This window comes from Rhipicephalus sanguineus, chromosome 11 (assembly GCF_013339695.2).
Source record: "Rhipicephalus sanguineus isolate Rsan-2018 chromosome 11, BIME_Rsan_1.4, whole genome shotgun sequence".
Lineage (NCBI taxonomy): Eukaryota > Metazoa > Arthropoda > Arachnida > Ixodida > Ixodidae > Rhipicephalus > Rhipicephalus sanguineus.
Window position 1 is genome coordinate 101286090 of NC_051186.1, and position 144179 is coordinate 101430268.

Below are 144179 nucleotides of genomic sequence, written 5' to 3' on the forward strand. Positions count from 1 at the left end.
CAACTGAACGTGAACTCTGACGCTGATGTCCAGATTCCAGCCTTTCCTGTGTCGGTTTGCAGATTACCACAAAAGCATCGTGTGCACGAACAAAGCCGGCACAGCAATCAACAAATGCTACGCCAAGATGCGTGACCAGATGGAGGTCGGAGTGACTGCACCTCGGGGCCAGACCATCGGCTACGCTTGCTGGTAAGTGTGTAACGCGCATTCGATGGCATTCGTCTCAGGAAACCACGCCGTAGACATCAACGGTAGCTGACCGGTGTCGCACTGTTTCTTCTTAACCGGTAGGACACGCGAATCGCTTGAAAGTAGACGGTTGTGGGCCCACAGTGGGGACACCTTGAAAGCGGAGAACTTTAGAGGACATATCGTGATTTCATAAACATAAGACAGCGTTGTCGAGCTTGTTACATGGTAGGAAAATAAACCTAGTAGCTTCACTGATTGGTTGTTTGAACATTATGCAACAAGCTGGTGAGACAGACAACGAAATAATAGATCAAAGTATCTGAGGTCATTAGTGGAAATACAAAAATTATTTTAAATGCACAAAGAGAACACTCTTGGCTTGAGATAATTGGATACAGGGCTCCCGCCTTACGTAAGCTAAGCTATCTCATTAATAATCTGAAATTCAGGCGTTGAAGTCAACTCAAATAAGGCTTCGCCTGAACTTTATCATACACTTTTGACACCAACAGTACACTTGAACAGTAATAATTTGGCGCATGCAGGGAACAAAAGATGGCCTACCCCAGGGAAGTGTTCTGGGTCCGCTGTTTTTAATAGTTACATTAACTGCCTTTTGTGTATAGATAGTTCCACTCATTACGTCATGTATGCCGACGACATTAGAAAAATTTTCACAGGGAGCAATGGAAACGACTTTGCAGAACCGTCAACATATTGTTTAATAAGATGCGTAATGCTCAAGCTCTAAATGTCTGCAAATAAACTGTGCGAAAACAAGTGCAATTCTCGTTCAAGCTGTGGAAATCAATTTTCGCCTTAATCCGCTGCAGTGTAATGACACTGAAAAAGAACTTCTCTGCACAGCATAAACAGTGGTGTCTTTGTCCATGAAGCTATGTTATGGTATTTTCACACTGGAAATATACAAACAAAACTGTCCATGGCACTACGTATATTGGGAAAAGTTCAGCGCTTTTAACCTGTCACTCGAGAGCTAATGTCCAACAACACTGCTTTAGCATCTCATTTGCGATATTGCCACTTGGTTTGCGGCAATGACACGACGAAGTCAATTGGTAGGCTAGTTACAACACTGAAACGCACGAAAACGTTTGGAACAAGAGTAGGGAAGGGCAAATGATGTTGAGAAGATCGCTGGTCAATGCGTTGGCTGCGGAGACACCCGGTATTTAATGATTTTTCATCTCTTCAAGCTTCCATCCTTCCCTGAACTGCCTTATTTGGATTAGGGAAACATGCAGTACTAGAGATTGCAAACAAGCTCTGCATACAATTCCCACACTACAGATCTATTTCGCAAGTTCAACATAGCGAAGCTTCCTACCCTGTATGAGCATCAGCCGCTATCGCCCATGAAATCAGAAATCCACAAACTGAAAAGCAACGGCGGTCTTCATATGCCTTGCAAGAATTTTAAACAAATACGAGTCCGAAGAGAGTTGCGTGTTCTAAGGTGGAACAAAAATTATTAGAAACTATTCACTATATACTGTATGGTCTGACTGCATTTGTAGAAAACTATTGTTTACTGTATTGCTTGTCTATGTATACATGTTCTTTACGTTATAAAACTTGCTCTCGGTTATTCTTCCCGTTGTATTTGCGCCGCGCTCTTCCTAACTGTCGCATCTGCTGCCATGTTGTGGGGGCAGACGGGGCTGGTCTACCCACACATGGCAAAAGTTTACCTCTATTCAATGCTCTCTCTCCCGTAGACTCTACAGGGGTGATTCCACTGCTCTCTGCCATTGTGACTAACACTTTTTTAAACTTCCTTGGCCTGTTCCATCGTGCGTCCTTTCCGCCTTGCTCCGTAGCCGTCAGCAGACCGAGTGTCGCGAACGCCGCATGGGCGAAGTGATAGTGCAGCTCGCGCGCCTCGAGCCATGCTGGAGCAGTCCCGTGACATTTCTTGTACTTTTTCATTCTCACGCCATGAATTATGAGACAACTTTGCATGAGGCATAGACGGCTTTCGCCTTAATAATTAACGCTGGGATGTAAAAACAAAGAAGGTTACCGCTTTCACGGAACTGCTGTGTCTGGTTTGCTGGCTTTTTGCGTGGACATTTCATGAACGGAAATGCTCATGGCATGCCAAAAAATATATCAAAAATTCATCTTCACGCATGCAGTGGATACCACGATACCAAGGACTGCTTCGGTGAAGCACTGGAGAACTGTTCCGGCACACCTGCAAAGGAGTTCATGACGAGCATCCTGGACAAGGTGTTCGGCGAGCCGCTTAGTCTTATTTGTGGCGAGTACAGTCGGGACTCGGATGCATGCCGGACTCTGCCAAAGCTTACTCTCCCGTCAGACTCGAAGGACTTTGGCAAGAAGGGACTGATCGAGCTGGCCATAGACCACGCTGCCGCCTTTTTCAACAGGCACTAGTCCTGTGGATGAGCACGTAGGTGTAAACGAGCCGTAGACAGTTCCGCTGAGGCTGCGAAAGCAAAGAAAGACCAGTGGCATAGCACAATAACTTCTGTTTGTGAATTTCTCAAGATGTGGGAGTTTAGCACCAGTGTTGTGATAACATGAAGAGCAATAAATACGCAAAAACTGAAAATAAGCATTTTTTATCACGTTGTGTAGCAATGCAGAATAAACGACTGCATGAACTGAAACTGCCCAGTGCAGCCACAACTGCAGGAAAGAGGAACTGAATATGTAAGACACAAAGAAAAAAAAGAACAAAGACACTATGATATGTGAAATGCCATCGTATGCGCAGGAAGCGTCTACGGGCACCATACGACCAACGTAACCAGAAAATATTCAACAGGCAGAAAGACGCAGTGCAGGAATTTAAGATTCCTTCTAAATAGAGAATTTACTTCTACAATTACTACAATGTGGTGACTTGAATTCCCTGATGGCGGCACTCTTGATGCTGTAAATTATTGCTCTTGTATCATGTTTTCCTCTCTATCTGTTTGTGCTGTATGGGAATCCAGAATGAATACCGCAAGTATATACGACTGCCGCCTCTATCCGGTAGTTTGCTGGACATGTTTTTAACATTTTATTCTTCTGTATAATCACTTCTCATAATGTCCTCTCCAGATAGATATCTTCTCCCTTTGATCTCATTACCCTATTTATGCATGACCACAAGTTTAGAATTTTATTCGCCTAGCTGATTACCTGACATCATCGAACGCCCTTCCTTTTATTGATGCATCCGAATGTAAGTCTAGCAGACAAAGTAGGATTTTATTTCGGGCACATTAATTCACAGATAATTGGGGCCAACGCAGCGCAAAGCGGCAGGGATGATAACCAAAAACTTGAACGAACGCTGTCCATTGCTATGAACATTCTACGTCCCTGTCTTGCGGGGTTGCGTTCTCTTCAGTTATCTAGTATACCATCTACTTATTTGCACTATACAATAAATGGTATGCTAAACACCATTTTTCCCGTTAAAATGTTAAATGGGCTATTGCCTACAAGGGTTTGTTCTATGTTAACTCTATTCCTTTTGCCTAACATCACGACTGTATTTTTTTTGTTTCGTTTCGTCGCTTTTCGCGCCATGATAACCTTTGAAGTTTCTTAGTTGACCTCCATATTTCGCTTCATATGTCAATACCATTAACCACACATGATGAATAACTATGTGTGCGTACATGGTAACATCCGCTGGCACAAGTGGGCGAAACGAGAACAATTATCCAGGAAGCAAAGAAGCAATGCCTGGAGGAAGAGAAGGAAAAAGCCCTTCCACAGAGTTCCTTCGAAATCGCTCTATTTTCCAACGTGACTTAAGATCGGCTAAACAAAAAGCACTGACAACTTAAATTATCGGAAGCATGCATTTCGAATTATCTATTTCATTTCACGTCTTCTGGTGTTTGCATTTTCTCAAACTGCGTAGCGCCTTCGCGTGACCCGTAATCAACGAAAATGCAAAATAAAAATGAGAACGATTTTGCGCCGAAATATTGCACAAGTATTATCCGAAGAGCAACGTCATCGAGGGCCACATGAAGCCTGAAGACGTGTCAAATCGTACTGAATTAGATTGTCCTGAAGTTTTACGGCCGAGAACATTGATCACATGATGACGCCCGCTGTTGTTCAGTACTTCGATTAATTTTAGCCGCTCGATGTTTGTGAACGGGTTTTCAATGCGATGCAAGTGGGTGTTTTTGCATTTGGCTTTTTTGCTTCATGTTAATGTGACTCTGTCGAGAAAAGGATGACCTGTCTTCCCTACGGTGAAGCCCTAAACTCTACCGCCCTTTGGCACACACACAGATTCCGATGATGACGATGCCACTTGTCGTCTTCTACACAGCTTTCACCCCTACACCCCACCCCCATCTAGAGTGCTAGACGCTGAACCCTTACAAAAATATATTTAGAAAGTCTATAGATTGTCTAAACCCATTTTTAGAAATTTATTTCTATAAGGGAGTCAAATTAAAATACACAGATTCTAAGCAGTCAGTGTTCATTTTTTTGTTCGCATCAGTTTCATGTGAAACCTAGTGGGGTCATCAGTGCTTCCTCCTGCGTCTGTTCTTGCACCGAAGATTTCGACGCTTGTTACACACTCCCTCTTTTGCACGGGCAGCCATTGACGAACACTCTGAACGAATGATTTTCGTCCGCAGGCACATCCGCTAGGACGACTCTTCTACGAGGATCCCGTGCAGTTATTATTGACGAGTTTCCTACAGCGATCATCATGGCATGCCTGATACCACGATTATTCAACCCAATGACTTCGTGATCATCAGAGAGAGAGGAAGGTAGAGGAAAGACATGGAGGTTAACCAAGAAAAATCTCCGGCTGGCAACCCTGTACCGGGGAAGGACCATGAGGGTAGGAAAGAATGAAAGAGAAGGAGAGAGTCTGTAACTACACTGCAAAGTTATGCCAATAGCACTCCGTAAAAGCAACACATGAACGTAGTCACTGAACTGCCACAACGTGCCGATCAGTCCTGTTTCTTTAAGAAACCGCAGCGACGCCGCCATAACAGGTCGCGTTGATGTCCGGCTAGGCCAGTGCCCAATAATTTGCTTTCTGTCAGAGGGCGATTGTCCGGCTGTCCTAGCGCGGCTCAGAGGGCTGCTCTTTGGGAGTCAAAGAGGGTGCACTCACAGGGAAGGTGCGCGATGGTTTCGCTGCACCGGCATGATATATCGGCCATTCCAATACTGAATTATCTTACGTAGGGAAGCCACATGTAGGGGGCCAGGTGGTCGAAATTTCCGGAGCCCTCCAACTGCGTCCCTCAGAATCATATGGTAGTTTTGGGACGCTACGTGTCAACTATATATATATATATATATGAGACGACGCCCAGTTCGGTAATCGAAAGGTTATACTTCAATGTCCCAAAGCGGCGCAGCCCGCGTGACAGACGAAGATGATGATTACAATGGTTTCTGTACAGATGAAGATGAACTATATAGTCAGCGCTCACAATATATATAATATATATATATATATATATATATATAAATGCAGGGAATAACTTTTTGGACGCTGGTAAATATTAGGTATAAAAAAAAGAGACGTCGAAAAACAAAATGTTTTTTAAAGTTTCGGCCGTGGGACCGGCCTTCGTCAGAAACGACATTCCCGACAGACGACAGAAACGACAAACGTTATTCACAGACGGCTGCTTGGTCTCCAAAAAATAAATATTCGTTACTACAAGTTTTAACTGGCTGGTTTAGTTCAGCACAAGACTACTTCAGTTTTCTACATAATCACCGTTCAGTTCTAAGAATTTTTCGTAGCGCTGTTCCAGTTTCTTTAGTCTCTCTGCGCAGAAGTTCGCCGCCTGCGAATTTTTTGTGGTTTTGAGTTGGTTAGTAAGCATTTTTAGTACCTACCTTTCACACACTGTGATGTCTTGGCTTTGCAGTTACAATGGTATAAATTGTAGTGCGGATGACCAGAGGAAATTGATCCGACAGCCGACTAACTGTGAGTCGTCGATCTAATCGCATAGCCCGGTCCACTTGTTAAGAATTTCAATGGCCTGGATTCTGTCCCTTTCACTCCGCTCTTAGCCGTGCACGTTTGTGCGGCCATTTGTAATGTCTCGACACGATTTCATTACCGTTCCTTGACCCATCACTTCATGTCCATATACTAGGCATAATGCCGCATAAATTTGGGAAGCTGATGATTGTCGTTTGCATTCCCCGACAAGCAGGCGACTACTAAGACAGAAAAGTAACTTCAGTACCTTCGCGAAGCAGTAGCAGACGTATATACGTATAAACAAAGAAGTATATATATATATATATATATATATATATATATATATATATATATATATATATATATTCGGTCCTTGCCTGCGGCAAGCTATCCTTTCGTCCACTTTTCTTTCTTCACAATTACTTTACATTTACTACTAAAAACGTCCCCTATACTTTCCTTGGCATTATTGTCTGTTAGTTCTCATTAATATTGTGTATAACAAAGAAAACGAGCCCTTGAAATTAACACTTCTTTCCTTCATCCATAGCGAGGGTCTCGTTCTGGCAGACTTGATGCTTTCAGGTAGTATGCGAGGGATTATTGGTCAGCTGCCAGCTCGTAATAAGTTCACGTGCTACGTGACGCCAACAGGCAGAAAAAGAGTGTTCCACACTCGCCGTCATGGCTACTGGCGGCGCTGACTGACGCTCCCACGTTTAAATTCACATATATACCCTATAGAGTGGACGGGGGGATGGCCGCCGCGGTAGCTCAGTTGGTAGAGCATCGGACGCGTTATTCGAAGGTCGCAGGTTCGGTCCCTGCCCGCGGCAAGCTATCTTTTCGTCCACTTTTCGTTCTTCACAATTACTTTACATTTACTACTAAAAACGTCCCCTATACTTTCCTTGGCATTATTGTCTGTTAGTTCTCATTAATATTGTGTATAACAAAGAAAACGAGCCCTTGAAATTAACACTTCTTTTCTTCATATATATATATATATATATATATATATATGTCTTCTGTACACACAGGTGACGCATGCTTTACTGCCACGTTAACGCCTACTGCATTATGAGCTACATGAATTATTTGTTTGCATTTCCAATATTTGCCTGTGGCACTCACGAAATTTACTGCCCCTGTTTCTTTGTTTTTCTTGTTGTCTCCAAAGCAGACATGGCAAGTGGTCAAGAGCTGTGAAAAACATAGGGAAGCTTGATGTAAGTAACGCCTTCCTTGGAAGAGCAGTGAACAGAAAAAGAAAACATTAAAGAAGGCACCGCAGCGGTGGCTACATGGTTGAGTGTCCCGGGAACCCACCGGTTTTTCTAAAGGGGTAGAGGAGTACACCCCTGGCGCTCGGTTGTTAATGGGTACTGATCTCGAAAGGTGGCCCCATAAGGTTCTGCAAAGACCCCTGGGCGCACCTTAACCCACCACAGCCTTGGTGAAATAGTTGAGCATCCGCCTCTGCTGTGGGAGGCAGAGAATTGCTGCCGCCGGGTACCTACCGGTAAAATAGGGACAAGCGCACTTCCGGCCTGGTGCTCGGCAGAACGAAGTTCAAAGTCGCTTGGGAGGGCACCCACCCTGTGGGAAATTGGCGGCATGGGACCGCCAGACCTAAAAATTAAGGTCACCCTCTTTTTTTTTTTTTTTTTTTCATGCGCTTTGTGACTCACTTGACAGCACTTCACCTGGTCGCAACTACGACGTCATGGAACGCCGCTGGGGGCCATGTTTGCGTAACCGATTGCCGAGACAATATCAATTGGCACTCAGTGCATGTCTTTCAGAACCCTTCGAGCCGCCAAATTTTCGGTCACGGAATGCGCCGAGAGGTGGTCATGCGGTGGGTGCGCCCCCTCCTGTTTCGTTCCGTCTTCATTTCTCAAAACCAAGTAGTCGGAGGGGACAGAGGTGGCAGTATAACGAACCGCGCGCACCTTTTTTGTGTTTATGTGGAACTGACCAATTTGCAGCCTTGAGACACCCGGAAATGTGCGAAAGAGAAGGCGCCGAAGCAGCGTTTTGCGTGCAACGTGTCAGGAAATATTGCCCTCCAGCGCCAAACAGCCTTCATCAATGCCAACGATTCTGGCAACGTGTCTCTTTCCTTCTCATTTCATTTCTTCTATGCATTTTTGCTGGGGAGTTTGTCACTTCTTCGCACTAAGGTGAACACAAACACATCAATTACGGCTCGTAGGATTCACTTCCTATTGTACCTCAGATGGTGTAGGTAGAATACAACACTAGGGAGTTTTAGCTTGAACGTATACTCCTTTACGTTACCGTGTTACCGGATTACGTTTACCGTGTTACCGGAACTCGAGTTTTAGTAAAGTTTTTAGGTGCCCAAACGTAAACCTTTACCTACGTACGTTAACGTTTGGTTTTGCCAAACCCATAAATGGTGATGATAACTGCATTTAACCCACACCTAATTTAGATAATAATGAATTACCGTTGCGGCAAAATCATAAAAGAGGTTATCTCGCAAAGGGGTCTAGCAATATCCGGTTACCGGACGATGGCGTCGACATCTTGTGACACTTCGTGCAACCACAGTCGTGGACACGTTTGTTTTTGCTGAGTGTTCTTGATGGAAAAAATGATTGAAAAGGCAACTTATTCGTAATTACGTCGCTGCAAGGCATTTACATCGGAAGTAGAATGACCGATGCTTCTGCTGTAAAAATTTTGTGCTTGCCTGGTTCAACCTGGCCCCGCTAGGTGGCGCCACATATCCAGCCTGTCAGGGGCCTTAGGCCTCTCACGTTTGCTGCTTCGGTATTCTAGGCCGCTCTAGCCTCGGTAATCCGGCTGAAACAAGGTGATCGTAAGTGGCGCTCGCACTTCGGTTTATTTTGACTGGGCGGCTGGAGTCTCCGCAAAGCCGATGTCGCGAGTAGCCACGAACGAAGGTGGATTTGCGAGACAGGGCCGTAAACGTAAAGCCTAACGGGCGAGTAGTTTACGTTCCGTGAACCTTTACGTTCGGTAAATGTTCCCGCATGCGCAGAGTCCATCCGGTATCCGGTAACACGGTAACGTAAAGAAATATACGTACAACCTAAAACTCCCTGCTATCTTACTACTGTTGGCGTAGGAGCACTTATGCCATGTACAGTACATGCAGCATATGCCTTTATAGAAACCCAAATATGCATGCAAATATGCATTTGACCAACGCACCTTCGAGGGCCGAAGCGGTGCACACCCGTATTTCTGTGAACCCGAGGGTGCGGGGTTTTTCGCGAACTATGCCCCCGCCACCCAAATCTGTAAGTCATAAAAACTTCGCTTACCAGCTGTCATGTACCCGCCCGGTCACAGAACACACGTCCTGCCGGAGCCTCGCAGCCCCCGACCGCCCTCATGAACCCCTGCAGGCGCCCTTCGCGCGACGGGTCACCGTATTACGTCACCATGATGCCACATATCGCCGGAATTTGTGTCATCAGCATGACGTAACAATTGCGTTATCGTGACGTCACATTATGATGTCACGATGATGACGATGTCGCGTGATGACGTCATCAAATGACATCCTTGCTTGCTCAAAGGTGGGATGATCACAGATGCAATGCCAAACGAGCCGAGGTGCAGAAAGCTTACAATTCCTCCGATCTTGGAAGCAATGCAAAGCCACGATAGGCGCAGAAAGCTTTCGGAGGGAGGCGGGTGAGAATCAGTACATCGACCGAGAAGGAAGAGAAGGTGGCTGTCGCCTTCGAGACGTCTTAGGCGAATCCATAAGGGACCTTGTGAGTTTTCGACCCGATCGGTAGATATTATTAAAATTCTTCAAAAGAGTTTCCTTAGGTGTTGACAGACCCACTACAACGCGATTAGCACGTTGCAAAGGTTCCGTGAAAGTCAGCTGCCGTGAGCTCTCTCATGAACTCTCTGACTGCCATTTGGATGGCGGGAACACCGTGGAAACGGTGACCTTTCTGCCTTCACTTCAGCGTTATGAACAGAAAGAACCCTGTCGGGCTAACATCAGGAAGTAGCCTTTGCGATTAGATCCGGCAACGCGCCGTTTCTACGGCCGTCTCATTCGGCATGTTTCTAAGAGGAGAAATGTAATTTTGTCAACGCCTTGGGCTAAAGTGGCTCATAGCATCCAACTATGATAAAATAGCTCTGCGACGCTAGCATGCATCGCCTGGCTGTAACGCCACGTTCCCCGCTTGCGCTCGCCCTGTCGGAAGTCACGTCCGCGCTGAAGCGGAGACATGACGCACGTCGCGCTTCTCTCCAGCCCGGCCGTCGTACGATTTTTTGCAGCAGGAAAGTTATGCCCACCAATTGTCCAGTTTGGGATATGCAGACAAGAAATTATCTTCATGGCGGCGTGGCCACTTCAAGCCAAGGTAATCAGCTGTGTCTAGTTAAACCAAGTTATTCATAGCCAAGCTTAATTGGAGCATGGTAATGCATAATTAGTTAGGCGTAATTAAGCTAACTAAGCGAAAGCCTACTTAGGCCTAATTAAGCCGAGTTGAGATTTTGGTGTGCGAAGTCATGCCGAGCTCGGCAAGAAATGCCCAGCTAGGCCTAATGAAGACTAGCTAGGACTGAGCCTAGTTAGTGCAATTGTGGCTAATTAGCTGATTAAACCTAGGTTGCTTTGGGGCACAAATTAATGGAGACCAAGCCTCGAATATGCAAATTATTCATGTAAGCTTATCGCCTAATTAGGCAAAAACTATAATTAACTACATTTACTAGGGATGCAAGCTAATCGAGACCAAGCCTGGAATATGCAAATAAGGCCAATTAGGCTAAATATTCTAATTAAGCTAATCAAGATAATTAAGGTAAATAGGCTGCTCAGTGCTGTGATTGCCAAGCGACTCCTAATCGAACCCGATCGATACCTAGCCAATACGCATGATTTACAATGTGACCACGTAAACACTTCATGAATGGCGTGTGGATGCACGTGTGCCTAATCAAGCCAAGACCAACCAAGTGCCGACCAACTCTGCTCTGCCCCAGCCTTACGCGACCCAGTACAAGTTGCGCAATTTTCTTTTTTGGTAACACCTTAACATTCCGCGGGATCGAGACCTTAGTGCAAGTTTTGCGTCTGATCCGGGACTCTTTTCTGCTTGCCACACCCCCCACTTTCTCTGATCACGCTCTCGCCGTGCGAATGGAAGGGCCTGAACAAGCGCGCGTTCCCGGAGCTAATCGCGGAGGCCACGATCGGGGCTGATGCAGCGCTGATACATCCAAGATGTAAGACCTACAGAATTATGTGCTCTTGTCCATCAAAAGGAGACCCTACATCGAATATTAGCTTAATACGCAACTTGCCACTGTAATTGTAAAGACGACGCATCAACGCTATATACGCGTGCAATAAACACATTATGGGTTGCCCTCGGGCTAACATGGGATCGTCAACGCCTCCGTGATTTCCTTAAGGCAGCTAGGCTGCAGCCGCTTTGTGACACACTTGCTCATGACCTACGCACTTGCTCCGAGTACTTCCACCGCCGTTGCTTAAATGGTTCTTCAACATCATGAAAAAAATACAGCGGCAACAACGTTTTGCTAACCTAATTTCCCACGAACAAGAAACCGGGTTTGATTTTCCAAATATTGAGCACTGCGTGCTCCGTAATGGCAAGCCACAATATTACGTAATGTGGCCACGGCCGGATTGGAGAGGCACGCTAGAGGGAGGGGAAAAATTGGCCGCGTATCTGCGTACTTCGCTGCAAATGTCTTCTAAAGACGATAGAAGAGGGTCTGCGTGAGATATGGACGCCATCTGGCAAAACGTCGGGAAACATGAGTGCTGTGTTGCGGGCTGGTAGTCCCGGCGCAGCAGCAGGCGAAGACTGGCGGTGACCAACACGACCGGTGGGGACGCCAGCCAGCCCGAACACGCGGTTTGGCGCGAAGCGCTGAAGCAGAAGAAACGTCCGCACTCAACGAGTACTCTAAACACACTATTTTATTTACACGTCACCTGGGTAAAACAGGAATGCCAGAGCGGCGCCCCATGGCATTCTTGAAGTTATAAGGCGCGAATAAGACACGGACGAAGAATAGGAACACACACACGGCGCGCCCGTGTGTGTGTTCCTAAAAAAAAGGCGCTCCGTGTGTGTGTGTTCCTATTCTTCGTCTATGTCTTATTCGCGCCTTATAACTTCAAATATGTTAAACCAACAAGCCCAGTCTGCCATTCTGCCATGGCATTCGTACAGTGCAATGCAGAACCGAATCCGAAACACAACAATGAGCTCGTGCAGAGAGCACGGATGAAGGCAAGTTTCAGCGCAGTCGTATTTTCAGCGCAGCTTAAGAACCTAGGGTCTTCAGAATTACGTATGCATGCATTTTCAATTAAAGGAACACACCACCTAATCCTTATCTAGTGATGTTGCGCCTCAAATATGCGTAATGTTTGCTTTTTGATTGACAATGTACACAAGTATGAACCTAGTCAGCCGTTCAAGATGGCTAGCCCTTGGGCAAGTGGTTCAACTTCGGCCGAGTGGCTGAATCGAGTGACGTGCCGACAAACAAACAGACAGACAGAGACAGACAGACAGACAGACAGACAGACCAAACTTTCTCCGTTTAAGTATCCCAAGAAACACTATCGTCTTTAAAACTTTAATTATTGAGAAGTGTCGGGCGGGCCTCTCAGCCCAGAGCTCCAACAGCGGCTGCCGCGTCCCGTGCCCGACGGCCCAGCGCCCACTGGCCACTCGGGCGTTCGTCACGCAGCATGGCCTCCCAGTCTTGCGTCTTACAGGCGGACACATACATTCCAGCGTTAAGAAGAAACGAAATGAAATAACGCCGACCACATGAAATTTATAAACATTAAAAAATGAAGTTTCGGCTACCGTACGGTAGCCTTGTTCACAGTGAAGTGACCCAGCGAAGCGGCCTTATGTCCGTTTTAGAACGCTGCCGAGACACCTGGCGTACGCTGGAGGCAGATGTCTCGCAGCGTTCTAAAACGGACATAGGCCCGCTTCGCTGGGCCACTTCTCTGTGAACAAGTCTACCGTACGGTAGCCGAAGCATCATTTTTTAATGCCTATAAAACCTTTCATTTGGTCGGCGTTATTTCATTTCATTTCTTCTTCATGCTCCTTCCCGACCAGACGACAATTCGTCAAACTATCGATTTCCACATTCCACCCTTACGTGAAATAACGTCGGTACCGCTGCGCTGACAGGGCATTTGTCAGGGTAGGAAGTTGGATAGAGGATGTGGAGGAAGTAGGGGTTCGGGAATGTGTTAGCTGCAGTTGACGCACCGTGGTTGCATCCTCTCGGGCCAGCGCGTGGTGTGGTGGAGGGCACCGAAGGCGGTCTCGTCTATTGTAACCCGGAATGTGTCCATATCCTAGAAGTTCCGCGCTTGTGTCCTCCTCATCTGGGTTGGACAGCTCTTCCTCTGGTTTTCGGTCACGACCCGCGAGGTTTCCTTCTTATAGCCTTCACTGTCGCCTCGGACACAACGGGAGCGTTTCGGCCGTGGCCTCCGCGTTTATTTCCGGCAAAGCGCGCCCTTGCGACGCTTTGCCGGAGTCAATTTTGGAGGCCACGGTTTCTCCACGGGTAACAGCACTGCTCACCCTGCGGGCCGCTGTCAGTTTCTGTCAGAGAAATGCAATTAAATAGTAATGTCCCAGTATAAAGTTATGTAAAGAAATGTCATCGTGCAAAGTAATATGTAAATATAACCGAACACGAATTTTATGTTATAAAATTCCGTTTCGATATTATGTGGTAGTCGTAATCATGTAACAGCCCTGACGTAATAACAGATCTTTGGCTTTGCTATATGCATCAGGAGATCCAGTACTCATTCATATTGGCGAAATGATTAGTTATTCATTCAACCCGAACTGTTTTTTTGCCGTACGACAGGTACACGATGCAAAAATAAATGCCTTGCCCTCAACGAAACCTACTCTTCTGTAAATGCGTGATTTGGTTCGCCCCAATTAGGAAGACGAATTTTGAAACATTGCTCAATGTTCAAACATTGCTGAAAACAAACGTTGAAAGACAAAGGTACGCTGAAACGTCCCGTGAGAATGGAGGCTAACCAATCGTAACGTTTAACATATTGACGTGCACGGCTGGTCAACTGGAAAATGCCTTACGAACAAAAATCTATTTACTAAATGCAGTTACTGTGAAGGTTGAATATAATGAATCTGCTATAAAGAAATGTATTTTGTTCTTATAGGGTAGGAACTGAATCATACAACGGCATTGGGAGGTCCCTTGTTTTATAATAATATATTCATCCCTTTCTTGCTCTTCTTCCTTCTTCTTTACCCTTTCTTTTCTATTATTTCCCCTTCCCCCACCCCAAGTGCAGGGTAGCCAACCGAGCCAAAGCTTGGTTAACCTCCCTGCCTTTCCTCTTCGTATCTCTCTCTCTCCTTTGCAGCACACGACAACAAAGTGACCAATGTCTAAAGTCAACATTTCATTGATTGCCTTCAGGAGTTTCAAGTCAGCTTGAATTATCGTTCAGGGATACGCAGTTGCTTGCGGGGGCATATAGTTGACTTCGGGATTATGAAAATGGCAGGGCACGTGACTGAAGTTGAAAACGGACGACAAACGCTTTGCCTGCCTTTGATTTTGCACCTCCATCTACCTTTGCTATAGAATTCTTCACTCGCGCACTTGAAAACCCTGAGAAACAAATTAAGTTGGCTCTGGAACGTTGGGTGCACCGGTAGCTTTTGTTGGATGTCCGGTGAACTGTATTGTTTCTGTAACAAGACGATAAATCCTTGAATTACCTAACCTCCTGTTAGTAATATAATAATATCTGGGGTTTAACGTCCCAAAACCACGATAAGACATGAGAGACGCCGTAGTGGAAGGTTCCGGAAATTTAGACCACCTGGGGTTCTTTAACGGGCACCTAAATCTAAGTACACGGGCCTCAAACATTTTCGCCTCCATCGAAAATGCAGCCACCGCGGCCGGGATTCGATCCTGTGACCTACGGGTCAGCAGTCGTGTGCTCCTGTTAGTGAAAGCGACAAATTGTGTCGCGTCATTTTGCGAACAAAAGCGTTACTCAGTGATATTAGCTGCCGTATAAGCTGTGCGACAATATAGCTGCTTCACAGCACAACAACCTTTTTAGCCACATGGTGCAGCTAGTGCTTATAGTACTTACATGTCCCTTCCTGCTCCTTTTCTTGCAGGTGTTCACTTCCCTGTGTGCAGGTATTGCCTAAATAGCGAACTGCTACCGGACCTTTTTTAAAACGAAAGAACATACTTTTTCGTGATACCCAAGGCATAATGAAATGCGTCGCTTATCGCCAGACCATCCTGTTTAAAGAGATCGTTCGGACCTTGAGGTCTGAGCGAATTCATGAAGACCGGATGCTTACTTACACAATTTTAGTGCAAAATGTACTTGACGCGTCCGCATAGGGCGAGACACTTGTCGGAAGCAAGCGAACCTCTCCCCCATACCCCCAGTTAGTTCTGAAACACCTTACTCCGTCTGCCCGATTGTTTTCTCTATGCAATATGAAAGGTGTAAACTTTCTCGTGGTAATTATTTCAACATCAATATTGAACAATTGACCATACTTCGACGAACGCACCCTGCCTTGCTTTTTTCCTCTTTCTTCATTCTTTTTTTTTTCAATTGATCCGAATTCCCGCACACTTCCAACCGCACCAATGATGAAGAAATTCCATCGCACTATGTTTCTCAACGAGTGTCACGAATTTATCACGTGGTTTATTTATGATTCTCGATAAGATCGGGGAAGGAATCGCCTACGTTTTATATGTGCTAGATACACAGCTGCATCTGTACTCGGTCATAGGCGAGAGGGAGGCCACGTGATACTGAGTTGTGCGATTTAAAATGTATAAAGATTCAGCTGCTTTTCATAAATGTAATGGAAATAACGCTGTACTTTCTTGGACCTCTTAGCCTCTGCTGTCCCCCAGGCACATTGGTACGCGTTTCGGAACGACGCCTCTGCCTCTGTAGGAACCACGCTGCCTTTGACCGCCGTCATTGGTGCCGCCATTTTGTTAGCCTCATTAACTGATGTGGCTAGCATCAGTATTGAATTGCTGTCGATAGAAGGGTAACCGCAGTTAGGCTTTCCGTCTAGCTGGATTGATAACTTCACTTGCCGGGAGCTAAGGTGCGTCGTAACTTAGGTTAGCGCCCCCTTTTAACTAAGGTACTACTAGCGCCCCAGAATTAGCTTGCTTAACTAACTAGAGGATGCGGCTATACATTTGAAACATCCTCGTAGGCAGCTCCGAGTATGTGCTATACCGTGACCATAGAAGAAAAAGAGAAATAATCCATGTCAGACGGAGCGTTTGACAATGCTTACATCCCTAACAGCTCAGCGTTTTTCGCACAAAGAAAATGAACAAAGGCACGCTGCCACCGTCAACGCCAATGCCAAGTACACGCGTCCGGCGTTTGATAATTTCCTGTTATTCAAGTGCGACCGTCGCTATATAGGAAGAAAAAGGAGGGCTACACATAATGCGAAAGTAACACACGGAAAACCATGCGCGGACTACGAGATTTCTTTTCCAAGGTTTTCCAACAGACGGTCTCTCTCTTTTTCTCTCTCGCTGTCAAACTCTTTATCGCGACAGTTCTTCACAGGTTCTGAATACGCGGAGATATCAAAGGAGTCGTGAAAGTTGATGAGCCCCAAGCTTCTCGCAAGCTCGTGTGAGCCCCAAACTTCCATGCGAACATATTCGAATACAAGGTTCTCGGTTGAATTGTTAAGCTGAGACGGCTGAACCTGCATGCAGCACCGCTGAAAGTGTGAGCCGGAGGCTGATAGCAGGGAAGGGAGAGGAAAATACACACTCGCACTATTCCTTGTGCTGTCGATTGCTGTAGGGTTGAACCGACGCACGCCACGAGAACAAATGTGGGAGGCGGAGAACACAGAGAAAAAAATTCACGGCATATTCACGGGTGAATGATGAAGAGCTTGGGCGAAGGTCCTGAAGCAATCATGGTTACACCGTGAAATCTTCAGTGGTTTCGCCCAGCAGTAATCAAAGCGATAGCCCAGTACATCATCAACGACGTGACAAACACTGTATATATTTATACAAGAAATTTTATTATTCATAAGCATAGGTCGGCAAAAAATGTGGAGCTCACTCAGACTCACTCACGAAACATATATTACCCTTAGGGCTCACTCGGACTCAAACTCACCAAACTTTTCCTCATCCGGACTCACTCGGACTCAGACTTACTATAATTTTTCTCAACCGGACTCACTCGGACTCAGACTCACCAAAATATATTTCACCCGGACTCACTCAGACTCACACTCACGGCTCGATCCGAGTCTGAGTGAGTCTGAGTGAGTCGACTCATGAGTCCGCTACCTTATAATGAGCCTTTTCCGACCATAATGTCAGTGCTCTTTAACGCCAATATCTCGCATAATCGGTGCGCTACTTAGCGCATTTTGATCTCGTACCTTCAAAGACGAGTTATCTGAGTTTGCAGTTAAATAAGGATCTTTTTATTGAAAGAGATGACTCACACGTGATATTTTGAACAGTAACTTCCCGTGAAGAAGTTTGCGGGGGTAGGGCAAGGCACCTCCGCCCCTTCTCCATCCTCAACTCATGCCTCTGATCAATAAATATTTAGCTGACGTAGTGCGTTGAATTATGTGGGAGTATACGTGAGTATAAACGGGAGTCGACATAAGGTTGATAGTAATGCTGAACTTGAGTAGATAAGACCATAGGTCGGCAAAAAATGTGGAGGTCACTCAGACTCACTCATGCAATATATTTTGCCCTTAGGGCTCACTCGGACTCACACTCACCAAAATTTTCCTCTACCGGACTCACCCGGACTCAGACTCACCAAAATTTTTCCCAGTCGAACTCACTCGGACTAGGGCTCACAAAAACTTTACTCACCTGGACTCACTCAGACTCAGACTCACGTCTCGATGTGAGTCTGAGTGAGTCTGAGTGAGTCGACTCATGAGTGAGTTCGCCGACCTATGTTCATAAGTGGTAGCTAGACTTGGCTTCCGTTCCCCTTTCATTATAACGGCTTTATGGTCGGTGAAGTTATGGATCGGTGATGGGTCGTAGTGGGATGTTCGCAAACACGAAGTACTGGGCAGTTTGCAAATGATCGGTGATGGGTCGTAGTGGGATGTTTGCAAAGACGAAGTAAAGGGCAGTTTGCAAAGGTGGATACGCCGGACAACGGAGACGTGACAAGGTTAGACTAAGAGGAGCTTCGCCCCTAAAATAAATGGAAAGTTGAGGCGAGCCAATAGACGAGCCAATAGACAGCACTATCTGCATACGAGATATGCGCAACTCGTGAAACGAGAGGCCTGAAAGTCGGCGGGTATTCCCGGGGCGGAAATTGCATAGTGTTCAACGATGGCTGATTGCTTGTACTGAACTTGTTTATTAATTATCTATCTCTGCTTAAATATAGGGGAAGTGGAAGCGAATCTTAAAGCCTCTAAGGCGTTCTTTTTAGCTGCGCGTTTCTTAACAGAAGCCTGACAGAGCGAACTTAGGTATTATGAACCTCATTCACAGGCTGTTTACTAAGCTGATCACTTTACGACTGGGAAGCAGGCCATGAGGAAGCGCTTTTGCGTAACACAATTAGAATACACACGCCAATCCATTTGCCTGGCGCTAGTTCACATCGCGGCGCGAGCTACTAAAGCAATCGTCATTATAAGAAAATCAGTTTCACCGCAAGGGCGAGTCAATGATTGTGATAGCAGCAAATTGTAATGTAATACAAAGTAAGCCTAGCAGCAAGCTGCTTTAGGATGTGATCTCGCGTAACCCTAGGAAAAGCTTGCGCAAGGGAATACGGCCACTCGAGGGAGTGAAGCGGTCTTCTTGCAGTCTGTCACCTCAAGGCGTGTTAGCGGAGAGGGCACAGCAGGTACAAAAGTAAGATCCGTCTACTGATGTCTTTCGAGATAGCGTGCGTTACTGAGCCCATTTGATCAAAGTTCGCTGTTTCTGTCCGAGCAACGCTGACCGTCCCCCCTTCCTCCACACTCCTTCGCAGGACAGAGCCGGCGGGCGCGCTTCATCTCTTCTTCAGCCGCGCCGCGTCTGCAGCCTTCGCAAGCTTTCGCTCTCACATAGAACATACGACGTGCTGGGAGATGTTACTGATTTTGATTTTATGCGGAGCATGACGGCGACGGCGAAAATTCGCCTCGTGCGTCCATATAATTGGTATCGCAATAAAAATTCATTGTTCTAGACGTGCGGAAACCGTCATACGAATGCGAGCCACGTTGTAGTTCTAGACGGTTTATAAATTTTTACAACCATAATTTCCTCAACGTGCATGAAAACCCGGGCCTTCCTGCTATGATGAAAACGAGACCCCATGATTTGTTACAAATAAATTGCAGACTTATAGACTGGAAAGAGCCCGGTATCCCCCCGCGCACAGAACACTTAATAAGTGGTGGCTTGACGCCTCATTCAAATACGTACCCGTACTCATTCGCCACTCTAACTTCAGGAAAGGGTAGTGCAGCACTAACACAGACGAAGAAAGAACATACAGGGAATGCGCTTGTCCGCCTCTATTTTCTTTCATCGTCTCTTTTAGTTTTGCGCTACAAAATTATAGAAATGAAACCACCCCAACTTGCCCAAGTGCATACCGTTCTCAATATTCCAACGTGTAAATTATTCAAGGAAAGGATCGACTGCCTGACATCCTGTGGGAATGCACTAAGGTAGCCCAACAGGGTCGTGCGATAACAAACGACATGCAATGGGATACTGTGCTTCTCGGCACAGATCCAGAGGAACAGTTCTGGGCAATCCGAAGCACCGAGGTCTTCCGCAGGAACAAAGGGCTCTTGGCTGACGCCTTGGCGTGGGAACCGCACCACGATGACGCCGGATTCCAGCAGTGTTTCGGATTCTTCCTTTTACAGTCAAGCTGTCTTATCTTCCTGTGCCATCCTCCTCCTCCTACTACCAGTGGTAGTGGTGGTAGTAGTATTAGTAGTAGTAGTAGTAGTAGTAGTAGTAGTAGTAGTAGTAGTAGGGGTCATGCAGGTCACGTGACCAAATGGAGGTGAATAAAGAAAGACGAACACGAAATGATGATGTGTATGATGATGATAGCGACGACGATGCTCGCGCTCCTGTGCAGCCTGATGATAATACGCGTTTTGGGCGAGTGGGTTAGTGGCATGGGCCATGGCCGCACTGAAACCGTACCGTAGCGTTCCGGCGTAGCCGTGAATGAGCGTGTCGTCGCGCGGCTCCATATGGCTAAACCTGAACAACCTGATATGGATCCATATGAATAAACCTGAAGAACACAGGAACAACAAAGCGACTCCCTGTGAATACTTTGCCGAAGGATAGGAGCAAAATGCAATGACAGAGAAAAGGGGAGACCGCTTCACTGTCCGGCGGTTTTCACTGCGTGGAACTGGCTTGCGTTCTTTAATAATTACAAAAAAATATTGGGGCAGCTACGCACTAGCGATGCGAAGACTATAGGAAGCAGTGGAGCTGGTGGCGTTGTCATCCTTCTTTCCCTTCGCCTCAGCCTCACTTCCCTTTTCCACCCTTTGCCACACTGTGCTATACAAGACTATGCTATCCTTTACCATCTCACCTTCTTCTTTCTCTCCTCCTTAACCTTACTTCTCTTTACCACCACTTGCTGTACTACACTATAAATATCTGTTTTTTCTCTCTGTTTTTTTCTTGTTTTTGTTGCGTCTGTTTGTTTCTATCTCTTTGTCTCTCTGTATGCTTCCTTCTCTATGTTTCTCTCTTTTTTCTCTCTTTCTCTATCTATTCCTCTCTTTCTCTTTCTATCTTTTTCTCTGTCTGTACTCATTCTGTTGCCCATCAAAGTTATTGCATCCCACGCCGGTAAAATCGGCGCACCGAAGCAGAAGATGAAGAAGAGGACGAAGAGAACGCATGCCGGTTCTTGATGACGATAGTTTTCAGGTCACGCCACGCGGCATAACGAAAAGCTTAACAGCTGTCAACAGCCTAACATAACGAAGAGCTTAAAAGCGAAGACTGCCCACAAGTAGTACCGGCTATCCCAAATTCATAGCTAAGAAAAAAAAAGCACAACAATAATGAAACGCACAAGTTCAAGCGAACGAAACAGCAATAAATGACTATAGCGAGATATCAAGACACCAAAGTAGAAAGTCCGTAGAGAGCTCTCGCTCTCTCTCAGAGGCACACACAGAAAAAAATTCCCCTACCTCCCTGAAGGGAATCGTGAGTAAATGCGAATGCATTTCTTGCGCCGAGAGTACACGGCGTAGTAATTTTAATGGCATTAAGCTGGACACATCGACGCGCTCAAGTGTCTCCCTTTTGGGCGCATCTTTCAACGAACGCTTCCTACATGCGTTCGTAATCACCTCAGGGATGTTGCCACCGCCTTCAGTGCAGCACAAACGCGTTTAGAACGCGCTGTTTTCAGGCTGTGCCAAGGCAGCACAAACGCTACAAACGCGTTTCAAATGCACTGCATTGAGGCGGTGGCGCAGGGAGGAGAGAGAGCGAACGGCGAGAGAAGGAGCAGCGAAGCACTTCACCTACCCTCTCCTACACTCTCTCCACACACGCGGGAGCTCCGCCGAGCTCCCACGATGCGAGTGCCCTCACACGCCAGAGCGCGCTCCTCCTCTCCACTCACTCTCCGCTACTCCGCCCGCACCACCTGCTCCGGTTGCTAGGGGCGAGGATAAGCGCGCGCGCCCGCAGGTGTTGCTATGGGAGAGGGAGTGAGAGCGGAGAGGCGCGCGGACAACGCCGGATGCCTTACATAGCCCGACTGAGAGATGCATTCGCATTTAAAACAGAGAGGGAGATGATAAGAATATCAAAACACAATGGAGATAAACGTAAAGCCCAATATATTAACTACATCGGGACTAGAATGGGGCACTAAAGAGGCTTGTGGCGTCTATGCATATTGCATATCACTTTTACTCTTCCAGGCAACCCGCAAGGCATTTTGAAACAATGAAATTATTGCTTTACCTTTCGGTTAATATGTATGTTTTTCCTAGGCCTACTTCCTACAATGGAATTTCCCAAATAAAATTTGTTTGGTACTAGTAGAACTCGTTGTTGGGCTAGTTGGTGCATTGCATCAAGGAATTAAACCAGCCGAAAACAGACGAACACAGGAAACGGTGAAGGAGACAGGAACTAGCCGCTTTCCTGTCTCCTTCACCGTTTCCTGTGTTCGTCTGTTTTCGGCTGGTTTAATTCTTTGTTTGGTACCTCTGGGCATAACGGCGCGTGTTTTGGAGCGCAGCTCTTAAGCGCCCGTTCGTGTGTTGTGTGGCGTCACCGTCGGTGGCATAACCGATAGACATGAAAATAGTAGCCAAGAGACACGAAAAAATAAAATAAGGAAAAACAAAAATACCCAGGATCGAATGGAATTTGAACCCGGGCCTTCTGCGTGGGTGTCGAGTATTCTAGCGTAGAGCCACGCGGTTTTTTTTCTTTGTTGCCTGCTTTTGACATGTAAGAAACAAACACAAGAGGGCACGCTATTTACAATACTAGAGTGTACTAGAAAAGGGGAGTGCTCGGAACGAACTTCGAAAAGTGAAGCCCAAACAGGGTCAATCCGCTTGAAGCGCTGCGATCGGTAGTCTGCAATGTGTCGTCGTTTAAGAGTTGCGCGCGGCTCAGTCGAAGTGGTGCAGGGGTAGAATGCCCGCTTGCCGCTCAAAAGACGCGGGTTCGAATCGCAGCTGTAGACGGTGGGTTTTTATGCTTAGTGTCACCTTTTATAGCTGTATTGGTTTTCCGTTGTTACTTAAAACTAGCTTCAGATGCTACGTGTTGGTTCAAAAATAACGCAAAATGTGGAGTAAAATAGAAGAAATTTGACAGTGGGCGCAGTTATTTGCAGCGGCACCGCCCGGGATTGAACAAAAGCGTAAAGTATGGCCTCCGAGATTTTCGCGAATACGAGACTCGAAACGAGATTTCACGTTTTACGTTACTTTTTGTAGCAATACGTAGCAAGAGAAGCTAGTTTTAAGAAACAAAGGAAAACCAACACAGCTATGAAAGGTGACACTAGCAATAAAAACCCACTATCTACAGCAGCGATTCGAACCCGGGCCTTTTGAGTGGGAAGCGGGCATTGTACCACTGCACCACTTTGGCGGAGCCGCGCGCAACTCTTAAACGACGACACATTGCAGACTACCGATCTCAGCGCCGCAGGTGGATTGACCCTGTTTGGGCTTCACTTTCTGTAGATTGGTGCTGTGGCCGTTCCGAGCACTCCTCTGTTCTAGTACACTCTAACAAGACAAACACTAGTTGCTTAAAAAGTTAGACGGATCGACACGAAAAAAAGGGAAGGGCCATACTGGGTCTAATGAGGACACTCTAAACTCTTTCATTTGTAAAAGAAGCACTACACGATGTAACCAGTCGGGAACATCTTCAAGAAGTTGTTGTTCTTCAACAAAGCGGGTTACGCTTTCTTTGAATTAATGACGCGCTGGATGGGCGTCCACATCAACGTGCCCTATGGCCATCCTGCACTTCCATATGCTGTGGAGTGAAATCAACATTATTAGATCATACGGTGTCCCGTCATCACTTTCAACAGAGAGATACCGAATTCCGGGGGTGTCTAAGCGGAAATCTTTTTTGATGGTGCGCTGCAGTACGTCCCATAAAAACATGGCATCCCAGCAGTCTAGGAACATATGGTCTATCGTTTCTATTTTTCTGCATATTAAGCAATCGGTTCCCCATGGCACAAACATGCCATTTTCTTCCAGCCAGGGTTTGGCTGGAAGTGTACCTGAATGTAGTTGAAAGAAGAATGCTTTCATTTCTGCAGGTACCATCCTTCTTTTGACACTTTTTAGTACATTTCTCCATCGACCCCCAGGGTACAGGGTTCTGTACAGCGGTACAGGTAGTATAACGTCACAGAGGTCTTTGCACAATTTCTTCCTCGCCACAGTGGAAAGATAATCGAGCGAAAAGCGAGCGAAGAAAAAATTACTAGCTAAAGCTACTTCTTTTATAAATCCATCTATGCTTCCAGGCAAATATTTGGCAGATACAACAATGTTTGGCAACCGTTTGCACAGGCGAAGCTGGCACACGGTGCGCGTAAAAGGGTCCTGTACATTGCGTAAGAACAGAAAGCGATTGACAATCTGGCGCAAAAAGAGGTGTGTCAATCCCAGCCCCCCGTTTCTAACTCGCAAGAACGAATTAGTCCGACTTGTCCTTTCCCATGTTGACCCCCACACGAGCACTGCAAGAGCACGGTGAAATTTTTGGATGTTAAATGTCGAACAGTGAAGAACCTGAAGCCCATACCAAATCTTACTGACCAAAAATAGGTTACAGGCAGTTGCTCTAGAAAACATTGACCATTTCAATCCATTCCATTTGTTCATCCTATCACGCAACTCAGCAGTCTGTTCTTGCCAGTATGGATCACTGTCCTTGTGCTCATGTAAGGGCGCCCCGAGATATTTCAGGAGTTTCTTAACGAAAGGGATATTAGCTAAGATTTCAGAGTTCCCGGACCATTTACCATGCAAGGAACCTATGCACTTTTCCCAATTCACCGTACTTCCGGCTACATAACAGTATTGCTTAACTTTTTCTACCAGATGTGTAATGCTCTCATAATCAGTGCAAAGAATGGTGATGTCATTTGCATAGGCGAGAAGCCGCACTTGGACCTCATACAGTTTAAATGCACGTATACATTCACTGTTTATAACGCTGAGACAAAATGGTTTAATGTAGAAACAAAACAACAGCGGAGATAAGGGGCACCCCCGACGCAAAGATCTATGCACACTGATGGGTCCACCGCAACCTTATTGACAATCAGTTGTGACGAGTAATCCCGGTACGCCATAGCCACTCCGTCTCTAATTACGTTTCCAACATTGACATAATCTAAAAGACAGAGTAGTATTACATGAGGGACTTTGGCAAATGCCTTTTCTAAATCGATTTGCAGCATTGCCACCGCGGTTCCCATTATGTCGCAGCACTCTAGTATACTGCGTGCTGTATGCATATTCGTGAAAATCGACCGACCTTTAATGCCACATGTTTTATGCGGCCCCGTTTCGAGCTCGGTATCATGCTTTAGAGCCACGCTGGTGCTTGAAACTTATTTGCGAAAAGACCCTAGACAGGCGTCCTTTCGGGTAAGGAATAGCGTTAACCTATGTAATGTAGCGTGGCAGAAGAAAAAAAGATAACAACCAGTCGTCACACAATGCTAATTGCGCAACGAGTGTGTGGTTTAATGCTTCCCACCCACTGCAAACTGCTCAGTCATAATTCTTCGTCAGCCACATGCAGCAGCAATGAAATGCACGTAACACCTTGCATATGTATCGCGGGTCGCTCGCTTATCCGCAGAAAGACGAGTAGTGGGGTAGTGGGTGTTGTCCTACTTCACAAAAGTTGTGATTTATGGCGTAGTCGATACCTTGAGGAAAGCCAAAGCTTCAAACACAGCTGGCCTTGCCCCAACACCAAGCTGAGCTCAGAATTCGCATTAGGCAGTATCGTAATTTTATTTATTTATTTATTTATTTATTTATTTATTTATTTATTTATTTATTTATTTATTTATTTATTCATTCATTCATACTGTTAGGATACATGCCAAAACAGGAGTTGCTCAACTGGGCACGAGTACAGAATTTCAAGTCATTACAAAAATGAAAGAAAATCTCACATCTTGACACAAGGAAAGTAAAAAAAAGCAACATTCAATGCGCACATTGCAGCAAACTCAGCAGAACACAGGTGAGCAAGTGAGTACATTTTCATAGCTCAGTTCAACATTTGAAACCAGCATCCAAAAAAAAGAAAGAAAAAAATGAGAAAAAGTACATTTAATTCAAGAATGCACCTTCAAAATCTTTAACATTGTTACACAGTACAACGTCATTTCGCAACTTGTTCCATGTGTCAACAGCGGATACAAGGAAAGAATTCTTGAACGCTTTTGTGTTATGCTTCAACGGTTTGTTGTGTCTGGTGTGCTTTGTCCGCGAATGCGACATGTCCAGAGAGAAAACTTTCTTAAATCATTATTTACGGGAATCGCCACTATTTGCATCGGTTCCGCTCACAACGTGCACTGCTTAAACAGGTTAATTAGGATGCATCGCATTAAGCCTTCTAGCCACATTGCATCCAAGTTCAAATGTTTGATTTACCCGTGTGTGCAGCCTCATAATTGGGGCGATACCTAACGGCTTTGAGGAACCTGTGAAAGGGAACATGAATGAATGTATGGTCTCTCGAGTTATCTCATGATTATATCACACTGTGTATAACACAAACGCGGTACACTCTAAATCATGCTTGTCTAGAGAGGCCCGTTGGTGGCTTTAGCCGCCGTTTTGGGAAAAAAGTATGCAGAGAAAGAGGCCGTAATGCTACCACATATAGTCATACTGCATGCAAGGTCCTTGTACTATATTTCAATGGTAATCAAAATGCTCGTAGCTAGCACATGGTAGCAACTGCGGATGACGGCAGCGCTCAAAGCCACGCGCTCGACAGTTTTAGCTCTTTCGTGACCGTGGGAGAATTGGCCACATTTTGTAAGTTTTCGTAAATATTTTTTGTTACGAATAATGTGATAGATACACGGTAATATTAAATATCAATATGATGCTAAGCGATTGTAATTTCTAATGATATTAGTTCGGAAAATTTTTATTGAGGTAAAATATGCCAGAATATTTATGAAATACAAGATTTATTGTAAATTTCTTAGAACGTTTTAATGATATGGCCCCAACATGAAAGAGGAAAAACGAAAAATAATCTGAGATATGCAAAATATTTGCTCAACAGATTTCTATGAGGAAAATTTGAATGATCTAGCTCATAAAGCGTATGAGTTACAATTTTTTTTTTGTCTGCACAGTGAAAAACCACATTATTCCAACAGGTTACGCGGTTATATTTTTTCCCACTAGAAATTTTTCAAACACAGCAATACAATAGACATAATTGAGAAGAGGAATAAATTTTCTATTGAGCCATAGGTACTTTAGCAAATTTTGCTAAGTGGCTGTGACCATTTCCCAAGAACCATCATCTTTGGCAGAAGATTGCTTCTACAGGATTTGCAACCACGCACACTCATTTTCGTTAACACAAATCCTGTTCATTACCTCCGCTGTGCAAAAGATGCCCAAAACGCCGATTTTTCTTGTGACACATATCTCATCACTGCACAACGCTACTCCGAGGTCACGGCCGGGTTAGCCATCTTGGACTGAAGATTACGCTCCACTGATTGAATATTATGTCATCAAATTTTTACCATATGCAGTTGAGGCACTACAAAGTATGTTATAGTACGAGCATCCTCACGACATTTGAATTTGATAAAAAATTGATGTGCGAGAAAGCGTAACGCACTGATCAACACCTGACTACGATTTGGGCTCGTCGTACGGTTTTTTATCATCCGATCTATATTTCCACAATTTGACATCATTCTCGTGGTCACTTCTGCTAGAAACAGCAGAAGACTCGCTTGCTGGCGCCGTAGAATCGTCGGAGGAACAACATTTGTGAGAGGTTCTCGCTACCGTTTCGTCTGCCATTTTCGCGAACAAACCAAGAGAACTGTTATCTTTGAGTCGCTGTTAAAAATCGCTGCCGCTCGGGGAAAAAAAAGCTAACTATACAGCAAACGAAACAATAGCGCTTACAGAATACGCTACGTGGTGCAACTAGTTGATATGAGCGCCCGGACTTTCAAATTCCCGTTCGGCGCGTTCGCGTCACCGGTGACCCTCGTTCTACAGACGCGGTCACGAAAGAGACAAGTATGATTCCGACTCGACACAGCAGCTACGTTAGCCAAATATCCTCAGGGACATTGGCAAAACGGGATAATAAACCTGTACTTTGGCAGTCATTTTCTTAAGGAAAATGTACCCGCGATATAGAAGCAGAGAGTGAAAGTACTTTTTAACGTCCTCGCTCCCGTTTTATTTATCTTTTTTTCTCGGGGAAACGGCTATACTACCTATTCAACTTCTCGTCGCAAAGCAATGTGCCAAGTGGTGCTTTTTTTTCCTTCTCCTTCATATCAGTTCGCTGAAAATAAGCAAGAGTTCCGTAAGATTAGCTTGACTGACCATAGATTACCCTTGGTGTGCAAATGGCAACATCGTGCGTGGCGGGCCTATAAAGTCCGTGCATCCTGCAATTGCACCGCTGAACGTGACCAAAACTGTGAAAGACCCGTCTGAGAGCCCCTTGCTTCGGGCAACTGCAAATAAAAACAGTTCTAAAGGTCCACGAGGTTGTCATGCTCGTTGCTGCTGGCGTTTGTACTTGATTGTTCACATTGATTTCATGTATGTGTACTACACCTTAGGGGTGTAGGCAGAATTTGTTTTCGGGGGAGGGCACCTCCTTGATCTGAATGGGGGCCGGGCAGGCAAAGTGTGGTTTAGTGTCACTTTGTGCTCTGTATTTCATGGGAGAAAAAAAATGTCGGGGGGGGGGGGGGGGCAGGGGCCCGGTGTGCCCCCCCCCCCTGGCTACGCCACTGCTACACCATCCCCCCCCCAAACCTGCGTAATGCCCTCGGGCCTTTACGGGACATGATTAAGTATAGCACTTCTGAGCATTGTGTCTGACAGTATCGAAAAACGGGCGATTTTGTTCCGGCTATCTTGAAATATGCATCATTCTGCGATGTCGACAAGACCACAACGGCGCGCTCAGTGTCAGTTCTCAAGACGTTGAGTAGCTTCCCGCAGCGCAAAACTACGCCACGTGCCGCGAACAGTAGTAGCGAAAGTTGCCTCCGAAACCTTGAATAGGCGCACGGGACGTCGCACAGTAGTTCCAAGGGCAATTGTCGACGGTCGACGGCAGCACGCGCTGTGATCGTTGCATATACGATGCCAGAACCAATGGGCGTCCCGATCGTTGTTTTTTTTTTTTTCTCTCTCTTGGTTCATATCGTATCCTCTTAGCCGTTCTCAAGAGCGGCGACGAAGAAATTATAATATCGAAAGCAAACAGCAAAAACTGGCTAAGGAAAAGAGTTCTCTTCAAGGTCACGAACAGATTTATTTAATTTATCTTTTTACTTTCCGCCGCGGGCCGTTCAAGTAGAGGGGAAAGAAAGCCATCGGTCATTTGACATCCGCAGACAGGGAAGCCGCACGGACGGAATATGTTTGTGTTCACCACTCGCTCTTACTAGCGGCGAATTAGCCTACACGTGCCCCCAACACGGCCAAACAAACAGAACTGCCTGACCCCGAGTGACATTGCAGCAACGGCATTGCGAGAGTGGAGATGGAAATAGAAAACATCTGATAGCAATCACGTGCACGAACCGCGTTAAGGAAGTTGTATGAGTGACTGTTTACGAAAATGAGTTTCGTTACGCCGTCCTGCTCTACTAATTATAGACGTGTAAGCTCTCTTAAAGTAGCCAAACAAGCATTACACTCTAAACGTAGTAACGGATAAATGTGACTTTGTGCTCCAATTGTAAGGGTTACCAAGTTTAGAATTTATACACAAAGAACTAAAGCAACCCTTACTTTATAGGTGCACAAAATCATATTTATCGGTTACCAAGTTTAGAGTGTAGTATATTTCTACGCACGCTTTCATGTAACCGAGCCGTTGCACATATAACCACTCTCTTGCGCGCGCCACGCCAGAATGTAAAACATTCCCGATAATTTTAACGCGATAGCGTTAAAGAGCTCGTTCCGCAGAAATTCCGGTGTCGGCGTCGTTGGTTGTGAGCGCAAAATCATCATCTTGAATAAAATAAATGCAGAAATCTTAGGTTCGAGTGAGATTCGAACCCGGGCCGTCTGCGTGGCAAGCAAGTGTTCTACCAAAGAGCCACTCCATGGCTTGGAACTGCGCTAAAATTAACTTTAACGCTTCAGAAACATACGCGCCCTTTGTACAGGTGCCACAGTAGGAGATGTAATATCGCAGTAAAACGAGGTACCAGCGTATATTGTCATCGGGTGTCACACCATGTGAACTGCATAACGAGTTGGTGGTTTAAAGCCGACCAGCCATTACAAAAGGCATACACATTACTGCGCGTATTCCCTTACGAACACGTAGTGGGTGCATCGCAACTTCGAAAAAGTATCACGCGCGTAATTGCTGCTGGTTTAAAGCATGTCACCCATTACAAAGGGCATACACATTAGTGCGCGCATTATCTTACACAAACGTAGTGGTTACACTCTTGTCATAAAAGGGCTTTTGAGGAGGGTGAAAACCTTTACCTTTACTATAGGTATGTCCAGTGTGTGCGACCGGGCTACTGAACATAAGACCGGCGGAACAGAGCACGATGAGGATGGGGCCGGATATCGCTATCGCGTTCAACTCTTACAGGCGAAGCTTAAGCGTCACCCAATTTTCTTTTCGATCGTTCTGATAAGCTTGAGCACGCAACGCGAACAGTAGGGATTGTTCTGGAACTAGCGCGGTCCCCGAAGATAAACCTGGAACCTTCTGATGCCGCATGTATACATGCCGACGCGCCTTACCGCTGATCTGATTACTCGACGGCCGACGACCGCTTTCGCCGCTATCAGTGTGCAGCGTGAATCGCGTTTACGTTGACTTTTCATTAGGCGGGCACAAGTTCGCCCAAACAAAGCGTTCTGTATTTCGCAGTCTTGCAGCAGCCTTCTTCACCGTGACAACGGCGTGACAATATTTACAAATCACTGTCCAACCACTCCGTACAGAAGGCTAACCAGCGAAACCGAAGCGGGTGTCCCCGGTGTTCATCACTGGTTAATACTGACGGTTAAAACAGTCTTTCTCAATTTCTGGTCACCTCTGTCCGGAATTATTAATTGGCGTTTGCCGCCCGTGTGTTCCCTTCTTCATCTTGAGTGGACCAGTGGTAAGTACTGGGATTTTGACCGAATTCTGTGGCACATGCGTTTTCTGTCCTCGGACGACTTCTTCATTTTTAGTGGACCAGTGGTGAGTATAGTGGAGCTTGCCCAATTTCCGTGCCACATACGCGCTGGGGGAAGCCATATACGGCTTCAGTGTGATTAGTATTTGTAATTGCCGTGCCAAAACCACGATATTGTCATGAGGAACACCGTGGTGGAGAGCTGCGGAAATTTCGACCACGTGAGCTTGTTCAACATAAAAAGAAACTTTATTATCACGTAATACCCGAGTGCACTTAGGTTTCCCAAGTGGCATTTTTACAGTAAACGGAGCTTTTTGCAAACTGCAAAGTGTAATTTGAATATATTAAGGTAAATTTGTTCACTGCTGTTGTGCGATAGTGTCTCTCGCGAAGTACAAGTCAAACCTTGCTTTTGGTAAGCTGTGACCTAAGGTTCATAATAAATTTTCTTCAGTTCCTTTTCAACAGATGCTCTCAGGCTAGCACGAGAGGTTGACGCGCTGCTCTAGCAGGCGGCTTCTCGTTCGTGTGCTCGACTACTGCCCTTTGTGGGGTAGTCGTAGCGCCGCTGGCAAGCGTACTCGATCGGTCTTGCGGAGTTCCCTTTACGGCCTGCAAGCCCGTGACTGTCGTACTGTGCTGCATCTCGGGTTAATAAACCCGTGTTGTTTGTTGACATCCTGCCTCGAGTGCCTTTTCTGCGCCGTGCCGGAGTCGACGAACCCGGCCGTAGCGTCTTTGTTCGCTGCGGCAGTGGAGAACGTCGCGTCCCTTCACGGTCGCCTTGTGGGGTAAGCTTTGTGCTAAACCTATCTCCACAAATTTCACCTTCTTTATTGGAGTTTTCTGCAACACTACTAGCACTGCATAGTAGATCGGCGCCAACATCCATAATAATGTGATTATTTTAATGATATCAGTGAATAATGCTGAAGAACAAGGTGCAGCTCGTTTGCGCACTTATGACGTATATCTTTCTTTTAATACTTCGGAATACTAACCTACATTCAAATGTAAAGTTTACACACCGGCACATTTCTCTTTTTCTTTTTGTTTTTACTGCGCTTTACGAACCTTCCAGCTCACTCATTCTCAATTGTGTTCAATTTATTTACATTCATGAAACTGTTCTTTATAACCCAATGTCTTGGACGGACAAACGTTAGCCTCATTTATGGTAATATGGTCAGATATTGTGAACTTCTAAAGGACTCGCACATTCACTTTTTTAACCAAGATCACAAGCTCTGTGAGAAGGCTTCAACTGATTGCCTGAGACAAGCATCTCTTTTATCGGCGTTGACTTCCCCTCATACAAAACGATAGTGCCTCAAGGCTAATGACCTCTGACATTGTGACATCACCGCGAGAATTCTGAAAGTCCCAAAACCCCTTTATTTACGCGACGGGCGGGAGGGACACCGAAGAAAAATTTTGCGGCATTTTGGGCTGTTGCTTTCTCCGAAAAATAACCCGTCTGTTGGTACAAGGCAAGCAGTGATGCACCTCTGAGAGAATTATCTAAGAACCTCAGGCGATCCTGCGTTTAAATACAACGCTCATTTAAGCAGAGATTGCTAAGGAGGCTACACGCATTATGGAATTGTCACAGAGTTTTTCACTGAAGCCATCATTTTCTAGTTGTTACTAACGGCTCGCGACTTCCTTGTGCAGTTAAATTTCACCGCAGTTACGTGTACCGTAGACAACGAGATTGACGGAAGGACGCAACTGACGAGAGTGACGGAGTGACCTTGTCTAGACTCCACACGGTCTCCAATTGACAGGGCGTCGGTTACGAGGAATACGGCTTTCATTGCGTACCTACCTTCCTACGCCACGCAAGAAATGACATTGAAAGCACACAGTGTCGCCTCAGCTAAGCGACTGCGACAATGTGCCTTTTCTATTCAGTTCATTTATGTTTCAGTTTATGTCTTTCAGCGGACGTTGCGTATGATACGACTCCCTCTCGCTCACTCCTCTGAGGTAAGTGAAAGGCACGCGCTATAAGGGACACGAAGTAGCTTCGTGTAGATGACAGCGCGGGTAGTGGAAGGTCACGCCCTTGCGTCAATACCCCGTCTGTTCATGCGATGTTTAAGAGCGAACTTCGTAAGACGGCTGCGGGGATGCACTTGTTATCTACGCGATCGTTACGCCAGCAACTGCACGTGTCTATGTAAGTGCACGTGCCTATGTAAGCGGTAGGCATCTTTATCCTTCGAGTCACAACGAACTTCCGTTGCAACTTATACCTGCACTCGCCGTTTCTCCTTGACGCCGACTCACAACAGAAGCCACGACAGTGGGCTATTTTGGGCAGTGAAGGCTTTCAGTGGCAGCGTTCCTTCATAATTAAACGTTGCGAGCAACTGCGCCATTTGTGCATACCTATGTTTATTTGAGCCGGCAGGGTGGAGGCTTGGATACTATGTGGAGGAAAAAGGGAAAGCTGCGACACTTCGCGGTAGATACACGGTGGCCCAAACGGAACAGGCATAAGACATACAGCTAGGATACAGAAATCATTCAAGGTGAGAGCGTTTCCTGAAAGTTTCACGTTAACACGCGCGCTGATCAAACGAGGATGGCGCGGCCGGGAAATCTCGCGCGCGAAATGGAAGTAGAGAGTGAGGAGGATAGGATTTGTCGCTGAGAGGAAGAAGAAGCGTTGGGCTAAAAGGAGTCGCGTTCATGGAGAGCGAGTCAAATCATTTTGCTGCTACGGTGGAAACGGAGCGCGTGCCAAGAGCGGTTGAAAAACATGTCGTCGATTGGACTCTCTTCCAGTCTTCTCGTTCTTTTTGGCTTACTGCTAGGTGAGTTTGCGGTGTCACCATCTCGTTAACCGTTTAACGGCAGCTTGCATTGCCGTGCGATATCTCGTGTTCGAATTGTAGTGCCACACTGCTCCCAATAGCAATAACAAATAACTGAAACAAGTAAGTCTAGACGTTCGTCGCAGATGCGAAGAATGATGCATGCGGAGCTGCGTGAGAGTAGTTGTAGCCTTCACATGCCGTCATCTTCAGTGAAGGTTTAAATTGGTTTTATCTTCGCCCCTGTTTGTCTCCTGAAACGAAAAAAAAAGCAGTCGTGAGATGTGCTGAGGTTAACACTAGTTGTCACAGAATCCTCCATGTGGGATCGGTGGGCGTTGTATATTTCCCGCGATATTTCACCTGAGCCGTCATTTGTTGTTCAAGAAAAGAGCTTTTAGAAAATAAACGACGCAGGACGGCTACTTTTTCCAAGTACGTGTCTGTACAGCCATGTAACTACAGCATATCTAACTTAGGTAACAGCGAGCGTCGAAAATAGGAAACCAACGGCAACGGACAAGTCTATTAAGTGCAAAAAAGAACGCGTAAAGAATCAAGACCGCAAAGTTGCGTAGGGCACTAGATAAGCAGGGGCACTCGACTACGCGATTTGCGAAACATTTTAAATGAGCAAAACTACAAAATAAAAGCAAAGGAAACGAGGATCGACGCTCGTAGCATGCCATCGAGTAGTAAGAGCCAAGTCGGAAACTAATTATGTACATTTGGTGCCCTATTATATCTTCACTGCAGGACCACAAATGCTCTACTAGCGATCTCCAATTTACCGTATCTTGTTAGAGCTGACTGCGTTTTATTCCTCCAACTTTTAATTTAATTACTGCACACAACTCGCTGCCTCCCTCCGCTACGTTCCCCATCCCTTCATATCCATTCCCATGCGTTAAGTGACCACCGGTTGCGTTTCCTAGACATGTTTAAACTTCAACCAGAAAGGGTAACGGCGCGTCCAGTGTTTCTCACTCTTAGCGATTTGTCACTTCAAAGTGCTTTATGATTTCGTGTACAGAGCATATAAAAGGTGCGACAGCCACTGAACTTTCGATTTAGATGGTGTCTGCTGTGCAACATAAAGATAAGTACCGCACACTAGAGGACCCAATACATAATGATGTTCTATCGTGAGATACAATTGGATACCTTTGTGTGAACCTCGGCTGGTTGTCAAGCACTATTCAAGCACCGAAGAATTACAAAAAATTTCAGAGGCGACTTACCGGAAAACTTGAGCGATTACTGTGGTGCAAGAAAGAACCACAGCACAGCAGAACGAAATTTTACGAAGCCCCAAATTGAAGCGATCTTCATTGTCACACAAGGGACTGTAAAGAGAAACACTAATTTTAGAATATCAACGACTTCAGACCTAACTCATTAGCTCAGAAAGGACAAAAGACAGGACGCCCCACACTTGTGCTTTGACCTTTTATTCGATAATTAGTTATGCCTGAGGTCAATGTGTACGAACTAGCCCAACCTCGCATATTGTAATCTCAACTGTGTTTCCAATGCGAATTACTTTAGTTATTATAATTTATTTGGTATTGAGGTAACTTACAAACAGAAACAAATGGTGTCTAAATTTCGTGTATTCAGTTATGCGACCGCCGCGGCCGTGAGCGAACCCGACTCTTTCGGATCAGCAGCCGAGGATCTTAACCACTGTACCAACGAATCGACAATGTTAACACAAAATGCACCCCTAATTGACTCATTCCTATACTTCACGCCTGGGACGAGCCAGTATAACATCAAATATCGCTTGGTTGCGGGCATTCAGACCTTACGCAACCACTACTCAAAAGAACGACTGCTTCCTATACGTAGATAAAGGAGGGTTCTTTTTTTAAATGCGAAGCATTTCTTAGCGAACTTCTGCGACTTTGAGCGTATCTATCTATCTATCTATCTATCTATCTATCTATCTATCTATCTATCTATCTATCTATCTATCTATCTATCTATCTATCTATCTATCTATCTATCTATCTATCTATCTATCTATCCGCCTACGACTTTGTGCTCTCCTGGCTGTTTCGTTAATCGGATGTATACCAACATTGGTGTGTCATAAGATGGCCTTATTACGAACATAAATGACAGGTCATATCATGAAAATCATGACATGCATGTCATGAACAGCATGATTTACATTCCACGACCTTAGGCTCTTGCGGCCGTTCCGTTAATTTCATATACACCAAAATTGGTACGGCGTGAGGAGAATTCATGACAAACATAATGACAGGTCCTAACATGCAAATCATGACGCGCATGTCATGTGCAGCATGATTTACATGACATGGTCTCTGGGCGCTCGCGGCCGTTTAAATCAAGGGATATATACGAAAACTGGTATGACGCGACATTTCTGTATGACGAACATAACTGACGCGTGGTAACATGAAAATCATGACATGCATGTCATCTATGACATAATTTACATGCCACGCTCATGGCGCACTCGCGGCCGTTTCGCTAGATTGATATACACCAAAATTGGTATTGTGCTATGTGACTGTATGAAGAACATGAATAACAGGCGGTAGCATGAAAACCATGATATTCATGACATGTATGTCATGATTTACATGTCACGCTCATGGTGCATTTGCGGCCGTTTCGCTTGCATGATATACACCAAAGTGTTATTGCGCGACACGACCGTATGACGAACTTAAGTGAGAGGTCGTGACATGAAAATCATGACATGCAAGTCATGTGCAACCCGATTTACATGCCACGCTCATGGTGCGCTAGCGGCCGTTTCAGTAGATTGATATACACCAAAATTGGTATTCCGTGAAGTGACTGTATGAAGAACATGAATAACAGTTGATAAGATGAAAACGATGACATGTATGACATGTATGTCATGATTTACATGCCACGCTCATGACGCATTCGCAGCCGCTTCGCTAGCTTGATGTACACCAAAATTGGTATTGCGCGCAGCGACTGTATGACGAACGTAAATGAGACGTGGTAACATGAAAATCATGACATGCATGACATGTACGACATGATTTACATGTCATGCTCATGGCGCACTCGTGGCCGTTTCGCTTGCTTGATATCCACCAAAATTGGTATTGTGCTATGTGACTGTATGAAGAACATGAATAACAGGTGGTACCATGAAAACCATGACATCCATTACATGTATGTCATGATTTACATGCCGCGCTCATGGTGCATTTGCGGCCGTTTCGCTTGCATGATATACACCAAAATTGGTATTGCGTGGCACGACCGCATGACGAACGTAAGTGAGGGGTGGTAACATGAAAAACATAACATGCAAGTCATGTACAGCCTGATTTACATGCCACGCTCATGGTGCGCTAGCGGCCGTTTCAGTAGATTGATATACACCAAAATTGGTATTGCGCGCAGCGACTGTATGACGAACGTAAATGAGACGTGGTAACATGAAAATCATGACATGCATGACATGTACGACATGATTTACATGTCATGCTCATGGCGCATTCGTGGCCGTTTCGCTTGCATGATATACACCAAAATTGGTATTGCGCGACGCGACTGCACGACGAACGTAAATGAGAGGTGGTAACATGGAAATAATGACATGCAGGTCATGTACGACATGATTTGCAAGCCACACTCATGATACATTCGCGGCCGTTTTCTTAGCCTGATATATACCAAAATTGGTATTGCGCGACGCGACTGTATGACGAACATGAATAACAGGTGGTAACATCAAAACCGTGTGATGATGTCATGTATGGCATGACTCACATACTACACTCGTGGTGCACTCGCGGCCATTTCGCTCGTTTGATATACACCAAAATTGGTATTGCGCGATGTGACTGTATGACGAACATAAATGAGAGGTCTCAACATGCGAATCATGTTATGCATGTCACGTACGGTACGATTTACATGCCACTGTCATAGTGTGCTTCCCGCCGTTTTGTTAACTGGATATATACCAAAATTGGTATGGCACAACACGAGTGCGTGATGAACATAAACGACAGGTCATGCATTGTATATACCAGAATATGCGTTTCATTGGCATGGTATATACTAGATTGTGCATACATGCGTGCATGGCAAACATGCGATATATGGTGGAGTAGATGTCATGGCATGAATGATTTCATTTGGCTCAAAGACAAACAAGGCGATGTATGCAGCTCTTTGCTGGCTGCTTCGCATTACATCGATTCCCACAGTGTGTGGGATCTGCCGAATCTTTTTTCCTTTGTTTACGCATTTTCACGGTCGTGCAGCCTTTAAAAATTAATTTAAATATGTAGGCCTATGAATCCACATCATCATCGTCGTCTGCGGCAGCAGCGGCGGCACCACCGCCATTTTATGTGGCACTTGGCCACTCAAGGCTTAATATGTCTATAAACAAACCAAGAGAAACGCCCGCACGATGCTGTTTTTTATCTTTTCCTTGATCAAGTTATAGCAACAGAGGCGCGCTCCGTCACTTTCTCCTTACAGTTAAGATAACTCGCATTTGACGCAGTTAACGATAACTCGAACCTGTTTGACGTGACGTGTATGTGCTAGGCGGGGAAACACGCACGGTGCAACAGCAAGTAAGCATGTTCCGTCTATGTATAGGCAACGGCATTATTCCTATGCAAAATTGACCTCGGGCCCTCAAGAGACTTGAGAAACCAGCTGCGCCAACCAGCGACAACGAGAACTATACGCCTGTTCGTTTACATAATGTTTTGCTCGTTTGACCTCCTGTTATTTGAGCGCCAGAAACATTTCTCGTTTTCTTTTTTTGACATTCAAAGAGTGTTCCGCAGCGCAACAGAATCGCTTGGCTCACAATTCTGACTGAAACATCTACCATCCATTTCCGTACAGAGACCATGGTAGTAGACGATGTATAAGTAAAGCGGCGGAATCGGAATAGTAGATGTCGGTAAAGGTTTACCTTGAGATTGAATGTTGAGCAAGCACTCACCAAGTGACAAAAACACTAGATTAAGTTACCAGTTTTCAACACACACACACATACATACATACATATATATATATATATATATATATATATATATATATATATATATATATATATATATATATATATATATATATATATATATATATATATATATATATGTATATATATATATATATATATATATATATATATATATATATATATATATATATATATATATATATATTGTAATGAAGACAGCGGCGCTCGGGCACGGGCGCATACGCGGCTAGACGAGGAGAAGGACGAAGCTTAGAAGAATATACTGGCGCTGCGAAAACTAGATTTGAACGACCATTGCGCAATAATAATAACAGATTCCCTGTCAGTATGTACATCTCTAACAATGTCATCAAAATCAATTGCCTTAAAAACGCTCCTTACGCTAGTGCCTCCACAATTGAAAATTTTGAAATTATTATGGGTACCTGGCCATTGTGGATTAGAAATAAATGAAATGGCCGACACACTAGCGAGAGCGGCATTGAACGGTCCAATAATTTCGGTCCTCCCTGAAGTAGCCAGCATAACTGCGATTAGGTATAGGAAATTTTCCCTTCGAGCAGACGCCATAGAATCAATAACTTCATGGACAGAATTTAGACATCTAAAATTTCCATGGAAAATTCAGTGGTGTCAAACTAGACAATTAGAAGTATTATTAACTAGATTACGATGCCGAGTGCCCCCGTTGAATCTATATGCACACAGGGCTGGTCTGGTGATATCTCCCCTCTGTCACTTTTGTTCAGAAATCGAATCGATAGAGCATTATTTTTTATCGTGTCGCCGCTATATATTACAAAGAAAAAGACTTCTTGAAACTCATTGTGCTAAGCTGGGGATAATTTTAACAATAGACGCTATTCTCACCTTCGGTGCTTCGGATTTGGGCGTCAGTCACAGGAATGTTTTTGATGCCGTAATTGCTTTCCTTCAGGAAACAAAACGAATGTGTTTTTAAGTTCTTAAATGCAAACCTGTTCCGATAATAGCAATGAATCAATAAGAAAAAAAAATCAATAAAAAATAAGACGTTCGGTACCACAGTAATTTCATTATTCTAATTTCTAGTTAGGATGAGAAGTCTGGGCTGAATGTAGAAATAATTATTGCACTAGTTCTTTTTATGTGTGCTAGTCTTTTGTGTTAACTTAGTAGTTTTAAATCTTCATATCTACAATTCTTGGCCAATCCCCCAGAGTGGGTATGAGCCATGTGTAGAGGATCATCATCATCATCATCATCATAGAACAGCCGGCCCGCAGCAAGGGTGCTGTCTCTGTCTTTTCTTCCTTACAATGGCGCAGCCGTCGAAAGGCTTCGGCGAACCCCAGCTGTTAGCTTGAGGCAACGCGTCTTCCAGAGGAACGCCGTCACGCTTCCTCGCTGATGGAACCCGCAAGCAGACCACCGCGGCAAGCACCCATCCCACCACCAGCGGACGGCGTCCAGGCCTCCATTGTGGTTCCAGGGAACTACTTGTCTGGTGACGTGCTACTTCGCGGCAACAATGCGCACGGGCTCCTCTCGCCCAGGGACGGCGTACATGCCTCCTCGCCACCACCTGCCAATCTGTCGGCGCTTCAGGCACCGTCCGTGGACGGCGTCCAGGCCTCCGCGGCGGCTCAAGCCTCCTTCATCGACGCCGCAGTACCAGTTCACGACAAGCCATCGCACGGGTACCGGTTACCTCGGAACGCGGTTGACGCTTCCAACGGCAAGGACCCCGGGAATGCCATCCACGCTTCCCGCAGCGACAACGGCTTACTCAGTACTCCATCGGCACCCGAGCCGCTTAGGGGTCCTGTCCAAGCTCCCTCGGACAAGGGTCCCTCCTCTGTGAGTACGCTGATCGTGTCATACTTCTCGGACGTCACCACAAGCACCACGCGCGGATCGCCCGAGAGCGCCGCCGAGCTTTCCGCCACCATCGCGCGACTCCGAGTCACGGTGAACGCCTTGGCAGCGCCAATCTCCGTGCTGTGTCCTGCCGCCTTGCCAGCACTGCACTCGCTCAATGCCGCGTTGGCCGCCGCCGCCTCGCAAGACCATGAAGAGAGCTCACCCGAGAGCCGCAGAGAGCTGCGGTGTGCCCTCACGGAGCTCTCATACCAACTCGACTGGTTGGCGTCGTCATGCCCCGGAGTTTCGCCTACCGTAGCACCATCACCGGCTCCCTGCGAACTGCCGGAATTCCGCGGCTTCCAAGACGACGCCGACAATTGGGTGGCCACCGTCAACGCTCTTGGAGCTCGCGAGGCGTGGACGGACCAACAGAAATGGTGCGTGGCCATTGACCGCCTTCGTGATGCTGCCAAAGCATGGCACAACTACGAAGGCGTGAAACAACAATCCTGGAATCATCATCATCATCATCATCATCATCAGCCTGTCTACGCCCACTGCAGGGCAAAGGCCTCTCCCATGTTCCGCCAATCAACTCGGTCCTGTGCTTTCTGCTGCCACGTTATACCTGCAAACTTCTTAATCTCATCTACCCACCTAATTTTTTGTCTCCCCCTCACGCGTTTGCCATCTCTTGGAATCCAGTCAGTTACCCTTAATGACCACCGGTTATCCTGCCGACGTGCTACGTGGCCGGCCCATATCCATTTCTTCTTCTTAATTTCAACTATGATATCCTTAACCCCCGTTTGTTCCCTGACCCACTCTGCTCTCTTCCTGTCTCTTAAGGTTACACCTATCATTTTCCTTTCCATCGCTCGCTGCGTCGTCCTCAATTTAAGTTGAACCCTCTTTGTAAGTCTCCAGGTTTCTGCTCCGTAGGTAAGTACCGGTAAGATGCAGCTGTTATATACCTTCCTCTTGAGGGACAGTGGTAGACTACCATTCATGATTTGATAGTGCTTGCCGAATGAGCCCCATCCCATCCTTATTCTCCTAGTTATTTCACTCTCATGGTTCGGCTCCGCGGTTACTAGCTGTCCTAAGTAGACGTACTCCTTTACAACTTCCAGCGTCTCGCCCCCTATCGCAAAGCGCTGTTCTCTGCCAAGATTGTTCCACATTACTTTAGTTTTATGCATATTAATTTTCAGACCTACTCTTCTACTTTCCGTATCCAGTTCAGTAATCATGAGCTGTAATTCGTCTCCCGCGTTACTCATCAATGCAATGTCATCAGCGAATCGCAGGTTACTGAGATACTCTCCATTAACTCTTATCCCTAATTCTTCCCAATCTAGGGCCCTGAAAACCTCCTGTAAACACGCAGTGAATAGCATTGGAGAGATCGTGTCTCCCTGTCGTACGCCCTTCTTTATTGGGATTCTGTCGCTTTCTTTATGAAGGACTATAGTGGCTGTGGATGCGCTGTAGATGTCTTCCATTATGTTTATATAGGCTTCGTCGATGCCCTGATTCCGCAGTGCTTGCATGACTGCTGATGTCTCCACCGAATCAAATGCCTTCTCGTAATCTATGAAGGCTATGTATAGGGGTTGGTTGTATTCCGCGCATTTCTCTATCACCTGATTGATAGTATGAATATGGTCTATTGTTGAGAAGCCTGTACGAAAACCTGCCTGGTCCCTTGGTTGATTAAACTCTAATGTCCTATTAATTCTGTTAGCAATTACTTTTGTGAATAGCTTGTAGACAACGGACAGTAAGCTGATGGGCCTGTAATTTTTCAGGTCCTTGACGTCCCCTTTCTTATGGATCAAGATGATGTTGGCATTCCTCCAAGATTCTGGTATCCTCCCTGTCGAGAGACACTTCGTATACAGGGTGGCCAGTTTCTCTAACATAATCTCTCCACCGTCTTTCAGCAGGTCTGATGTTACCTGATCCTCACCAGCGGCTTTGCCTCTTTGCATTCCCTTTAGAGCTTTCTTTACTTCTCCTGTTAATACTGGTGGGATGTCAGATTCCTCTGGGATATTACTGCTTCTTACATTATCATCCTGACTGTCTCGGCTGCTGTACAGATCTCTGTAGAACTCTTCCGCTACCTCAACTATTCTATCCATATTGGTTGTGACCTTGCCATCCTTGTCCCTTAATGCATACATCTGATTTTTGCCTATGCACAGTTTTGTCTTCGTAGCTTTGAGGCTTCTTCCGTTCTTTAGAGCATGCTCAATTCTCTCCATATTATACTTTCTTATGTCGGCTACTTTACGCCTATTGATCAACTTCGAAAGCTCCGCCAGCTCTATTTTGTCTGTTGCATTTGAGGCTTTCATAGCTTGACGTTTCTTAATGAGGTTTTTCGTCTCTTGGGATAGCTTACCAGTGTCCTGTCTAACGACTGTACCCCCGACTTCCATTGCACACTCCTTAATGATACTAGTCAGATTATCATTCATTGCGTCAACGCTAAGGTCGGTTTCCTCGGTTAAAGCCGCGTACCTATTCTGAAGTGAAACTCTGAATTCTTGTACTTTCCCTCGCAGAGCTAGTTCATTAATCGGCTTCTTCTTGCGTATCAGTTTCTGCCGTTCCTTCCTCACGTCTAGTTGAATTCTAGATCTTACCATTCTATGGTCACTGCATCGGATCTTGTTAACTACTTCCACATCCTGTATAATGCCCGGGTGGTCGCACATTATGAAGTCTATTTCATTTTTAGTTTCGCCATTAGGACTCCTCCACGTCCACTTACGAGTAGTCCGTTTTCTGTAGAAGGTATTCAAGATCCGTAAATTATTGCGTTCTGCGAACTCTACTAGTAACTCCCCTCTGGCATTTCTAGAGCCGATGCCATATTCCCCAACTGCATGATCTCCAGCCTGCTTCTTGCCTACTTTTGCATTAAAGTCGCCCATCAGTACAGTATACTGTGCCTTTACCCTACTCATTGCTGATTCTACGTCTTCATAGAAGCGTTCAACCAGTTGATCATCATGGCTCGATGTAGGCGCGTAGGCCTGTATCACCTTCATCCTGTACCTCTTATTAAACTTAATCACGATACATAAAACCCTCTCATTAATGCTATAATATTCCTCTATATTGCCAGCTATATTTTTATGAACAAGGAACCCCACTCCTAGTTCTCTTCTGTCAGCTAAGCCACGATAGCATAGGACGTGTCCGTTCTTCAGCACTGTATAAGCCTTCTGTGGTCTCCTAACCTCACTGAGCCCTATTACATCCCATTTAACACCCTCTAATTCCTCGAATAGTACAGCTAGACTCGCCTCACTAGATAAAGTTCTAGCGTTATATGTAGCCAAGTTCAGATTCCAATGGCGGCCTGTCCGGACCCAGAGATTCTTAGCACCCTCTGCTGCGTCGCAGGTCTGACCGCCGCCTTGGTCAGTTGCTTCGCAGTCGCTGGGGACTGAGGGCCGAGGGTTAATTGGTGTATTCATGTGGGAGGTAGTGGCCAAGTACTACACCAGGGGGGCCAATCCTGCTCTGGTGAGGGAGTGCATTGCTGGCTGTGGTCGCCAGTGAGGCTGCACCCCAGGCCTTTTACACAATTCCATCATCACGCGGATTTTTTTTTTTTTAATCCGGTTGGGAATTGTCCGGCACCGGGATTCGAATCCTGGAATCAGTGGTGTGCAAGATTGACTACTGTTTTTCGTCCACTTTTTCATGCGTGCGACCCCCTCCCTGCCGACCGAGCCTATGCCACACACGGGAGTTGCGAGGCACACCACCTCAATGATGCAGCTCGCGTGTCCACGAATCTGCCCTCCGTCGGTGATCGAGCTCACATGGGACACCGCCTTGATGACCCATCGGTGCCCTCAAGACCCACGACAGATAGCTTCTCTGGCTGCTCTACAAAAAACGTCGGAACCAAGTGCTGCACACCGCTGCTAGTCTCAGTCTCTGCGCCTGTATCCGACGCCATACCATCACGGAGGGAGGCCGAGAGCACTCCTCATTCAGAGCGGTTGGAGGAGCGGGCCTCAGATTCGACGTTGCTCGAACACGCGGAAATGTCGGCTCCTCCTGTTCTTGGCACGCCTCCAGTGAAGGCACCGGAAGAACCCATCGCTTCCATAGCCGTGCTCGACTACTCACTGGAGCCGCTTCCTCAGCTTCTAGAGCAGTCACCTACTCAAGGCGCACTCGATCGCCTTGTTGTACGGGAAAATAAAAAAAATACGAGTGGCCGTGTTAACAACAGACACCCATCGGGAAGCTCCCAGGACACGCCCATGTTTTCTTGGTGTGGAGGTAAAGGAGAACAGAAAACGTGAGCTCAAAAACAAGAAGCACCCTCACATGCTCACAGGAGACGTCCTGAAAGGGAAGGGCCCACAGCACATGACTGGAGACCTACAAGGGATGGAAAAAATGAAGTACAACGTGTCCAATACGCCACCGTTGAGCAAGAAGGTCATCCAAGACAAGCGCAAGAATGTTACGCCGTCGCTGCGTGGCCGAGGTCGACCGCCGCGACACAGCCAATGCCGCCCCCCAGAATGTTCAGCAGCTAGCCAAGACAAGTCACCACGTACACAAGATCGACCGTCTAGGCACAGTCAATGCCGCCCGCCAGAGAGAATTTCGGCAGCTTGCCATGCAGTGTCGCAGCGTGGCCGTCAGCGGCCTCTGCGAGGCAGCCAATGCCGCCCGCCAGAAGCATCGGTATCTCTAGAAGCCGGCGTCTCTATGATGGTTCAGGACCCAGGACCTCTGAATGGTTTATTAGAGATGAAACGACCACCGCCAGTGAAGGGTCATTTTTTGGCAGGACACCGTGCTCGCAGTGTGGCCGAGTGTAATGAAGACAGCGGCGCTCGGGCACGGGCGCATACGCGGCTAGACGAAGAGAAGGACGAAGCTTAGAAGAATAGAACAGCCGGCCCGCAGCAAGGGTGCTGTCTCTGTCTTTTCTTCCTTACAATATATATATATATATATATATATATATATATATATATATATATATATATATATATATATATATATATATATATATATATATATATATATATATATATATATATGAAGGAAAGAAGCGTTAATTTCAAGGGCTCGTTTTCTTTGTTATACACAATATTAATGAGAACTAACAGATAATAATGCCAAGGAAAGTATAGGGGATGTTTTTAGTAATAAATATAAGGTAATTGTGAAAAAAGAAAAGTGGACGAAAAGATAGCTTGCCGCGGGCAGGGACCGAGCCTGCGAATATATATATATTATATAAATATATATATATATATATATATATATATATATATTGTGAAAAACTTCGTATTACAATATAGGAAACAAGACAGATATTTATTTTACCCTAACAGTTGCGGTTGGCGGTCTAGCATTCTTCGGAGGAAGTAAGGGAAATGAAACGGCCATGGACGAACCCGCTGCACAAGGGCCGCCCACCCAGTTTGGGGGCCAGACTATACTTTCAAAAAAAGCAAAAAAGAGAGAGAAAAAATAGAAAAATAAAGAGAGAACTTATGAAGGAAGCAACAGTGACAAAATGAGGGAGGGAATGAACAGCGGGAGGAAAGGCGGAGAGCCGCCGGAGGCGGCCGAGGCGGCGGGCTTGGCCGTCTTAGCTTCGTACGGTAGATAAATAGCGGCGTGAGCAAGGGACGAAGAAAAAGGGGAAAAGACAAATGTCGCTTCTACACATCACACGCACGGCGTCCAACTTCAGATGGTTCGGCGGTTAGCTCGCGGCGCCGGGCCGTGTACACAAGAGAAGAGGTACATACGACCCGCTCGAGCTGTTGGAAGACTCTGGCCACGATACAAGTCTAAAAGTGCGCCCCCTCCCCCTTCTTTCCCCCCCCCCCCAAAAAAAAACAGAAAAAAAGCGAAAAAGAAAAGAAAGAGTCGAGCCGGTTCATACATATGATAACATTTGGGTCTATTTTCACGCGCTCGATCGTTTCCTTAGCGTCCAGCGCGTCTTAACTAACATGTGTATAAATAAATACATTAAATAATTAATTCCCTTTCTGGGCGCTACGATTGGTCACGGAGGCACGTCAGTTGCCCAGGGCTCTCGTTGATTCCGTGGGAGAGTGACCTGAATTTGTTTATGAAATATGACTCCCGCTGTTCGCGCTCCCGTGTGTTCTGGAAGCCGGATTGTAGAAGTGTAACACTTATGTGCTCAAAAGAGTGACCAGGCAGATTAACATGTTTGGAGAACGGCAAATTAGGGAGGCCTTTCACGTATGCCCTGTGGTTGTTAAAACGTAAAGGGAACGCGGTTTTTGTCTGTCCACTGTATTCCTGCCTGCACACTTCAGAGCGAATTTTGTATACCACATTGCACGAGTCGCAATTAAGGTCGTCTTTAATTTTATTCTGAAAGTCCGAATAGGAGGCTTTGGCTGTATTTGTGGTCATAATGGGTTTACACACCCTGCAGCGAGGTTTCCCGCATGGTCTACAGCCCTGATGCTGGTCGGATTTGTGTGTTTTCGCCCTGACCAGCAAGTCTCTCAGGTTTTTATTTCTTCGGTAAACCAGCTTGGGTGGGGTTTGAAATACGGTAGAGAGTCGACTACTCTGTTTAAGTATGTTGAAGTGGCGGCTTAATAGAGAGTTTACCCGAGGGGCTGCGGCGGAGTACGTGAGAACTAAATTTGCCCCTGACATTCTATCTTTATTTCCGTCCTTTTCTTCCATTGTGACTCCTCGGTCCAGGGAGCGAGCGAGCTCAATTGCATTGTCAATGATTTCTTCGGGGTACTTTTGACAAAAGAATGCTGTTCTCAGTTCCTGTGCATGGGTGTCAAATTGTGTAATTTCAGATCAAATTCTTCTGTATCTGTGGGCTTGAGAGTAGGGGACACCTGTTTTGCAGTGGCGGGGGTGTCTACTGTGGAAATGCAGATATTGTCGGCGGTCAGTTGGTTTTTCATACAGGAAAGTGGAGATGCTGCTGCCACTGACCGATACATTGACATCCAGGAAATGAACACTCTCCTGCGAGTACGTGTGTGCAAATGTTATCGAAGGGTGCAGGGAGTTGAAATCAGCGATGAACTTTGAAAGGCTATGCTCACCATGAGCCCATACAAAGAATATATCAAGAAAACGTCGGTAGAATATAGGTTTGAATGGGGAACTTTCGAGAAAAGGAATCTCTAAAGATGCCATGAAAATATTTCCATAGTTTGGGGACATTTTCGTTCCCATGGCAGTTGCGTTGACTTGTAGGTAATGTTTGCGGTCGAATTCAAAGTGATTATGTTTGAGTACAAGATTTAGGAGCACCTCTAAAGCGCTTTCATCGCACTCACTTGTCGATTTACTTTCTCCATAGGCCGCGGTTGTGGCGGCGATTCCTTCGGTGTGGGGAATGTTAGTGTACAGTCGGGGCGCAATCGCGGCCTTTACTTTTTCCATAGGCCGCCATTGTGTTATATTCTATTGTTTCAATTTTTTCTATTTATTCTAATTTTTTCTTTCTTTTTTGCTTTTTTTTTAAAGTATCGTCTCGGTCCCAAACTGGGTGGGCGGCCCTTGTGCAGCGGGTTCGGCCTTGGCCGTTTCATTTCACCTACATCCTCCGAAGAAGGCTGGACCGCCAGCCGAAACTGTTAGGGTAAAATAAATATTTGTTTTGTTTCCTATATTGTAGTACGAAGTTCGTCAAAATTTTTATTACAGTAGCCAGAAGAAGTTCTCTTCATATATATATATATATATATATATATATATATATATATATATATATATATATATATATATATATATATATATATATATATATATATATATATATATATATATATATTGTCATGAACGAGACAGAGACAACGCCCTTGCAAGCTGTTCTACTCTGCCCTTCTTTCTCTGCTTCTCCCTAGCTGCCCGCACGCCCGGGCATCGGTGTCTTTCTTTGTCATGACAGTCGACCATGACTGCGAGCGCGCGGAACTGCCGACAATGTATCTGGTGGGCGGCTTCGGCTGCATCGCGGTGGCCGGTCTCGGCCACGCGGCGACTTGGCTGGTGGATCTGCCGTCTTGGCTGGTGGGTCTGGTGGGCGACCCTGGCTAAATCGCAGTGGTCGTTCTCGGCCACGCTGCGACGTCATATGAGCTGCAAAGCCTACTTCCGGCGACAGACGTTGGCTTTGTCTCGTAGGTAACGGCGGATGCGGCATGCCCGGGGAGGATGCCGGAACAGAATCCGAGGAGGCACCGTAGCTGGCAAGGTGTCTCTGTGCTTCTTTTCGGTTACCCAACACCGGGAAAACGGTCAGGACATTCGTTAGGAACATTCTGCTGTTTTGAAGGAAATGAAATATTCTTTTCTACAGTCGAATTCTCAACGCTATCAACGGGACGCTCGCTCTCCTCGTTTTCATCGACACCCGACGTCTCTGGAAGCGGTCTAGGTGACTCTTCGGGCGCCGTGGTTTTGAAGTCCAGCGCAGGTTTCTTCGTGTTTAATATTCCGTCAGTAGGCAGTGGGAATAGCGATGGGGCATCTTTCTTGCGCTCATCTAGGGAAACCTCGCTGAACGCCTGCGTGTTGGACACGTTATCATTCCGTCCGTTCGTTGATGGTCTGCAGTCAGGTATTGCGAGTCTTCTCTTTTCAGAACGGCTGCTCTTCCCCACAGGCGTGTCCTGGAATCTTCCAGATTGGTGCCTCGGGTAAACATGGTCGCCACTACATTCTTTGTCTCATTCAGAACAAGGTAAGCATCTGCGCATTCGGAAAATGAATGCGCTTGAAGCTCCAGATGATTTAGCTCAGATGGATCTCCGCACACATTAGTAATGGTGGTGTTGGATTCGTCCGACTTCAGTATTGACAGCGTCATGAGAGGATCCGTCATGTCCAGGTCGCCAAGGGAAGATGGGCTTGGGGCACGCGTTACCAACTGCTGTGGAGGGAATGTTGTCTCGCCTTGTTGTCGTCGTGGGCCTGGGCCGGACACCGGCGCAATGTCACAGCACTGCCTGAGTCCAGTGTTTGTATGGGGGCAGTGTGGGAAGCTTGGTGTCGATAAGCTGCACTGCGCAGTAGCACCCTCCGATGTGGTGCCCCTCCAGAGCTCCATCCTCGGTAGCGACGAGGTTGGAATGGACGGTGGTAATAAGGTCGTAGTCAGTCTGTCCAAAGGCAGCGATGAGCCTGGTGCGCCACTCCGCCCACGTTTGCTGCCTCACGCCTTCGTATCTGTGCCACGCCGCGGCACCATTTCGAAGGCGGTCGATCGCCACCCGCCATTTCTGTTGGTCTGTCCAGGACTCGCGAGCTCCGAGAATGTTGACCTGGGCCACCCATTTGTCGGCGTCGTTCTGGAAGCCGTGTAACTCCGATAATTCGCAGAAAGCCGGTGTGGTGAGACGATAGGCAAAAATCCGGAGTATGCCGACGCCAAGCAGCCCAGTTGGTTTGAGAGTTGTGTGAGGGTACACCGGAAATCTCGGCGTTGCTCGGGTGAACGGGCCTGAAGGTCTTGTGAGGCCGCTACATCCAACATGGCGTTAATGGCGCGATCATGGCCTCGATCATGGACGCCACGACTCGACCGCTGCTGCCGCTACTCATTGAATCATCCACGGATGGCGTCCATGCCTCTTCGGTGGCTCTAGCATACGACCTTCCATCAACCGTGCTCCCACTTTCGTCTGATGATGTGCACTGGCTTCTGCCTGAGAACATCGCGTACGCTTCCCGTGACACGCATCCCGTGCCCAGGACTCTCCCAACGCGTGAGCATGCAAGGGACGCCATTCAGGCTTCCTTGGACGTGGATTTTGCCGTAGGGAGTGCTGCTACCACAGCATACTCCGTGGACGTGAATCCTCGCTCTTTGTGTGCCTCATCCGACAGCGCCGCGGAGCTGTTGCGTACCATCGCAGAACTCCGCGTCGAGATTAACCCCTGCATAGCGCGGTGCTCCGAGCTGTGTCCTTCCGTTATACAATCATTGTACGCAATGGATGCCCTGTTAGCTGCAGCTGCCTCACAATGCCTTGAATCTAGCTCAGTCCAGAGCCACAGATAGATCGAGTGCGCCCTCACGAAGCTCACATACTAATTGGGCAGCTTGGCATCGGCATACTCCGGATTTTTGCCTGCCGTCCCACCATCGCCGGCTGTCCGCGATGATTACCGGAGTTCCAAGGTTTCCAGAACGACGCCGACAACTGGGTGGCGACCGTGAACGCTATCGGAGCTCGCGAGTGCTGGACGGATCAGCGGGTGTGGTGCGTGGCCATAGACCGCCTTCGAAATGGTGCCGCGGCGTGGCACAGATACGAAGGCGTGAAACAGCGAACGTGGGCGGAGTGGAGCACCAGGCTCATAGCTGCCTTTGGACGGGTTGACTACCGCCTCGCTGCCACCACCCAGTCCAACCTCACCACTACCGAGGATGGAGCACCGAGGAAGGGGCATCACCTCGAGGCTGCAACTGTACTTGCAGCTCACCTGCCGACAGTGTGACAACTTTCGCTGAGACAAACGCGCAACTGAGGCCAGGCTCACCCATTCAGGTCACGGACTCGGTGCCGGTGTCGAACGCCATAACACCCCTACCAGTGGCCGAGAGTACTTTCCGTTCACATCTGTCAAAAACGCTACCGCCATGCTCGTCATCGCTTGAGCACTTAGAGGCACCGGTACTTGCAGTACTGGACGCTCTACCACGCCACGCACCGTACCTCTCTGTGGATTCCAGCAAGACACCCTATGACCAGACGAAGGCGGATATGCGTACCTCACCGCATGCACTGACCTAACGTGAAAGCGCTCCCAACTTCCTAAGAGACGTTCCTCCAGACGACACAAATCTCTCTGACAAGTCTCAGATCATTCTCATCGAGGACCAGCCCACGCAGCACAAGTCTTCCGAAACGGCTGCTGACCAGGGCGTCCAGCCTGCACCAAACGTGGCTTCAAGAACTGCAAGCTTGACAACTTCGGTGAGCTCCAAAGTAACAACGCAGCAAGTTGCTTTACCGTATCCACGATTTCCTGTCCTGCTTTCCTAAATTTATAGGGACACGGGCGAGGTTTTCGCAATCAACCGACAACAATGCCGATACAGTCAGGGCCGTCCTACAAGAAGCGTTGTCAACAAGTTTTCAGAAGACGTGCTACTATGGACGAGACCGACCACACCGACAGAGCATATTCCGCCCGCCAGAAAACGCACTGGCAGATCCCCAAGCAGAGTCGCAGCGTGGTTTCGGCCGACCGCCGCGATGCAGCCCACACCGCCTACGAGAGACATACGCGACTGTTCCGCGCGCTCGCAGTCATGGCCGAGTGTGATGCCGAAGAGCGGCACCGAGGCTCTGGCGCGTGGGCAGCTAAAGCGAGGTAGGGGAACAAGGAGTTCAGAAAATAGAACAGCCGGGCCAGGAACGGGTGCTGTCTCTGTGTCTCGTTCATTAGAGTGTATATATATATATATATATATATATATATATATATATATATATATATATATATATATATATATATATATATATATATATATATATATATATGTAACGTATGAACAAGGCGATGGTAGGAGAAGGCGACGAAGAAGAAGTGCGCGTGCATTAGAATAAATGCATGGCAACTGAACCACGACGCGTCTCTGTTTTGTAACGTTACACAAGCCGACAGGATCGACCTCATCAATCTGCCATGGCTAAGCCGAAGCCTCCGCTCAACATACCGAAGTACAAGGGAACACCAGAAGACGTCCCCGTCGACAAGTGGCTTCTTCTTTTCGATACGAAGGCGGTCGAAGCATCGTGGACACACAGCGATCGGGTCAGTCACTTCAGCGAATACATCGAAGGGGAAGCGTTCAAGTGGTACCTAACAGAGATTTTCGGCAAAGGCGAGACATGGGACGATATCAAGAGCGGCATGCAAAACCGCTTTGCTACGACCGACGGAGATGCCTTCCGTCTCTTCATTCACTACCGGCTGAAAGGAGGGCAGACCATCAAGGACTACTACGACGAGAAAAACGACTGGGCTCCTTGGCCGACCTTAAAGAGTGCCACATCATTTCTGGACTGACTGACGGTGTTTCTCCTGATGTGGAACTAGCGCTCGCCGGACTGTCTTTCACCTCGTCATCAGAGTGGCTCGCCGCTGCTCAACGGGTCGAGACATCCTTAAAACGGGTGAGAGGAGTTTCTTTTGCTCGCAATCCTGGCACTACATCAGGAGCTTCACGTCTCTTCAGCAAACCGCAGCAGCCAACGTTGACTTCTCGACCGCGTGCCCCACAAAACGAATGTAGATATTGCTCAGCTGCTGGCTTCCCACGGCAGTTTCATTGGCACAACGAATGTCCGCGCCGCGGCAACGTGTCCGCTATTGAGACTAGACCGGGAAACGAGGAGAGCGACCCAGAGTTTCATTAATACGCTTCAAAGCTCTCATCAACGGAAGGTCAGTAACTGCAATTCTTGATACAGGAGCAACCATTACTTGTATCAGTGAGGATGTGTACAAACAGCTCAAACTTCAGTTGATGAGAGACTCCAGCATCGCTGTCCAGCAAGTTACTTCAATCATTCGAACTTTGGGTCGCGTAAACATTCACTTGCAAATTGGGAATGTAACAAAGAAAGTTTATGTACACGTTCTGCGAGGCATGAGAACGCAATTAATTCTTGGCCTAGACAGCGCTTCGTACTTCAATCTTTCTGTAAATTTGGAAAGCAAGTCAGTGACGCAAGGACATCAAAATTTGAACCTACCGGATCATAATGAAAAGCAAACCATTGAAGCCCCGCTGATGAACACCCTGACTTCGGAAAACTTATCAAAGCGTGAATCTGCAGTGCTCGACTCTCTTTTAAACAAGTATGACGAGATCTTTTCGAAATCCCAAACAGATATTGGATGCATCACTACTGAGCAACATAGCAACGCACTTACGAATGCTGTCCCTATTCGTCGAGCACCATACAGATGTTCACAGGCAGACAAAGCGGAGATTAACAAACAAGTTGACGCCCTCATTAAGCAAGGGGTTGTGAGGCCTTCGTTGTCCCCTACGCCGCACCGGTCATCTTAGCGGAAAAGAAGGGCGAAGGACGTACTCGGCTATGTATTGACTACCGCAAGCTCAACGCCATAACGGTACCCGACTATCAACCAATTCCACGTATAGATGATATTCTTGACCACTTGGAAAGGCGGAGTTTTTCACTACGTTGGATGTAACGTCTGGATACTGGCATGTCCGAGATGCATCCCGATGACGTTCAGAAAACTGCATTTGTCACGCCTGATGGTCATTTTGAGTGGTTGGTAATGCCGTTCGGGTTAAAGAACGCTCCGGCTACATTTGAAAGAGCCATGAAATCAATAATAGCCAAACATCAGCTCACCAATGTTAGTAATTACTTTGACGATGTGGTTGTATACTCAGAGACATTTAATGATCATATACGACACCTTGAGGCTTTATTGAAAGCTCTTAAAACCGAGAACGTAAGACTAAAACGAAAAAAGTGCCAGTTTGCAAGATCCAGCATTGAATACTTGGGCCACAAGATTTCACGTGGAATAGTGACACCTAAGCAAAGTAACGTGGCTGCAATACTCAGATTTCCGACACCTAAACGAGAGAAAGATCTCCAGCGTTTCCTGGGCACTGTAAACACTTACAGACAGTACATCCCTCATTTCAGCGATATCGCTCTTCCCCTCACGAAGCTACTCTGCAAAGGCAGCAAGTGGTCGTGGACAGAAGCATGCGAGCAAGCCTTTCGGGAACTGAAGGAGCGAATGACTGAAGAACCGGTGCTTCGCATATACGATCCTTCTATACCATGTACTGTGTACTGTGACGCGTCTGCCGAAGGCATTGGTGCAGTGCTGAAGCAGCCTGACGACAAAGGCAAGGAACATCCCATTGCCTATTATTCCCGCAAACTACTGAAGCATGAGATGAACTATGTTATTACAGAGAGAGAATGCCTTGCCATTATAGATGCCATTGATAAATGGCATTGCTACCTTCACGGAAAAGCCATTCACTGTCGTAACGGATCACTCTGCACTTCAGTGGTTGAAGAATGTTAAGAATCCTCAAGGTCGTCTCTTCCGGTGGTCTTTAAAGCTGTCAATGTATGAAGTCAACATCAAACATCAAAAAGGCGTAAGCAACGTAGAAGCGGATACACTCTCCAGAGCCCCCATAGTTCAACTTCTGTCACACGACGAACTTCAACGATGCACCAATGAGCACCCAAGAGGACCGTATTCATTGGAAAACAACATAGTAATCGTCAAAAGAAAAGGACTAAGGAAGATATATGTGCCACATGAACTGCGCCCTACCATTCTTAAGAACGCACATCAACATTTCGGGCATGTCGGAGTGAAGAAGACACTGTCACTCCTGTCTCCACAATACTATTGGCCGGATATGGTAACCGATGTCGCCACCTATATTCGGCATTGCGATACATGCCAGAGATGCAAGAAGACGAAAACAAAGAAAGTATGGGACACTTGAATCACTGCCTCCAGCTGAAGAGCCTTTTGACCTCTTCGCAATGGACACCATTGGAGGATTTTCTGGATACGGCTCATCAAAAAGGTTTATCCATTTGGTTATTGATCATGCTACTCGCTACGTATGGGCGTTCGCTCATAAAAGTGAAAACAGTGACGCCTACATCTCATGCCTGAAAACCATTTTTGCTGCGGGAAAACCAAGGAAGTTCCTTTCAGATCGTGGAACGGGATTCACTGCAGGAAAATTTAAGCAGTTCCTAAAGCACAACCGAATACATCAACTCTTCACTTCATCTCATCATCCGCAATGCAATGGTATGAATGAGCGGACAAACCAGACCATTGTAACCAGACTTAAATTGTAAGATCAATGATGAACCACAGAAGTGTTGGACAAACTGCTCCCGAAGTAATAGACGAGTACAACAGAACGCCCCACGAAGTTACCGGCTACGCACCTTCATTCCTTATGTATGGAATTCCATCGTATCCAACTATTCTGGAACAACGAGAAGAAACTGTTGAAGAAGCGCGGAAAGCTGCGGTTAACAATTCCATCGCCTACCACAATAAGAACAAAGTCATCTATGATAGGAAATTTCTCCCGATTGAGTTCCAAGTCGGTGACTTTGTCCTTTACGAGACACCATGGCATCCCAACAACGGCAAACTGAGTTCCATCATGGAAGGTCCTTACAACATTCTACGCAAGGTCTCACCAGTGAACTACGAGATCAACCGCTCTGTGTTTCCTTTAGGTAGAAACTCTGATATTGTTCATGTTAGCAAACTGCGGCGTTATTTTGTACCTTCTGAACTGCGACTTTCTCGGGGGGAGGGGGAAAAGTGTAACGTATGAACAAGGCGATGGTAGGAGAAGGCGACGAAGAAGAAGTGCGCGTGCATTAGAATAAATGCATGGCAACTGAACCACGACGCGTCTCTGTTTTGTAACGTTACATATATATATATATATATATATAGATATATTGTCAAAACGTTTATTAACGGGGACTCAGCGACGGCGCACGGCAGCGACAGTCAAAGCGGGGCCGACTCTGCACTAGGAGCGTGCTCTCAGAGAAGAGAACGACCCACTGGAAGGCGCTCGAGAGGACGACAAATTATTCAGTAGGAACGCTTCACTACAATGATCCCGGCTACGAAAAGGGAGCCGCCTGGCGACCTAGCAACTTGTCACTATGAGCGGGTCATGGTAGGGCTTCAAGCGCGCCACGTTGACAATGTCGCGCCCTCGACGGCGCATGTCCGAGGATGGGTCGATGAGTCCACCCTCGGACATGTCCTCGACACGGTAGGGGCCTTCGTATTTGGGCAGTAGTTTGGAGGAGAGGCCAGGTGCAGTGGTAGGGACCGAGAGCCATACGAGCGCTCCAGGAAGGATCGTGGACGCAGAACTGGTGGTGTCACCGCGAATGCTTTTCTGCCGCTCTTGGCTGTGCGTAGTAAAGGTCTTGGAGAGCTCGCGACACTCCTCAGCAAGTCTGGCTGTGGCAGAAATAGGCGCACATTCAGATCGATCCGGCTTGTAGGGAAGGATTGTGTCAATGGTGTGCGACGGGTGCCTGCCATACAATAAGAAAAATGGTGAGAAACAATGGTGCTCTGAGCAGCGGTATTGTAGGCGTACGTGACGAAGGGCAGAATGACATCCCAATACGTGTGGTCGGCGGCGACGAACATCGAGAGCATGTCGCCTAACGTGCGGTTGAAGCGTTCGGTGAGGCCATTCATCTTCGGGTGGTAAGCAGTAGTTTTGCGGTGAACAACGTTGCACTCTTTGAGAATGGCTTCGACGACTTCCGACAAGAAGACACAGCCTCGATCACTGAGCAGATCCAGGGGTGGACCGTGACGCAGCATGAATCGGTGGAGCAGGAAGCAGACCACATCGCTCGCTGTAGCCGCAGGGAGGGCAGCAGTTTCAGCGTATCGCGTGAGGTGGTCTACAGCGACGATGGCCCAGCGGTTACCAGCGGACGTCAGGGGAAGTGGCCCATATAAATCGATGCCAACGCGCCCAAACGGTCGGTCAGGGCAATGTAGAGGTTGCAGACCTGCTGGCGACAGGTGCGTTGAAGTTTTGCGGGGCTGACAATCGATGCAGGAGCGAACGAACTTCTCCACATAGCGGTACATCCCTCGCCAAAAGTAACGTTGGCGAATGCGGTGGTAGGTTTTCCATACTCCAGGGTGTGCACATTGCGGATCAGAGTGGAACGACTCGCATATGTGATAACGCAGACTGCGGGGTATTACTAGTAGCCACTGGCGGCCGTCGCCGTTGTAATTGCGTCGGTGGAGCAGGTCGTCGCGAACGGCGAAATGGTGGGCTTGACGACGCAACAAGCGAGTGGATGGTGTGGCCGATGGATCAGTCAGCAAGTCTATCAGTGAGGCAATCCATTGATCCTTGCGCTGCTCGGTAGCGATGGTGAGAATATCGATGGAAGAAACGACAAAGTGAGACGCTGAGTTGTGGGCATTGTCGTCAGGCAAGGGAGAGCGCGACAGGGCGTCGGCGTCAGCATGCTGACGTCCGTTGCGGTACAGCACGCGGATGTCGTAGTCTTGCAGGCGAAGTGCCCAACAGGCAAGACGGCCTGAGGGATCCTTCAATGACGACAACCAGCACAGTGCATGATGGTTGGTGACGACATCAAATAGGCGACCATACAAATAAGGTCGTAACTTTGTAAGGGCCCAAATGATTGCCAGGCATTCTTTCTCCGTGACGGTGTAGTTGGTCTCGGCTTTAGTAAGCGTACGACTTGCACATGCGACAACATATTCCGGGAACCAAGGTTTGCGCTGCGCAAGGACAGCACCGAGGCCAACACCGCTGGCGTCCGTGTGTACCTCTGTAGGGGTCGTAGGGTCGTAGTGGCGTAGAATGGGAGGAGACGTCAACAAACGACGGAGCTTTGCGAAAGCGTCGTCGCATTCTGACGACCACAAATTGAGGGGCTCGTTACTTCCAAGGAGCTCCGTCAGCGGTGATATGATAGTCGCGAAGTTTCGGATGACGCGCCGAAAGTAGGAGCACAGTCCTACGAAACTGCGCAGTTCTTTGACGGACGTAGGTTTGGGGAACTCTGTCACGGCCCGAAGGTTGGCTGGATCTGGGAGGATGCCGTCCTTGGACACCACGTATCCTAGTATCGTCAGCTGCCGTGCTGCAAATCGGCACTTCTTGAGGTTCAGTTGTAGCCCGGCGTCGCTCAAGCGCGTCAAAACTTGCCGCAGGCGTTGAAGTTGTGTTGAGAAGTCCGGGGCGAAAGCGACGACGTCGTCGAGGTAGCATAGGCACGTGTGCCATTTCAAGTTGCGCAGAACGGTATCCATCATGCGCTCAAAGGTCGCAGGCGCATTGCACAGCCCAAACGGGATGACGTTGAATTCGTACAAGCCGTCGGGTGTGACAAACGCTGTCTTCGGTCGAGCGTCATCAGCCATGGGGACTTGCCAGTACCGTGAGCGCAAATCGAGCGATGAAAAGAACTCTGTTCCTTGCAGGCTGCCAATGGCATCGTCTGTTCGAGGTAGGGAATAGGCGTCCTTACGGGTGATCTTATTGAGTCGTCGGTAGTCCACACAGAACCGCACAGAGCCGTCCTTCTTCGCAACGAGAACGAGAGTAGACGCCCACGGGCTGTTTGAGGGTTGAATAACATCGCGGCGAAGCATGTCTTCGACTTGCTCGGTAATTACACGACGCTCTGTTGGCGACACGCGATATGGACGTTGCCGCAGTGGTGGTTGGGCGCCAGTGTCGATGCGATGCGTGACAGAAGACGTGCGGCCGAGAGAAGTTTGCGCTACATCGAACGAAGAACGAAATACTTCCAACAGGCATAGAAGCTGGGAACGCTCGACCGACGTAAGGTGTTCAGCAATCGAGGAACCAAATAAATCAGCGGGTGACGAATCAGATGTGGAAACAGCACTGAGCGAATGGGAGTTGGCGCAGTGCGTGTCACCCGGTGCGTCCATAACTTGTGCGTCTTCGAGGGCTTCAGCTCTGCCGAGACATTCCCCTCGCACCAACCTAACAATGTACGGGGATGGGTTCGTAACAAAAATGTCGGTGTCTCCCTGAATGACTTTCACGGTCGTAAATGGCACCAACAAGCCTTTTCTAGTGAAGACGCGGTCAGATGGAGAGAGGAGTGCAACGGCGTCGGCGAGACCGGTGCAGCAGACTGACACAGCCGTTGACGAGTTTGCAGGAAGTGTGGTGTCATCTTTGACGAGTACCTTGGTCGCAGCTGGTGGACTGTCCGCTGGCGTCAAATCTGAGAATGGTGAGAGCTCTATTTCGGCTGGTGCGCAACGAATTTCGGCGGCGTGACGGGCGAGAAAATCCCAACCCAGGATGACGTCGTGAGAGCATGAAGAAATTATAATGAAGTCGACGGCGTACAGAGCGTCCTGAATGAGGACACGGGCTGTACACACCGCTGTCGGTTGAATACTTTGGGCGCTGGCTGTACGGAGGGAGAGCCCGGAAAGCGGCGTCCTCACTTTTCGTAGTAGTCGGCTAAATTTAGCGTCCACAACGGAAACGGCAGCTCCAGTGTCTACAAGGGCCGATGTGCGCACACCATCTATAAACACGTCTACTACGTTTGATGGGCTTTGCTGAGGGCTTTGGCTGTTCGATAGCGTCGCAGCCCTTGCCTCTTGGACTGCGACGGCTAGTTTTCCTGGTCTCGTGCGACCGGACGAGGCCGCATCGGTGACAGTGAGCGGCGTCGTGGGGAGGGTGACCGACGGGTAGATGGACCTGGGCGTGACGTCGGTGACATAGGCGGCAGCGGGTCATAATACGGGCGGCTGTACGGGCGGCTGGACTGGTTGGTGACGGCTGATCCGACTCGAGACGGCTGCACACGGTTGCAATAGCGGGCTACGTGACCGGCGCAACCGCACGCAAAGCAGATCGGGCGGTTGTCGGAAGTGCGCCATCGGTTTGCCGGGCTAGGTCCCATCCACGTGGCAGGACGCGAGGGATGGGGCGGCTGCTGATATGACGACTGCATGGTTGGCTGCAGTCGGGGCGTATGGACGATGTCGGCGTACGCAGCCGGCACACTCGCTTCGAAGACCGGAGGCCTGGTGACGGCTCCAGCGTATGTTAGCGGGGGCACCACAGGTAGCGCTGGGGGCGGCCTGGCTGCAACTTGTGCGTAACTGAGCGGCGCAGACGATGAAGGGGGCTGGTGTTATTCCGGCATAACCTCCGCGATTTCCTGCTCGATAGCCCGGCGGAGGGGAGGCAGCAGTGTGGTCGACGACTGTACAACATCCTGCGGGTGAGAGAAGGCCAGTAAGGAGAACTGCCGGGCAATTTCCTCCCGCACGAATGATTTGATTTCGGCGAGTAAGACGGAGTGGTCCGACACGGCCGACAAGCCAGCAAGATCGGCGTCGCGTGATGGAGGTCGACGCGTCATCAGCCGCTGCCGGCGTAGCTCCTCGTAGCTTTGGCACAGCGTGATGACCTCTGCCACAGTGCGAGGGTTTTTGGCGAGTAGCATGGTGAACGCATCGTCGTCGATGCCTTTCATGACGTTCCGGATCTTGTCGGCCTCAGACAAGGTTGCGTTGGCTTTCTTGCACAAGTCCAGCACGTCTTCAATGTACACTCTTAAAAAAAAGGTTGTAGTACTTACTAACTTCGGTTTACTAACTACTTGTCACATATGTTACTACCCTGTTAGTAAGTGCGGTTAGTAACGGGGAGGTTAGTAACCGTTACTACCCTCGCCGTTACAAACGCACTTAATAGCGGTTACTACCCTTCTCGTTGCTAGCTAGTAAAATAGGTAGTAGCGGTTACTACCAAAAAAATGAGTAACCGTGACCCTTTCGCATCACGAGTCTCTTGCTTTTATAACGGTCAAATTTGCGAGCATCAACATTGTGATATATTGCCACGCCCACTTCTTGTCTTGTTTTGATGTATTCGGGTTTGACCGGCAGGGACGGTTATCAACGCTCGACGCTGTCCGCGAAGCATTGTTCGAGAAGCTTCACGTCTATAGTAGATCGTTCTGTTAAGATTGCGCCCCGCACGCGAACTTTCCAGCTTTGTCTAGAGATAACGCCGCCACCAGCGATATTGCTGGAAAGTTCGATACCGCCTGTATAAAAGCCGACGCGATTGACCGCTTGTCAGTTGATCGACGGACGACGCCCTGTTCGCCGCTATATTTGTACAGCGTGTATTGCTGTAGTTCTAGTTCTCATTTTCCGGCCACAAGTTCGGCCAAATAAACAGTTTCATCCTGCAAACGCCGACTGCTGTCTTCATCGACGTCACGACCAGGTGACATCTGGTGGAGGTGCTGGGTAAGAGCTTGCGTAGTTCTTCCCGCACGATCGCTCGGATCGTTTCGCGCAGGTCGTCGGAGCCGACAGCATGAACAACTGGGTTGTCTTGAATCGATCGGCGATTATACTACCGGTTGCGCATTTCCAACGTCTTCTCAATCGTCGTCGCCTCTGAGACGAACTCTTGGACTGTCGACGGTGGGTTCCGCATTAGCCCAGCGAAGAGCTCTTGCTTTACCCCTCGCATGAGCAAGCGGACTTTCTTGTCCTCGGGCATGGCTGGGTCGGCGTGTCGGAACAGTCTGCTCATCTCTTCCGCGTACAGCACCACGTTCTCGTTTGGAAGCTGCACACGGGTTTCCAGCAGAGCTTCGGCCCTCTCCTTGCGGACGACACTCGTGAATGTGGCAAGGAATCTTGTGCGAAAAATGTCCCACGTCGTGAGGCTTCGCTCTTGGTTCTCGAACCAAGTTCGGGCAGAGTCCTCCAAGGCGAAGTAGACGTGTCTTAACTTGTTTTCATCGGTCCATTCGTTAAAAATGGCGACGCGGTCGTACTTCTCCAGCCAACTTTCCGGGTCTTCAGCAGATGATCCGTGAAAGGTCGGTGGTTCCTTTGGGCGCTGTAGCAGCACGGGTGCAAGCGGCATGGTTGCTGTCATTGTCGCTGTTGTGTTGGTCATGGTCGGGGTCTTCCTGGTCTTGTCGGGTAAAGGCTGGTATTCTGGAGGTAGTCCTTGTGTCCTGCGGCTTGATCGCTGTTCGGGGTAGGCGTCGATATCTTCGTTGCGGCCCGGACTGGGTTCACGGCCTGACGGGGGCGACCGGAACATGAGCGAAGCAGCACCTCCACCAGCAACGAGTATAAGCACGTAAACAAAGGCACGACATTTTAGCAACGAGTATAAGCACGTAAACAAAGGCACGACAGTCGCCTACATCGAAGAAATCACGGCTACGTCGATGGCTTTCGCCATCGCCGATTCTTCCGAGCCAACACCGACGAACCAAGCTTCTCAACCAGTTTTCGACGTTAATCCTAGCCTTCCGAAGCATAAACAAGAACAGCTCAAAACCCTGCTCTTGAAATACAGGGACTGCTTTTCGTCATCGTCAAGAATCCGCCAGACCCCAGTCGCAAAACATCGCATCATAACAGAGGAAAATGCCAGGCCACTCCGGCAGAGCCCGTACAGAGTTTCAACGCGAGAACGCGAATCCATAAAGAAACAAGTCGACGAAATGCTACGCGACGACATCATCCAGCCGTCGAAGAGTCCATGGGCGTCGCCCGTGGTGTTAGTGAAGAAGAAAGACGGAACCCTACGCTTCTGCGTCGATTATCGCCGCCTGAACAAAATCACGAAGAAGGACGTCTACCCTCTCCCACGGATAGACGACACCCTGGATCGACTCTACAACGCGAGGTACTTTTCGTCGATGGACCTCAAGACCGGCTATTGGCAAATCGAAGTCGACGAGAGAGACCGAGAGAAGACTGCCTTTATAACACCAGACGGCCTCTTCGAGTTCAAGGTTATGCCCTTTGGTCTTTGCTCGGCACCTGCGACGTTCCAGCGCGTTATGGACACCGTGCTGGCTGGACTGAAGTGGCAGACTTGCCTTGTGTACTTGGACGACGTCATTGTGTTTGCCTCAAGCTTCGACGAACACCTCCGGCGCCTTGACACTGTACTACAAGCAATCAAGACTTCTGGCCTCACCTTGAAGCCTGAAAAGTGCCGCTTTGCATACGAGGAGCTGCTGTTTTTGGGTCACGTGATCAGCAAGCGTGGTGTTCGCCCAGACCCGCGGAAAACAGCTGCCATCGCTGCCTTCCCGCCCCCCACCGACACGAAAGCCGTGCGCCGTTTTCTCGGCTTGTGCGCCTACTACAGGCGCTTTGTCAAGGAATTTTCACGAATCGCCGAACTGCTAACTCACCTCACGAAGACCGACGTGCTATTCAAGTGGGAAACGGCGCAAATCGAAGCATTTGAAGAACTGAAACGACGCCTTCAGATGCCTCCTATACTAGCACATTTCGACGAATACGCCGATACAGAAATCCACACCGACGCAAGCAGCGTAGGACTCGGCGCCGTCCTTGTGCAGAAGACTGACGGGCAGGAAAGGGTCATCAGTTATGCTAGCCGGTCGCTATCAAAGGCAGAAACGAACTATTCCACCACAGAAAAGGAGTGCCTAGCGATCATCTGGGCTGCATCCAAGTTTCGCCCCTACCTCTACGGCAGGCCCTTCAAAGTTGTGAGCGACCACCACGCATTGTGTTGGCTAGCTATCTTGAAGGACCCTTCAGGTCGCCTCGCACGGTGGAGCCTACGACTTCAAGAATTCGACATTACCGTCGTTTACAAGTCCGGAAGGAAACACTCCGACGCTGACTGCCTGTCTCGCGCCCCCGTCGACCCACCGCCGCAGGACGACAAGGAGGACGACTCCTTCTTGGGAATCATAAGTGCCGACGACTTCGCCGAACGACAGCGATCGGATCCAGAACTCAGAGGCCTTGTGGAATACCTCGAGGGCAGGACCACCGTTGTTCCGAAGGTATTCACGCGGGGACTGGCCTCATTTTTCTTGCGCAACGGTGTTCTCCTAAAGAAGAACTTCTCACCGCTTCGAGCCGATAGCCTTCTCGTGGTACCCTCGACATTGCGGCCAGAGGTCCTCCAGGCTCTGCACGACGACCCGACGGCTGGACACCTGGGTGTTTCTCGCACGCTAGCAAGAATACAGGAGAAGTACTACTGGCCGCGCCTTTCCGCCGACGTCACTCGTTACGTGAAGACCTGCCGGGACTGTCAGCGACGCAAGACACCGCCCACTAGGCCAGCCGGACTTCTGCAGCCTATCGAGCCACCTCGACGGCCGTTCCAGCAAATCGGGATGGACTTACTGGGTCCGTTCCCGATGTCCAATACCGGAAACAAATGGATCGTCGTAGCTACAGACTACCTCACCCGCTACGCCGAGACGAGGGCCCTGCCTAGAGGCAGTGCCGCCGAGGTAGCGAAGTTCTTCGTTGAGAACATCGTCCTGCGTCATGGCGCCCCAGAAGTTCTCATCACCGACAGAGGTACGGCGTTTACTGCTGACCTAACTCAGGCAATACTGAGATACAGTCAAACAAGCCACCGCCGGACCACAGCGTACCACCCACAAATGGCCTGACCGAGCGGCTAAACAAGACCATCGCCGACATGTTGGCCATGTATGTCGACGTCGAACACAAAACGTGGGATGCCATCCTTCCGTATGTGACCTTCGCATACAACACGGCCGTCCAAGAAACGACGCAGATGACTCCGTACAAGTTGGTCTACGGAAGGAGCCCGGCGACGACGCTCGACGCCATGCTACCCAACGTCACCGATGAAGAAAACCTCGATGCCGCCGCTTACTTACAACGTGCCGAAGAAGCTCGACAGCTCGCCCGCCTGCGCATCAAGACCCAGCAGCACACCGACAGCCGTCGCTACAATCTTCGACGACGCTTCGCGGAATACCAGCCCGGCGACCGTGTTTGGGTCTGGACGCCGATACGCCGACGTGGGCTTAGCGAAAAACTCCTTCGGCGATACTTCGGGCCATACAAGGTTCTTCGACGCCTCGGCGCTCTTGACTACGAGGTGATCCCGGACGGCATTACGAACTCCCAGCGACGCCGCGCACGACCTGAAGTCGTCCATGTCGTGCGCCTTAAGCCGTTTTTTGCGCGTTAGCGAACCTGGGGACTCTATTTTTCTTCATTTGTTATTGTAATTTATTTTTGTATGCACTTGTTTTTTTTTCTCTCTTCTATGTTCTTTCACAAGCATCGGGACGATGCTTTTTCAGAGGGGGGCAATGCCACGCCCACTTCTTGTCTTGTTTTGATGTATTCGGGTTTGACCGGCAGGGACGGTTATCAACGCTCGACGCTGTCCGCGAAGCATTGTTCGAGAAGCTTCACGTCTATAGTAGATCGTTCTGTTAAGATTGCGCCCCGCACGCGAACTTTCCAGCTTTGTCTAGAGATAACGCCGCCACCAGCGATATTGCTGGAAAGTTCGATACCGCCTGTATAAAAGCCGACGCGATTGACCGCTTGTCAGTTGATCGACGGACGACGCCCTGTTCGCCGCTATATTTGTACAGCGTGTATTGCTGTAGTTCTAGTTCTCATTTTCCGGCCACAAGTTCGGCCAAATAAACAGTTTCATCCTGCAAACGCCGACTGCTGTCTTCATCGACGTCACGACCACGTGACAATATCATTAGGCAATTATGCACAGTATGACATGAATCAGAACAGCACACATACACAACGACAAGGCTACACGACACGTATAATTCATAAGCGGTTTCAGGAGTATATATAGCCCTACCTCTGGGGTACGCAGCTGGTGCCGGTGAGCAGCTAGGCTTTAGGATAAATAGTTTAAGTTATGTACCTATATTTAAATAGCGTACAATTTTTATTAGGTGCGCGAGGTAACGTAGCGTAGGACTTTTAATCAAGCATATTAAGACAATCAATATGTTATGTATATTTTCCGTAATATCATCTCACCATGGCCTAATATACAAGACTCAACACGGGGTACTAAGCTTACTAATATCGCCTCAATGATCTTGAATGGATCCCCGTGCTAGTGAATAGGTTGTAAAAAGCTCGTAATAATAACTTCTATGATTCGTTTAACAAGTTCATTTAACAGGTGCATCGCAAAAAGTTAGTAGCCGTACGCAAGAGGTAGTAACCGTTGCAACTTTTAAGTGTCTGCTAACGTAGGTAGTAAAAAGGTAGCAAAAAGTTAGTAATGGCCCAAGAAAGCTAGTAACAGCTGCTGTTACTAACTATTTGCTCGTGGTTACAAGCTTTTTCCTAACTTTTTTTTAAGAGTGTAGCTCGTGAAAGACTCGCCGGACTGCTGGGCTCGTTCATGTAACCGCTGTTCGGCTTGCAGCTTGCGAACGGCAGGGCGGCCAAACACGTCGATGATGGCGGTCTTGAAAGCGGACCACGTAGCGAAATCGGATGCGTGGCTGTTGTACCATAGACTTGCCACACCCGCGAGGTAGAAAACGAGGTTGCTCAGTGTGCCTGCCTCGTCCCATTTATTGGGGACGCTCACACGGTCGTAGATCGCGAGCCAGTCCTCGACGTCGGTGCCATCCGCGCCGGTGAAGATAGGAGGGTCGCGGATGCGGGGGACACCCTGACATGGCGTCGGCGCAAGAGGAGGGGTTTGCTGGGCGGCGTCTTGAGTCATGGTAGCAGGCACGGTACGGGATCGAAGCTCCAAGGGCATCGAATGCGGACCGTAGTTGTTTAAAGGGCAAAGCACTCTCCACCAAATTGTCAAGACGTTTATTAACGGGGACTCAGGGACGGCGCACGGCAGCGACAGTCAAAGCGGGGCCGACTCTCTGCACGAGGAGCGTGCTCTCAGAGAAGAGAACGACCCACTGGAAGGCGCTCGAAAGGACGACCCATTACTCAGTAGGAATGCTTCCCTACAGTATATATATACAGTATATATATATGTATATATATATATATGTATATATATATATATATATATATATATATATATATATATATATATATATATATATATATATATATATATATACAGAAACATCAAACAGACGCGCGTGCGAAGCAACTTTATTAACGTTTCGCTCGGGGTCCGAGCTTCATCAGAATGATGAAGCTCGGACCCCGAGCGAAACGTTAATAAAGTTGCTTCGCACGCGCGTCTGTTTGATGTTTCTGTGAATATTTCATCGGACCTAGAAACCCTTTGTTGTTTTGATATATATATATATATATATATATAGGTTGCCACAGAATGCGCCGAATCTCGAACAAAAATCTTCCATTTGAACCTCTTATTTTACAGACTTCTAATTCTTCAAATGTATGCCTATCATTTATCGCCATTGCTCTACGAAAATACAGTTTTAAAACCTATACACTTGTGAATAACTAGGCACACTCCAATAGGTGTCCTTAAACGTTCGTAAATGTTCAATAAAAAAAGGCATTTATCGCGTGCTCCTTTCGGCATACGATAAAAGAATGATCTCCATGGAGGGATTCTGTCGCTCGGGAGGATATTTTAACCAGGCTTTGAAGCAACAATGAATGTACTAACGCGTGAAAAATGCAACGATAGCGTTCCACTTTCCAGATTTCACGTTGCATGTTGTACTTACCCGAATATTTGTGCAGCGTGAGGTCTATGCCATACCTAAAAACGTATTTTGTTTATTGTGATGTGAGCACAGTCTTAGTACGTAGTTTTCTAAGCAATGTACACTTCCGTAATCGTTGTGTACTTCAGCATATATGTAGTCGCGCACTGCAAACTTCTATAATTTATCTGTAACCTTAGTACTTGAAATATCCCACTAGTGCTAGGAAGAAACGGCGCTCAGCATGTAAAAAAAAATAAAGCAGCTGTGAAATCTGTAGCAGGCGATGATTCACGGGCAACCTAAAGAGGATGAATGCAGTGAGGAGATATACGTGCTGCGGCTGTTATATAAGGCTGCTGATTGAATGACGAAAAAAAAAAAAAGAACTCGCAGGGTGCCTCATGAATTCGCGTAAGAGAACTCGAAGGCGAAAGCCATCTTTTTCTTCTCACGCGATGTGTTGGTCCCGCCCCGCCACTCTTCGAAAGCATTCTGCAAGTAACGCGGTTTTGCATTGCTTCCGGGATCGGAGGCACCTCCCCTGTTTTTGCACTGCCTCCCTGATGGACCCACCTTTGACCAAGCAAGAATGTCACGTGATGACGTCATCATGTGAGGATGATTTCTTGCATCACTTGCCGACGAAGCTGAGGTACGCTGGATGGCGCCAACGCGGAACCCCGATGGTCCATTTTCGCGTTTGATGAGGCATTTAAGGTTTTCCCCTTAATAAACATACACAAACAGTTAGAGCGATATGATGGCTGCATGACCGTATCCAGCGTTTGCGTACTATTTCGAGCCGCACGCGTCCTGTGCATTAAAGTAACTGAGCCACTCGGCAATCGTGTTCTTCCTCATCCGTCGTGTTAGTATCTTCTCATGCATTTTTGGTCGATATCTCATATTGACCAAGAAGTGAAACCAAAATAAGCAATCAGTAATTAAAGCAGTCCGCAGTATGGTACAAAGTATGTATGAGGTTTTCGTAATAAAAAAAAGGTAAAAAAAACTCCGCATCCCCCTCCCTTGCCTCCCAACCAAGACATATATCCCCAATCAAAGCATTATTGAAACTGCGAAACGCTATCAAGCTCACTAAAGTCGGCAGTATTTACAATTCACTATACGCGAGCAAGTAACCCCAGCAGTTCACATGGTGGAACAATCATAAGCCTAGAAGAAAAGCTGAATTCATTAAAAGCACTCGTTAAATGAGGGTATATACTCACCCAAAGATACGAAAACAATGCCATAATCAATAGGCAGGAACATCATACCCCGAACAATGCGTTGTTCAAAGGACCTTGTGCGTGATATTTACATAGTTCACAATGAACAACGGTTACCATTATCTATCCCTCCTTTGTTATTCCGCATGAGATGGATTTTCACTGACTGGTTGTGTAATAAGAACGCATAACAAGCACATCCAAGCATTGGGCTGCAGTTCAGCCGCAGAAGTACAGTGCCTGAGCGCCCAACCCCTTATATTCTTTTGTCCGTGGTCAACTTCTGTGCCTTGTGAAGTAATCACAAGCACAACGGACTGTTGCCATTTTATTGTTTTACAGGATGCCGAAGCTTTCCGCTCCACAGTTACGTAGTGTTGAGCGTCTGTGATTGCGGTTTCTCTTGTGTGATGAAACAAGATATAAGCGGCGGACATGAATACAGCGAAATAACCATAGGCGCGAACCCTATCATTATACTTACGACATTGTCTCTCATATTGCACATATGCGTATATCGTGTTCTAGTTCGACTGATACTGTACACGATTAAGTAAATTCTGTACACGACTGTCGAGAATAAACGGCTCCGCTCATTATTATTGCTCTAAACGCACGCTTGCCAGAAAAAGGAAAAGATACTTTCTTTTTTTATGTAATGTATGTAAGGACAGATTGGCACGCATGTGTGGCTTCACCTACTCCTCTTCCGTAATAACCGTCACCGAAGCTTAGCAGAAAACACTGGTAAGCAGAGGCGCAAAGGCAAGGCAACCACAGAGTGATAAAAATTGATAATATGGAAGATATAAGAACGGAGGAGTGAGCGCGAATGATATGGGCACCGTGCATACGTTAGGAGCCGCCACCGTCGCGCGATGCCTCCAGCGCCAAAGCGGCCACGGCAGCAGATTTGGCGGGATAAGGGAGCAGAGGACGCAGGCGGCGGCAAGCCACTGCGCCGTGCTTTCGTGCTTCGCTTGAGGCCTTTTCTTTCCCGTTTGCTTCCAAAAGACGTCAAATTGTTAGCAGCTGTCAGAGAACGTAGCGTCAGCGCGCGTGCTTCTTTTCGCCAGACCTCGTGCATCCTCAGGCGAACGCGGCAACATAAAATGCATGAGCTGGGGGAAGACAACGCAGTTGACGAGCCCTTTGAGCGAAACTGCGCACGTGTATCGCGGGCCGCCTCGCTCACTAAGCAATCACAGCTTATCACCCTCAGGCTAACGCGGCAGCGAACTCAGCGGCAGCTTGAAATTGGTGATGCCAGCAATTGCACCGTCACGGCCGCGGAATGAAAAAACGCTTTCCATCTGCGTGAACCTGTAGCGCTCAGGAAATATCGATGGATTGTATGCTAAGTGCGCCTCTTCGTTTGACTTGGCATTTCCTGCAAAGTGCCTGCTGTATATTCTGCTGTACGGCCCGGGTGTCCAATTAGACCCATCGTTGCTGTAGTGCAATGTGGCATCCATAAATTCTCACCCGCAAAGAAAAATAAAATACCCCATCTATTCACGAAACTCACTTTTGTCGTCGAACAAGTGCGATCCACCATTCACGCCGATTCCGTTCATATTCTCTAAATGTAAACCGGTAAAAACGCGCACCCGGAAAATTCTTGTACGTATTATTGCACACAACAACGCAGCAATTATTCCTGGAGCTCGACATTCCTACGAACAGCGCAACCGACACAAAACGAACTGCCCGCGAAAATACCTCACGCCGTCACAGCGGGAGCGTGGAGCGAGCAGGGGCGCAATCACGGAGCGATGTTTTATGCAATAATATTCTTATCGTCCACCACCTGCAGCTGACTGATCTCGTTGATAACGCGGACGGACCGTCGCTCTGGTCACTGGCCAAGCGCGAAAAGCACGGCAAGTATAGTCATCGTAAAAGGCATCGTTCCTCGATTTCACCCCATTGCGTGCGCGTGAGAGCATCCCGCCAAAGCTGTGCTTCTTGCCCCTAGTGACGTCTTCGCTCGGGCAGCGGAGTTACATCTGCACGGAGCCTATACCAGAAGCAGTCCACTCGGCTATATACTGGACAACGGCGATAGGAAAGCGCGTCTGTGCGAGCTCTGAACTTTCACCAATCAACTCTTCACTGTCGTATTCTTACCAGCATTTTTACTTCATTGTAGTTAATTCGCTTGCTCCAAGATCATTATTTACAGCTTTATATATTTATTTGTACTGCATAACATGCAGTCGCAGAAGCAATCTTAACCACACTCCCCTCGGAGCAGTTAAGTCGTGTATGGCAGTACTGGATAGAAAACCCCGACAGAGCAAACACAACTCAGGAACCCTCCTAAATCACAATTCTCCACTAAACATCTGTAATGCGGCGAATGAGGCTAGCTGGTACATGGTGGCATGTCGATGCGCTTATGGCAGGGTAAAGAGAGAGAGATAGAATTGGAAGAAGGCTCAGAGGTCATCCTGCGCTAGTGTGCTCTGATAGTAGGGTAACACAACAACGAACACACGACACCGTTTAACGGGACGAGCACATAATTCAACTGGTTTATTGTTCATGCGCAGTCGACATAAATAAAAGTCAAGGAGCACTTGAAAAGACATAATGAACTTGTCCCCGCCTATGTGCCGCCCATCACAAGATCAATTTCAGCAGGGGGATAATTTTATGTCATCTACGCATAAACAGTAAACCTGTTGATGTTTGCGTTAATCCTGTTATACGGTATCATGTGTTCTTTGTGCGTTACCTTACCACAAGCGCATCGCCAAGCCTTTATGAAACGTGCATCGCGCTTCAAGGAGTACGTACCTTTGAACATGCGCTACAGGATTGTGCCATGCGTCCGCTGTAAGGGCTCTTCTTGTAAATGAGTGAAGTACTTTAATTTTATGACCAATACATCTACCATCTGCGTTGCTGATGAACATAATGGTTGTAGGGGCGGTAATGATGACGATGATGGTGTACATCTGGCGACAAAAGTTAAAGGAACGGGGGTTTCACCGCTAATGTTAAAGCATTACACTACTCAGTAGCTGTGTTTGGAGCAAATAAGAGTATTATAAGTTGGACTCTAAATAAAGTTTATTACCTACCATAAGCCGGAATGCTAGAGACTAAGCGTTAATTCAAGCATTCTGCCAATGTATCACCCCCTCTAGGTGTGGTATTGGGAGTATGCAAACGTCGGCTGCAAGACGTAACTTCCTTTTCTGTTTTATCATAACAGGACAATGCAGTGCCCAACTGAAGAGCCGCTGCAAGATCCAAGATCTGCGTGACTGCGGGTCCGACTACGTGGTATATAGCAATGCCACAAGGCTGGCGGAGGGCGGACCGGAGTTCCAGCGCGACTGCGAGTGAGTGGTTGGAATAAAAACGCTTTTTTTTACTGAACTCTAATGGCCCAGTCAGAGCCAGGTTTCCTGTGCTTTTCGGTGCAAGCTACTTACAATGAACGAGAGAGGTTGGAAGCACGTGTTCCAGTCAGGAAGACATCGGTGAAGGAAAAGTTGCTCCGTGAAAATCGGCATAGTTACCAGAAGTCAGCGCAGCCTTATTTTTTATGAGAATCAAGATCATAATGCATGAAACTGAGCATGAAATGCTTTTATCTCCCGTTGTCGGGTAACGTCAGGTAACATTGAACAAGAAAACTACAGATGTTATCCAGGCCCTCAAACAAGAACACCAGGGCACTCCATCGAAAACTTTGTAAGAAACGCGGTCTCCCGTCCCCAACCGTTTCTACAGCACAACGCCAGTTATTACCCAACAAACACGCAGAAAGTTCTTTCTCGCTCTCTTTCACATGTTTCACGTACTCCACTTCTCCCAGCAGAGTTTTCGTTTAACGCTCGCACCCGCTGCACTCGGTAGTGGGGCTTTGCCAATCCTGCGGCGTGTACCCGCCTTAGGAGTTTTGCGCGATGGAGCACGTTACCGATAGCTTAAACAGCTTCGATGTTAAAAATCTGGCATAGACTGCTGCTCGCTTACAGCATCGCACGAGATCGATTCCTACAATTCGTGGGATATATGGCTTTCTTTTTCTTCGCTCAGTCATCTATATTTATTCTGTACTGCACTGGACACCTGTACTCACTCTGCTTCGATAAATCGCTTCCCTGCTCTAGTTTAGAGGATGCCCTGAAAGCGTATTACGTACCTGAACCAATGATGACGTCATACTTATACCGAATTTGGAACGCAAACAAGCTGAAAAGTGGGCGCCTACCACGTGTCTCACGGGAGGGACACGTAGCATTGAATACCGACGTGCTGCGTAGGTACCAGGCATTTGTTGCAGTGGGCCCGTGAAAGCTGGTTCTTATTTTGTTGCAAATGTTCGGTTTCATGTATTAACCCCTATTTATCCGCAATCTTTGCAGGTTGTACCTGAAGCAGATCGATTGTTCTAAAAAATTTGGCGACCGATGCCTGCAGAACATCGCCCGCGTCGTGACTATGCTGGCGCTGAACGCCGCTGAGGAGGACTTCGAGGCCGCCTGTACAGAGGGCAATGAACGCCAGCAATGTGAGTCTTAGTAATAATAATTTCCGGGGTTTGGGGAAAATACAAGACGTACAGAAACCATTCCTTCTCGTAAAGATCAGGGGTAAAATTTGTGAAGGTTTTGTGTGTAAGAGATCTGCATCATGCCTACCCACTGAAACGTTTCATGTGCCATTCTAATAATTTCTTACGTTACCTTACGGAATCCATCTACGTTCTGCGTATTTTTCAAATAATTCCCATATATCCCTGATATATTTCCCATGTATTTCCGCAACAATTCTACGCAAAGGTATGGAATTATTGGATTCGCTTATTGAACGTTTCAGTACTGCTGCGGCTTCTGATAGGTTTATCCTTACATAAAACACTGGCTTTCATGTGCTTCAATGAAAAGTCCTTTCTTAAAGAACTTTTTGGGGGTTAGCTGTTTTCTTTTTCTTTCTTTATTCATTTGACAATCCATGCACGTGTGAACGAAAGGATTTGTTCAAATGACGTCTCATATATTACAACATTCTTCGTTTATTTTACAATACGTTCTTTTTTTAAGAATCCTGGAAACTGGCGCGGGATATGTAGCCTAAGTCGTTCATCCAGCACTAAATCTGTCTTGCCACACCTGCTTGAAAAGCCCGGGGCATCCAATGGGGCCAACAACTCCACGTACATCAAACTAGATTACTCCTTCAATTTGTTGAAGCAGCCTGGTAAGAAACTGACGGCTGATTTCCATCGATGCCCATTTAACGCTGCGCAAAAGTACACCTTCCTTGGACTGTTTTTATTTGTTAAAATGGTGAGCCCTACTACTCTGTGAAAGTGGATAACCAGCGAAGCTCCTTAGCGCAAGACACAGAGGTCACCATAGCCGATCGCACACCGTGCAACTATATCTGAAATGTCTGTAGCTGCGAGGAGACAATCGCCCATCTTCTCTGTGAGTGTCCTCGCTTCAGTGCACCAAGAGAAGAACTGTCCCAAGTCTTTGATAGACTTGACAATCTTCCACTGTCGGAGGAAAAGATCTTAGGACACTGGCGGAAACAGTCTTCGGTACGGAAAGCTTTGAAAGTGTTGTTGCGCTTTTTGCGCAAAACTAGTCTCATAGACAGACTTTAAGCAGTGTCGTTTATCGTATTATTGTTCTGTTTTTCTTCTTATTGTTCTTCGTTTTGTAACGCCTCTTTTCTATCATCTTTCACTCCCCCTTGTCCTTTCCCCAGCACAGGGTAGCCAGCCGGTCTGAGAACTGGCTAACCTGCCTGCCTTTCCGTTTTTCTCCTCCTCCTCCTCTTGTTAAGAATCTCCCTTTTGAATTCAGTGTATGCTCTTTTAAAGTTTCCTATATGAGCTGCATGGTACTTGCGTCTTTTCGCCACATTATTGGTTTCGCGACACGCGTCGTTTATACTCGCGGACAACTTTTCTTGGCAATGAAGCGAAGGCTACAGAGCCACAATGCACGTATCATACCGCCAATGAATGTAATCCCACAACTGCGTCCGTATTTTCTGCGTGACATATATAAAATACTCCTTCATTTTCTACATGTAGCTTTTTGAGACGAAACGCAGCGCACACAAGCGAGATATTTGTATTTCTTTTGCTTTATACGTTGTCACCTTGCATTTTTGCGTGCGTGAAAAAGTCGCGCCTTTTACCCGTACCTTAGACGCTAAGCAGCGGTCGTGTCGAAATGCAACGCTAGCCATCACTTTCCACGGCGTTACGAGACGCGCGCCAAACCGGACTTACTTCGGGTAACTGTACATGTGCAGACGCTCCGCCCCTGTAACTTTCCCTTCACTGCCAAGAAAGGTTGTCCGCGAGTATAGTGTAGCTTGCAGCATGTGCTTGGCGCTTAGTGCATAATCTTAATTGGGGCTTGTCGCCCGTTCGTTCCCTTCTTTGTTTTTACTGTACATGTGGTGAGTTGTGACCCTTGTACAATTTGTGTCGCCATATGCTTTTGTTGACACAGAGCGAAAATGCATGGAGTCCTTTTCATACAAGGCTTCGCTGTAATAACTTCCTTTTCACAGCCGCTAGCACATAAGCTGCTTCATTGAATGCAGTGGTCCATTGCACCTCATATTTAATATTAAATCACATCCTGAATGTTTTCTACAAATTGATACAAAAATTTAACATTGTTTTTAAGCAGATGACGTCCTTCGTGCCAATATTTGCAATACCATCAAAATAATTTGCACAATGAAGGAATCCAAGAAATTCAGTCATTTCGACGTTTCATTTCTGGAGCTTACATCGTTTAAGAAGCCTTGTTGAATAAGCAGTATTTTCACGTCGCACACGACGTAAAAACCTACCATAATTTTTCCTTCGTGCAGTGTACATGTCCAGCATCAAGTGCATGAACTCGGTCGGGTCCAAGCTTAACGTGTGCATCAAGAGCCTCTACGAGGGCCTGCAGACAGCCGTGGCCAATGCGCAGCGCGATGAAATCGTCTACTATTCCTGCTGGTGAGCCGACTGTTTTTGTGTCTGACACGTAGACAGTGTTCCATAGCATCGAACCGTCCTCAAGAATGTCTCGTAGAAGGGTAAATAGCAGTGCAATTATTCTAGGAAAAGTTTGCCTGGTGACCTGTTGAGTGTGCTATGGCAGATAGGCATGAGCAAAACAAATCAATCAATCAATCAATCAATCAATCAATCAATCAATCAATCAATCAATCAATCAACCAATCAATCAATCAATCAATCAATCAATCAAATATTTATTTAACGTGCTCAGGTTCCTTCGGAACCAGACAGACCTCTGTAAAATGTTCACTTTTAACTAGCCGAAATCTCACGCGCTTAGTTGACGGAAATATTTTTTAACGAGCAACCTTCCCAGACTTCGCGTGTACCATTTGTGATGACCTTCAATTTCCTTACGTTCTCTTTACCTTGCTTTAGCGCCAAACCACGTTCTCAAAGTAAAAAATGTATATGGTGGACTTGCAGATTTCCGGCATGTTTCCCGCAAATAACACGAAGAGACGCAATGTAGAACACACAGATACATGTGAACTTGCCACCCGTGTGTTTCTTGTGAGCCTTTAGAGCAAACGCTCTATTAAACTAAGTCCGCCAAGGTCATTCATCACGTCGCAATGACCTTGAGCCGCCGGAGCACAAGTGTGGCAGTCGTGCAGTGACACCACGCCATCCGCTGCAAAAAGGCATTGCAGCTGCGCTCGCCCGGAGCCTCGTCACTGCGGTACCACGTGACCACGCGAAAGTTTAACGGCTGCGTAACTGCCGCTTGGTCACTTAGTCTCGCATAGACAGCACGCCAGTTGGGCCGTCTGCGCGTACGCTTGAGTGCTAGCGATAGGCGGAATAAATAAACAAATAAATAAAGAAGTATATATATATGTATATATATATATATGTACACATATATATATATATATATATATATATATATATATATATATATATATATATATATATATATATATATATATATATATATATATATATATATATATATATATATAATGTGTGAAGAAAGATCAAGTTGCCTATTACAACACCAGAGTGAAGGGAAGCCAGATTAGTACGTTATGGAGAAGCCTACCAAACGCGGTAGCGTGCCAAGATCGAAGCTACAGCAACCGCCTTTGAATATGGTCTTGGAAAAAGCAAACCAAACGTACGTTTGGATAATGACAACTAGGATTAGGAAAGTTGAAACTTACGCATTTTTTTCTCTTGCGATTTGCGGTGGATCTGTCTTCCGTATCTCTTGGCTTCCTTCACACTGTATATCTCCGTTCCGTCGCAGCTCGTACCACAGCACGGTGGATTGCGTCGAGGCAGCGTTGGCCAAGTGCGACGAACCGGACTCCCCGGCGCGCGAGTACATTACCAGCACCATGGAGCGAGTCTTCGGCCAGGTACTGAGTCTCGTGTGCGGACCCTACTCGCGTGGATCCGCAAGCTGCCAAGAGCTGCCATCACTGCCCCCTCTGGCGGTCAACGCGGCTAGGACGCCGAGCCTGGTCGAGCTCGCCATCGAGATTGCGACGTCACTTCGCAAGAAGCCCTAGACATCGCTTTTGAAAAGCCTATGAGAGAAACATTGCTAACTATTACCGCAAACTCGAAAAACACCACGTGTACGAAACCAACAGTATGAAGCTTAGAGCATTTCGTATATTTTAGATTCTTTATTGGTATATTCTTGAAGGACAGATTAGCGCCGATAGGAGGAAGCGGCTACTTTTCCTATAGGTCACTGGCACACAAGTATCAGAAAACACAGTGCGAATTAAGAGCACACTCTCCAAAGCTTTTTTTATATAAATTCATAAAACCACAGCAGATACTATGCAAACTTGTACATACATGCAGAATTTCATGAACAGAAAAGCATGCATCGCATTCATTACGTGCGTAACGAAATCCGCGACTCTGCAATTGTGTGTTTGTGTGTGCGCTTCATTTTATTTTTGTTGTTATCTTGCGTAATTGCACCAATCCATCACACTCACCTGCTGTGACATTGGAATTGCGGCGCTGCTCTTTTCCTCTCTTTGTTTATGTACGCGATTACAACTTAAGAGAAACGCTGTCTAGGGAGCGAAATTTCCTCGAAACACGCAGCCGCGAATTGATGACGATGCCATATCTAACTTCTACCTCTCTCCCCACAATATGGAAACGAAGCTTTTACAATGGCATAATGAAACTTTGATTACCTGACGCTGCATTCACAGACAAGTTGCACGCAGCGGCAGACAAGAGTCGCAGACAAGAGGCAGCAATATTTCAGTAAGAGTAGTGCTTTTAAAAAACTGTATTTAAGGAGAGTGTGGTGCCTACATGTGCATTCGGCCCTAAACTGAAGGCTTTCACCCTATAGGAAGAGCTCTTACCCATGCACACAATGTAAATGTTCAACTGCTCAAAAGGCAAGCGTTCGCACCGCAGAAGTTCGGCTCTTATGAACTTTTTTTAAGTTCACCCTCTAAAGCAAAATCACCCGTCCTTGGTCAGCACTGTACCTTCAGAGAAACGCAGAGTACACGGCAAACGGTGGCCGTGTATAGTATATTTCTCTCGTCTGTGAACATTTTTAAAGCCCACCGCATCTCTGAGGGTTATTTATATCGTGCTGTTACAACAAATACAAATCACAAGACCCGCCCAGAGAAGCGACGTTGTCATTGCCTTTGCTTTGATTCTAGCGCTTTCGTTTCGTCGCAATTTCCTGTAATTCTTTTGACGTCCCATGCACATTGCTTGTATACGTGCCATTCTTTGGCGAGCAAAAGAACAAAGTCATCTGTCTTGTCATGTCCCATTGTGAGCGGTTTATTACCATCGTACGTGTACCTCCAACTCATCATCTGTCATCGCCATATATTCATTTCTAAATGTGCGCTATATTTGTCATTCCTACAACAATGTACAGATGTTTTCGAATAAAAGAGATGACAAATATGTACGTATGCTTCTCAGTTACTATTCTCGGCTGTTAAAGAGGTGCCTGCCTAAGCATGCCTCCACATGCCTGTTTTTTTTTTTTTTTACTGCCAATATTATTTAAAGGGATACTGAGCAAAAATAGAAAATAATAACGAAAACGACGTGACTTTGCCATAACCACCGTTTGTTTCACATATTTTTGAACAGTGGGCTGTGTTATGGAAGGAGTGCGAGCGCGCACCCTCTGCACGCCAGCGCGAGCCGTGACGTCAAAGCCATAGCGGTGGAGGCAGGGTACACGTTTTCCTATCCTGCTACTTCCCTTTCTCCACCTCTCCTTTACATCCTATTCTCCCCCCTTCCACAAAGATGCTGAGACGTGCCCCATTCTTCAGCGCCGTGCTCCCGACCGGGCTGCAGAAATTAGGCGACTTTTCACCACTCGGTTGCTTTATTCATTGCTAGTGCCGTCGGTAGTGGTTCTACGAACCTTTTGTATCAGGAAACAGCGCCGTAAAAACGAGGACGAAGCACAGCAACGAACAACACACCACATGAAGCTCTGTCCTACGCTTCGTCCTCGTTTTTACCGCGCTGTTTCTTGATACAAGGTGTTCAACCATCTAGCCAACAAGTTCACCCTATCAGTTCTAAGAACCGCAGTGGGAGCTGAGAGGCTTGAGAAACGCGGGCGACGCAGTCGATGGCTGGCATTGTTGGCGTGCCCGTTGCCGGCGACGCTAAAACTTCTCCTGCAGTTCACGGCGCGGCCGCTAGACGGGGCATTTTCTGACGAACGCAATAAATTCATTATTTTTCGCTAGTTTCTCTCTGAAATAACGGTTGTCTGCCAATTTCAGCACACAGTCATTTAGTTTGGCTGAAAAATTTCGACGGAAAATGTTTGTTCAGTATCCGTTTGACTTCAGAAAGGGGCGGAACGTGCCTGTATGCTGTCAAGACTTTCCCGTTACTCTCACGTATTATTCTCCTTAGGAGCTCGCTCCTTTTGCGCGCACCTTGTCCATTGCTCCGTAGCCGCTAGTTCTCATTGCTTCCGCTAGAGGCGCAGCTGTGACTCTGATTTCAAGAGTGCTCACAAGATGGCGCCTATATAAAGCGCTCGCTTTTGGCGCGCTTCCTTTCTCTTTGCCGGGAGCCCACTCAGTGCGCTTCGCTACCACTACTCCAGAGGCGGCCGCAGCGGCGAGGGCTCGCGCAGCCTAAGCAGCGCGGTCGCTTGTCGCCGCTTGTAAATTAATAAACATTCTGCATATAATGTGTGTATATAGAACAACGTGGTCCCCTTCTTACATAACAATAGAGGAATTAGTACGGAGGATTCACGGCTTACCGATCATCTCCGAGCAAGCTCCTCTAACATCATTCACTTCGTGGATATGGCGTGACTTTCTTCCCTTCTTTTTCTTACTTTTATTCTCATTATTAAACAACTTTGTATAGGAAGGCGACAGCAATATTAACCATATTTCTGAATCTTCAAGCGTAGAGCTACAACCACCACGTTATTATCGACTGTTACAGGGAATGAAGCATGGGCTAAACGAATGTGTCTTCGGCTGAGAATGATACATGTTGTCCGAGTTCGATGTGCTGCAGCAATGAAAGGGATTCGGATTATCCGTAAAGTGCGAAGCCAGTGATATGCAGGCAAGAAGCTCGTCGGCACACAGCACAGTGGACAGCTGCTTGTTGCCACTTCTTCGAACAGGAAAAATTTGTTTCGGTATGATTGAGTGCTTGAACAATTTATTTAAGGCGCACTAGAGTAGATATTCAAAGACGCAAGCGAGTTTCGTGCCCTTGCGGCATCTCACTTGTATGGCATCGTTAATACAGTTCTTTATTGCTTATGCGCAGGGGGGGGGGGGGGCAAGCACTCGTTGAACTTTCGCATTTATTTCATCATACTCATTATGCTGAAATATATATATATATATATATATATATATATATATATATATATATATATATATAAACCAAACTGACAAACAATATAGTTGTGGGCAATAAACTACTCCATCGACTGTCTACATTTGCTGCTCTGGTTTTATTAGGACCCTCGTCACATATTTATAAATCGTGGTCGTGAAGTTACATCTTCTACGCATACGCCTTCGGCCACATTCCTTAAATATTTCCCCTGGCATTCTATTTCTGTGCCTCTCTTGTAAACTGCTTCAATATTTGCAGCCCAGTATCGCCGCTTAAGGCTCAAGTAGGCTGAGATTATTCACTGTGGAAAACATTAGTGTATCAGAAACCTATTCCGAATTATGTCTTCAAATTGGCAGTTAAAAAAAATGTTCCAGAATCCTCGCAACTACGCTACGTCGTTCTGTCTCTCGATATCGTCAACGTACACGGAAAAAGAAATGAGATTGTTGCCATGAACCAACATATGCAGAATATTACATTGCATTTTCCCTCGCTTTGACCACGAAGAAATTGTCAACGCAAAGATGCTCTCCTTGATTTTACTGGCTATTTAGCATAGTTCGCCTATGAGACTAAGTATGTGGTTTTTTCACAGTGCGCCGTTAGGAACTCCAACTTTTAATTTGTGTAACAGTTCCTACCTTGCCAGTTTTGTCATCTCCCACAATTTCAGTGTGGCAGGGAACACAGGGATACTATAATATTTATTATTTGCAGGCGAGTATTTTTGCGAAATATTCATACAGAGGTCAAGGCGAGGCAGACATTCGTTTCAACTTTCCGTTCGTGCTCGGCATTACTAAACGGTTTGAGTATGAATCACCACTGTCCAATAGAAAGGTTAGGCCTGCCAATATATGAGTTTGGTTAAAGGACGGAATCTACCCAATTTTCGCTTTGTTATAGTCAAGAGTGTAGGAGATAGCAAAAAAGTTATTTGGCCGGTTCAGTGCTGCTGTTGCGAGGTCTAGAGGTCACGGTTTAAAACTTGATAATTTGGAGCTAAAAATGCTCGTACGTTCATTTCCACTGTCTTCAGTTCCACCATGTCGGCATAATTTCGACTCTAACACCTCGCTCAGAGTAAAGAGTCAACGTTACCTATAGCGGCCAGGTTCGAACTTTTTAATACTGATATAGTGCGTTCGAAAATCCTGCCATGTTCAGGCAGGCTAACGAACATGACGACTACGAAGCCTTTGTATAGCCTACCGCAGGTGACGCATATTGACCCTCCGGGTCACGCGGTGATTAATTTTCAAGTAAAGGCGTATTCAAGACGTGCGTCTACATTTTGACAATCAAACGCGTCCACGCTTAACCGCTCTTTCATTCCTACGCTCTCCTTCATGTGACATGTCTGCCAAAACGGCGTACAGGCACATACAAAAGGAACGTGAAAGTTATAAAAGAGATGTCTTAGACAGATCAAGGCGCCGTGCATTTCCTATTTCGCATCGAATTGAATGACTAGGCTGTCACATAAACATAAAACATACTTGAAGATAGTATAACCTTAGAAACTACAGCCTTCGTTTCACCCTGCAATAATTATAAGAAATGCGACACTAAATAGTGAGGTTGCCACTCATCGTGGCACGAAAGATAACGTCCGCTTACAGATGATCAGTGTGTGATGGCCCTGAGGAATGAACGCGAAGTGGTCAGTAGTCTGTATTTTGGCACACCGTACGTAAACGTTCGCGCAATTATCGACGTGCATGGAGGCACGAAGCGGCCACCCGAGAAGGGAGCTGCGGTAATTGCGGTTTGGCTATATATACGCAAGTGGCCGGATGAGGTATGAAAGGACAAGGAAATAGAGTCACACTTATGCACTCACGCGACCTTCCATTACATAGAGGCCAACAGCCGTTCGCACGAAACAGCATATTACGCTTGACGCTGCTTGTTTGTTTACCGCCTTGCTGTTGTTTTCTTGCAAAGGGTTTTGCGCCTGAAAGTGTTCTGTCAATGAGCTACTTAGTACTCTGCGGAACACAGTCCCACTCGGTCTAATGAGCCTGTTACCATGCGCAACGTCCACTTTTTACCTATAGATAAACGTAGGCGTAGAATGCTTTTCGAAAGCAGGTTGCAGTCACGCAGATAACTATAACTCTAGAAGAATGATCACGTTCGAACAAAAGCCTTGTTCACAAGCAAGTACTCGGTATATGTCACACTCCGCTAAACGGTACAAGCAACCTTGCTGTACGTTGAGCCACAGCCTCCAATGCTGCACAGCTTGGATTAAAACGTCACTGGTGTTTTCAATCAAAGCGGGCGCGTTACTTTTTGAATTAACTGCCTTACAGCGCCGAAGGTAGCTTTTATGAAACTAGTCGGTGCTACACGTGTCGGGAGCGCCGGCCGACAACACCCGCTACACTCCAGTGCGACTTTGAAATGGCAGATATTGAACAAAATAGACACTTGCGGAGGGAAACTGTGATAAGGAACACCTACCGCAATATAGAACACTCAGTCTAAAGTGTTCTCTCACGGTTGCCTGAACCAGCGAAATGCGCCTCAGTGGAGCAATCGAGACCTCGCCGAAATATATATGAGAACCCTCCACGCTGGAGGGGTAACGCCCAGATTGATTGATTTGGTCGCATTCATTCTCGCCGCTTTATCTGATCAGCGAGCAATGGATGTGAACCCTCCGAGAAAGATTGAACTTGGATACCACCCTCAGAGCCAGCGCGTAGAAGTCACAGCTCTTGACAAGATGACTAATCCTCAAGTCGTCCAAATGTGCCTCCTGCAAATCACAGTTCGAATGGCTCCCTTCGCTCTCAGCGAGACATTTCATTCCATACTGCAGCTTACAACCCGCCGCACGTATAACAAAGCCCAATGACGGCGCGCGTACGCGTATACAGCGTCACACTTCACGGGTTACAAACATTGCATTTCGAACAGACCGAAAGTAACACCCAAACGCGAAACATTCTACCGCACTTAGTTAACTAAGCCACGCCTTACTAAGACCATGCTAATGAAGTCGTGTAAAGCTAGGAACAAGGTAATTAAGATCATGCTAATTAACACGCAGCTAATTAGAAGAATGTAATTAAAACCAAGATAATCAAGACCTTACTCACCGAGATCGTGTTAATTAGGATCGTTCTAATTAGGATTATGCTATTACATCTGTACTATTCAGGACCTTGCGAATTAAACCTGAGTAATTAATGCCGTGGTAATTAGGAAAATATAAATCAATGTTAACTAACACGACGTTAATTAGGAGCGTGTTAATTAGAGTCGTGCAAGTCGGTTTTATGCTAATTACCTCTGCACTATTCAGGACCTTGCGGAATCAACCTGAGTCATTAATGCCGCTGTAATTAGAGCATCAACAATTAGTGCTAAATAACACGACGTTAATTAGGAGCGTGTACTTAAAACCAATATAATGAAGACCTTACTCACCAAGGTCGTGTTAATTAGGATCGTACTAATTAGTATTATGCTAATTACTTCAGTGCTATTCAGGACCTTGCGAATTAAACCTGGGTAATTAATGTCGTGGTAATTAAAACATTAACAATTAAGAAAGGAGATTCAATATCATCTTAGTTAACACCTTCCTAATTAATAGCATCAATATTGAAACCGAACTGATACGGTCGTTACTCCGAAGCAAACCAAGCATACTGAGTAGACGAGCCACGTAAAAAGCTGGAAGAAGCTAGGTGACCACAAGCTCCTCCGGTGGCTCCAGCCTTCGCACAAGTAGAGCAAGCTGACCAAATTATTTTATATGCAAAGAAGCTGCTGAGTAGCGTCCACCGCATTAAACACTTGACAAGCACACCGACACTATGACAGTTACGAGTTGAACTGTGGCCTCTTCAGAATCAACAAGTTTGTGCCCGAGTTCGCGCGTCAATCAATTTGATTGACAGACGCCCGCGGCGAAGAGCGGGTCCTCCCACCACATTTCCTCTTGCAGAGAAACAGTGCTCACGGCGCAACGCCAGCGAGCGGCGCGATTCATCTATGAGCCTAATCGCACAGACTATGCACACAGGCACGAAGAACTAAAGGTTATATCATCACGTGGCTACGATGTCTCGCATTCACTTTCACCGCTCTCACGACGTACCACTCACAGCTATGAAGCAAACGCCCCTAGTGGGATTTTCGGCGAGAACTATTTACTTGTTTACTATTTACTTGTTTGTGGAGGCATTGTTTCTACCGGTTCGCTACTACAGAAAAATCTTCAGACGTGTAATGTAAGTATAGCAGTAACCTGTCCGTTTATTTATCTGTAATAGTGTAATATCTGTAATATTCTAGAGAAGCGAAACGAGCTGCACCAGAGTGCTGCGCGTGCGCCCTTGTTGCCTTCGAGAGTGGAAATTTCCGTGCTGCGGGTGGAACGAAAGAATTTTCCGAAAAAGGACAAACGCCTCCGAACACGCCCGAGGGAGGCGCGATGATCAGTTGGCAAAAAGATAGCGCGACAATCACGCTGACGTCGCTGCACTGTCAAAATGTTGACTGAGTGGCGGCGCTGACGCGTTCGCACGCGGCGTTCCTTTGAAAACCGCCGCAAATGCCGCACATGTGTGCGTGACGCCATGCTCGTTCTTGTAGCCGTTTTTATCAACGCTGCTATCGCGTGCTCCGCACTGTCTTCCTCTCATGACCGCCGTAATGCAAGCTCGGAGCAAACTCGTGTGCCCGAGAAGCTCGGGCCATCCTACATAGCACCCCTAAACTTATGTTTTTGTCTTGTGTTTATCAGCCACGAATCTCTGATGTGACGCCATTCCCGCTATCTTGTTCATCTCGCGGCTTCCTCTCTCGTTCGCCGCACCGCTCGATGTTGTCCCCGTGTTGTCCGGTGAGCACTCGAGCGTAAGGTTCATAATAATAACAACGAACGATTGCGTGCATTCCGGCGAATGCGGCTGCTGCGCAATGGTTCTCTGCAACGCTCCCTCCACTTCTCCTCTATTCATCTTTCTCGCCCTCACTCACGTCATTCGCTGTTTTTCGGGACTCGCGAGCGGCGAAAGCACTGCTTTAATGAGCCATACTTCGAGCAGCGTAACCGACGGCTACGCAGTTCGAACTTCTATAGGGTTGCGGCTATTGCTTCATATACCTTGGCAATTTATCGTACAGAAGAGTACGAGAATTTATTTTCTATTAATTCTTTTGGTATCTATTGCTGTCCTTCCGTCGCCACTTCACACCGGGAGGCTTCTTGAAGCACGGACACTGTGAGTACGTGACTGGAAGTTAGGTTCGAGTGTGCTGTGAGAAAGGTGACCAGAAAGTTACTAAACAGGGAATGACGGCGCTAAGGTAGTCGTACAGGCGTGGCAGTGACATCGCGCACTGAGGCGCACACTGCAGGTTATTCAAGGGCGGCAGTCGGTGTCCGGCTCGCGGCCTTGGAAGACACGGGGCGATCCAGCTCTCGGCCTGTGGGAGTTTCTTTTTGACAGTGCACCAGCACTGAAGTCGACGTTGTTCTGCATATACAGGGAGAACGACGCTTTCCTGGTGTCGTAACGTACTCTCCACGTTTGCAGGTGCGCGCGCGAGCGTTCGAACGAAAATGAGGCAACTTGGTCCCGTGTGCGCCTTCATTATCTGCTACCTGGGTAAGTGCATATATGTAAGTGCATGTATTTTTGTTTTTCTGTTCCCGACTTCGCACGGCGAAGCATGCATAGCTTTCTAACAACTACACTTTCTTATGCAGGATTAGTTTTTTAAATAGAGCCACATCTCCTTGAATCACAGTGCCAAGTTGAGCAACCAACGTAAGGCAGCCGCACCATTTTTTAGGTCGCCAGCTGCGTCTTTGGCGAAAAAGGACCACTGACTGGTGTAGTTTAGTCTATTTTAACCACCAGAATTTTTCTTTGTGCGACTGAAGTCACACTAACCTTTCTGTTCCTCGCTCAAATCATAATGCGGCCTCAAGGTGAGCGAGCTATGTGATCTCGAACAGTTTCAGACCACAGAAAGGATTCACAATCACATATCTTTCAAATATTCTTTCGAAAATATATATTCACAGAAAGCTGATAGCGGACAGATGCCGCATCCACCGACACCATGCCGAATTGAGTACGATCGCAGAATATCGACGAGAACTCCAGGCAGAAAGGCTTGGTCTCTCTCAGTAAGCAAATGTCGCGGAAGCGCCTTGCATCAAATTGACATCAATAAGAATAGAACAGACATACTCTATTTAAACATTAAACCTCGACGTGGGGCAAGCGTTAGCCGAGGGCCCCACTGGCCTTAATTAGCCGCCCGTCCAACCTGGTCATTACTTAGGACTGTCCACAGCAGCCCCCACAGCCGACAGATACAGAGATGGCACCAACATCAATAAGGAGGAAATCGGCAACATTGCGCAACTTGCACGCAGTGGACCGCGTGTTCGCTTGCGACAGCCACCCGTTCGTTTCCCGATGTTGACGTCGTAGAGGGGCCCAGGAGGTCGACTAATACGTGACAGCATGGTTGAGAGGGGACGACGATGGGACGTAGGAGGCCGGAGGGAAGCATTTCTGGCCGCTGGCGTCGTTGATAGAGTACACAGCTAGCGACAGCTCAAAAGGAAGAAATAAAAAGTGGGCCGGCAGACGCGACGCCGTGCGTAGCCACACCTGCTTGTCACACATAAACGACCAGTGCAAGGCTCATCATAGATGTGTTCGAGAACTGTGGAATATGGTTCTGCAGGAGCGACAAGCAGGCACTCAGGGTGATGATCGCGAACAGTATTTAAGTTAAAAGGAACAAGAAAAAAACACCACTGAATTAATGATTGAGTGACAGTCAATCTGTCAATGCGTTGCATATTTATTGGTTTCTGGGCTTTAGGATATAATTTATTTGACTTTCGGCTAGCCATGTGCCATGTTCTTGGCTACCTAAATTGATAAAGGAACTGCACACTAAATTGTGTGTGCTTGGGCAGATCAGCGGATGAAAAACACGTTATCCGATGAACCCATATAGCGCTTCACAATAACAATTTTGTATAGACCGCAGTGCTAAATCGAATGATTTGTTGTCGTCTGCCCCGACATCCCGGGAACCTAGTACACGTTCGCTCACTAGCAGGGGCGCGAAATATGGCAAATATTTGGAAATAATAGAAACATAGAAACAATACTTACAAAACCGTGAAATCCTACCGCCAAGACCGTCACCTTGTATATCGGTTTATGTATAGTTCTTGAACATATAATTTTGCACAGAACACTTATGTAGTCGCATGAGTCTACGGACGAAGATGTGATTTGTTTAACAAGAAATTAAACGCTTTCGGGTCGTTCCTTTGCGTACTGCACAGTAGGCATGTGTCGGGCCGAGCTGAAGGCCGGCTGCAAGATATCCCAGCTACACGCCTGCGGCGAAGACTACCTGGTGTACAGTAACACCACGTACCTGCCGGAGCCCGAGGAGGACCAGTTCCGGGCGAATTGCGAGTGAGTCAACATTTCATGAATATATTGCTGCGTTTGACATATACCGAAACTGCGCAGAAATAAAATCAAAACGATATGAACGGTCCATACCCAAGTCGGAAGTACAAACGTTATTTGTAGACAGGCAACACACATTTTGTCAGGTGCATTCTACAGGCGGCTGTTTTGGCGCCATGCACTGTGGGACTGTTTATTGAGTGTAGCGCGTCTTGGGGCATTGTAAATACGAAACCTCGTCGCTGCGTCAGCAAGATGGAAACTGTCCACGATGCGAGACACGTCCTCTGCGCGACGGCGGACCTTGCTGCCTCCGAGGTCCGTCCGCTCGCACTAACTCTAAGGTTAGTCCACCTTATTCGGTATTTGGGCTACAGAGTAGACGCGGCAGAGCCCTTGGAAGAAGGTTGAGAAATTTTATGAGATTTTAACCAAATAATTCTGATATTCAATTGTGAATGCTCAATGTACTGGGAATATTACGGTACAACGAATGCTTTTTCGCTACTATTAAATGCGAAGCATTCTATTTTAGCAAACCAAATACACTTTCACCGTTTCCATATAGCTATCTATAGCCGCTACGTCTGGGCGCTTTCTTGGTCTCCTCCTTAATTTTGCACAGAGTCAAAACCCCATATAGCGAGCTCGCAAGAAAGCGGGAATTAGTTCGGCATATTGTGTAATTCGATATAAAACTGCTAGAAACTTACCGTATTATACGGGCGAATTTTGGTGGGCATGTTGACTTGACGGCATTCCTTCACGATAATGCAAGGAAGCCAGCATTACGGCATTATACGGGGATTCCTTCTTTATTTTTTTCTTAATTCTCCGCGGTTTGTAGTTGAGGGCGCGTGATATTGCAGGGGTGGGCTATAGGCGAGATAAAACGGCATCAACGTAAACAACATCTCAGCATCTTCATACGCAGCTGTGCGTATTTGTCGGCTGCCGAAAACTTCTATTCCTCCTCGGTGCTAATGTCGGCCTTGTTCTTCAATATCGTACTCAGCATGCTTCTTGGGATGACGTCAGACGTCTTTTCTGGACGTTCGACAGTGTTCATTATCGCGAGCTTTGCGGAAAGCAGCAAGTTCTTCCTTTTTCACGGCAGCCATCGCGTTAACGAAGGGAGCGAATAATCGCGGAGAAACGAACGGCGACTACACGAATCGACGGGAGCGACGACTGAACGCAGGACGTCTTTAGTGTCAGTCAGTGCGCCCCGCTGCCAGGAGCTTTTTTGGAGCTGAAAACAAACAAATGTATAAGGGTGAAAGCCTAAATTCTTCACCAAACATGAAAATTGACCGGCATCCCCCGTCGGCGGCGTCGACACGAGTGATGTAAAAAATCATCACGTGATGACGCCACCATATCACGTCATCTTGACGTCACTACGACGCCGCGTACTGACGTCCCATGGTGACGTCATCAATGAAATCATTGTTTGGTGAAAGGTGGGCCAATCCTGGAGGCAATGCGAAACCACATTAGTTGCAGAAACTTTCGGAGGGGGGGGGGGGCGGGAAGTTCAATACATCGACTTAGAAGAGAAAGAGGAAGATGGCTTCCGCCTTCGAATTGACTAACGCCGATCAATGAGGGACCCTGCGAGTTTTTTCTTAAGAATAGCTCTTGTAGCTGATCAAGACTGCTGGCAACTTAATTGTTTCACGGTAACGTACAATGTGGTCAGTGTCAGATACCGTCTCCGCGTCTCTGTGCAAGATGGACAGAGTATGTGGTTTGCTATTGCCTTACGAAGGCGATGTCTATCTCTATGTCTTGGTACCAGATTGTACGCCAAGCAGATAGCCTGCACAATCGAGTTCTCGGAGAGCTGCCTGGACAATGTGCCCCGCGCCGTGGCGTTGGTTGCCATGGAAGCCGCGGGCGACGACTTCGAGGCCGCCTGCACAGAAGGCAACGAACGACACGACAGTGAGTATCACTACCAACTGTAGGCAAAAGAGACAGAATAAACTTTCTGTAGAACATGAGACGAGTTGCGCGAGCTTGAGTGGCAACTCCGCTTAGCAGCGGGCGATATGTACACAGTCCAAGAATCCAGTGACCTTAGCTGGGCTTTTCGCTCGGTTGACCAGTATGGGCACGCCGAGTAGAGTCGGAGGTGGACAGCGCTGAGCCCCTTCGCCAGGTCGTCACATGTGCGAAGGGTGTAAGCTGTGGTGTGCTGCAACCCTGTTGGGTAGCTACCTGCAACTATATTTCGTTCCAGGTAGATCAACTTACGGTTTCTGCTTTGTTTACGCGAGTCAGGAATTCGCGCTTACAGCCAGCTGTACTACATAAATGACTTATACGAGCAGTGTTTAGGTGCTACCATGCGTTATTATTTTTTTCATTGCTGTGGATTTTACTTGTGTTATTATCTGTAAAAAGTATATTTTTACAGATAATAATACGAGTAAAAACCACAGCCATGATAAAACAATAACGACTGCTCGTGTAGACTTCTCAGGTAAGCAGCCAGCGAGTACTTCTACGCCGTACTTTATGGCTTTGAGCCAAGCGTTAAGAGGTGGATAGACGAGCTTCTTGTAAGTGTAGTAGCTGTGTGTACATCGTGGGCTTACCAGGCGCGTCCACAACACTGGCGTTTCAAGTGAACCTTATGGTGCGACGTAACGTCAGCCCTCACGTTAGAGTACATACGTCAGTATTATCTAAACTAAGTTCACTCTATGGTGCAATCATGCGAGCATCATCGTAACTTTCGCTAAGGTATTTCTCCGGGGTCGAGCAATGCTTCAATATAGCTTGCTGAATCATAGGACTACAAATGTAATGTTTATTAGACTGCTACAAAAGCACAGCCAACACTGGAACCACAGACGTTTGTCTGATATGACGCCTGTATCGTAGGAATACATATGTTGTGTTTATTGCTTTCTGGTAAAATTAGACAACCAGCACCACAACCACAATTGACGTTGCACCGACATTACGCCTGTATAGGCCGTTTTTCCAAACCAGTTTCTAGACCTACCGTGGATTTTGTGGTAAAACACCTGATTGCCACGCAGAATGCTTGGGTTCGATTCCTGCTGGGACTTTCACTTTTATTTTTTCCATTCGTAGGGACAACGCTGCCGCTGTCGGCTTTTCTTAACGCTCTCGTATTTAAATTACCAATGTCTGTTCTCCTGGTGATCTAGAATTACTTAATCCAGAGTTCATCAGTCTCGTAATGTAGCATGCCTGAGAATCGCCTGGATTGACAGAGAATGCTATTTAGCCTTCTGCAATACTTCGCACCATCGGTGCTGGCCGCCTACAGAGGCGAGAACCGGAGACTACGCAAGAAACCTCCTTTTGTTTGCCGTATAAAAATAACCGGCTTGAAGAAGTTCAGGCCTGCAAATCTCTAGTAATAACGTTCACTTCCAGTCCTAACTAGTCGACTCATATAAATAACGTGTTCTCTAGTGCCCGACAAAATTTAGGCCTCCTGAAGCATAAGTTGGGTGAATGTTCCCTCTACCTCAGATTGACAATGTACAAAATAATTATTAACCGTCTTTGGAAGACGGCAGTGCGATTTGGGACCTATAGACAACGAAAAGTATGCGAACTTGAAAACATTCAAACCTTAGCCTCCCACTACCTTTGCAAGCGGTTCAATAGTCTTGATTCACCTTCGCCAATGTTACAGTTGGCCGAACTTGAGCAACTATCTCAAAGAAGGAACACCGCACATTTGAATATCTTAGCCGGTGTTTATTTTCGTAAGGTGAGAAAAAAACCTGACGACTACATGGAGTAGCACACCGATCGAGCCTCACGTGAAAAGATTGGTAAATCCCACGTATCGTGCGAGTCAACGTTACGCGAAGCATGTGGCGGGATGGTGATTGTGGCGTAATTTTTTTACATTGAGCGAAACGTTACGAAATGACCCTAAAGATATGTACAAATGGCATACGCAGACACATATGTTGAAGAGCTGCACACGTGTTATATAATCAGATGTTTACAGCTGCGCAACCATGCCAACATCAACATGGGTATTAACAACACCAGACTCGGTAAGCTGGTATGTAGTGCTTATACTTGTCCGTTATGATGCTGAACGGACGCACGTGTCACGATCCCGTATGCTTGTGTGGAAGGGGTTCTTGAGAGTTGTCAGGTAGATGGCGTTGAGCGGAATGTCTTCGTTATTGTAATTGATGTGCGCAACGCAGACCTCGCCGAATCCGCTGCTCGCCTGTATGTGTTCTGTGTCTGGCGGACGGCGAAGTGGGATGCGGCCTACGTTGAAGTGGAGCATCGCTGTGTTCTCATATGTGCTCAGGCCTCCGCATCTGCAATGTAGCTTCTTGCTGTGGAAGACACAGTGGGCTCATCACTCCAGACTTCAGAAAGTGCTAACACGCCAGTTTCTGTGAGCAGAGCGTCTTTTTTGCATACTGTACGTCGACAGTGGTATGCCTGAGGTGATTGTTGGGGTTGTGGCATCAAATGAAGGTGGTAGCCAGGTCCAAGACAATGTCTAGAGGCCTATTTGCTAGCCAGGTCATGTCCTCGACCGACTGTCTGTCGATAGAGCCGGCGACATGTCGGAACCTGGTCAACTTTTGCGTTGGAGTTATAAGCCGTCAAGGTTGGTAGCCCTGGATAGTGCTACGTAGACCAACTTCAGTGGTTGACGCCTATCGTATCCGTAGACTACTTGGGCGTATGTGGCCCTTTGTGGCTTATACATAGTTATGGATTTGCTAGCGCAAAGGGAAACTGTGTCCTCTTACACCAGATATTTTTCTGGTGGATATCGTGGTTGTGGCGGTTCGCATTACCACGGGCACCCATTCCAATTCTATTGAGGGGTTGCGGTAGTGATGTGCTTCGTCCTGGCTGGCAGGACAGCGCCTACCGTGGACGTCGGAAATTCAAGCCACAGTCACACGAGTTGCCCTGGTCGTCACGCTCGATGTACCACAAGGTGCACATGTTTGCATAAATGAGGCCGTCGCTTACGTCGATGTCGGCCGTGATCATGCACGGCTTGCCGATGCTCAAGCAAATTGAACCCAGCAGGCTAACCATGTCGCTTGCGTTCATCTTGGCCACCTTGGTGAGGGCATCCCTGTGTACCTGCTCGTTCTTATAGCCAGTTATGTTATGGCATGCGGGATGACATAATACGTTGTCCGCAGGGTTGAAGCAACGTGCATTATAGCGGTCGACGTCCGCATTGCTGTAGTATAGCTGTATGCCGTCAGGGCACTTAGGGGTGGCTTCCTCGCGTGTCACAAAACGGCTCTCAATCAATCAGACGTCATACTCGGTCAGCATGAGGCCATCGCCCAGCCTCATAAGAAATGAAGAGAACACTGCGTCATTCTGGCGGATCAAGTGGACGAGTGGATGGCAGTCGAGCGTCTTACAGGAGAGTTCTGCCTTCAGCTACGTCACTCTTACTGTATGTATGTTCGCTCTTACTGCGTTGATTGAGACTGTGAATCACCTGTAGCGTATACCCGTACATCATGAGCTGTGGTATGCGGGTATCTGCAACACGTGACTGAGGGGATGGGTTTCATGAGGTATGCGGCAGGCGTTTTGCGTTATTTATGTCATGACAATGAATCGTGCTCTTCATACACTGATCCCTAGCTATGCCAATTTTGGTATACTACAAGCTATGGTGAAGCCCAGGAGGGCGCCCAAACTTAGGCGGCTAGATAGATACATACATAGATAGAGACGGGCAAAGTGCCTGAGGTTCGCCAAGAAATGCTTCGCATTTAAAGCACAGCCATTACATCAAACCTATAATTTGTACTGATTTGTAATGTTTGCTTCGTGTGTGTGTGTGTGTGTGTGTGTGTGTGTGTGTGTGTGTGTGTGTGTGTGTGTGTGTGTGTGTGTGTGTGTGTGTGTGTGTGTGTGTGTGTGTGTGTGTGTGTGTGTGTGTGTGTGTGTGTGTGTGTGTGTGTGTGTGTGTGTGTGTGTGTGTGTGTTTGTGTGTGGGCGCGCGCGCGGCGCTCATGTGAAACTGCAGTAATTAATAATGACCTATAAAGGGCACGCACTAAATGCTTTCCATTTCTTTTTGCATCCACAGTGTACAAAAACAGCATCAAGTGCATGAACTCGGCTGGTGTCGGGCTCAACAAATGCTTCGGAGTTCTACGTGACGGCTTGGGTGAGAGCATTGACGCACCAGGGGGAAGGACCATTCACTACGCTTGCTGGTAGGTGAACGCTAGCATTGCAACGCGCGCTTACTTTTTTATTTTTGTGTCTCACCTACAAAATTTGTTACTACCACTCGGCGCAAGCGGCGCCGCTTTATATGCGAAACTTCTCGATTCGTTCAGGCTATACCGATAAGATTGGGCACGCCGTAGTTTCTCTGGACCATAATAAAGTACTTGCCATGCCATGCCATGACGCGAGTAGTCAAGTTCATTCTGGAGCTAACGCGAGTACGAGCGATAACGCTAGCATTTTCTATCATTCATTTATAAAACTTGATTCAATTAGCCGACGGGGAGGTTATAGACGACCGACGACTTTGATGGTCGCTACGAGTGTACAACATGCGTTGCTTTGAGTTATGTGCGGTAATTTGAGTTACTGGTTATCTGGGCACAAGTTAGCCCAATAAATAGTTAATTTCGCCCCTACCAGTGTGACCGCAGCATTCTTCACCGTTACTACCACGTGATAGTATCTCTGGATGAGGGCCCTGCTCTGCATCCCACGGTATCGGGTGCTGCCCTGCTGGGCTCTGCGGTAATGGTCGTGTACTTATATTTATGAGAAATGCACAGCGCGAAAATATAAGTCCGAGGTGACACACGGTTATGTGCCGCCTATCAATAGTTTCACGCTGTAAATCAACAGTGGGGAATTGCCAACGGGCCCAACATACAACCCTCTTGAAGACAGACACTTAGGTACGCGTAAGCTCCCGACCCCACAGTAAAACAAAGCGGGGTCACCTATTTCGTTGTCCCAAACACCGTGCGCCTCGCAGTGAAATCGTGGTTCTGGCACGTAAAACAGAAGAATGCATCTAAATATGTTGTTAAGGCGAAAGCTTTAGATGCCTCACGAGACGCGAAAATTGACCGTCGGCGTCGGAATCAATACGAGTGATGAAAAGGACCATCATCACGCGCTAAAGTCACCATAAAACTTCATCATGACGTCACAGAACTGTGAAATGTGTGAAGTCACCAGGACGCCATTATGAGGGCACGTAACGCGACGTCGCATGATGACGTCACCACATGACATCGTCACTTCGTCAAAGGTGGGCCGATCGCCGAGGCAGTGCAAAACTAGGTGAGTTGCCGATAGTTTACAGTGCCTCCGACCGAGGATCGCATGCGATTTGAACCCGGGCCCTCTGGGGTGCAGTCGAGTATTCTACCACAGAGCCAGGCTGGTGCTTCAAACTCACTTGCAAAAAGAACCTATGCAGGCGAAATTAGGGGCAAGGAGGAATAGTGTTAACCTATGTAATATAGACTGGCAGAAGAGTAAAATAACTACCAGTCATTACAAAATGCTAATTGCGCAACAAGTTTGTGGTTTAATGTTTCCCACCCACTGCAAAGCCCTGAGCCATAAATCTTCATTGTCATCAGCCACTTGCAGTAACAACAAGGTGCACATGATACGTTACTGATGTGTAGCGGGTACCTCGCTTATCCGCAGAAAGACGAATGATGGCGTTGTGGGTGCTGCCCTACTTCGCAAAAGTTATGATTTATGCCGTAGTCGATAGAGTCGATACTTCGCGGAAAGCCAAAACTTTAAACGCAGTTGACCTTGCCCCAACACGGAGCTGCGCTCAGAATTCATATTAGGCAAAATCGTAATCGCCGGTGAACAATTCCTTTTTTCAAAGATTTCAACCATGCGAGTGATATTTTATACCAACAGCACGGCGTCACACATTGCAGCTTTTAGGATCGCCGCGCGAAAAGCAGAGGACCTCATCTCAACGGCTTTTATATAAAATGGCTGAATGAAACTCTTAAAGCGAAGCCGATTTAGCAATAAAACTATTCGTAAAGCCTTTACAATAAAGACACTTCTGTGCTCTCTGGCGCCAACTTCGCCTTAACATACATACATGAGAAACACGCAGCACCACATCGGTGATTATTCTAAAATGTGCAACTTCAGAAAATATTTTAACGTTTGTGATCGTGTGACGTGGGACGTCGCAACGTTGAAAACGATTCAGTAACTCAGGGCCGAAAAATGTGTCTTACAGTTTGTTGCTTCTGAAGCCGTCGAAACAAAGAAGACCTTCCCCGTGCGTGTCCCTATGTCCGACCAGATACTTGGCAACTTTGAATTAAATCTTCTGCATGGCGAGGAAAGCGGCATGTTCTGGTTGGCGGCGCATCTTCACGAAGAAGCAACGTTGCCAAAGCAGAAAGTGACGGTTGTGACAAAGCAGCAAAAATATTACTATCTTCTTGCAGGAGAACCTGGCGTCGCATATAGAACTTCTTATGAAGCAAGGGTGACTTTATACTATGTATTCCAATATGGGAGCGCTTTATATTATAGTTAAAGTTTGTTATTGGTAATAAGTGTGTTTAGAAATGGTGGAGACATTCCACTTTGTGAAGGCTGATTGCCAGCGGATCTGGCGGGCGCACTCCCGCCTCTACTCTCACTGGCGTTTTTTCACAAGTCCGCTGCTCCTCTGGCGTTCCCTGAATGAGCTCTCTACCCATACTTGCCACTCACGACATCGCCAACGCTGCGCTCAGACTCGAATGATGGGCACGTAAGGCGTTTATATCCACTTCAACTTTCTGCACAGCCTCCGGGATCGCTCTACCTTTGACCGATCGACGATGTCCATTGGTGACTTCATTATGTGTCGTCGTGTAGTGACACCATCGCGTGGTGTCATAAGACGATGCACGCCGCGACAGCAGACGACGATGCCCGCCGACACGCCGAGACCCTAACCTGCTTCGCCCCTAAAAGTCGTCACACTGCGACCAGCAAGCAAAAACGCCTATATATAGGGCAGGCTCGCCACGCCCCTCGCGTTGAACAGTGGCGCTAACCGCGGAGAAACGCTACCATTGTATTGAACTCGATTGCGAAGGCCGTAAGACGGAACGCTCGCGCGCCTTTCTAGCCCTGCCGTGCAAAAAAATTTAATGTGATGCTTTCATCAAAGTGAATCAATTCCGCACGGCCCTATATGTACGCCACTGAATACACGCTTGAATATGTAAATTTGTAGGTTTAGTTAGCAAATTGCATGTAATTATTTATTGCACTTCATTTTCATCAAGTTATTTCGTGAGCGATTCGGCGACAGCATATGACTTTTATCTGAGACTACTAAATGTTCACAACAGGACGGAAATATATCTCTCGTAGGCATGCACATTTATACAAACTCCGCGCTGACAATTCTTCCGGACACGAGGACGCCTACACTCTAAGCAAAAGGGTGTTGAAAGGGTGTGTGCTTCATAGCTTTTGGGACTAACGGGCCTGTCACAATCATTAATCCCTGTAAGGACTAACGGCACCGGGTCTAACAGTTAGTCCCCACAGATCATCTCAATGAACTAACATTTAGTCCTCAGATTTACACCTTACCGGACAACCGCTAGTCCTCGCAGTTGCACCTTGCCGGACGAACGGTCGGTCCGCTCAAACACTCCATTCGAATGAACTTTTTATCCCTAGGACTGATTTTCTAGTTACTCTACGCAAGGCTTAATACTTTTTTCGCGTGTTTCTTTCCGCGGTGAGCAACAAATGCCCCGGAAAAGAACACGCGAAAAAATATTTAGTCATGCGTGTGTCACTGCTTTCACAGACCATGCGACAACGAAAGAAAATTTTTCTCTATACTTATGAAGTTTCTGCTTTCGTTCATTGAATTCACTGCAAAATGTCCAAGACAGGTCCAGCCGCGATGTCATTTCTCGTACAGTCCTTTTTCTGAAGCTGCTCCAACGGAAGCGATGGATGACAGGCATTGCACGCGCCAGTGTACGCAGCATTCTGCTCGTTGTAGACAACGGCTGCATCCTCACGATCAATTTCGCGATCATCCTCACGATCAATCACGATCAATTTCGCTCACGCGATAGGTACGGCAGAATAAAGAGCGATCATTAACTTTTGAAAGAATCCAGCGCCGATTTGTGTCCAGAATCAGATTGAAATCATGGATCCGATAGGCCTGTTTTCTCGGCCGCCATACCTAGCCCGTGGCGACGCAGTGCAGTGACTAAGCCTGAGATATACAGCGCGGCATCGCGGCATGTCGATTCCAGCTCCACATTTCATGTGTGCGGCGAGACGTAAAAGCAGCACGACACGGCCATCCACGCATACGTCTATATCAAAGGCACCGAGGCATATTTCCTAAGTCGGCAAACTCTCCGAGCGCGACAGAACCGCTTTGCAGACTAACTGGTTTGCACACGGCACGCCTCCCTCTCCGCTTGCTCATCGACGGTCTGTCCGTTCATCGCGCGCGCCTATTGGGCTCGGTTACTCCTCTTTCGGATAAATTTGCCTTAGAGTGTAGAAGGACACTTCAGATGCGTGTTGAGCGCAAAGAGCTTTGGTTTCATCGATTTCTTGGTGCGTCAAAAATAAGCAATAAAGAATTTAAGACAATAACGATCATATGAGACACCATGGAAATTTATGCTCTTGTATTTAATCATGATAATCAAATGGCTATTCTATGTCCCGTGCAGGACGAACGCCTCTCGAAATGATCTCCAGTATACCCTGTCTTTCGTGAGTTGCCAGTGTGTATGTATGTATGTATGTATGTATGTATGTATGTATGTATGTATGTATGTATGTATGTATGTATGTATGTATGTATGTATGTATGTATGTATGTATGTATGTATGTATGCATGTGTGTATGTATGTATGTATAACGTTTAACAGAACGGCACCGGCTTCGGCGAAAGCACGTTTCCTTTCCGCGTTATTACCGGTTTCTTTGCAAGAAGATTCGATTAGGTCATGCCTTTTTCCGCGTGCCTACTTGAAGTTTGGAGATGTGCACTAAATCTGCTCTTTTCTTCAGCGCATACCATAACTCGCTGGAGTGCGTGGAGCGGGCCCTGGACGACTGCGATCCGAACTCTCCGGCCAAGGAGTACGTGGCCAACGTGATGGAGCGCATCTTCGGCCAAGTGCTAAGCCTCGTGTGTGGACCGTACACCCGGGGTTCTGCCGATTGCCACGCCCTGCCCAAACTGCCGCCTACACCTGGACCGAAGAAGACTAACCTCATCGAGCTGGCCGTTGAGATATCGGACTCATTCCGAAACAAAAAGAAAAAGAACTAATAAAGACCGGAATACATGCAGCGGTTTACCGGCATCCGGTTGACGAACTTCGTCCGACTACGAACTCCCACGCAGGAGGCGCTCGGCGCGTCTATGGCGACAGATCGAAGCTGAAAAGACCGAAGAATCAATACCGAAGCATCTAATGAACGAATGAAAGCTCTTTATAAAAGGTATATATAGGGTAGTTGTGAAGTCAACACCTATTTTTCATTTACATTCGCCTAGAAACTTGCATCAGGTCTAAGGGGTGTTTTATATTGTTGACTAATATGACGTCTACTAGTTACAATTCCAGAGAATGTCTTGTAGCACTGTTGACTGATGTCTGCGCACTTCCACAGCGCCTTTAATTGACACGAGAAGTTCGTCGTGGAAGTTCGTATTCTGGCGTTTAGGCGTAGATTTGTAATATTCTGGATGTTTCAGAAAATATGTACAAAAATCTATTAAATGCCGAAGAAGTAGCGGGGTGCACATTAAAATGACTGCGGGGTGAAATTTGAACAGCAATTATGAAAAATACGCGAAATAACGTTTAAACCAGAAGAGATAAGCATTCGAATCTAATGCATGAGCGAAACTTTTTTATACAAGGTATCCATATTCTCTTTAGGACTGTAAAAAAGGAGACGCTGCTTAATTTTGCGGAGAGAGGACGTCCGGCTGATTTCACGCCGGAAACCAAATTTAAACTTTCGAAGAGCGTTTCAAAGATTGGTTCCTTCGCATTGTCGGGCGAGGATGATCAAGCGCCTTTAGGTGCGCACACTAAACAACAAAATTCGCCACTTGATAATTATTCTTTCTCACTGTGAGCCTACATGTTTTTAACATAAAGGCGCGTCTGCGCCGGTTTCTGTAATCACTAATCCCTAATGGAGATATATAGTAGCTGCTTTGAGGGCTTCTAAGACGTCAACAAGAATAAACGTATTTTTTTTCTATTTCAGTCGTGAAATAATTGCGTAATACAAAAAAATTCAAGTGAGATTAATATGGGGCCAACTTGCCCCTTAAAAGCACGCAGATATAATCATCTATAAACCGAAGAAAAGATTTCGGCCGATGGAGAACGTAGCAACTTTATTTCTGCGTGCTTAATGCTGAATATCAGTGAAATTAAAAGACACTGATCGCCAAGTTGCGATTTGCTGTACCGTTCACCCACCTCATAACTGACACTGATATAGCGAAATATTGGTTGTAACGAGCTAAGTATAAAAATTAGTTGGCGACGCTTTATTTGAATGGCATTTATTTTTTTATAAAGAAATTCAAAACGAACAAATATTGGGTTCGCGCGAGGCTGAAAGCTAGCAACGTCGCATAAAAGTAAAAATAAATATTGAAAGACAATTAATCATCACATTTTCACATCCATCTTCAAATGTGAGCGCAGGTCTTTTTTGTCAAAGGAGCTTTCCTATGTTGCAAAATTATCTTCTCATATTCCTGTTTCTTTAGGTTTAAATACCTGTTTATATGTTTATGGTGGGTTTGAAACCTTACATATTGCGCTTTTGTAGCTACAGTTTCTGCCTCAGCCAAATTGCCGATTTGTTAGGGCCGATTTCTTATGTACGGTTACAAAGAATATCGAATATAGCTAACTTACGGTCCTGGTGCTACATCTCATTATTAGGACGTTCGAATATAGTCACTTATGGATAGTAATTTGGAACTCGTGCTATCTGTTCTCTAGACAAAACTTCAAATGCTTACCGCAAATAATGTGGTTGAAATAGCAGCTTCTTCAAAGGGTAGCTTCTGCTTCTGTTATAGTGAGTGATCACATTAAAGAACGTCGAAACACAGTTGCAAAACTATGTCATTTGCGACGCTGGTGAATAGCGGCTTCACGCCAAATTACTTGAGAGAGTGTGAAAGAAAACATTTTATTGAAAAAATATATAAACCAAGCACGTGGGAGGGAACCCTAGTCCTGGGTCCCTATCAGGATTTCGGCGGCCACACGGGCCCACTGAACCCAGGCCTGGCGGACCTCGGGAGGACCGTCGCAGAGGGCATCGTCCCACAGCTCTTTGGTGCCGAAAGGGCGCAGGATGACAGGAAGGGGGGGGGGGAGTAATTTTGCGGCGCACTCCACCGTGACATGCAGTGCCGTTGCGGAGATGCCACAGCCCGGGCAAGAGTCTGCGTAGCGGCAGGGTAGAATTTATGCATGTAGATGAGGTCGGGGAAAGTACGTGTTTCAGGTTGGCGGAGGGCCACCTCTTCCTCTCGCGAAAATGACGTTGGTGGCGGGTACATGGCCTGCCTAGCTCTGGTGTAGTGTGTTAATATGTCTCGGTATGTGAGCGGAGGGCCCACTTGATTTGGACTCTCGACCTCGCCATGCCCGGCAGCTCGGTGGGCAATTTCTCGAGCGACCGCGAGAGCGTCCCTATTACCCGGCAATGATGCATGGCCAGGAGTCCAGAGAGAGTGGATACGTTGGGGGCTGGATGTGTCTATGTTTGATTACTTGTGTAGGATGTAGTGAGCCGCCTTGTAGAAGCCGCGTCCCATCAAAAAGGCTCGGCCTGCTTGCTAGGAATCGGTTAATGTGTACACCTCTCCAGGAATCCGAAGAACGTGTCGTAGAGCAAGCGCGACACCAAGGACTTTGCCGTCAGTAGGTGTAGAATTCCGCAGAAAGGCTGTTGTAAATAAAGTTTCAGCGCCATTCAACACTAGCACGGAATAGCCTTCGCCGCAGCGTGGAGCATCGGCGTACAGCGTATTTGTGTCAGGGATGTCACCGAACATGTGCACGAGGTGACGAACATGAACGCGCCGGTGTGCCGCGTCACACTCGGACTCATGTTCCGGGGTAGCGGGTGCACCTCTAAGGTCCTGCGGACCCTGGGCGGGAGAGCGACGGCGATATTCTCGACGTCATTGGGCAACACTGGGTATCCCAGTCTCGAGATCGGGTGCCGTCCAATGAGTTCGAGCAGAAGGCGTTGTCCACTGAGCTTCCAATAGCTCACTGAGGGTGTTATGCGTCCCTAGGGCTAGCAAACGTGTCGCGGCGGTGTAGTGTGGTAGGCCGTGGACGAGCATGGTAACCTTTCGCAGCAATAAGTCCACCCGCATTTGCTCCGATCATGTATTCTTTAACGAGTCTAACGTCGCGCACTTTGTCAAGAAGATGGAAAGAGCAGCTTGCATACCTGGAACCACGAATGGCGAGACCAATCTGCGAAAGTGTCGGGAAAAGTTCGGCAAGAGAAACTGGTTATCAATAACAACAGGGAACATGGGAACGTCAGTCGTATGCAAGATGCCTTTTTAAAACACTACAGATTTTCAATAAAAATTCTATGTCAGTCGTCTCTCATTTTCGCACATGAACTCTATGTCGAGGTGGATATACTTTTCCGCACCTAAAATGACATTGAAGGGACTAAATAAGAAAATTCGGCAGATCCCACGTACCGTGGGAGTCGATGTTATGCGAAGCATGCGGCGGGTAGGTGACTGTGGCGTAACTTTTTTACTGAGCGACACGTTACAAAAGGATGCTAAAGATTTGTATATATTGTACACGCACACACACACACACACACACACACACACACACACACACACACACACACACACACACACACACACATATATATATATATATATATATATATATATATATATATATATATATATATATATATATATATATATATACGCCCAGTAAAAAAGTTACGCCACAGTCACCTACCCGCCGCATGCTTCGCATAACATCGACTCCCACGGTACGTGGGAGTCGATGGTATGATATATATATATATATATATATATATATATATATATATATATATATATATATATATATATATATATATGTTGAAGAGCTGCTTATGTCTGATATAAGCAGCTGTTTACGGTTGGGTAACGCTGCCAATGGCAACGTGGGTATTACCAACACCAGAAGCGGTAAGCTGATATATAATGCTTATACGTGTCCCGAGAACGCACGCACGTTTCACGAACCCGTGTGCCTGTGTGCAAGAAGTTCTTGACAGTTATTGAACAAGGGCATCATCACCGTGATCAGTGAGCACCAGCAGCTCGTCATGACTTGTTATAGGATCCGGCCGTGATCGTGGTGACCATGTGTATTGAAGTATGTGGTATAATAGAGCTGTTGGACTTGGTGAATGCCTCGGTCGTTTCGTCGACAACTTGCCTGTCGAGAGAGCCGGCGACATGTCGGAACCTGAAGCCACCTGAAGCGTTGGTGAGGCATAGGCCGTCGAGGCTGGTAGGCCTGGATAGTGCTACGTAGACCAACATCAGTGGATGGTGTTTGTCCTATTCGTAGACTACCTGGGCGTATGTGGCCCACGTAGCCTAGTCTACGAGTGGCTGTCAATCAATCTGACATAATCCTCGGTCAGCATGAGGCCATCGCCCAGCCTCTTAAGAAAGGAAGAGGACACTTCGTCGTTCTGGTGGACGAAGTGCACTTTACGATGCGGTGATGGGGATATCATATGTAACTTTCAATAATGTATTCCTCCGGGGTCGAGCAATGTTTCAATATAGCTTGCCGAATCATAGGAATACAAACGTAATGTTTGTTATACTGCTATAAAAGCGGAGCAAACACTGGAACTACAGACGTCAATCTGATATGACGCCCGTATCGTAGGAGTACACGTCGCAGGATAATCATGTAGTGTTTATTGCTTTCTTGTAAAATTAGATAGCCAGCACCACAACCACAATTCACATTGCACCGCTTTTACACCTGCGTAGGCTGTTTTTGCAAACCAATTTATAGACCTGGCGTGGCTCAGTGGTAGAATACCTCATTGCCACGCAGAATGCTTGTGTTCGATTCCTGCTGGGATCCTAATTTTTAATATTTCCATTCGTTGAGTCAACGCTGCCGATGTTGGTTTTCATTAACTCTCTAGCATTTAAGTTACCAATGTCTGTTCTCGCCGTTCCTGGGTAGACATAAACTGTCAATCACCTGTGGCGCATACCCGTACACCGCGGCCCGTGGTAAACGAGTATGTGCCACACGTGTCTAGTGGAAAGGGTTTGACGACGTACGCGACAGCATTTTAAGTTATTTATGTCATGACTCGGCAGTCATATTCGTCGAATCCTCTTACCCTCCCAAGCAAATTTTGGTCTACACCAAGTTAAGGAGGCAATCATGAGAGCACCCAGACGTAGGCGGCTAGATAGATAGATAGATAGATAGATAGATAGATAGATAGATAGATAGATAGATAGATAGATAGATAGATAGATAGATAGATAGATAGATAGATAGATAGATAGATAGATAGATAGAAACGCTCAAAGTGCCAGAGGTTCGCTAAGAAATGCTTCGCATTTAAAAACTCGTTTATTACCTTTTTAATTATTCAGTTGAGGGCGGATGTTTATATTACAAAGTTGTAGTGTGTGCCAATTTATGGCATACCTATTATTTTAGAAATCACAAAAGCTGCGCGTAGTTCGAGATATTCTTCATCGAATTGCATAGGCGAAATCGAAACTCATCGCGCGTCACTTTAGCTGCAGGAAAGTATTTTCGCCTCGGCATAGAGTTCACGTCCGAAAACGACAGGAGCCTGACTGTCATAGAATCTTTATAAAAATCTGTAGTGTCTAAAAATAAACACCCTGTATACCTTGCCTAGTCCGCAGAGAGCCGGAGTTGATCTATTGTGGAGCAACAGTGAGAAACACAAGGACTTGCGCTCAGGCGAAACACAGACGATGGTCTCTGCCAGAATGTTATGTAAGCCTTTCACAAGAACGAGGGTGCCCAAACCCTCCTTCTATTTTAAACATTGAAAGGCCTAACGTGAAATTGCAGAAAGGGTTGTGAGAGACATCCTCGTAAAGGGCTGGGATACAATTTCGACCATCTAGGGTTGTTTACGATGTATCTTTCTTTTCTTTCTTTATTTATTTGTTTCAATCGTAAGCATGGTTTCACAATGGCAGGGGCGGAGATAAAAGGTACGATCAGCAGCTTGACAAGCTCTTAACCGCCGGTGCTATATGGAGGCAGCAAGTGGCGGTCATGGCACAGGTAATGATAATAATTGTTGGGGTTTAAATCCAAAAACCACGATATGATTATGAGGGACGGCGTAGTGGAGGTCTCCGCAAATTTCGACCACCGCGGGTTCTTTAACGAGCACCTAAATCTAAGTACACCGGGTATCAAGCATTTTCGCCTCCATCGAGAATGTATAACCGCCGCGACAGGGATTGCATTCCGCCACCTTCGGGTCATCGGTCGTGCACCATAACCACTAGACCAGCGGCGTCGGGTTGACAAGGCCCAGGTGACCCGGTTGAGTTTTAACAATGAGGGTTTCATGCACACTGTCTGACAACGATTATACAAACTTCACAAACACAGCAATTTACAAAATAATATAGAGCGCATAAATATAAGTATAAGTGAAGAGATAGTCGTTTATCCAACAACGCGATTGGAGAGCGTGATCACTGCACACACTTCTAAAGGTAGCTGTAACTTTCAACAAAAATAACCTAAGAGAGTGACCGGATGGGCGAGACCATTCGAGACTGTGTTATGTTTAAAGTTTCAAATTCAGCACGACGATGGAGTTAGTCCAATAATACTAACAGTTTGTTTTTTTATCACTTGCATACCCTAATTTCTTTCATGCATCTAAGCATGACAGTGAACATTTCTGGACAGTACGAGTTTACGCGGGCCTCCGCGTCTGGGACCGAACAGGCAACATCAAATTCGACAGCGCGTTACAGTGGCCACTAGAGCCACTATGATGGGTGTAACATATTCGTTGTAAAGTATGACACACCCAATTGTACCAGGAGAATTCGGCCATTATAGGGGCGCAGACACCGAAATATTTCGTGACCATTTCATTACTTTGTGTGCAAGGCTGGTAACGACCGGTTAGTGCACGACAGTGTCCACAGCAATTCGACGTTACGACATTCACGAATTCCTTTATAGGCCTGACTGGCTGCCCAGGCGGCGCTGCGAAAACGGTGCTAAAAAGCGCCCCCTACGACAAGTTCTTTGGTTTCGAGTAGTCAGACAGGCGGCCGCAGGCAGCACTAAGCTCAGATGCGCAATGGAGCCGTCGCTGTCGGTTGTGCTGCGCTTTGGATCTCGGCCAATTTCTAACGTGGCTGAGTTCTTCAGGCCAAGCAATCTGCGTAAACGCAAGAAGCTCGTCAACGTCAAGTATGTTTACGACGTGCAGGAGATTGAAAGGACCATTTCGGCGCGCTGCAACTCGCAAGTGCAGCGAATCTCATACGACGTTGAACTCGAGTTTTACGAGGCATGCTCGCGCGATTAACGACAGTGCATAAACGGAAAGATTGCTGTTAAGAAAGCCGACATGATTTGCATTACACGACGAAACGGAATCAAGAAAGGTGCAGTGACGAAGGCTAGCCGTCGGCGGCCCGAATGAGCGCATTCGCGTCGTGTGCCGTTTTCTGCCGCATTCAGTCGCAAACACACTCCCCCCTCCCGCTATGCACGGTCGTAATTTTCAACATTTGCTCCTAGGGAATTCGTCAAATTCTGTCAACGTGCGGTGGCGGTCGAGAAGCGACGGCGCGCAATGTTTACAGCCGGCTGTCTCGTTTCGCACGAAATGCCGGCTGCACATCCTCGTGATCGCCGTCGGCAGCCAGGGCGTGCCGTCTGGACTGCACACAGGGAATATATACATATATAAACGCGTGCACGCGCGTACGAAAAGTAATCAGCACGTTACGTTGCAAACCACGTTTTGCTCGCGTACTCACTTCACGCGTCGGACGGCACGTATCCAGCAGTTCCGTCGCTCCACTTCGTACGGCTTTCAGGGGAACCAGTAAAACCGCACATTAGGATCCTTACCGTCATGTTCGAGGCAATTAACCACGCAACAATAACGGCGGCGACCGCGCTTCCGGACCGCGCGCTGCTCAGAGCCGTCGCCCAGACCACCTGCTTTCGGCACGGTTTATTGAAGCAGGGATCGCTCGTCAAACATGTCAGACTCTGCAGGCATAGCGGACAAGTTCCTGCGTACGTTTTAAGCACTTTTTGAGCCTAAAAACTAGGCGCAAAATTAAGTAAAACGCTTAAAGCAACTGAGAACTGCGTAACTCGCCGGTCGGCGTCCATTTTTGACTACCCAAGCAACTTCGGCGCACGCCACCAGACTCCGCCACAGTACTCAAAACTCCAGCGCGTCAGCCCTATTCCCGCCAAGTGTTTGATAACCTCCGTGTGAATACCGGAACAAGTATTACATGGTGGCAACGTGACGTGGAATGAGCGAAGCGGTGTGGCGTCTGTTACATTTCACGCCTGCGCTTCCGCCTTTTCTCCGCGTAGACAGTCGCAGCAACTAATACGGCCTCGGAAATTAGAGATTCACTCCCTCACGCCTTCTCAGAGACGTGTTCTATCAGTTATTTGACGAAACATGTATATAGAAGCGTGCAACCGCGCCTTCGCTTTGTCTAGGCGCAGACAGTCGCAGCAACTGTCGTTTCTTGTGTGCAAAGCATGGCCTTAGAGGTCTGTTCGATGCACTTTCTATTTTACAAAATAAAAGAAATACGGCGTCGGAGATTTACTCTCGCATGCCTTTCCCAGAAACGTGTTCTGTGTGTTATTTAAGCAAACATATATATATAGAAGAGCGCAACTGCCTTGAGTAAGTACTGTGGCTGTTTCAGATTGCATGCGCGAGAGACTGGAACGGCGTTCATGTGTTGCAGCCGTTAATAAAACCTGAACTCTATCCAATCACATGAAATCGCCAAGTGTCTTGGGGACAGCTACGTGCGGCTCTCCCATTACGAATTGTAGTGCGTAGCATTTGCGCTGTTAAAAAGCCCGTAGTACCTCATCGAACGCGAAAACTGACAATAGTCAGCACCATCGCAGGGTATGCAAAAAACTGGTACGATTTTCAGAAGACTCAAGACAAAAGTGATGTGCTTTTTCTGATCAGAGAATGTGTTGCTCCCCTCCCCCTACGAAAGCTTCCTGCGCCTAACGTGGTTGTGCGCTACCTCCAGGGTAGCGTGCCGATTGTATAGTGTCAGCGCATTTATTGATCGTTTCCTTATCTCCTTTCCTTATTGCTAGCTTTCCGCACTTGAAATGGTTTTCCACTGCTTCTGGAATCGGCACACCTTTGACCAAGCACGATGTGATGACATCATAAAATGTGGCGAGATGGCATCATACATGATGACGACACCTCGTGGTGATGATTTTTCGCATCGCTCGTGCTAATGCCGGCGACGCCGACGGGGAATTTTCACGTTTCCTGAGGCATCGAAGGCTTTCGCCCTTGGCGCTTAATGCTAAAACCTAGAGGAGAATCTGGTGCTAGTGTCTATGCGGGGCTCCTTGAGTGGCGCCTCAGCGACAATGGGAATGATGGGAAGTACCGGCTTCAGATTTTCTTGGGATGGATTTCGTTCTTGAATTTAGCGACGCTTGTCCACCGAACTTTAAGCAACAGCATATGAAGTAATCCTCAGTTAAAATTTGCATCATTCTTCCATAATGTTTGCGTGACCGTGAGACTAAAGCGAGGTCTGGACAAATTGAATCGCCAGCGTGTGCATCGCTCTGCAATTGAAAACGCACACGCGTGCTTGTCCCTCGAAGTTACGCAGCATCTATTTATGGAAATGAAAGTGCAGAATCGAGTGAGGAACACTTATCGTATCATCTGCTGCTACGGCACGAGAGTCTGTCCCTGTGGTCTGCCCCAAAGCCGAGTCAGAGGAGCGTGACGGTGCGTCTACTTCACTTCGCCGTCGTTTTGCAGCCGATTTGAACACATCTTCGCAAGACGGGCTCATCAAAAAAAAAGAGAAAGTGAACTGAATGCAGTTTCCTGCACTCGCGCTAAAATTCGCATATACATCCTGTAAAGCCGCAACGTTTCGGCTGGTAAAATGTTCGTGCCATTCAAACGTTCTCAATGGTATCATGTAGATGTCACCTGCTTAGTATTTTTTAATGGAATATGCGAATGGTGAATAAAATGTTGTACTTGTCACAAACGAGCGCGTTAAAAAGGCGCGCGCACGGCCGCTTTCCGACGACAGCGGGAACTCATGGCGCCAGCCGTTCACTCAGCAAGCGCGCGCAAAGAAAAAAGAACAAGTAATTAGAGACGCAGGCGCGACGCTCCTCCTTACCCACTCAAAACAGCCGCAGACAACCAGATCAAACGCCCTGCAAAGTCTGGAAACATCTAGAAGGAACAGATGATGCCACGCAGAGCGACGCCACTGCGATTGGAACCGTGGAGAAGAATCTCGTCCTTTCCCTAGCTTTGGCTGCGCTGCACGCCGAAGAACACTCCCGACGTTTCTGGAACCCGGGGGAGAGGGGATATAAGCGTGCACTGACGACCAGCGAGCAGTCAGTCGGTCCGGAGATGGTGAAGTTACGTTGAGCATGGTTACGTCGGACACAGAAGACCTGTTTATGATGTGCGGTCAGTCGATCGTCAATCTGGCACAATCGGATGATGACGCCGTGTGAGCAGTGACAAGTTACGTGAGTGTTCCCTGGAAGAGAAACATTCGGGACTGACGACGGAGGGAGCGACGATGATCAGCGCTGGAGTTTGCGTGAGTCTTTCCTGGAATAATTGTGGACTGGATATGTTGTTGAATGTTCAGGATTTTTACCGTTGTTGAATAGGTTTTAATGCATGAGACGGCATTTGTAGCGCGTGATCTGTTCGTTTAGTTCCCGTTGTGTTAACACCATCTGAGTTATATTGTGAAGTGGTAAGTCGTACCAGCCGAGTGTGCATATTTGTGTGATGTTTGTACTGCCTTAACTGATAGCATATTTTGTTTGTGTTATCAACGCTTGCCTCTGACTCGGTCTTTGGACCACAACCGGCGTTCGCTGGCGCACTAAAAGGACGAACTCTAAATTGTCCGCGCTTTCGTGGTGTGTTTCGGGGGGCCGATACGTCATCCCTTGGAATCTGCCCGGTGATTGCCACCCGATTAACGGGACAAGCGACAAAACTTGATCAAGAATAATCGTTTCACAGCCTAAAATGTCATCACGAAATCGCTTATGATACCACGTTCACTTGGTCAATGAAGCATTTGGTGGAAACTTTGGGGAACCGTACCAAAAAGGCTGGTTGGTTTGTAAGGTTTAATGTTCGAACACGACTCATATTAGAAGAGGCGTCGTAGTCGAGGGCTCTATATAATTCCGACCCCCCTGGTGCTCTATAACGTGCTTTGACGTCGCACTATGCACGGCATCTTCTATTTCGCCTCCATCGAAACGGGACTGCTGTGGCCGAGATGGAATGCTCATATTCGCTGTCACCAGCCGAGGACCATATCCACTGCGTCATCGTGGCGGCTAAGTAAGAAGGCTGGAAAATGGTTGTATACTCATGCGGGACCCTATAAGTTGGATAAAGAATATAAATCTACAAAATGATGTTGAATATTATAATTTACTTGAATATTGATATAATGGCTTCTTCTGATTAGTTACGGAAATAACTACGCGTGTTATTTAATGAAGTATATTAGCTTAGACAGAACTGCATTGAAACAGCATTCAGAAAAAAAAGTTGGCCAGAGCGAATGCTCAGGCGCAACTGAAGTAGCTGTTCTACGGTTCGGTTCCAGGCAGTTGCTTGTACTATTGGCGCTCTCCAGGATAAATAGTCTTTACTTTTTCGGCCTTCATATTCAAGCTTTACCGATGAAAAGGACACGTCCTTCAATATTCTATTTTAAACCGAAGGCATGTTGAATGTTTCTATCTATCTATCTATCTATCTATCTATCTATCTATCTATCTATCTATCTATCTATCTATCTATCTATCTATCTATCTATCTATCTATCTATCTATCTATCTATCTATCTATCTATCTATCTATCTATCTATCTATCTATCTATCTATCTATCTATCTATCTATCTATCTATCTATCTATCTGCCTACGTCTGGGTGCTTTCGTGATCCCCTCCTTAGCTTGATATACACCAAAATTGGCATAGGAGGGAAAGAGGGTTTGACGAATATGACTGTTTGGTCCCGACGTGAATAACGTGAAAATGCTGTCGCATACGTCGTCAAACACTTCCCTCCAGACACGTGTGGGACATAGCCATTATACCACGGGCCACGGTCAGCGGGTATGCACCACAGGTGATGGACGGTTTATATCATCCCAGGAAAGGCGAGAACAGACATTGGTAACTTAAATGCGAGTGCGTAAAGGAAAGACATCGGCAGCGTTGACCCGACGAATGCAATGAATGAAAAAAAAATTGCGGGAAGTTTGCGCCGCTAAGTCACGCACAGCTTGGTACACGCCTATCTTCAAGATGCACGGCTTCCTCCTCGGGAGTACGTAGCCAGGCTAAGCCCTACAGAGCGGAGGTTGCGCGCTATGTCTCCGTCGGTGCGCATGGCTTATCTACTGCGCCTGTACTGCTTGGCCAGGTGGTGCAGTATCTGGTCTCTAGACGACGCGATGCTTTCTTCCTCTTTCTTTCTATCTTTGTTTCTCTCGCTCTACTTCATCCTCTCTCTTTGTACTTGTACTTCTTTGTAATGTACTTATATGATACAGGCGTCATGCCGGGTTAACGTCAATTGTGGTTCCTGTGTTGGCTCCGCTTTCAAAGAATTCAATAAATGTTACATATTTATTCATATGATTCAGCAAGCTGTATGCAAGCGTTGCACGACCCCGGAGAAATACGCTAACCAAAGTTAGGTATGACATTCACATCATCGCACCGTAAAGTGCCCTTCGTTTCTATAATACTCACGTATGTGCTCTAAAGTGAGTGCTGACGTTTCAACACACCACAAGTTACCCTACAAACGCTATTGTAGTCGACGTGCTTGGTAAGCCCAGGATGTGCACACAGCTACTACACTTACAAAAACAAGCTCGTAACGCTTGGCTCAAACGCAAAAAAAGACAGCATAGTCAACTACTCGCTGATTGCTTCTCACGAAACCGGTTCCCACAATGCGGGGGATCTGACGAATTTTTTTTTTTCTGGTGAGGCTAGGCAGCCTTAGCGAGACGAGAATTGTGAACCGCAGTGTGAATGTCATTTCTTGTTAACCCAAATCAATAAAAATTTTGTATCCCAAGGGCATCTTCCATTGCCGTGGTACTCTTGATCGATTAGCAGAGCACTGTTGCCTCCGTTATTGTGCCCTACACGCTTGCTTTTTAAAGTGAAATTCTTAGATGGCTCACCAAATGCGAAAAGGGATCTTCGGCGTCGGTGGCATCGACATCAAAACCGATGCCGAATAATCATCATTATATGATGACGTCATCACATGCCGTCGTCGCTTGTTCAAAGGTGGGTTGATCACGTTGGCACTGCAAAAACACGTCAGGGGCAGAAATCTTGCAATGCCCCCGATCCCGGAGGCAGTGTAAAACCACGTTGGATGCAGGAACCTTCCAGGGCGGGGGGGGGGGGGGGGGGGGGAGAAGATGGCTTTGCCTTCGAGTCGTCTTAGGCAAATGCAGCGTGTGGCTTTTTGGTGCGAGTGAATCGCCCGTGAATCTTCTATTTTTGCATCACAAGGGAATAATATCGTATGCAACTGTGATATGGATGGTAGCACAAACATGTATAGTGCGCTACGCAATCAGGCAAAGAGTGTGAGCCAACACATTTCCGTGACTGACTAAATGGCCCTACTGTAGACTTCTTGCGACTGTAGACACTCGCTTCAGCATTCCCCGTACCTGGAGGCATGAACATGAGGCATGAACGTGCCTCATGTTTTCATTCAAGCCCCCATTCACTTCCCGAGGCGAAATGCACAGACCCATCAAGAGTAATCTCGTACATTTCGCTGTTGACGTGTGCATCACTGGAAGGGGCTTTCGTGAGTCACAATCGGACAAAGTGGAGAGATTTGTGCGCGCGTACAGGGGTGCTGCAGTGACGAGGGTAGCACTGAGAGTTGCGTAGTGGCGTTTGAAAGCACAAAAATCTTCAGTTTTGCTTACGGAAAATATTCGTTCCGTCTAATGTCTGGGAGATGTCAAGTCGCGCGAATGATTTCATCGCGTGGGAGGCTGAGTCTAGGTTTATTTCTTGCTGCACCGTACTGCGCCCTACATATGGCTTCTTGATAGACAGCGTGTACGACAAAAAATAACGAAAAGCGACACGAACCGACCGCCAAGTCAGCTACCGCAGGCACTTGAAGGCGTCGGCTGAGATGTGAGACAGCAGAGTTGTACCTTCAGCGAGATAACGGTCGGCGGAAGCTGAAGCGGCACGGTTCAGCGGTAATGATCAAAGGCGAGATGTCGAAAGACGGACAGATAGCAGTATACACGGTTATTGCCTCTTCAAGCGAAGCTTCCTATTAGGTGCGGTGCACTTTAGGGGCCCGGCCTGTCGTATGCTGTCGTCGTCTCATGTAGCTTGGCAAAACGCTGGCAAAACCACGTATAGCATAGCCATTTGTAGCACATTGAGCGCGCGCTCGTGCTATGGAGAAGTTTGCTCCCTTTGTTCTTCGAGCGCCTTGATGATGATATCAAGTGTGGAGTACTTTAGAGTCCCGCGCTGTTGTATGCTGTCGACGCTTGGCGTAACGCAGGCAAAACCACGTATAAAAATAGAAAAAAAGAGGAAGCAAGCGAGAAATAGAAAGAGAGAGAAAGAGGAAAAACAGTAGAAAGAAAAATAAGAATAAAGAGAGAAAAACACACAGAAGAAACTGGAAAGAACAAAGAAAGGAGAGGAAGAAGGACAGAGAAAACCGAAGAGAAACAAAGAAGGCTGTTCAGCTCGGCAATTCCTTCAGTCTTGGTACTACGAGCGCGAAGCTGCCCTAATTTTTAATTGCAGATTTTGGCGGCGGTGGCGGCGTCGTACGCAAGAAAACCCGGTTGTGGCAAGTGCACAGGAATGCGGCCCTCGAAGGTGCCCAGGTGACATTCCTACTTGTGTGCACCGTTTTACGAGCTTCAGATGAGACAGTCTGATCTTTTATCGCAGTGACTTGTCATTTCAGACTGTCGCATTTCACTGTTACCGAGATATGAACGCGTAGCCGTCGCTTTTGCCTCTAGCAACCGAAGTGTTGGGCTGCTAAGCACGTGGGCGAAGGTCCAGTTCCTGGCATGGAGGAAGGAAAAAGGTAGGAGGGAGCATTGCGCATTGCAGCAGAAACAAAGAAAGATAGAAAAAAAGTAGTTGGTCAGGCAAAACCTAAGGTCCTGCAAAAAGCGCGGTGTCATTTTCCCTTTTTTTTCAATCCTAAGTTCGAAAACGACGCCAGCCCGGAGTTTCATACGACGCCACGAGATGGCGCGGCGTGTCTCTCTGAACTAGAATTACTGTACGTGCTACCTTTATGTAACTAAAGCAAGCATATACACTAAATATAGTCTGAACTGTCCAACTAGTGCAGCCTTCCCGGGGAGCAGGGTGGGGACACCCCTCGTCCATGTGAGCGCCATATGGGCTCGAAGTCTGGCGCAGACGCCGCCTCTTCTTAAGGTCGCATGCAAACATGATGATAGACACACGCGTGGAAATTCACATACATTAAGCTTTAAAAGCGACACCGATCTCAAACATTATACGCAATGCATCTGCAATAGCGCGCGCCTGCGCTTTCCCACACAACATGGCGGTACCCTAAATCTTGTCTACAGGTGTACTCTTTGATCCTAGACTGGATACCTTCGCTGTAAAAAGGCACGACGAATATCGCAGCCATTTCCTATAGGCCTAGTGCGCTGCAGCTTTGAGCCGAACAGGCAGCGCCACCGGACGGCCGCGGCGGAAAACTTGGGATTGTCGTTTGTTGCTCCCGTGCCCGCAGTCACGGTAGAAACTCATGGCTCCTCGCCGAAAGGACGTAAAAACGTCGCAGCAGTCCGGTACTTTTTCGTACTTCTGCGTGCATGGCTGGGACAACAGCTGTAGGAACACCGTTCGGAAGCAACTAGCTTTAAAATTCTGCGGGTTACCTCAGAAGTCGGACGAAAATGAAAGACAACTCTACCGCATCTGTGCGGGGCTGCGTAAGCAACACCTCGTATTCCGTCCATAATTCCCCACTCTCGTGCGTTTTTTTTTTTTTTTCGCCTTTTATTATTTATTTTAAATGCATACACAAGCTTACAAGGTCACAAAGAAATAGGAAGATAGCAGGCTAACAACGGCCACCTATAGGGGCAATGTGCCTGTCTGCGTCTTCTGCTCCCACGCGTGATTTCTTGCCAGCCAGAGCGGCGAGCAGGGGTAGCCGGTGCGGAATCAGACACAAATTTGCCGCGTCCTCTTCGTTGGGAACGAAAACAGTTCGATATGGCTCAGCACACGTAGAGCACTGAAAAATCAAAAGCTCACCTCCACTCGTACGTCGTAGACCACGGTTTTCGATTGCACTCTGCATTTCCCAATAATGTCGGAGGATTCCATCACGCACATCAATTCTTCTTTCAGACCGCACACTGACCACTCGCGTGCAACTTCGTACCAAGCGACCAAGAACTCCTCTTGAAACGCACGTTATTGCAATTTCAATCCTACGGAAACCGCAGAACAACACACGATCGTCGCTCCTTGTCCTCACGTTCACGCGCGGGCTGGCGGCGATGCGCTTCCCTAGCAGATGACAACCAGTGACGTGCTGATGGGCGCTTGCACTCACTCTCACTGTCTGTAAAGTGTGTGTGCGCGTTGTGACTCGTGAGTCGTGAGCGTGTTGGTGTGTGTGTGGGGGGGGGGGGGGGGTAGTCTACTCTTCCCCGCGTGGTGCCCAAGGTACGGAAAAGAACTTGTGTCGGGCGCAAGCAGCTGGGTTTGTCGGCTTTTTCTTTTCATTTTTTTGTTGGTAGGGCTCGCAGTTCGGTTTTCAGTGAAAAGAATGACTGAGAGGGGTCTCTCTTTCTCGAATGGCTTGAGGCGAATAGGGGACAAAGTTTTGTGGAATGCTTTTTTTTTAACAAAAGTCGCTGCCTGCTGGTTTTTCGGCTACAGCTTTAAACGGCTGTAGTTTGAGAGGTTTTTCAGACAGAAAGAAAGACATAAATACACATAAGTTAGCACAGCGTATTTGCACACGCAGACAGAAAAAAAAAAGAACTACGGTGGCCGTTCTTGGAGAACAGCGGCCGCCGCAACCATAGCCGCCGCCTTGAAACATGCAGACGGGCCCGTAGGCGACAATCCTAACAGTGCGCCGCTAGCCCGATAGAGGGCGGGAGCAGTAGCGCCACCATACCAGCTCACGAGGTCTATACTGATGTGTGTGATTCTGTTATAGTTCATGCGGGCCTTGCTGAGACTCCTGTTGCAAAGGCGTCTCATTCTTGCCTAATTGAAGACAGCCACACGGGAAAGCCACAAGACCATAGGCGTGCGCACAGGGGGGGCAGGGGGGGGGGGGCGGCCGCCCCCCTATTCACCTAAGAGGGGGGCGCATAATCTGCCCCATACATTGATTTAAAAGGGTGGGGGGCCGCTGCGACGACCCTTTCCCCCCCCCCTAATGGGGAACCCTGCGCACGCCTATGCACAAGACAGATGAAATTTATGGGAGCCGATGCTATACACCGCACGTTGCTTATTTAGAACGTGGCGAAAAACGAGGTGGCAAGGGTTACTGAACACCTCTCCCCCCCCCCCCTGCCTAGGAAGAGGCCTGTGAATTGATTCCGCCAGACTACTGCGTCCAACACAGGCAACGCGGTAAGCGCGCAGATCGTCTCATATAATGCATTCCATATGGAAACAGCGCACCCTGGTGGTGTGACAGAACTTGTACCGCTGAGCGCACAGACGCCAGATGTACCACACACGAGTTGCTTCTCTGTGCGCGGTGACGCCAATTGCATTGTCACTCATCAAGTGAAGAAACCACGGCGGTTCATCAGAACGCTACTTAAGTTACAATAGTTTTATCGCCGAGATAACAAAATACTTAAGAATTTTCGTCCGCAAAGTTAGTACTATAATAAATGCATGTAGTCATTAAGGTCATAATAATAATAATAATATCTGGGGTTTAACGTCCCAAAACCACCATATGATTATGAGAGACGCCGTAGTGGAGGGCTCCGGAAATTTCGACCACCTGGGGTTCTTTAACGTGCACCTAAATCTAAGTACACGGGCCTCTAACATTTTCGCCTCCATCGAAAATGCAGCCGCCGCGGCCGGGATTCGATCCCGCGACCTTCGGGTATGCAGTCGAGTGCCATAACCACTAGACCACCGTGGCGGGGCGTAGTCATTAAGGTCAATCACTCGAAAAGGCTGACATGCGCAAAAAATCAAAATGCATATTCGACGGGTATCACATTCTAATACAAATGCATAATTCGACGGGTAGCACAACGGGTAGCACAATTATATTACACAAATGAAGCCACTGATTTCTCAAGGCAAACAACGTACGAGCACATTATCCAGAAACTAGCCCCAGTTTATTTAGAGAAGCAGGCCCTTAGCAACGAATTTGTTTCGAGACGGGGGAGTACACTTGCTGAAAACCTTGACTATTTGAGAAAAACATGTATTTTTTTTTTCATTTTCGTTAAAACAGCCCCCTCCATCAATATTTTTGGGGTAAAGAGGGGTAGCCCTACCCCCTCCTCTGCTGGTGGCTATGCGCTGGGTGGGAAGTACTGTGAATATTTCGATAATGGCATTTCCATTTCGCCTACTTGCTCGAGATCATTTGCAAAACTTCCAGTAAAAGGAACACCAGTGCGTTTTGCTACACATGCCTATTCATCCCCCGTGTAACTACCAGGCTACAATTATGAAATCTGAAATGAGCCGCATGTATCTTTCTCGTATATTGTCCTACAAGCTTCCATGTCATCACTCAGTGTCGCTTCAGTAACGAAAACGTGATATCTGGAACAAGCAATTAAAATATTCGCTTAATCGTAATAAACAAATAGAGAGGGAGAGGGGCAACAAAGGAACGGCGGGGAGGCTAACTAGACTATGCATCATTTACGACCCTACACATGGTGAGGGCAATGAAAGGTAAAAGAAAGAGAGAGAGAGAAAGAAAGAGAAAAAATCACAGCATATCCACGGAGTGAATGATGATGAGTGGGCGAAGCTGCAGAGGTTCATCGGTAAACCGTGAATCTTCCGTGAATTCTGCCCAGTACATCATCACCGACGTGAGATGGGGCGCGTTTATACTAAAGGTTCGATGAGTTGTGACGACTTGCAGCTCACTTTAATTTTACATGTACGCTGTGAATTTTCATTGTTTAGAAAACCATTGCTTTGGAAAACATCTGGCGTATTTCGTTAAGCAGCTGGCGTCTTTTCCTCTTGCTTTAGAAACATCTGGCGTTCTTCCGTTTTGCTTTTACAAAACATCTGGCGTCTTTCGTTGGTTTATTTCATCAATCAACAGCGTTTTGAACAAAATTGTTATTGATTAATCACGCACAGGAGAAATCTCACCAGGCACTACCTTGGAGGTAAAGAATGGCTGCTAATGGGAATGAGAGACAGAAGAAGTCGGCTTTTAGCTACCGCTGCGAATTTTTTATTGTTCAACAACGCACAGGAAAAATCTCCCACCGGCACCACCTTGGAGGTCAAAGCGTAAGACTGGTTACGGACTACGACTACGACTACGAGGGACGAACGGGTGCCGCCTTAAGGAGCTTCGCCCCTAAAAACAATCCGTGCACGCATTTTCACAACACACACGAAAAGTGCAGCGACCCTGTGATACACGAAAAGTATATCACAGGGTCGCTCAATTCCGTTGCCTTCAAGAACACGTCGTATACGCACCACCTGAATTTGCTTCTAAAATGTTGGGAAGAAGTGTTAGTTTTAAGGGCTCGTTTTTTCTTTGTTATACACAATATTAATGGGCACTAACAGACAATAATGCCAAGAAAAGTATAGGTGATGCTATTAGTAGTAAATCTAAGGTAAATGTGAAGAAAGAAAAGTGGACGAAAAGATAACTAGTCACGGGCAGGGACCGAACCTGCGACGTTCGAATAGTTATCTTTTCGTCCACTTTTCTTTCGTCACGTTTACCTTACATTTACTAATGATAACATCCCTATACTTTCCTTGGCATTATTGTCTGTTAGTGCTGAATAATATCTTCTAAAATGTTGAGCTTCAGAAGAACCTCCTCGGTGGGCCACTTGGTCAGGAGTAAAGAGCTCTAGAAACGTAAACATGAGCAAGAAAAAAATCTTTATCACTGCAACCCACTCAAAGATATTTACTCTCAGGTGAAAACAACTAAAACGGATTGCACATCCTGTAGGGAAAAAAAGGCTGCGCAAGCGCACTTAAGATGGCAAGACGCGACGCACACGCTGCAGACGAGCAGAATGAGTGCGACAGATTAGCAGGAAAGAGACGATAACATCGATAGCCTATGCGCGTGCGTGTAAGAAAGGTTGAAGGGGGTGGCCGGGTTGTATATGAGCCGACAGGTGGTGAAGCGACAGGAGGTGTATAGTGAAGGGACTCTGTTAACACTCTTCTTCAGTGCATCACCCTGGAAACATTAAGATAAGGCAAGCAGAACCCTTAAAAGGAGGAAGTTATCGGGCCTCATAGAACTTGTCATTCCACTGTTTGAGGACATACCGTCGCCGTCCGTTTGTGAGTATCGAAATTGGCTTCATCGTGCCTTCACCTACCATTGCTTTCTGCAATAAGTTTACATAGTACGGGAGTAAAATTTCTCTAACATGATTTCACATCTCGTCTATGGTTATCTCCATCTCTGCTATACGCATTCATATTCCTCAGCAACGTTTACAAGCGGACTATTGTCGGTTACAAAGTAAGAATCATAAGCCTCGCCCAGAGTGAATCCTGTCGCAACGAAGGAGAGTTTGCCTACTTCATAATGGTTATACAGCTACATTCGCCTAAAAATGCAAGTAATCAGAATAGTGCATAGTGAAGCAATTGTTCTATATCGTTGAGGTCATGAACAGATGGCGCCTCTCGAACCATAGGTGCCGTGTTGCAGCCCATGTCGAGCACGAGGATACCTGCTGGTTAATACGCAGGGCTCTTTACAAATGCGTTTCTCAGAACGTCCTCGCCGTCCACTGACTTGGTAACAGAATTCAATGTGGCGTCCGATTTTTCATGGCACTGCAGCCGAAGTTTTTAATCTATTTACTTTTTCATTGCATTCAATGCGCATTTCATCATGTCACTTTCGGTTACATGTGATGGTCAGGAGTGAGCAAACATGGTGATCACAATGTCGCTAATAAGGGTAGTGCAATGGCAGTAGCTGGCGATGGCTAAATACTCGTCGTGAGCTTTGAAGCGTAGGCATGGGCGTACGCACTGGAGGGGGGGGGGGGGAGGTGCAGGGGGGCAGCAGACACCTAAGAAGAGGGGGCGCAAAGTCTGCCCCAGACATTGACTTGATACGGAGGGGGTCGCCGCGATGAACTTTCGCCCCCCCCCCCCCTGAAGGGGAACCCTGCGCACGCCTATGCATCGTCTAGTTACTCCGGAGACCCTGTCGTCGAGGTGGGCCGCTGGTCTGCGCAGCTCAAACCTCGGCATCCAGACGTGGCCAGTCCAGCAGACCCATGAGGCGGCGTTTAGGGAAAACCTAGCGTTCTCCGGTGGAAGATCTAAGCCCGAGTCGCGTGATACCTTGCCAGGCGATCAATAAAGTCCTATCTGTCTAACCACCTGGGGTTTCTTAACGTGCCCTGGCATCGTATAGGGCAAAGGCCTCTAGCATTCCGACTGCTTCGCAATGCGTCGATCGCATCCAAGATTGAACCCGCGTCTTTCGGGCCACCAGCGGTGAACCGTAACCACTGAGCCACAGCAGCGACTCTAATGTTGTGTCTCTTCAAAAAAAAAAAAAGAGTGTACTTAAGTAGCGTTTCTCGAAAACACCTCATTCGCGGTATTTGAGTTAGCGTGAGGCAGGGCAAAGATCACTCTATTGTCACTCAGGTAAAGAGCTCTCAGAAGAAGAGAGTATCGCTTGCGCGTCGGCTGTTTTTGCACTTACTGTCACCGCGAGGGTGCCGTGTACGCCGATGTCAGCGAACTGTCCCGCGAAGGTCCGACGACATAGGCGCCAGGAAAAAAAATGCAGACTTATAAGAAATAGATAGACGTTTGTCTGAAACGTGGTCTCTTAAGCTTCGTGTTTATGTCCGTATGGTCGCGATTCGCACAAATTTATGTACCGGCACGACATTTGCGACTTTCAATATTGATACATATGCGAAGCATGTATTTTAGCTGAACCGCCTTCTTCGCGTAGCGGCTACTGAGGTCAACTGCAAGGGCTCGGTTCTAGACCACGGCACTCACATTTCGACGGCAGAGAACTGCAAAAATGTCACACTTTCGCCGCACGGGCAAACAAAGGATCCGATAGCAACGAATTTGGATGTTGCACGAAGTAAGGCTAGCAGCTTACTCCCCTAGCATGAGAAGTCGTGTAAATCAACAAAACGCTGGCATAAGGAAAGGCAGCCGCTGCAGCAAGCGAAGCGACCTTCTCACTGTCGAAAGCTGTGACGCGCACTTTGCGATGACAACATAGCGAATACAAAGCCATGAGCCGTCGGCTGACCCACTGCGAAAATACGGGGCGCGCGACCGCGAGAGAAAAAACGCAGCTGGTAGAATTGCCCAATTGCTGCCGGAGGCACCCCGAACCACCTCCAGCCCCCCTCCTTGAGCCTTTCGCGCGACGGAAACAGCCGGCTCGTTTGTTCTCGGCTAGAAGCACGCTCGTTGTCAGCGCTCGCACGTTTTCACTCGCGCATAGAACATACGACGGGCGAGGCGATTTATTGATTTGCTGTTTGTACGGAACACGAAGAAGGACGCTGACGGCGAAAGTTCGCCTGGAGTGTCTATATAACTGCCATAGCAATAAAACACCCCTGCACTGTGATTTACGTTCAGGTTAGAGTACACTAATAATAGTAATTGTTGGTGTTTACCACGATATGAGTATGAGGCAAATATGATTATATATCAATATATATATATATATATATATATAGGTGAAAAGAAGGACTCACGTACGAAATGTAGTTTTATTAATGTTTCGGCTGGTGGGCCAGCCTTCGTCAGCCGAAACGTTAACAAAACTACATTTTGTACGTGAGTCCTTCTTTTCACCTATATATATATATATATATATATATATATATATATATATATATATATATATATATATATATATATATATATATATATATATGATAAACCACGATATGATTATGAGGGACGCCGCAGTGGAGGGCTCCGGCAATTTCGAACACCTAGGGTTCTCTGACGTGCACCTAAATCCAAGTACACGGGTCTGAAGCATTTTCGCCTCAATGAGAAACGCGGCCGCCGCAGCCGAGCTTCGATCCCTCGACCTTCTGGTCAGCAGTAGAGCACAATAACTGCAAGACCACCCTGGATGGTGTTAGAGAACGCGAGCTGGGGAAGATTAACCCGGATTGGCCCAATACGTCGTGGCTCATAATCATTATGTGGGTATGGCAGGGAAAAAAACAGACCTTTGTCATTTATAGTTGGTGAACTCCGAACAATCTCAAGGCCATTCAGATTTCCCCGTCAATGTGGAATTATCCGGTTTGTTCATTTCTATCCTGAAGATTACCTTGGAAACTGGAAGTGCTACACAATATTGCGTCAAAAGAGGAAGCTGACAAATCTGCCTAATAATCAGACATTATAAATTCGACGTTACTACAGATGCATATGACGTTGGTCAAACGTTAAGCTTGGGCATATTATGCTCATTTGTGAGCTGTAATGATAACCTAACCGTCTTTCGCGAAGTTGAAAGTTAATATATAAGAAAGTCTTGAAGTCAAGGAAATTCGATATTACAAAATGCTGAACTGCGTCCTTCTTATAGCGTTGGGCAACATGTGTTCGCCGGACATGTCACAAGGGCGCGCAGACGTCGAAGTGGCGGCAGAGCGATTTCAATAATTTTTGTTTTTGAAATTACCGCCAATAAAAAAATTAAATGCATCGTATTGCAGTGAATGATTGTTGTCAGCCGTAGAACAAGATGCTTCCAATTGGTGAACTCGACGGCTATTTTCAATTTCTATCTAATGCAGATATTCAAGCCGTCTAAGCATAAATAATGCAAAGCGTCGAACCTCCTCGATAATTTACTGCATTAGTTGAATATTTACCGTATTAGTAGTTTACTGCACGTTTGCACTTTTCTGTGCGAACCTGCTACTTACGCATAAATATGTCACTTTGCTACATTCTTACCGCTGACTTACGCGAGCGTGGCAACAGGTACGCCCACAACTAGTTTGTCTATCTCGTGATTTTTTAACACGAAAGTGTTTTATTCCGGGGTCCACACAGACTTCACTGACATCATTTCCGTCACGGATGCGATGTGGTTAAAATGCTAACGAACAGATGACACACAAAAACCACAAGAAAAAAATTCGCTAATTTGGACGACCTGGGAGTCGAACTGACGGCCTCTCAGTCGGCAACGATAGGAGCTGGGCGCTAAACCGGTTAAGCCACCGACGCGCCTTATATCTTTCACACCTTCTCTCTCACGGTGGCCTTTGTTCGCGTCGGGCTGTGTCGCCGTCTTGGAGAGATCAAGGGAAGTACTGCATCACGTCACTAACGAGCGCTGGCAGGAAGCGCTTCGGTAGCCTTTGGGCCGCGAAGGCTGGCTCCCCGATTTCCACTTCATTTCATTTCATAACAGTTTGAGCGAGTGCTTCCTTGCAGTGGGAGACACACCAGCGGGCTGCGGGAGGCGTTCGCGGCTCAAGCTAGGAGCTGTGCCTCTTGCGTTCCTGAAGCGCTGTGTGGTACTGTATGGATGATCAGAGGTGTAGGTTAGCCAATTGCTGGAGAGCGCACACCCTGCCGTTTCTCTCCTCGAATGATGACGCTTCCCGTGAGCGCATATCGAGTACTAGTGATTATGTGCTTGTTTGCGTCACCTTCGTACGGGATTCACCATACACTATGTCCGTGTCTTTGTTAACTATACTTCAGCTGCCACAGAGATTTAGTGACGATGATTGACATTAGTCGTCGGGATGGAGAGGCGCCACTAGATATATATATATATATATATATATATATATATATATATATATATATATATATATATATATATATGTATGTATATATGTTTTAATGAGAAGGTGGAGGTTTTAGCCTGGCTATTCGCCTGACATGCTACTCCAGGTGCTGGGTGATGATTATCATATATAGACTGATAACCGCAGTACACACACGCACACACGCGCACGCACAGACACACACGCACGCACGCACGCAAGCACACACACACACACACACACACACACACAGAGAGAGAGAGAGAGAGAGACTACACTGTTTAATGTTTCGTTCAGTCTCCTCTACTACCAGAATCTACACGGGTGTGTCGACATCAAACGGAGCTATAGCCGCCAAACACCAACAGACACTGTGCAAGCTCTCATTTATTAATGTAGAAGAAACGTTGAACTACTTCTTCAAATACACCTTTCACTTTCGTGCTATACCGATTCGTACAGCGGAAAGATCAACCATGTTTTTATTAGCTACTCCCAAACAGTACGTCAAGGGACTTGCAAGCACTACGTAAATTCTTATTCTGGCATCCAAATGAGGGCAGCCTGGAAAGATTTAGAACAAGCAAAACAATGCACTCGCTCTAGTTCGCTGTCGAAACTGAGAAAATAGCCGCTTTAAAATATAGCTGCGGAGTACCTGCCGCACAGCTTGCTGATATCCGCCTTGCCCCGGTAATATGTCGTCGTACACTGACCTAATAATCCGACGTCGTGGTAAATCAAGTCACATGCGCAGTTATAATCAGGATCATCGCTAGATCTACGCAAATGTACTAAAGCTACATATCAATCTAACCATATGTCTCTGAGAATTCATCATAATAGCACACTGGCTGTTGGCTCTATATTAACAATATATAGCTCGTTAGTCCAATTTGTTTTTAGATGTATGCTCAATACTGCACAGGATGTGCGTGTAAAGCGACGTGTTTAGGAGCAGAAAAAACGGCGCCAGGATACGGGACATCTGTTTTCCTTGGACGCGCTAAGGAGCACATCTCCATGGAACAGTGATTGCATAATAGCGTGTTGTATAATTGCGTGCATGTAATTAGTAGGCAGCGAGTTGAGGCCACGCAGTGAACCTAACATATGCGTGCTTTATTGCGTGACTCAGGGCCGTCGCCGGTGGAGCAAGGAATCGGAGACGACTGACCGTTACCCTCGTTAAAGCTACAAGACGGGTTCTTTCCTCCTCGGAGTCTAAGCTTTCTCAACGAGATGTCTGCCAGCCACCCTCTTCGCCGTCTGGCGGTGACGTTTCTCGCATGCGCATCTGGTAATGCGGTAACAAGTCTCACCTTATAGTCAGCACCACTTCACCAGTGCTTTGGGTTAAGCAAATGGGCATACACTTAACACATCGCTTGTGTCCCAGCATGCGCGTTTGTCCGTCTGTTGTGTGTGAGTTTTGTTGGAGCGTCACGTCATGCTACAGCGTTCGGAAACGAAGTTGACTGCGTTGCGTTTCGATTAAACAGATTGGATGACAGCCCACAGAGATTTGTACATTTTGCCTAAACGAATGCGTTAATTTTCGTTGAAGTAGTCCAAGAATTCAACCAAGAATACAACCTGAGCAAGAAGGTCAGGGTTAGACGGTTCTTGGAAAGTTCAGTGTAATGGGCCAGCTCGCAACAATGGGAGGTTGATGTCGTCGGGGTAGAGGGGGTTATGCCGCTCCGTTGGTTTCGCGCCAAGAAAGAATACGCTGCCGTTAACGCAAGCGTCTCGTCCAAACGTATTAAATTAGACTTTATACGAACATTCCCCTTCATGAATGGCCGGAACGTTCTGCAACAACCCTTCTCGAACATAAAGAACATTTGCGACCTGATGCATCAATGGGGAAAGAAAGCCCGCGTTATCTGCAACCCGCAAAATCAACTTCAACCACCTTTACTTGCGGCATCACTCAGACGAAAGACAAAATTATAGTTTCAGGTATTCTCGTGATGACTAGTGCAGTGTAGAGATTATTGTGAGAGTATCGCGGCATGGCACATTCTAGATTGTGATTACGTACCTAAATGGCAAAGGGGCTTTCTAGTGAAACCGCATATTCGGTTTTTCTTGCACCAGCCTTTTGCCATGCTGAGGAGAACCGGGACTGCAGCAAGGAGCGGCTACGAGCGTGTGGCTCAGACTTCGTCCTGTATGGCAATACCACGAGAATTGCGGGAAACCCCGAGGAACTTCGAGAAGCATGCGCGTGAGTTTCACTGATCTATTGACTTGTTGATTTACTGACCTATCTAATATTTTATGCTACGCCTCACTTGGCGTGCCTAATCGGCGCATGCGATTAATCACTAGACATTGAATGTCTACTGCGAATTTTAGTTTCACGCGCTCAAGTGCGTTAAAAATGGCAATCATATCCATTCCCTTTCGCAGTGATCCAGTTTTGGAATACTATACCGGTAAGAAATAAACACTTAAAATGAGGAAAATTTAAAAAAGAGTGTCCTAATTTTATGGCAGACTCTTTAAGCAAGTATGGCTTGGTGGGCTAGTTGGTATTGCATCTTCAAGGCTACAGCGCACAAAGACGGGGACAACAGAGGAAAACACAGGACGAAGCGCCGAACTGCAATTGATACTTTATTCTCTGAAGGAGGAACCTTATATGCGCACATCGAGCCAATGAAAACAAAATAGGGTTCCCGTTTCGTGCCATCGTTTCCGAGAATGGCGCATGGCAAAAGTCAGTTTCGAAGTTCTTGCAGCAGAAGCTCAAGATTCTGACAGTTGATGACCCTTTCTTAATCAAGAATACAGATCAGGTCATTCACTTTTTAAGTTGTGACAATGAAGGGAATTCGGCCTTTTCAAGGATTTTTTTTACTCAATCCCGCAGAATCAGCTAATGAGTTGCGTTCAAAACGCGATTGACGACCACGGTGTGGTAGGATTCCAGAACACAGCCGGTATGAATGAAGGGGCCGTTTTAGAACTTTTAAAATTTTATCTCACATCTACTTTCATAACATGGCAGGGTAAGACCTTCATTCAGAGAAACGGGATTTGCATCGGATCAAGCATTGCGCCTTTTTTTAAGCGATTTGTATCTAGCCTACTATGATCGTATATTGTGTGAACGTTAAGAAGGGTTGAATGTGAAACGCATATTTCGGTATGTCGATGACTACCTTGTTGTTTTGGAATCTGACGCCGAGGATTTTATGACGTCTGCCACGAGTGTGCTGGCCCTAGTTAGCGAATGTCTCAAGCCACTGCAGTTGACGCACGAACTTCCGGTGGAAAATTCCCTGAAGTTTCTAGACCTCAGGTTGAATTTTACAGCAGGACATATTTGCTGGTGTTATGAGCCAAGGGCTGGTAAACCATTGCTACCCTTCGCCTCCAACCATACAAAGCGAGTCAAAAGGGGCATCATCACGTCGTGTCTAAGGAATTCTTGGCGGAAGTCTTGTTTGCATTCAACAGAAAGTAGCTTCTTTGCTCAAACCACTCGCCTGGTCTCGGCTGGGTACCCGCGCCATATGCTTGACTCGGTGGCTCGTGTCCTGCTAAGGGAGATGAAGTGGTGATCAGCAAGGCCAGATGATAAAGAAAAAGAAAGACAAGTTAGTAGTAGTGCCGTACATGCATAAGGTCGGGCACAATCTCAAAAAGATAGGCATGCGTGCTGGTGTCGATGTAGTCTTCTCCGCCCCTAACAAGCTTTCAAAACTATGTATGCCTGTTAACGCTGATGGCAACAAAAAAGAAGGATGCGCCAAAAGACATGAGGAGCGGTTTGTTGAGTGTGAAGAAGGTATAGTCTACTCGCTGCCCTTGAGCTGCGGGAAAAGATATATTGGACAATCCGGTAGATTTCTCAACGATAGGCTCAGGGAGCATAAGAATTTGGTGGGAAAGACAGCCATATCAGGCCACTTGTCAATGCACTGCAGGACTTGTGCATGTGAACCACTTTTCAGGCAGTGCTCGGTAATCGGAAAGGAAAAGCATAAGCTGACACGTGAAGTGATTGAAGCGTATGAAATTGATCGCGAAAAAGACAGTTGTGTGAGTGCTCCCTCTGTGACCCTCTCCACTAAGGAGATAGAATTTTTCAACGGAAACATGTCTTAGGCCGTGTGCAAAATAAAGAGTGTTAGGTTTGTTGTAATTTTATCTCGTGTTGGTGCTGTGCCTAATATTGCTTTTATTGGCTCGATGTGCGCATATAAGGTTCCTCCTTCATATAATAAAGTATCAGTTGCAGTTCGGCGCTTCGTCCTGTGTTTTCCTCTGTTGTCCCCGTCTTTGTGCGCTGTAGCCTTGAAGATCTTTAAGCAAACAGAATTTCCATATTTTTAATACGTGTTTTACAATTTTCTTCTGTTCTGTTGTTGTGATATTTAATATTCGTGTAGGTGTGTCGCTTCGACCGCTATGACTAATCACTCAGTGCTGTTTTCTTGCAATTTTTTCTGTACTTACCAACCTGTAATTTTCTTACAGGATGTTCCCATTTCAGTCATGTGCTATAACACGCCATGTACCCACCTGTGTACATTTGATTTCGAATATAGATCTGTGACGTCAAGATGCCGTGCTCTGGTGAAGTCATCATGTGATAAAAATTTTTGCATCACTTGCGTTGACGCCGCCGACGGTCAGTTTTCGCGTTTGATGAGGCATCCAAGGAAATAACCAAAGTATTTAGTACATCAGGAGGATGCATCTATTGTACCAATTTTGCAAGGTTCGATAAATTCAATAATATTTTATGAACAAGACCATGAAGGTTCACTGGTAATAAGGCTGCAACGGTGGCTAGTTGGCACGACTTTATCTTGTAATGCCCTGCCAGGAACGACAAAGACCGCAGAAAACGAAAGACAACACAAATAAAGTAAGTTGTTAGTTTGGGCGTCACCCTGTGTTGCCTTTCGTTTTCTTCGGTCCTTGTCATTTCTGGCAGCGCATTACAAGATAAAGATGCTCACTGGTAATCGTGTAACGGTAGTTTATATCATCGCAATACATCCCTGGTGAGTGTATGGGTAGTTTTCAAGTGCAGCAAGAAGTTTAACGTGACTATACGCAACACCTATATAGAGAATTCTCGTGCGGAATTGATATTTGGAAATCACTGATGAATTCAAAGTAAGTGAATAAACTTTATTACAAGGCAGTTTGTGGTACAGTATAGACAGCACAGGTAGAGGCCAGGAGATATTGTCTCCATATATCCTCCCTGGACTGCATGCTGGGCAGCTAATGTGTGGTCTTAGCGTCACGACTTGCGGGTGACCACAGGAGAACTTCTTGATATGTTAGCATATTCCCACAAAATATGTTTGTGTGAAGCCTGTTCCGTTTTGCTCGGTTCGCAGTTTTCACCGGCTTTAAGTGTGGGAAGCGGCGTTGGAGGTGCACACGTTTCCTGTAGGGTTTTTTTGTAAGTGTAGGTATTCCGCTGCTTGTTTGCAGTACATACTGGGGCGGAGTACAGTGAGACGCACCTTGACTCTCCGTAATGTTGTGCGTGTTCTGTGCAGCTCATTAGTCTTTCTTTGAGGGGTAGGTTGGCAGCGCCAGGTATGTCTATCTTCGTGAGGTTCGTTCAGGTTGCGCGGTCAATTCATTCTCGAAGCAACTCGAGTAATTAAATTATTATTCTTTTTGTAACAGTGAACATTTCACGATTATGCAATTATAAAGTCAGTATACCCTGCGAAGAGAGCTCTCCTACCCTCAACATACCATTGTTGCCGCACGCCACATGGGAAAGAGCGGTACTTCTCTCTTCACTGTTCAAGATCCCTTGGCCGCTCCGGAGAAGATGTACTACTACGGCTGCGTACTCCGCCCCCGACCTTTCAAGCCTGCTATCATATTTTGCTATGGATGCTATAGAAAAGGGCACATGAAGGAATCTTGCCCTAACACACAGTCGGATGCTGACATGGACGCAACAGCCGGCTCCACTTTTCGCTGTGGACTTTGCAAGTGCGATGGCCACGACATAACATCACCTCAATGCCCAACTAAACGAAACGCCGCTCGAGAGCTTCGACAGAAGCGTCAACAATCAAGTCATTTAGGCGGCGCCAGCGTTCTGCATTTGAATAATAGTTTCGAGATCTTGTTGGACTTAAAACCGGACGACTCTCACATCACCGAGGCTACGTCTTTCACCGAAAAGAAAAGTTAAAGTGCCGCGGTCAAAGAGCCGCGCAAGAAGCGCTCCCCGACAAACTCTGCTCCTCCTTCTTCGCAAATGGAAACACCAGATGACCTTGTATCACTGGATACAAGATTGGCCCGACTCGAACAGGAGATAGATCACCTTCGGCGCCGTCGAGAACTTCCAGCAAAACGAGCGGCATCGTCGTCCACACCGCAGCATGACACAAACCTCTAGCCTATCCAACAGCCCCGGTCATCGTCGGCGGACCTGACACCCATGGAACTTCTACAATTCGTGGCTAAACAGCTGATGTCACTGTCGCAAGTTCTGGCTTCAAATCTTCGTCAATAATGTCGTCGCAACACTCCCGCCCACAAAACGTCCTGCAATAGAACTGTCGTGGCCTACCAGGCAAGTTAAGTGAACTTCGCAAAAGGGTTCACCTCGGACGTCATGCTCGTTGGGCAGTACTCCTACAAGAACCAAATGCCCAGTTAAGTATCCCGTCATTCACTTTATACGCTAATCCCAATGTGCCAGATTGACGTTGCGTTTCTAGTAAAGTCCTTCCAGGTAGAGCCACAATATATGTGCTCACAAGGCTGCCTCGAAGGGGCATCGATCTGTCAAAATGGTGCTCGCAATCACGGGAAGTCGTCGCGGTCAAAGTCCGCCTTCAGAAAACTGACGTAATTCTGGTATCGTTTTATGCCAAGCCGCACACTGGCTCATCTACCCGATTAAGATTGGGATGGATTCACTTCCTTCGAACTCAGCACTCAGTGTGCCCTATATTAGTCGGTGGCGACTTTAATGCTCCGCACGTGGCATGGGGGTATCCCACATCATCAGGTCGTGGGAATCATGTCTGGGAAACATTTGTGGATGCACACTTCCAGCTGCTGAACGATGTTACAATCCCAACGCGCCGTGCTGACCAACCGCACGCTTCATCGTACTCGCCCGATTTGTCATGGTGGTTAGGATTCGGCGCAAATGGATGGCGACATAAACCGGACTGCTGGGCAAGTGACCATTACCCCATCTTCCTCGAATTTCCCACCCACAGACACTCCCGACTTCGCCGCTGTTGTCGAGTTGTTCTCTGGGACGCCTTTCGAGAGGCAGCACTCATACCACAGGACCCGTCGCCGCAAGATCTTCAAGATTTTCTTCGAAAGGCACTCGATTCGGCAACTAAAACGTCCTGGGTAGATGAAAGCCGCCCGGCCCCAGACTTGCAGCTGTTGCGCCTTTGGGCGGCCCGGCGCCGGGCTGAACTTGCTGCGGTGCGCGATCCTACGTCGATAGAAGCAAAAATTCAAATGCGGAGTATCGCGGCACAAGCTCGTCGGCATGAGCGAAGACTGGACAGAGGACGATGGCTAGATTGGTGCGCGTCTCGCGGACCCTCGTCACGCACAGCCTCTGTCTGGCGTACGTTTCGTGCAATGGAGAAGGGCCAACGTCAGCCCGACCCAACGGCTTCCGTGCTTCTAGCCACTGCGGATACTCCGTTGAATGCTGCACAACATCGCCCGGACGTTGTTCCCACACTATGATGTACTTCCTTCCCCTCTGAATGACCATGTGACCCTGCCTTCGACGATAAGCCAACAACCTAATCCAGAGGCAGTTACTGGAATCCAAGGACCATCCACAATGGCCGAGTTGACAGCAGCTATCGACGCGTCTAAACCACGGACGGCTCCTGGACCAGACGGATTACCTTACTAGTTGTTCAAAAACTTAAATGAGACATCCTTGGCCTCGCTTCTGGAAAACATCAATCACGTGTGGGCTGAAGGCCATATACCTGCTTCTTGGACGCACGCGGAAATCATACCGATACCGAAGCCAGGAAAAGACCTTACTAATATACGCAACCTGCACCCTATCGCCTTAACAGCGACTGTCTGCAAATTAACAGAGAAAATGCTCTCTACGCGAATAACCTGGTGGCTTGAACAATTCAAATGGTACCATCCTGTACAAATTAGATTTCGCAAGCACTTGGGCACAGAAGATGGACTTCGAGCACTTACTGGCATGGTCTTGGCAGGCAATAGGACACGCCGCGTGCGAACAATATTAGCCATGGATGTGCACAAGGCATATAATGAAGTTAGCCACAGTGCCATACTTGCCATTATGCGTTGCGTGGGAATACCCGAGCGCGTGTGCACCTTCGTACACAGGTTCATGACTCAACGAGCGTTTGCCATTCGTATGGCGGGAAACGCAACCGGCCCCTTTAACTCAAAACGGGGAGTGCCACAGGGATAAGTACTTGCACCATTGCCCTTTAACCTGGCAATGCTACCCCTTGGATGGGCTCTGGCAGCGATCTCGGACGTGTATTACATCATATACGCCGACGATATCACAGTGTGGAGTGTTCACATCGACCTTCAACGACATGAATCGGTCTTGCAAGAAGCTCTTAACACAACCGACGAGTGGTGCAGATGCATAGGATTGACCCTCTCAACAGACAAGACTCTCTATATGGCGGTTGCCAACAGCTGGGGCCGGCGACGACTTGTAAATACGCCTATTCAGCTGATATTATCTGGACGTCCTCTTACGCCAGCTCCCTAGCTACGCATGTTAAGCGTTGTCATTACGGCAAACGGATCTGCAAAACCTTGGATTCGCGAAATTAAGCAACAAGCGCGCCAGGTGCTCCATCTGATACGACGAATCAGCTCCAAGGCTGGAGGTGCCCGCACGAAGATTGCCCGTTTACTTGCTCGAGCAGTGCTGCAGCCTCGCCTTATTTATTCAGCTCAATTTGAGCACCTTACAGTGAGAGGTTGGGCCCGTTTAGAATGCATCAACAGAGAAGCGATAAGCGTCGTTACCGGGCTTCCACGATGCACACCTATCCCGATGCTTCAGGAAGAGGCGCAACTAAACACCATCGACGAGTTGATTTATCAACGCCGGCAAGCAAGGGAACTCAAGCCGTCATTTCTACCACCTGCTGCTGACTTCGCCGAATATATGGGCAATCCATTGTCTGTCTCGCCACCCTCAATAGTAAGCCTTCCACTGTGGGATCACCGGCGACTAACGGATAACAAACCTATTGGCCGCCTCCGAAATCCAGTCCCTCGTCCAACGACTACCTTCCGGCTCCACCTTGAAGAAGCAGATGCCGCACTCCCGACACGATCACTGGTGGCCTATACTGGTGCGAGCTGCACGGACACGCAGGTGGTTACGTCAATCGTGGTGCCGGGGCACCAAAACCTGCGTGTAAATCGATTGTACCTCCTGAGACCTCCGGTTCCATCGGTCAGTGCTGAACTTCTGGCAATACGAGACGCAACAAAGTTGGTGAGCGCGGCTTCCGCATCGTCGTCATCCTTTACTATAATACGCACCGACTCTACATCAGCCATAAAGGAGTTCCGCAAGGTATATAACGCGCACACTTTCGCAGGCGATATACAGCGTATAACTGCACAGATGCCTGGCCAGATAAGGATACAGCGGATACCACGGTACACCATTTCCGCTCACATACAAGCTGACAGCGCCACCCACAGCCAGCTGCCACGTACTCTAGAAGCGCCTTTCCCGAGTGATCCCCGGGGTGAGTTCCTCTACCACAAGGAGATTCTCCGCCGCACCACACGAGATTTAATGCCACCGTGTGGTTCAAACCTCCCAGGCGGGCTTACCCGCCAGGAGGAGGTGGTGTTGCGGAGACTTCGTGTGGGGGCGGCACTTACTCTGTCGGTCACATATGCATGGCCACAACAATGCATGGACCATTTGGGGATACTTGCCCATTCTGTACCGCTGAAGCGTCCGCGGTTACAATCAAGCACCTGTTGTGGACGTGCCCTGGCCTGAATTGGATACGGCGGCGCTACCTGAGAACAGTGGACCTTCATCCGACAAGACCACCGGATTATGATTTGTGGCTCTATGGGCCCCACCATAGAGCATTCTTGATGTATATAGCGGAAGCCGGCCTCTACCTGCATATTTAACAATGTATGCCGTTGGGCAAACTCTCGAAATTAAAAAAGAGGCGATAAACGCAATTGTATTGAATACATACACGTACTCTAAACGAAACAACTGAACAAGGTGAGTGTAAACGATTTACACGTCAAATGTGTGTAATGCTCGTTTCAGACTTTGGACTTCCGAGATCGAGTGCTCCCTGAAATATATCGACGACTGCCTGGATGGAACCACGCGAGGAACGTGCATGGTCGTACTCAAGGCAGCGGAGGAAGACTTCGAAGCCATCTGCACCGAGGGCAATGACATGGAAAGATGTGAGACTCAGGGGCGTAGTCAGAATTTTTTGGGGGGGGGAGGGGGGAGTGGAGGTGGGTGTAGCGTTTAGCCATGCTTCATATATGTTCGTGCGTGTGTTAGCATGTGTGCGTGTGTATATACATATGCAAGATTATAAAGCTTCGGTAGGGGTCTGGACCCCGGCCTCCCCTCCAATCCAACCCCTGGCTACGACAGTGGTGTGGCTATTCATCAATCCTACGCATATGACAAACTCGAAAAACGCTCTAAGCTTATTACGCCGTCTCCAAAGGACGACCAGATATAGTTTGAGGACGCCGCTATGCGACATCATGGAGGCTACATAAAATGTTAACTGCGTGACGATGGTTTCACCAGTCATCGAAGAGTTTCTTTCAACATTATGTTATATGTATCCTCCTCCTCACCCGGCGTGTTATTTTAGCGATATAAATTCTTTGCTGTCCCTTACACATGAATGTTCTAACAAAAATAGAAACAGGGGCAAAGAAAATACGAAGGTTAAATCCAATAATTACAACACATGCCATGAGTTATTGTCACTATGAAGGCGGAAAATAAAGTCAACGCTCGTTTGGCAACCCTTGCATTTTTCTTTTTCAATCGACACACGCGATGCTACCACCAAACTACACCATGAAAACATCTGACAAATAAGATACACCATAAAGCGACAAGCATGCAAGCTTTATTCTGGAAGCCTTACATCACCGGCAGCTCAGCTTTCCCGATATCAAAACGCTTGTAAAAAGCAGGAGTACTCGCATTTCCTTGAAAACTTCTTCAACCATTTGACTGAAATTTTATAAGAGGGCAGGCCTAAGCTCTAGTCACTGTACGAAGTAATGTGCCTAGTTAGAGACTCATATTTGTAACAAGAGATGGTTACAGCTTGCATACGCCCGAGGTTGCGCGTTTGAATACAACGGCACAGTAAAGCGAAGAGCGCAACAGACCACTTAAGACTCCAAAAATTTTTCGCTTTAAGTTGGTGAATAGGGACTTTGCCTTGTTAATTCAGTGATGCTATTCAGAAGCCACAAAAGAACACTTTCATGCCTTGCGAAAATTTGCTAGTGAGAAGATGCGCCTCTGCTGCTAATTTGGAACGATTCGTACCAATAGTAGTGGACTTCATGGTGCTATTGGCCCTCTGGCTTCACGCCGTATATGGTAACATATTGTCGCACGCTTAGACGATATGAAAAACTTTCGTTACTGAAAGAGCCAGAACTGCTGTGCGCGAAATTGAGCAAGAACAATTGCTACCTATTCAAGATATTGTCGCGCCTAAAGAAACAATTTTTTGTGTGTACGCGGTCATGCGACAGAGCACGCGAGCGCGCCTTGCTCCCTGTTGCTGCGAAACACACCTGACTCCATGCATGCTCTGAGAGCACGAGGGAGCCGTGACGGTGCTAGCCGGATCCGCTATAGCTCGGCAAGTCCGCCAACTGTGTCGACGATGTGCCTTATCTAACTAGAAGAAAGTATCAAACAGCACCGAAGCAATGCCGTAATTAAGACTCTTGGGAAACCTTGAATTGAAGGCGTCACGTAAGTCACGAGATTGTTTCGGAGCATGATGCCTTTCTTCATATATGCAAATGCTATCCATATTGAAGACAGGCCAAGCTGTCATCCACCTAGCGGATCTATAACTCTAGGATAAGCCTTCGCTGCGCGATCGTGCACTCGCAATATGATTTGAGCTTAGTGTGCTTCACAGCAACGCAAACAAACTGTGCTCACACGCAGTGTGAAATGAAAAAGGAGCGCAGCGCACAGTATTAACTCCTAAACCATGTTTAATCGGTGTGCGGCCGCACCGCGTGTTCTTGAGTTCCACAGAGCGCGAGGCCGATGCACCGATAATTATGAGTGCCTAACCTGGGCACTCGCAAAAGAATGTATTTAAACAGACTCCAAAATAATGTCAGGAGCAAGCAATTGTGTTTTTCTCTATTTATCTTGAAATGCATCTCTAGCTTTGCATATCCTTCGTCGCCCATAACAATTTAAAAGAATATCAGGCGTGAAAAGTGAGCTGCAACAATTCCACGAAGCACTGCGCTATAGCCGTTCCGAAACAGATGTAACGTATCATGCTTCCGCAAGTTTAATGGGTGGTGCTGATGAACTGCGAAATATCTGCGGTTACATGAATGATTGAATAACTGGTTAGCAATGCTCATAACTAGAGTGGGTGACTGGCTTCTTAGGGACGGACAAGCATTGTTCTGATCGTGTTCCATTTCTGCAGTGTACCTCCAGAGCTCACCGTGTGCGAATGCGGCCGGTTCCAAGCTTAACGTCTGCGTCCGCGACATGTTCAGGAATCTCCAGAAAGCCACGGAAAAAGGAGCTCCCAACCAGGCTGTTTATCACGCCTGCTGGTACGTACGGAATAAGGGGAGTAAATCAAGGGCTCATTTCTTCGTTAGGCACAGCTTACGAAGCCAACAAACAATCAAGGCCAGTAAGGTATAGGAGATATCACTTGTAGTTTTTCACTGCAGCGTTGAAATTATGACGTATGTGGAAAATAATAAAGTGGAGCAAAAAGCAGATTGCAGTTGGTAGAGACTGAACCTAGAGCTTACGAACCTGTCCGTTGAATTTGCTAGAGCATACGGCGCGGTATCCGAAGGTTGTACGTTCGAGACTTACCACTGGTACGTTGTCGTCTAGTTTAACTACATTTTATTTGTAGTTAAAAGACTACAGTTAAAAATACAAATATTGTCTCCCAGGTCTTTCTTGACTTCATTTCATTTTCTTGACCCCATTATGCTGCTGGAAGTCAGACTAAGAACTTAAAGACCGAGAACTTTGCAGCCCGCCTGGTATTGTGGCGCCAGCTTAACTGCCGTTGTCACAAACTACTCGGCACCTCGACTTGTCAGCAGTTGCTCAGTAGGACACATCCAAGAAGGCGACTGACGCACCACGATCGCAGGCATCACGGCCTTTATGGATGATCGTCTCGGGTCACTTTACAGCATTTGGATTCTAACGATAGCTTGATTCAAGGCAATGGTTCTCACACAGCGCTTAGCAGGGTACGGTAACAAGTTTTTCAAAGACTGATACGTCTTCCTCTTAACCGAGCTGTATTGGCGTTCGCATTATAGATGCTCAGCACGTATATTTAGACTTCCTTCCTTTGAGAACCAGTTGAACTTGCACAAAACAAAAGAGTGAAGAAACTGGGAAGTACCTTCAGCCAGATATTTTTTTTATCTTCTCAATATTTGATGTTGCCTGTTTTCTTTGTGTGGGCAACTTGTCTGCGCAATATCTAACGCATCCGCTTGCCTTTGAACTGCTTGAAATGATTACTTTATTTCACACTCTTAACTTTTAATTGTCCTTTTATTTAAAAGAGATGGGGGTACTTCGTAGCTTAAGGAACCAAAAAGCGGCCTGATGAGCCATGTACCGATCTTGTTTCACAATATAGCACTGTCGAGAATATCGCCGCAGGTGACAATATCCACAGTAGCAGGCGCTATCCGACAAATAGTTCTTTAGCTTTCTTGAACCCTAAGCCGGTGCTTTTGCCATTCACGATTCTGAGGAGCATTTACGTTTAGTGCCTACTTTGACATGAACAGTCAATAAAAACAGACTAATTGTAATGTAATGATCTATGTAAATAATATTATTGTTGTAATTGTTATTATTAGTATATCCATATTATATTATATTATATTATATTATATTATATTATATTATATTATATTATATTATATTATATTTATATTACATTATATTATATATTAGTATTGTATATTAGGGCATGCTTCCTAAGCCGCAACTTTACTGATCCCTGTTACACTATTCTAGTATTAATAACTTGAAATCTATATCAGAAGGCGATGTGATTTTTTTTCTTTTTGTTCATAACCTTTCATAAGCTTTCGTTACTTATTACCCATAAAAGACAACAGTGCTTTAGGAAGACTAAGCACAGAAACCCGTATCCCTGGCTTTATTACAGTATGCGTTATTATTATTATTATTATTATTATTATTATTATTATTATTATTATTATTATTATTATTATTATTATTATTATTATTATTATTATTATTATTATTATTATTATTATTATCATCATCACTGCGTTTCTTTTCTGCTTCATCTTCATGCAATGGCGATTATGTAAAAAACGCGCAGCTACTTCGGAGCCCTGCTGGACTGCGTTGACGCATCTCTGGGCGACTGTAACAACTCGACCGAGTCGAAGGAATTCATCATGGGGCGACTCGAGCACATCTTCGGAGAAGCATTCAGCCTGGTATGCGGTACCTACACGCAAGGTTCGGCCAGCTGCTCCGCCCTGCCCGTGCTGCCCGAAGTTGAACCAGGCACGCCTGAACCTGTCAGCAACTTGGTCGAATACGGCATACTCGTCATGCAACTGTTGGGTCGACGCGACAGTGCCCCCCCAGTAGGAAACTGAAATAAATGTGTTTTAACGGCGGATCTATTTATGCGAGCCGTCGGTTGCACGTAGGGCCGCTGGTTGACTGTGGGGTGTTTAGGGATGCTTTCCTTACTTTCAATGAAGTCACTAAACACTACCAGTTGAGTAGGCGGTCTTTTCCTCCACCGCACTGTAAGTTGTCTAGACCTCAGGTCATCACGTTTAGAAGGCTGCAGACTCGGTCTTATTCTAGTCTATCTTTCCTCAGCATCGTGTCTTCGGAGGCTTTCGAGTCTACCTGCCCTGACTGCGGGGAGGTCAGTAACTTTGAACATATGCTCTGGCGGTGCCCCTCATTACGGTGCCTCAGTCGGCTCACAGAACAGGATTGGGACTCTGCCTTGCGAAGGTCAGAGTTTCTACCACAACTACGGGCTGTCTAGAGAGCCCATGATGCGACGGTGACGCTAGACCTCCCCGTCCCCACGTCTGAGCGGCCCGCGGCGTTGCCCTAAGAGTAGCGTTTCTCAGGACCCAAATAAAGTTCTATGTCTGCCTGTCTGTCGGTTGCAATCCGCGAACAGAAAATTATCATCGTCGTCAAGCGACACGCGCTCTGTTCGTTTTCCTTTTCATCGCCGTCGTCTGCTTGATCGTCTGCTTCGATCCCAGAAAACGTGCGCCCAATTCAACGGCGCAGGATACAATAACTCTGATGGGTGAGGGAATCAGTACAGAGAGAGTATAAGGAAGAGAGAAGGAAAGAGATAGAAAAAAAGAGAAAAATCCTCGGAGAAAAAAATTTCTTCGGGAGGCGGGGTTCGAACCCACAGCCCCATGATCGGAAGGCGCGCATCATAAACACTCGACTACCCAGGCACTTTTTTTTTTCTTTATTGCCTTGCATACCAAAACTATTTACATACTCACAAAAAAAAGGTAGAGCTATACAATTACAAAGTGAAATTATGAACCGATTTCACGAGTGGATCTATTGTTGCGCATGCCAAAGTTTTGATTGTATTCAGCTCAGTGCTCGACTACCCAGGCACACTTGCCGTGCATAACATAGCCTTGCACTGTATAACGTACCAAGGGAATGGCAAAGGGAAATGAGGGTAAGGAGGAGAGAAAGGAGGAGGGGCGTGTATAATGCATAGCATAAATAGAAAGCAAAAGACGGAAGTAGAGAGAAAGAAAGGGATGAAAAACAGAAAGAACGACAGAAAGAGAGAGAGAGAGAAAGAAAAATAGAAATGTATATAGAAATAAAGGTACAAATAAACATACACAAATAACACATAAATATAGAGGAGCGAGAAAAAGAAAGACAGAAAGAATATATATATATATATATATATATATATATATATATATATATATATATATATATATATATATATATATATATATATATATACATATATATATTCGCCAAACTCGCTATACTGTCACACGATCATCGTTTTCCTCAAAAATACTCGTGATATGCGTCTAGGGTTCCTAAGTTCAGAAGAGGAGAAAAAGAAAGAAGGAAGATGAGGGGCAATCACTTTGACATAAATTTCCGGCGCCGGCTCGGGGTGGAGTCTTGATGAAAGAAGTCGTCAAGCGAAGCTCGGTGCGGCGTGCTCACATGTGCTTCGACGTGAAACAAGGAAACAGTGAAATCGACCTCGGCTGCATCTTGACCTCTTTTATGGAAATGATCAGGTAAGTAAACTAATGTATCGTTTTAGATGGCTGCTTTACTAGATTAATCTGAACCAGCCTATGTTAAGATCATGCAGGGGGCACGGAATGATCCCTCGTGAACACTAAAGTGAGGCAGCGCCTCTTCTATTTTGCTGTGCATGGGCGAAGGAGCACAGTGCAATGGGAACCGGCCGTCACCGTTAGTGCGGCTTTAAGCCGCCAGGCACCGCCACCGAAGTAGACCCGCCGTCGTGCCCTCGCTCGCGCAAACGAATGCCGTCGCTGCATTCGAAGCTGCTAAATGGTTCAGTTTTCGACTGTATTCGCGTTGTTTAAAGTACAATGAAAACTTGTAAACGGTAATCATGAAGCAATTGTCGTTCTGGGCAACCAGCCAATCTCGAAGGCACGCGTCGTTCGCGGCTATTTGATCGAAACGCTCGCGCGTCGTCTGCTAGCCTGATACCAGAACGCATGCCAGTGATGCGCGGAAATTGTTTTGCAACCATTACGTTCGCTTGACTGGGAGTAGGCTTTTGACTGTCTCAAAGTCGATTTTCGAAAGCAGCATTTGCCAGGAGCTAATACTGAATGCTTGGACGCGTAAAGTTCCCCGATGCGTGCTGTCGTCTACTGGCGTAGCACACTATCCGCCTCGTGCATCGGTATGGTGGCGCCACCGCTCGGCTCCCCTGGTGACTAGCGAGGAGAAAGGAAGATGTGCCCTCTCCCAACCCCCCATAGGATCCCATGCATTTTGATTGAAGTTTGCAATTCCGTTGCGCAGAAACAAACTAGCGCCATCTGTTGACAACACACCACACCGACGATGGAACACCTCTTCTTGCTTCCACCGCTCTGCAATGTCGTTAGTTAACCTCTCTCTGCTTTTTTATATTGTTTTTTCGTTAGCGTAGCAGCGCGCAGGGCTGTTCGCCGAGCGCTCAGAGGCTCAGACGAGCCGAGCTGCGAGTGCAGCGTTGCGCTGGTGGGACCCTTGCTGTGGTCGTGCATTGTCAATAGGTTCGGGCGTTTTTGCGGTTGTGTTTCAGTGCTCTCTAAATGTAGGACCGCGAGCCTTAATTCGTTTATTTTCGCGGTTAAACGCCGTTGCTTCTTCCGCCGCACGACGGAAATATCGTTGGCAGATAAGAAGGGTGCATCGCAGCGGAGCTCTTTTTGTTTCCCACGAAGTGCGCGCTGCATATGCGAGTCTCGCCCCGCACAGGCTGCCAAAGCTGCCTCTCCGGCCTAAAAGAAAGGAATACATTTGATCACATTACGAAATATATCGTATAAAAATAATCTACCAGAGAGCAACAAAGAGAACGGCCGCTTACCTTGTTCGTTGCACAGCCCTGATCCACTGTCCTCTTCTGTCATTTTCGTAGTTCCTCCAGGGGAATCGGTAGAATATCACCTTTGGCAGCTTTCCTGCGGTGTTTTTATAGCTGTTGTGGCACTCTCCAACACAACAATACACAGAAGTGGCCTTTTTCGACCGTTTATCACTGCGGTCCGCCATGGTGATTAACCTAGTTTGCAGTGGTGAACCGGTCAACCGTGAGCCGGCGCCACCGGCACATCTGTGTTTTGTCACTTTTGCCGTAGATGGCGCCACCTGTCCGTTTCAAAGCAACAGCGCACGAGGCGGATACGCAAGCCTGGAGTTCATGCGTTAAACAGCACGAAATGTTACTATAGGCCTCGAGCGCTGCTGTTTCAAATCGGATATGCAGCGCCACTGCGGCGGCTGCTGGCAAAATGTCCCTGTTCCCTCCGTACCGCCGCGCTTGGCCGCAGCAGGTTGGCAATGACCCCTAGCAGCGCAAGCGTGTGTACGCGCCGAAAAAAGTCGATTTCTATCTGCTCTTGCGAGTTCGCATGTCATAAGAGCTACAAGAACACGGCCGGGAAACTACCGAATGTGCAATTTTATCATTTTCCATGGAATGCGTACGAGGCTGATCGGCGAAAACGTTGGATCGCAGCCGTTCGGCGCGCCCGATAAGCAAACTGGTCCTGTCTTCGCACAGTTTCTTTCGATTTCTATCCAAGTCACTGGCTATTGACAGCCTTCCTCGCCCTTACTCCCGAATTTTTTTTTAATTTTGCCTGTGTATGTATCATAGGTCGGCAAACTCACTCATGAGTCGGCTGACTCAGACTCAGATCGGGTCGTGAGTCTGAGTCTGGGTGAGTAATATTTTGGTGAGTTTGAGTCCGAGTGAGTCCGGTTTGAAGAAAATTTTAGCGAGTCTGAGTCCGACTGAGTCCAGTTGAGGGAAATATTGGTGAGTCTGAGTTCGAGTGAGCCATAAGCGCAATATATATTTCTTGAGTGAGCCCGGGTGAGCTCCACCATTTGCTGCCGACTTGTGGTCCTA

The 144179-nt window shown here is 47.0% G+C and overlaps 4 protein-coding genes across 4 annotated transcripts in view; all 4 read left to right on the plus strand.

Annotated features, from left to right (window-relative positions):
- Positions 1 to 3030, plus strand: part of LOC119373802 (uncharacterized) — a 15977-nt gene extending 12947 nt beyond the window's left edge. Inside the window, exons 4-5 of the mRNA XM_037643858.2 lie at positions 63 to 192; positions 2355 to 3030. Coding sequence (XP_037499786.1) covers positions 63 to 192; positions 2355 to 2616 — 392 coding nt within the window. The 3' untranslated portion in view covers positions 2617 to 3030. The remainder of the gene's footprint in view (positions 1 to 62; positions 193 to 2354) is intronic.
- A 30783-nt stretch (positions 3031 to 33813) lies between these two features.
- LOC119373368 (uncharacterized) lies at positions 33814 to 78695 on the plus strand. Its single transcript, XM_037643389.2, has 5 exons — positions 33814 to 34051; positions 72509 to 72638; positions 73671 to 73816; positions 76150 to 76282; positions 77598 to 78695. Exons 1-5 carry the CDS (start codon positions 33997 to 33999, stop codon positions 77860 to 77862), a joined length of 729 nt encoding a protein of 242 aa, XP_037499317.1. The 5' UTR covers positions 33814 to 33996; the 3' UTR covers positions 77863 to 78695.
- A 9856-nt stretch (positions 78696 to 88551) lies between these two features.
- On the plus strand, positions 88552 to 101434 carry LOC119373627 (uncharacterized). The gene is made up of 4 exons (XM_037643679.2): positions 88552 to 88683; positions 90482 to 90627; positions 94778 to 94907; positions 99770 to 101434. The coding sequence occupies exons 1-4, from the start codon at positions 88553 to 88555 to the stop codon at positions 100032 to 100034; spliced, it is 672 nt and encodes a 223-aa protein (XP_037499607.1). The 5' UTR covers position 88552; the 3' UTR covers positions 100035 to 101434.
- Positions 101435 to 127294: 25860 nt separating this feature from the next.
- LOC119375582 (uncharacterized) lies at positions 127295 to 140147 on the plus strand. The gene is made up of 4 exons (XM_037645795.2): positions 127295 to 127426; positions 135515 to 135660; positions 137928 to 138060; positions 139848 to 140147. The coding sequence occupies exons 2-4, from the start codon at positions 135591 to 135593 to the stop codon at positions 140131 to 140133; spliced, it is 489 nt and encodes a 162-aa protein (XP_037501723.2). The 5' UTR covers positions 127295 to 127426; positions 135515 to 135590; the 3' UTR covers positions 140134 to 140147.
- Positions 140148 to 144179: the final 4032 nt, after the last annotated feature.

Excerpts from the sequence above, each read along its gene's own strand:
- LOC119373368 (XM_037643389.2), top strand. The coding sequence starts at position 33,997 with ATGTCGTCGATTGGACTCTCTTCCAGTCTTCTCGTTCTTTTTGGCTTA. Across the intron at positions 34,052-72,508 it reads TCTTTTTGGCTTACTGCTAG|GACAATGCAGTGCCCAACTG; the intron begins GTGAGTTTGCGG and ends TTATCATAACAG. Across the intron at positions 73,817-76,149 it reads GGGCAATGAACGCCAGCAAT|TGTACATGTCCAGCATCAAG; the intron begins GTGAGTCTTAGT and ends TCCTTCGTGCAG.
- LOC119373627 (XM_037643679.2), top strand. The coding sequence starts at position 88,553 with ATGTGTCGGGCCGAGCTGAAGGCCGGCTGCAAGATATCCCAGCTACAC. Across the intron at positions 88,684-90,481 it reads CAGTTCCGGGCGAATTGCGA|ATTGTACGCCAAGCAGATAG; the intron begins GTGAGTCAACAT and ends TCTTGGTACCAG. Across the intron at positions 94,908-99,769 it reads ACCATTCACTACGCTTGCTG|CGCATACCATAACTCGCTGG; the intron begins GTAGGTGAACGC and ends TCTTTTCTTCAG.
- LOC119375582 (XM_037645795.2), top strand. The coding sequence starts at position 135,591 with ATGGTCGTACTCAAGGCAGCGGAGGAAGACTTCGAAGCCATCTGCACC. Across the intron at positions 135,661-137,927 it reads GGGCAATGACATGGAAAGAT|TGTACCTCCAGAGCTCACCG; the intron begins GTGAGACTCAGG and ends CCATTTCTGCAG. Across the intron at positions 138,061-139,847 it reads GCTGTTTATCACGCCTGCTG|CTACTTCGGAGCCCTGCTGG; the intron begins GTACGTACGGAA and ends AAAAACGCGCAG.